The sequence below is a fragment of the Phasianus colchicus genome, chromosome 5 (genome assembly GCF_987193195.1).
Source record: "Phasianus colchicus chromosome 5, bPhaCol1.hap1.1, whole genome shotgun sequence".
NCBI lineage: Eukaryota > Metazoa > Chordata > Aves > Galliformes > Phasianidae > Phasianus > Phasianus colchicus.
Window position 1 is genome coordinate 56,506,504 of NC_143440.1, and position 140,952 is coordinate 56,647,455.

Consider the following 140,952-nt stretch of genomic DNA (forward strand, 5'->3'; position numbering starts at 1 on the left):
AGCACTACTTCTAATTTTGGTTTAAAATAACTTTTCATTGAAATGTGAACTTCAGAACTCGGGGTTACACTCTGGTACTGAAACACTGCATGTCAGTGTTAAATTTCTATGGGCATTAAATGTAGCTTGTCTATATCGGATCCTTGCAGTTGTGCTTCTTCCTTCAGAATGTGATCTCTTACAGGGAAAAGTTTGTCATGAGTGGAAAAAATGAGCAGCAGAATTTCCTGCTGGGAGCTGCTCTGTCATGAGCTACTTTGTCATCTTTGCAAAACTAACATTTCAGTTTGTCTCATAACTTATTACTGAATATTTAAAGATTGCAATTCTTGTTTTAACATGGAGCTCTGTGTGTAATAAAATACTGTGTTAGTTTGTCAGACTTCAGTAGTTCAGGAGACTTCATGCTTCTTTTATTTCCTGTTTCTAGTGTTTATTTTGGCCTCTTCTGATATTCTTCCCCTTGCTGTTTATGTTCTGTCAGTAAACATGCAGTATATTTCCAGTAGTGGCTGAGCAAACATCTGCATGCAGAATCTGTCTGCATGGAACTGCTGTTTCTATATAGATGAATATCAGGTGTGTGCTTGCCATGGAACTTTACTATCTCACTCTTTGCAGTGTGCTCATAGCAGGGTGTCAGGTGATTGTGAAGTCTTTAGTACCCCAGTATAAAGAGAGAGAAAAAACCACAACAAAACCCAAGAAATGTGAAGCTGGCAACAGAAAGCTTGGTCAGTAACAGCAAGATTATAAAAATGAAAGGTTAAACCTTCTTTCTTAATCAGTGCTTTACTGCTGACTCTCAGCAGTAAATTTCTCTGTATTTTATTTATGTACAAACAGAGGTAGCTATAAAAAGTGTATATTTAAAAACAATGCTTACTTCTCACTTCCCCCAGTACTGTCATCATATTCCAGTCTTTGTGTTCAGGAAAATGGATGCTGTTATTCAAACATAACTGTGCATGCTGCTTCTGACACTTCCTGGAGTGTTGCTAGAAAAGTGTAGCAACCCCTATGAAACCTGAATTAGTGCATTTTATTCCCTGAATTTTACTAGTAGCTTTGTAAAGCAGGTATGGGTGTGTTTTGCAGCAGTGAAGTAATGCATGGATGTTTCATAGTCATAGAAAGGCCCGTGTTGAAAAAGACCACAATTCTCATCTACTTTCAACCCCCTGCTACGTGCAGGGTTGCCAGCCACCAGACCAGGCTGCCCAGAGTCACATCCAGAATATTTATATTGAGGAGAACCAGGTTTTCTGTTAGCTCTGCACATGACAGTAGTGCTCACTCTGTAGTTGCTTCTTCCACTAACACGAGTGAAATGATGATGCATGCTTAGCTTGTCTGAGTAGCTCTTGATGGAGCTCTTGGGAGACCTCCAGGGAGGAGCAGTCCCCTTCTTACTGGATAGATGACATCCAGTCCAACTGCAGTTCCTAACTACAGTTCTGTGTGCTTTAAGACGTGCAGGAACTAGCAGTGCACCAACTGAACTGTTATTAGCAGCCTCATGCAAGAGAAGTTTTAGCTCTCAGCTGATAGAACTGCTGCTCTCAATCTAGCCTGTGTTAGCCCAGGGGAGATGTTTTGGTATTTGCTGTGCCATCTTTTAATTCCAGACATAAAACATTCTTTTTTTTTAATTAAAGATTGATATGGTATTCTCATGGTTGGGCATAATGAGTTGTATTCAGAGACTTATTTTTATTTTTCTGTTATGAAAACAGCTGTGGAAGGGTGCCTGTTGATCAAACACTGGATTTTAAAGCCAGTTTTTGCATACTTGTCATGTGCTGTTAAAGTATCTGAATATAAAAGTTTGCCTAGCAAAGGGTCTAATTACAGATCTGTTTAATTTCCTGTATTACTTGTCATGACCACGAATTTCCTTTGATGACAACAGTGAGGTTGTTACAACCATACTAGGGAAGTGGGTGCTGATCTTCTGTCCTCGGTGTGCTGCTGGAAAGCAGCAGTCCAGCACTACTGTTATCCTGCAGGAAACCTGTGATACCAGCTCAGGTGTACATATAGACTGAATGGCTGTCTAATGCTGTTCCTATCTAAGGTGTTCACTGATGCCAATTGGAGAACTAAAATGAGTTGTTTTTTTGTTGAAAAAGCAACTTCAGTTGCATTATTTTCTCAGTACTTGTTAGGAGATTCAGAGCAGTGGGTTTTCTGTTGTCTTGTTTTAAAACTAATGTTCTGAGTGATTTCTGATGGGCAATCTGTAGAGTCCTTGCTTATGCTACCTGTTGCTGGTATCTTGGAAGGCTTTTTTCCCTTATAATACTTGCAGAAACAGCTATGTTTAAAGAGTATGGAAGGAAAAGTATAGAGATTAGAGCCATGTTTCCATATATACAGGCTTTTTAAGACACTGATAACTGGCTTGCTCACACTGGATTTTAATAAGGTGCATATTTCCCTGTTTGTAGGGGAAGAAAATACTGTTCTGATGCTGAGTCTTTGGACACGGGCTGCCCACCAGCATAGCTGTCACTTTCAAGCTTGTCAGTGCTGATAAGCTGTTAATTAAAATCATGAATTGCCAGAGGTGCAGACTGTAGAACAGCATCACCAGCTGAATGTGGGCAGAGACGCAGCCTGCTGAAAGCAGTGTGTGTGCCACTATTAGCATGCAGCCATGCACAAGGAAGCAGAACTACTTCTGCAAACAGGAATGGTCAGCAAAATAAAACTTGTGAGGGCAGTAGTTATGTTCGTTCTTCTAGGGCTTTGGCTTGTCTAAATTAATTCAGTCACTTCCAGTTAATTTTCAGCCCCAGCCAACAAGTCTGCAGTTCATCAGTATTGATTATTTTTGAAGGCATTAATGCCCTCAGTCTTCTGATTTAAATGTTATTAGCTACAAACAGGTGCTGTTAGCAAAATATTTACAGCTTAGTTGGTGACTGCATCCGAACTCTTTCCTACTTTTAAGCCTTCTTTTAAAACTTACTTTCTATTTCTGTGTTTTGTTTGCTGGTTGTTATTACAGGTAGTGAATTCCCTGCCTGCTTGGGAAGTAGCTGACCAGCTGGCACTGTGTTAGCACATCTAAGCTGTCAATTAGTTGCAAGCCTGCACCACTCACAGGAGGTTTGTATTTTCAGGGATGTGGGTTGTTTTCTTTTTTTCCCTGTCTGGAACTGCAGTTCTGTGTGGTGTACTGCTAGTACAGCTGCACTGCAAACAGAGCCACTGTTATAAGCTGTGTTCTGTTGATTTCCAGAACAAAACACATGTCTTCTTAGCAAGTTCTAACTATTCTGAATCCATGAAAGGCATCTTTTATTAGAGGACAGCAGTTTCTTCCTTGCATGAAGCAGAACGGGGTGACAAACTGGTATGAGAGTATTGTTTCAACTCTAATTTGGCTGGGGAATGTAGTTGCTTGTTAAACTGACTTTCCTACTGGGAACACGTGAAGCTATGCTTTGATTTCTCTTCCTGAGACAGTATTTCAGGTTTCTTCTATTCCTGTAACGTATAGGAATGAATTTGGGGGGAAAAAGAGCTTCCAAAAGTGGCACTATTTGCAGAGTGTGGATATGCATACAATGAGAGCTGAATTGGTGCTCTATGTAAGCATGCCGTTGAAGTCATCTAGTGTCTGCTGAAACCTGTTAACATGTCTCAGTCTTGCCCCAAATAATGAAAGCAGCAGATTCCTGCTTTTCTAAAAATCTTGCAGAAAGGACATGTTTTACTTTCATTTTTTTTCCTGGTTTTAATTGAGGAATTACTGATTTTATTTTTTTTTTGTATGTATTGGTTTCTGTGTGAATCTACTATAATTTAACCTACTGTTAGAAAAATCTGTTGTTGAAAGAGAAATCTGAGTGATTTTTGGACTTGCAGCCTGTATGTGTCATAAAATGTGGTCTAATTTTATGCAAAAGTAAACCAGCCCATGTTTTACCTAACCTTTTTATTTGGCCTGTCTTACCACGTCAATTAAAATAGTGTCATTTGTGGGTAGTTCTTATACTACCTTTAGGAGAAACTTCAGAGGATTTAACTTTTCCCTATATCTGATGACATGCATGTGTTTGGACTACAAACTATGCAAGGCTGCTGTCTGCTTTATTCTAGTTGTCCATTTTTGGTTTGTACAGCAATCCTAAGAACCATTTTTAAACAACTGCTTCGGAGTCCTTTAATAGGAGTATGAAGATGAAAGAGCACTGCATCTGGAAATGAGAGACTTTGAGCTCACTTGTAGGTCCTGTGTTCTCAAATACTGTCATGTCTTTACTAGACAGACAGTAAGGCTCCACCCTTTACCTCTTCTACAGCCTGTTCCCTGCAGCTCTGTGTCACTGGAAATAAGGGATGGCAAGATCATCTAATAGGGAAAGGTAGAGGCAGTAAATGTCTCAAAATAGCTGTCCTTTGTTAGGTAAAGGTAACTTCCTTACTGCACCTAACTTGAAAAACTGCTGTGTGGAGTAACAACTAGTCATCATCTCAGAGATGTGCAATAGAAAGAGGAGGAGGGGGAAAGAATGGTCTCTGCTGTGTTTGGTGGTGTTATGCACTCAAATCCTATTTTTATCTTCAGTCCTGAAATTCTGGGTTATGATTATCATTCAACGATACATCTTAAGCATTTCACTGTTTTCTGTACCCTTCTACTGCTAACAGTTAAATCTTAAGGAAAAGCACTACCATGTGCAGTTATATTAAAGCCCCTTCCTTAGAGATGACCAGGGCTGTATGGCCAAATAGCATCTCGCCTATTACTGTACCCACATGAGCAGTGGAACTTGCAGGGAAGCAGTGGGATTTAACCTTAGGCCATCATGCTATGTTTGGTTATGAGAAGTGATAAATGACCTGATGCCTGGCATAGCTCAGATCTGCTTGGAATTAATTGTTTGAACTGCTTCCTTTCTGAGTCAGCACCAACTACAGATGAGTATTTATTGTGAAGCTCTCCTTATGTTTATCTGTCATACCATAAACTTTACACGTGGGTTGTTTCTGTGATATTCCAACAGCTCAATCTTAAAATAATTTAATCAATCAGTAGTAACAAAACTTTGAATGAAGATGTTATCCAAAATCCTGTGAAAACAGCGCAGTCCATGAAAATGGATTACTCTGATGCTGCAGTTAAAATGTGATCTGTTTTTTGAACACTGCAGGCAGAGCTGTAAGTCCTAAAAGCAGTCATGGAGATAAATGTAAACTAGATATGGGAGTATGTTTAAATTTGGCACCTGAGGTTCACCTCAGTCCCCTTAATTTTCTAGAACACCACCTCTGTGTGTGGACATAGTGACTAATTGTAACAGGGACTGTGACATACCTAGCTGTACATCACAGCAGCAGTGATTCATCAGCTGCTGTATAACTATCAGTGGGTAAGTGAGACTTGGGAGAAAAGGGATTTTCATGTACATTCTACCCTTCTTTGTTGAATCTGTGCATTTCTAACCCTTTCTGTGGTGGAATGGAAGGATGACTTTAAGCTAAGAGATAAACAATTGTATAGACCAGCTTTCTTCTGGTGTTCCATTAGAGCATGAACTTTGGTTCTCAAGCAATGGTATTTGCCTTTAATACTTTGAAGTTGTGTTCCAGCATGGCAAGAACTGCAGTTGTGCATTCCAAGTGGGTATGTGACTTTCTGTTCTATTATGTATTCCCATAAATGGCCAGAGCCCAGACCAAGTAGGTTACTTGTTAAGCCTGAAGCAAGAAATGCTGCCATGGTATGGGCTAATTATGCCTTTCTAGTATCTTCAGAACTAAAACCTCCCAGTACTCTTGTCAGGAATAATAAAAATGAATGTTAAGAATCGCCTCTTGCTGAAATCAGAGATTCAGAAATCTTCTGCCTTACTGAGGGCATGTTCATTATCCTTACAGTATACTCTTGCATTTCACTGTTAAACTCAACTTAAAAACAACCATTTCCAGGCCAACCATAGAAGCTCCCTTCTTCAGAGAAGGGGACTGAGACCTTATTTCTGCAGGAAGGCATTGCTGCTTCTGGGACTCTTCAGAGGCCCTATTACAGACAGCTGCTGTCAGGTCTGTTGAGTATATCACTGAGCCTGCATCTGTTCCAGTCAGCTCTGAATAGGGGCACTGATTTGGTTGCCCCAGTCACCTGGCATGTTAAAAGGTGGGAGCATGTGGCTACTCTGCCTTGGGTGACAGCTCTTCTAGGCCTTCCTCTCTGCAGATGCTGAGCATATGTACTTTGTCAGGCATGCCCTGGGTGTGAAGCTACAGGAGTCTGATGGAAGCTTTCAGGTACCTGGATCTCTGAGCTTTTAAGTCTTGACTCCTAGATACTGTTTAAGCCTGAAGGATAAGAAGTATCTATAATTACAGCTCAACTTGCCCTTCTCTCTTAACCCAGTAACATGACTTGTAACACTGTTACATTTCCTGTACCCAGTCCTAAATGGCTCTGAAAGGATTAGAAAGGTGTAGCTGCTTATAGGGATAGCTCTTTATTTTCACTTACACCTTATCAGCAAGGTTTCAGGTTTACAATCAGGGAGTCATGTTGTTGCATTAAAGCAAGTGGAAGATCAGTCCTCAGCACATGCTTTAGGCTGAGATTAGTTTACTGACTGGATTTCACTGACTCAGAAGACCTAAACTGGCAATAAGCTTCAGTAGTAAATTCAGACTGAATGTAACACAAAACTAAAGCCTGACTCAGGTTCATGTATCACTATACTGTTGCCTCAGGAGACAGCACTCAAGGAAGCTGTTCATCAGTCATGATTAATCTTACTTCAGGGAGACCTGATAGAGTTGTAGCAGTTTGACAACTGTGCTAAGCTGGAAAGGCAAGGGTTCCATGTGGCTGGATTCCAGCCCAGGCTAAACCCTGAGACTGTCATTAAGCACTGACACACAACCATCTATCTCAATTTCCTTTACTTGCCACCAAAAAGAAACAACCTATATCCTATAATGCCATTAGAAAAGAGACTGTGGAAGCATGGGAGCTTTTTAAAAGTACAAAAACTATTAAAACTAAAGGGAGGAAGGTTTTCTTTTTTGAAGGGCTTGTCATTACTGATAGTATGTATTACTGAAGCATTTGATTCATTAAGAAAGCATGCATTTCAGACTAAAGATGACCATTAGAATTTTAGGTATGTGCACAAGACCTCTGTTTTGAGTTTTGAAATGGTAAACAGATGAATTTAGTACGTTGTTTCAAGACTTGTGACTGTCTAATTTCCTGAGAACTAGGAAGAGAAAGCATGAAGGATTATTTTTTGGCTCCTAGGAAGGCCAACAATGTATTCAGAACTGATTTACGGAACTACACTGGTGAAGCTGTTAATAAATGTAAAGCTGAGATCTGTTAAGTTATATAATTAGAATAAAACAGCAAAAAGTAAACAATTCAGCTCTGCAATTTAACACAAGGACTATTTGGAATTACTTTTCATTAGTCCAATTTTGGGCTTAATAGCTGTATTTGTCACCTAAACTGATAGCAGATCAAGTTGTAAAGGAGCTGGTTATCTCTTCTCCCAAGAACTGGAAGCTGCTGCTGTGACAACTGAGAATAAGGACACTGGCTGGTTAAGCCAGGAACAGCTGTAAACAAGAGACATGCAAGATCCCTAAGCAGCTGCCTTTCCTGTATCTAGCCTGGTTCCAAAGTTCTGCTGTGGTAAGCAGCAGCTACAGCAGCATGATCACATCTTCCCCTCTTAATGACCGTTTTGATATATAGCACGGTTTAGAATACAGATGCATTCTTGATAATATCAATCCTACCTTGTTTTGAAATAAAAGTTAACAGACAGTAAAATGGAAAATTTATTAGTGCAAGTTGGTCACTCAGTTTCCTCCAGCAGTACATAGGAGCATCCCATGGCTAATACATTAGTACAGGTTTGTTTATAAGTCAAACTTGTCTTGAAGTAACAATGTGTTACATATTTTCATCATCTGATTCATCCTCCTCTTTCAAAGATTCCTATTTAGAAAAAAGAGTTTAATTAAAAAAGGGAGTTTTGCTTTTGTTTTACAGTTTTTTCCATGTATACAAAGGCTGCTATTCAGCAGGCCTGGTTTCTACTTAAGAATTCTATTCTGCTAAGAATCCCTACTGCTTTTAAAGCAAATGCAAAGCTGTCAGATGCTGGAGGAGCAGCTTTCCCCAGTTGGTTGCCTTTATAAAATGCATTTTAGTTAACATGACTTGCTGCATTTCCCATTTGCTTATGAACTACTGAAGAGTTCATACATTCATTTCTGAAGGAGAAATGAGATGGGCAAGCCTGCTGCCATGCACTGTTTTTTAAAAGAATGAACTACCTCTGGATTACATGGAGAGAGCTTCACAGTTCTCTCATCAGGAGATATCCCAGGTACAAGTGATTTGTGTAACTACACCTTTTCTAGTCATTGCAATGCTACAATCCTGCTCCTTACTTCATTCTATTCCAGACTTGTCAAGAGCAGCACTGAGATGACATCAGTGATGTCAGACCTTACCTTGGCATATTTTTCTGCTTCTTCTCTTATGTCTTTGGGAACAATTTCATGTTTTCCATTGGTTACTGCAAATAAAAAGAGTACCTATTAGACAGAACTTACACAACACCGTGTGATAAGTAAAACACTGCTTCTGCACATTTTCTTAAATACAGAAAATGAGAAGCTTTCTATACTGTTTACAGTAATTTAGAAATGCATTACTTTCTCCAACCCAGCTGAGTTCCAACTCAAAAGCTTTGTCCTTTACTTCGTCATGAACGATGTAGATTCTGGAAAGAATGGAGAGGGTAGAGGTTAGAACAGATTTGGTGACAGGCCAAATTTTATACTTTCTTACTTTCACAGATTTCTTACTCTTTTGAAACACCATTTCTTACAGGCAATAGAAGCTTTCCCCCTGCTTTCTCTTCAATGTCTCCTTTGTGTTCATCCCATTCCAAGAGAAAAAGACTACATCAGAGAACACTGTGGAGTTAAGCATTACTAAAATAGGATATTGCATGATTACAGATGAGATGCAAGTTACTCATCTAGGTGAGATGCTGAATAACCCTATACAGAACATCACCTTTACAATAAATGTTATTTAAGATTCCAGTAGTGTAGAACCAAGGCTATGACATCATTGCCTGATTCTCCTGTATTAGTCACAGTATGGCAGGAACACTCCTCATTTCCCCTGTAAATCTTATTTTAGCTTATATTTGAGAGTGAATCTGAACACCATAACATCTTCTAATTTGCAACATAGAGCTCTCCATCCTGTCTGCTATGCCTATAACTTACACCCTTCTTTGTTGAGGTAGTATTCCTTCAGAAAGACCAAAGCTGAAATATACAAAACTAGTTCTAGCCAGCATAGGAAGTTTGGGGACAGCAGAAGGAAGGATACCTTCACTGAAAAAGCAGATGCTTTTCATTCATGTTTGATAAAGGTATTGTGAAATGTGTCCAAAGAAACACTGTATGCATACTCTGTCACTGTTAAGACTAGCCTTGATAATGATTAAGTCCATCTGCAGGTGTTTGTGAAGTGCTAAGCTGTTTACAGGCTTTTCAGCAACAATATGATTTCTTCAAGAGCCTGTAATAGCTCCTGGCCATTGCTTTAGGATTAAGAAATGATTAAAATGTTTGCTGAGTGCCACCAGGACTAGGCTTAAGATTTATTAAAAAAAACAGAACTACCTCAAATTGCTGCTAAGTTTTGAGCTGAAGCAGAATTGAAGAACAGAAGGTTTCTAAACGATGCAAGACTTGTGCTCCATTTGTGGTTTCAGAATTGTTTTGAGGTCCTTGTTAGGTTTCAGGAATGGAGAGCCCACACATTCTTTCCTTTAGCAGCTAACATGATAGCCTCTGACACAGGCTCATAAATAAACTTGCATGCTGCAACACCATTGATGGAAACACTTATTACTTCTTTATAACCTCCAAGGAACAGCCATAAAAGGCTGAAGATTATTTCTGCAGCTGCGTATTATTAGATTTGTGACAAGCACAGAAGTATCCCTGCAAACATTAAGTATTGTAGATAGCTGAAAGAATATTTGAAGAGATCATAGAATTCTTGGTTTGGAAGAGACCTCAAGGATCATGAAGCTCCAACCCCCCACCACAGGCAGGGCCACCAACCTCCACATTTCAGAGCAGCCCAGGCTGCCCAGGGCCCCATCCAACCTGGCCTTGAACACCTCCAGGGATGGACGGGGCATCCACAGCCTCTCTGGGCAGCTGTTCCAGCACCTCACCACTCTCTCTGTAAAGAACTTCCCCCTGACATCCAACCTCAATCTTCCCTCCAAGTATTTTCAAGATTACTACTGGCCAGCTTATGTTCTACCTTAGCAGAAGCCTCCTGGTATCTTTTTCCCCCCTCCCAGTACATGATTTACTGAATGATGTGGTTTTGCTCTGTAAGTACACTACACTCAGTGTTCCAGTAATGAGGATCAATGCACTGAAGAGTTTCCCTCATCTACCACCAGCTTTATATACTTGAAAACCAGTGGCCATATTCAGACAGTTCAAGCATTAATTCACCACAGCTATAAATCACACCTGTAACACAGAGCAATTAAGATTATAATGCTTATTTTTCACATCTTTTATCATTTCTCAGTACTGAGGGGCACGTCCCATCAGACAAAGCAAATATTAACAGAACACCATATGAGCACCCATCTACAAAAGTGAAACCTGGCACCTAACATCAAGGGAACAGTTTCAGTTTGAAGCCACAACAAGCTCACCAGTACGCATTTTTGCTGAGTTGGAGAAGCACATTGGAAACTTACATTTTCGCAACCTCTTTAACAACGTCACGGCAAGTCATTTCCTTCATCTGCAGACAAAAAACATACAGCTTAACAGAACATCCTGTTTTGCATTTTGCCAGCAAACACGTGACTGTGATGTGCCTAACGAGCTTGAGTGCAATGGAATTCATTCTCTACAATGCATCTTTCACTCACAAGAACATACCTGTCATTATTGATTAGACCAGCATATTTTACACCAACTAGAACTCATTAGCTACACATAGTTTATCATCTCAGATTCTAAACCAGTTTTCAAAGCTGTAGTGTAGAAGTTAAGTGTTGAGAAACTGGCGAAGGACAGCAGTTCTTTGTTCATGCTGAGTCTGACAGCACTTCCTATGTGTGTAAGGCACACACCCAAGTAAGCAGTGGGCCAGAGGAAAATGAAACATTCCTGCTTAGGTAGATGTGCTGTCACATTTGCATTCCAAGAAGTTTCCTAAACAGACAGAGGCACATTGTCTCAACCCTTCCATTTGTGACTCAATCCATAATGCAGCACTGACTTCTACTGACAAGTATAATCTGTGTCACACAAACACAACTGTGTGTATTTACACACACAGTTAGTAGTGAAACAGGAAAACCCAAAGGTCTGCTACTGTCATGCACATTTACAAAACAAAGCTTTATTTTTTGTCATTATTCTTTTCCCATCCTAGTTAATTTTGCAGAAGGTAATAGGAAATACTGTAAGTTGATTACAATTATCACAGAATCACCAAGGTTGGAAAAGACCTTCAAGATCATCCAGTCCAACCATCCACCTATCACCAATAGTACTCACTAAACCATGTCCCTCAACACAAAATCCAACCAATTTTGATTACGTCTGTACATCAAAAAGTTTTAAGCAGTATCTGAAAATAACATGAGAAGCACTGTAAAAGAGATGAAAAGATTCAAGTACACGCCACATGACACAAGATATCAAATGTTTGCATGACATGCAACAGATGTGATCAGTGCAGTGTGCCCCACTTGCAGGATAAGCTACATTTGCAGGTTTCACGTACTGCATCCCCTCCCACATCCAGCATCTGCACTGCAGTACCTGTCAGACAGGTTTCAAGGTTATGATGATATTCTCACCTCTTTCTCCCCATTACAGTCATCTTTCACAGGACAGAACTGTAGCTAATAGGCTGCTATAGGCCATATCATAAAATCAGCATAGAATCCTAGAATGGCCTGGGTTGCAAAGGAGCACAATACTCATCCAGTTCCAACCCCCTGCTATATGCAGGTCGCCAACCAGCAGCCCAGGCTGCCCAGAGCCACATCCAGCCTGGCCTTGAATGCCTGCAGGGATGGGGCATCCACAGCCTCCTTGGGCAACCTGTTCCAGTGCCTCACCATCTTCTGCGTGAAAACCTTCCTTCTAATATATAACCTAAACTTCCCCTGTCTCAGTTTAAGATCATTTCCCCTTTGTCCTATCACTATCCACCCTCACAAACAGTCATCATCAACTCCACAAAAGCATTTGTACTTCTTATCTTCTTCCCATTTATGTTTTGTCATCTGATCAGAAATTCACCTGAACAAAATCAGCTCTGAGCTGGAACTGTCCAGCCCACAGTTAACAAGAAGCATCAGCACACAAGACTGCACTTGCTTCACATTGCTCTGACAACATCACACTGAAGGCATTCTGCAAACAAGCCGTGACAGAACAGTGCAGCTGTGCTGTCTGGCACACTCCTGTTCTCATCTACTGAACTTTGCAGGTCCTGCTATGTAGTTGAAGGAATACAAATATTACAGCTCTACAAAAAAATTAGGCAATTAGAAGTTTATGAAAATCCAAGAACTGCAGAAAAAACATTTTTTGGTAAATCAGACATTATCCAACATAGTATCTTTATATCAGTTTGCACACATGGAAATAGAAATGACAACTTATCAGATGCCAAGATTCCAGTATCAAGACCAGATGATCTTGCAGGATTCCTACTTTTCATTTGGTGTTCAAGCATCTGACCAGATTCAAGACTTAAATTAACTGAGACAATATTTTCACTTCTCTTGTAATTTTTCATTTGTGATACTTCACCACCACCCATGGGCTGCCCTTGGAAGATTACTGGATGAACTGAGCTTTTCAGTGCACAGCTATGGTGTATGTTTGTAGGTGAAAGCTGTAAGTAAGGTGCAGAGTATACAGTATGCAGGTACACAAAGGAGTGTATGTTTATGCTTCCCTTTTTAAAAATGTGTGCTTGCTATGAACTACCTATTGCACAGGGTCTAGATGCCAAAAATACTGCTACCATACAACTTAAGACAACTTATGAGGAAATACTTCTGCTTCTCTTGTACTTGATGTATTTAAGGCATCCAAAAAGGTAATAACGTAATGTAGAAATATCTGTCCTGAAAGCAACACAATAAAACTGAAATACCATACCTGAAGTTTCTCAATCTCTGTTTTTGCAGCTTGTCTGGCTTTACCAATGGCACACCCCCAATAACCCTAAAAAAATGAAACAAAAAAGGTGCAAGGTGAATGAAAAACTACATCCTCTAGATTTCTTACTGTTACACAGCATATAACAATTCCTTCACTCCTGTAACAAGAAGGTAGATACACAGCAAACACTGGTGCTGTTCTCTCTCAGATTCCCAAGTTATTAGGTTAAGCACTGCCACACTTAACAGAAGTGCTCAGTAGTTCCTCTGGCCAGAAACATATCTGCTCAGTTTGTTGCAATGGATCTTTTACTGTAATTAAAAGAAACTAGAATTAGAGAAGTTCTATAACAAACACGCACAAAGAGAAAACCAACACAAAATCCCACCTATCATGAAAATACTTTGAAGTGTAAGGATATAAACCTCAGCACTTCCAACAGTAGAGATATTAGACATACTGAAAGAAAAATAATAAAAGCAGACTACTGTTTGTATCACTTTATACATAACAACAAACAGAAATGTCTCCTTTGAATTGAATTGCTGTTAACAGCCTTCGTCTGAACCTCTGTGCCTCAACATTTTGTGAGTGGAGTATCACTGCAACACTCGCATCTCTGTGGCAATCACAGAATCACAGAATGGCCTGGGTTGAAAAGGACCACAATGCTCATCCAGTTCCAACCCCCTGCTATGTGCAGGTCGCCAACCAGCAGCCCAGGCTGCCCAGAGCCACATCCAGCCTGGCCTTGAATGCCTGCAGGGATGGGGCATCCACAGCCTCCTTGGGCAACCTGTTCCAGCGCCTCACCACCCTCTGGCTGAAAAACTTCCTCCTAACATCTAAGCACCCCTGTCTCAGTTTAAAACCATTCCCCCTTGTCCTATCACTATCCATCCTCACAAACAGCCGTTCCCCCTCCTGTTTATACGCTCCCTTCAAGTACAGGAAGGCCACAATGAGGTCTCCCCAGAGCCTTCTCTTCTCCAAGCTAAACAATTCCAGTTCCCTCAACCTTTCCTCATAGAAGAGGTGCTCCAGCCCTCTGATCATCTTAGTGCCCTCCTCTGGACCCACTCCAAGAACTCCACATCCTTCCTGTGCTGGGGACCCCAGGCCTGGACACAGTGCTGCAGATGGGGCCTCCCAAGAGCTGAGTAGAGGGGGACAATCACCTCCCTCTCCCTGCTGGCCACCCCTTTTTTAATGCAGCCCAGAACACAGTTGGCCTTCCTGGCTGCAATGGATGGGACTTTTCATTGCATACAGCCAGATGGAATGAACTCCCAATTTTTGAGAGACCAGCTTTAAAAACAGGTTTTATGAAACAGTGCTACTTGTAAGAAATACACACCGTGTTACTGATTTCCAAATTAGAAACTTTTAGAAGAGCAACTTAAAGACAAAAATATTTCTGAAAAACTCACGTATGAAACTCCTGATGGATCAATCATGTACAGTTGTGCACCATCATCTTCATCATAGGACCCCAACATGAAACTGGGTGAGAAAAAGAGAAATCAAACAGTTGTTCTACCAACCCATGCACAATGATGACAGCTAAATCAAGTCAGGATTCCTTCACTCTTGGTGCATAATCCCTACTACATTCTGTAAGCAGTCTGTCTGAAGGCTCAGTGTTACTGTGACACTTAAGGACCTGCAATTTGCCAGAAACATTTCTTAACTCAACAGCAGACCTCAGTTTAACAGTCCTTTGGTACTACAGCTGCATGGCAGTTATTACCTATTTTTTAGGGGACGATCACAGAGACAAGTTCTGCTTTCAATACTGACACAGATTCAACATCAACTCCTCAGCTCAGTGACAGGCATGCAGTCTATACAGAGCCTGGTTTGCTCTTATGCATATGTGGATTTTTCACCTAAAGCTTCGCACACACAAATTTAAAAAAAGGACAGGGGAACCTCTTTCCACTTCCCAGTTACCAGCACCAAATTTGAAAAAGGGGTTTAGGAAACATAAATTGCTCCAGCACTTCTGAAACAAAAGGTCTTTGCAAACAAGCACACGTTGGAAAGACCTGACACTGAATCACAGAATGGCCTGGGTTGGAAGGGACCTCAAGGATCATGAATCTCCAACCCCCCACCACAGACTTACCTGCAACCAAAAGGTCTGACAGCACTGTACAGTGTGTATGCATGCACGTACATGGCCACTCTGTCTGCAAGATGCTAAGGGGAAAAAGAAAAATAATTGGAGGCCTTTATCTGCAGAAATAAGTTAATTACAATTTATAACTTGAGGTTATCAGTGCCAAAGCCAAAAACTCCAAGTGAACCAAGCCAATTTCTTACCTTCAGTGGAATATCATAGCCATAGTTAGTCCTAAAGTTAGAAGCTTCTTCTCTAGCTATGTCTGCCAACGAACGAGCATCTGCCAGCAGTCCTGCCACTGCCTGAAAGGAGAATTGCCATCACACAGTCCAAATGTTGCTTATACAAAGCTTATGATAGCCTAATCACATGGCTTAGTCTTTACAAGAGTTCCATCAACTTCCTGCTAGCCAGCTTACAGCACGTCAATGATTTGATGCTAATACAGTATTGAATTTTTCTCTAGGAAAATTAATAACCAAAAAAAGTCTGAACAGCTCCCAGGAAGATTTAAACAGCTTCAAAACATGTACTGATCTTCTGTTTTAAGTCTGGAATTCTGTGTGTGTGTATGCAATCAAGAACTGCAGGAAAACAGTCCAAAAAAAAAACCAAAAAAAAACAAACAGAAACCAAAACCCACTGGCATTTCTACATGCACAGAAAGCCTAACATAGCTTCCACAATCTCTTTGTTACTGATTCTGAGCTCTATGCATTTCCACTTTGGAATAGGAAGCCCCCTTCCATGAAGAATTAACAGCACCTCACCATTCCAACGTGCCGATCGACGTTGAAGAGGCGTTTATTGGAACCTTCTTCATACAGCTTGGACAGAACGAGTTTTTCTACACCGAAGACAACGCCATCTTTGCATCTTATCCCAATTGCTGTACTGAGAGACAAGACAAAAGGAAATTCCTCTTACACATAATAGAACCGTGAAGATAAGTGACAAAGAATTAATAAAATACTGGATAGAATCATAGAGTGGCTTAGGTTGGAAGGAACTTTAAAGGTTATTGAGCTCCAGGCCCGTGTGGGCAGGGTTGCCAACCAGTGATCAAATGACACAATGACATAATTTCCACCCAAGTAGGTCTGTTACAACACTCCACTCTGTGCCTAAAGAAAACAAAACAGGGCACAGAGTAAGCAAATAAACATATTTTTAAAGGTGGAAGAGGCTGAGGAGCCCTTAGCCAAAGAACTGAGAACAAAACACACGCAGTGTTTGTAGGAACCGCAGAGCCACTGCCCCTCAGTGCTCTGACCCCAAACACCAACGTGAGCACTGACTTCTTTCTGAGCCCATCAGCCTTTCAGTGCCTCAGTTCACATCCACAAAACGAGCTTTTAGCTACTCTGACAGCTCTGCTCCCTCAGCAGCTCAGCACTTTACAAATGCTAACGATGTCTGCAGTCCAGCCTTGTCCCACAGCCTGTGATTTATCACCTTATCACACAGAGACAAGTTCACAGCCTTGCTCTGCGTTCTCCACAACAAAGCGGGCAGGAGCCACCGCACCGTTTTTACCCTATTAGAAGCCTTCCAAGCTGAGGGCAGGGACACCGTCGCTCAACGAGTTCCACCCGCAGAGCCATCAGCCGCTTTGCAAAAGGCCATCCAACAAAGAGCGGCCGCGTCCTACCTGCTGTTCTCCACCGCCTTCATCGCGTATTCGACTTGGAACACTCTGCCATCGGGAGAAAAGGTGGAGGCCGACAGGTCGTACTGCAGAAGAGAAAGCATTACCGAGCAAAGCCACGGCACAGCCCGTTCTTCTGGCAGCAGGCGCCCAGCGGCTGAGCGCGGGGCTCCACGCGGCCAAACGCGGCGGCGCTCCGCGACGCCCTGCAGCAGCGCGCCGAGGCGCAGCCGCCCCCAACCCCTCACGCTCCGGCGCGCCGCCCGGCCTAACGGGCCGCGGTGACTCAGCAGCGGCCGCGGCCCCGCTGCGGCCCGGCCGAGGGGAGCCGACTGCCCGCCGCAGAGGCCCGGCTGCCCGGAGCCGCCCCACGCCCGCCGCGCGGCCCGCGCTCACCCCGGTGCCGATGGAGCTCATGGCGGCGGCGCCTCGATCGCACGGAGCCCCCCTCCCGCCCCGCTCTCACTCGCGCTCCCGACGGCCCAACAACGCGCGCTCCCATTGGCCGCTCCATTGGCCAACCGGCGCTTCCCGGAGGTGGGGTTTCACTGGGCGGGGCGCTGGCAGCAGTTAGAGTGACACGCACGCGCTCATCATGTGGTGAACAGCACGTGCTGGGAAGCCGCTCACCAGCGCCCGGCTAGCTCAGTCGGTAGAGCATGGGACTCTTAATCCCAGGGTCGTGGGTTCGAGCCCCACGTTGGGCGGAGATTCTTTTGCTCCCGTAGTGAGAAGGCGCCTGTGTGAGACAGGAGCTGAGTAGCCGGCAGCTCAGGCTGCACAACCACCAAGCGCTGCTTTTGGTGCAGGCAGCCGAACCGTTCAAGCAACGGCAGACCTGCGAGCAGTGACGACTCCACCACTCCAGCGAGCGGCAGCGGCGGACAGTACGCGTGTACACAAGTGTGCCGCCCGGCTCTGAGCGCCCTTAGCAGCCCCGCGGCCGGATCCCGGGCCTCGTGATGAATACCTTCTTAGTAAGGCAATCGCATCACACACAGGAACAAGTGGGAAGTTGGCACGGAGCAGCTCCAGGGGCTAAAAAGTGCTTTGAAGCCCAACTGCACCCCAGAACTGCAGCTGAGCCATTAACAACTACTCACAAGGATGCCTGATTATTCTCTGGTTTTCCGTGCAGCAGCCAAGCAGCTGAATTCAAGTAAGAAGGCGGCAATTTCACAAAACACCTGCCAACAGCACCAGAAAGAAACCACCTGTGTTAATTCCACCAGATGTGTTAATAACCAGAAAGGTTCTTCACTGCAGTACGATGGAACAGAGGTGGGAATCCACCAAACAAGAGACACACCAGGAGCAGAATGGAAATGTATTTGTTTGTTTGTTTTTTAAGAGGAGGGCTCTCTCAAGACATAATCACAGCATTGCCAACAGCCTGCCAGCTCCCAAGGAGTGTTAATATCAAAGTGTACATTTTTCCTAAGCAGTGAACCTCGTAGTGCATTTTCATTTAATACATACTGCTGCAGGACAATGAAGTTTAATAATTCTGATAGGGAAAGGAGGGCAAACAAGTGACTTCTGAATGTAGCATTTCAGCGAGGTCCAAGATTTCCTTGCATGCCTGTTCATGATTCTTAAACAGTTGAATTCATTCCTGGGGGTGAGACGCTGGGAGAGTGTCAGCTCAGCACTGCAGGGGAATTACACACAGCACAGTTCTTTGCTGAAGCACTGAAAACAGAGCTCACTCCTCAGGAGAAATACTGTCCCAGCAACTTTGCTAAGGAACCCAAGCCATTTCCTAGCAGTTCCAACACATGATCCCACGTAAAGCATCCCGCTCTTCAGTTTGGCAGGAAAGCTTCCAGATGTTTCCCAAAGCAGACAGTCCTGCAGTCTTCTCAGACTACTTTACATCAAAGTATCTTAAAATCAAGCACCATCACAACGTCATTTACTGCACCAATAAATAACAGACCTCACTAAGCTACAACTTGCAATTACATACCATTTCTTCACTGGGTGACAAAGTAGCTCTGGAGTTAACAGAATCCATCTTTAAACTGCACATGAACACAATTCCACATAGTGTTGTTAACTATCACTGTACTCCCCCAGAACATCCACACTGGTCTTATTTAATGGCATTACACACAGATTACTCCATATAAAAATCCTACTTATGTATATATATGTATGTATATGTACTTGAAACAGAGGAGGAGAATCCTCGTGTAGCATTTAGGTGCTTATTTCTCAGTAGAAAAAGCCCTCTTCATCAGTGGTGGCGGTGCTTTTCCAACATCAAACATCATCTCCAGTGGAGGATTACTCAGACAGCACCAGTCAGGTATGCGCCCCGTCTGGCTGTAATATTCTCTGGACACAGACCGGCTCCCAAGAATGTCCTGAAGTGCTCCAAAAATGGCTCCTATGTTATTGATAAAAAAATATAGTTCTGCATTAAAGAGGAATGAAAGGATCAAAGTACTTTCATTTTTAGTAGCTCCATCTGTCCCGAATTGCTCCCGTTTATACCCCATGAAAGTAACTAAAAACAAAAAAATATATATATAATCACAGAATCACAGTGTCAGGGACTGGAAGGGACTCCAAAGGTCATTTAAGTCCAATCCCCTGCCCATGCAGGAACACCTAGATCAGGTCACACAGGTACATATCCAGGCAGGTTTTGAATGTCCCCACAGAAGGAGAACTCACCACCTCTTTGGGCAGCCTGTTCCAGTGTTATGTCACCCTCACTGTGAAGAGTTTTCTCATATTTATGTGGAACCTCCTGTGTTCCAGCTTGCACCCATTGCCCCTTGTCCTGTCACTGGATGTCACTGAGAAGAGCCTGGCTCCATCTTCATGACATGCACCCTTTACATGTTTGTAAATATTAATGAGGTCACCCCTCAGTCTCCTCCAAGCTAGGGAGACTCAGCTCCCTCTTCTTGTAAGGGAGATGCTCCACTCCCTCCATCACCTTTGTGGCTCTGTGCTGGACTCCCAAGCAGTTCCATGTCCCTCTTGAACTCAGGGGCCCCAGAACTGGACACAATATTCCACATGTGGTCTCACCAGGGCAGAGTAGAGGGGGAGGAGAACCTCTGTCAACCTACTAACCATACCCCTTCTAATACACCTCAGGATGCCATCAGTATTCTTGGCCACAAGGGCACAGTGCTGGCTTGTGGTCATCCAGAGACAATAAAGGCATTCAGTAACTCCGCCTTCTCTGTATCTTCTGTCAGACAGAAGCAAAGACTTCTGTCACCACCTCGTTCATCAGTGGGCCTACATTGTCCCTAGTGCTAGTTTTATCTGCAATGTATTTGAAGAAGCCCTTTCTGTTGTCCTTGACCCCTCTCACAAGTTTTAATTCTACAAAGGCTTTAGCTTTCCCAGTTGCCTCCCTACATCCTCTGACTGTCTTATATTCCTCCCAAGTGGCCAGCCCCTCCTTCCACAATCTATAGATTCTCTTCTCCCACTTGAGCTTGCCCAGCAATTCCCTGCTTAACCATACAGGTTTCCTGGTTCCCCTTCTCAACTTCCTACCCGTTGGGATGCCCTGATCTTGAGCTTGGAAGCAGCAGTACTTCAATGCTAACCAATTATCTGGGGCCCCTTTACCTTCAAGTCCCCTGTCCCATGGGATTTCCCCCAGCAATTGCTTGAAAAGGCAAAAACTGGCCCTACTGAAGTCCAGGGTTGTGTTTCTGCTTGGTATTTTCTTCTGGCCACATGAGATTCTGAACTCCACCACTTCATGGTTGCTGCAATCAAGGTTGCCCTCAACCTTCACCACTTCAACCAGGCTCTCCTGTTCCTCTTATTAGTGAGAAGAAGATCCAGCAGTGCTTTTCTCCTAGTTGACTCATCCACCATTAGCACCTGGAAGTCACCATCAACACACTGGAGAGACCTCCTGGACTGTGGCTGGCTGGCAGAGCAATCCTTCCAGCAAACATAAGGGTAGTTAAACTCACCCACAATAACCAGGGCCAGTAATTGTAAGTCTGCTATCAGCTGCACTTGCTCCCACACTGCTGTTTCAAACTGCAAGTCACCTGCTTCAAGTTCCCAAAACCTGCAGTGCCATTCTGCAATGCTTCTTCCAGGAGGACTTAACAACTCCACAGACATCACGTGCACTTCACTTCCAACAGTTCAGTTAAGCTCCACTGCCACTTATTCATTACAAACCCCACTCACAACGTCTGTTTTCCCACTTGGGACCTGTGCTAGAAAAGCTGTTCCCATATTCTTACCTCCAAGCCATGCCACATAGTTGGGTTTGGCAGGTGGAGTGTGAACTTTGAAGGTTTTAGTTGCAAGCACTTCTCTGTATTTCGGTTTTTCTACCAGGTACCTGATTTCAGCCATCAGTCTGTGCAGGAATCCCGGCAACATGGCAGTGCCACCCATAACCACCAAGTTCTCTGCCAACTGCTTCCTCGTGTCTATGGGACACTAACAAGAAAGGCAATTGAAAAGAAAAAAAACACATTTCAATGGCAGTTGCACACACATACTTTCAAAGGTCTCTCAGAAATTCAGTCAGTCTTTCTATGCACTTCAACTACTTGTTTCAACCAAGGAGGAGAAAACATCTACATCATTTTCTACCCAGATTTCACCAGAAGGCCGAATTAAAGGAACTGCCCACTTGAGGTTGCCATGTGCACACTGTGAGTCACCGTAAATCCCTTTAGCTGAGTCTGGCCAAGACAAAAGATGGCTGGGGTATCAGTGCCATGAATTCCCATCAGTCCTGGGAGAAGAAATGCCAAATATCTCTAAAATACTGCCTGTAAAAATAACGTCCCAACTCCTTTCATGTAACTCAGGCCTTTTGCTGAGGAGGGAGCACTGCACTGCTTCTTTTCTTGACTGAAAACTGTCCCAAAGAAACTGCAATGTACCAGAAATTACAAAAACAACCACAGAGGGAATGGCACACAATGACTCGCTGCCCCACAGGAATTCATCATAGGGCACAACCTGAGGAATCACGTTGTGCTGACTGCAACCTGTAGCCAGGGGGGGTGACACAGCAAGAGCCATTTATAAGAGCAGATTCTGAGGCTAGAGGTGTGCAAGCTCTTGTTTATATCATGAAGATACCTGAATGAGTGAATCTAAGATCAAAGTGGCAACAGATGTCTCTTCGTTATCCTGTTCAAACAGTATTTCTGCAACTGAGTCTCTGTTGAAAAGACAGGAGAGAAGTGTTAGCTCACAGAGCAGCACTGCTGCTCTCTAACAGCACGGCTAGAAACAACCACAGACTTCTTGCTGACAGCACATCACCATGACTTCTGTCACACAGTGCATACACCAGGAGGTGCCAATGCCTCAATAAATGCCTCCCAAAGGACAAACACTGCACTACAGTATTTCTCACCGGATGGAGCCAACTACATGGAGAATCTTTTCACCATCTAAAGGATAGTCCACATCTGGAGGCGGTGAAGGACGCTAGAAGTAAAAATATGTATGTGTTGTTTCCAAGGCCAGAATGGTCATGGCCACTTCAGGAAAGTTCAGGGGGACTTTCACTCTCTGCTCACCTCAGCACTGCCATCAATGTTGAACTTGGCTGCTTGGATTTTCAGCCCACGTTGGAGATCACTCACAAAACAAGTGCGAACTTCATAAAACAAAAGGACAGAAGAGAGAATTCATTGGATTAACAATTTTGTTTTATTTACAAAACACGTTCTAGGTCCTGACAGTAGAAAAAAGCAAAAAGTAAACAAAACAAAAAAAATCCAACCAGGCTCCCATACTCAGCTGAGCTCAGATGTATCTAGGCTCTAAGTTTAAATGAAGCTGACACTACACCTAGGCAAGATTTCTTTCTCAAAAAAGTCAAATACGATGTAAAGACACAAAGACATTATTCATTGTGCCTCTGGTTACCCATGAGGTGGCACGGGCTGAACTCAGCTGTCCAACACACCACACCAGGTCTTGCACCACAGCTTCCCACAAGATACTGATCCTGTTTAAACAGTCACATGTAATATTGTTCCTAGCACAACTCCGCAACATCCTAAGAACTCCAGATGTTTCTTTCCCCTCTAAGCAGCACTAACAGAGCACAATTTCATTTGTACACCAGCTGCTATTGATTTGTGCCACAAAAATAAGTCAGCATATAATTAGAATCTAGTTCATAAACAATTGTCACAAAGAAACATTCCTTCAATATAAAGCCAGTCGTAATTTCAACCCTAACACTTCACATCTGATTCCAAGAGACTGCCTCAAAACCCATCAGAAAACTGACTTCCAGGCCCAGGAATTAGAACACCAATTTCCATTTGAGAAAGCACTCATTGCATTCAAGTTACTTTGCACTGGACTCATGGATTTCTTCCTAGATAGGTCCAGAAGACCTATAGCACACATATACACTGATGTGGGCTATTTCCTACAATTATATACATATTTTTATATCAGTTAACATAAGTTCCACCCAAATATATTATCTAAGTATTTCTGGTGTAAAAGAACTCCTTGGCTCAGCGTGACCACCTGATTAACATAGAGATGTCTTTCATACACACTTTGGTTTTTTTGCAAAATTGATCTTAATGTAAACTAAACCTCCCTGGTTAAATGCTATACAAAATCAGTTTAAAATACCCTTATGTCAGAATGCTGATAGCAGCACGTATCTGTGGTAACTACTTTTGAGATGTTGATCTGTTAACTTTAAGTCCGATGTGCAGTAATGACTCCACTCATTCATACACAAAGTGTTGGAAGTTAGAAATGCAACACCATGTCAACTTCACCTGCTGATGGTAGGCTAGATCTGACAGCATAATGCTCCTAGTTCATATTTAGGTAGACTAATGCAATCTCACTTGGCAGCACAAGGACTACATCTAAATGAAAATTGAATGATGTTTGGTGCTTGCCTTCAGAGGGGAAAAACACTGCAAGTGATTCTGGAAGGCACAATATACAATAAGTCTAATGTGATAAAATAAATTCCTAAACAGACTTGAATGCTTGCAATCATATTCTCTTGTACTAAGCAAACTAATGGCAGGAAGTTTTACCTTTTATATCCTCTACTATGTCTTCTGGAACAGAGCCTGCAGATACAACAACAAAAAAAATCATTGAGAACAAAAAGCTTTTTGGAAAGCAAAAAGAGAACAAAAAACCAAACTAATTTTGAATTCCAATTAGGACATTTAAGGTTTCACTTTGACTGAGACCAATAAAGATTTCTAAGATGAAGAACAGAAAGTTTGTGTTCTCTCAAAAGACAATGAAAACTTCCCACAGAACTTTCATCTGAGCTGCCAGTCCAATTTTATTGTAAGTGGCTGATTACAAGAGTAATATACTTTAATATGGAAACAGAAATCACCAGAGAAGACCACGTAAAATATGACGAATACATCACTATTTCTATTACACTGCAGCAAACAGCCCTTACCCATTACAGATGGAAGGCTTTGGCCTTTGGCTAGTCCTGTATCAACTGTGCACTGCTCCAACAGCCGATATTCCAGCTCCCTAAAATAGGGCAAATTAAGACAGGTAAAGACAGCTATTAGCACATGATTACTCCCCATATTATGCTTATCATACAGTATTTACTCACTTCAGCTACATTCTTTTACATCTAGACTGAAGGAGATCGGATAGCTGCAAACTTACTTGTGGATGGCTTTTCCTCCCAAAGGAAGAGAACCCCAGCAGCTCAGAATTGGAGTTCCCTCATAAATCTACATGAAGATCAGGAAATTCTCTTTTTCTGACAGGAGTTTCCAGCCCGCTGGAACTGAATGCTGTTTCTCAAAGTGCATTTTCCTGCACTTGCTATCCTTCTCCAAAACTAATTACTACTGTATAAATGATGGAGTTACAAATCAACCTTGGAGCCCCATAACATCTTTCCCAAGCTTTAGAGGGATACAGACTTAACATGGCAGCTGTGATCAGATTCCCCAGGTTATATCATCTTCTAAACAAAAGCTGGATCAGCTGATCCATTCACACTCCATGTCTGTACAACATCAGCTTTTCCTCAGAGCCTTCCTGCTGAAAGCTTTCACTCTGCATTAGGAAAGGATACAGGCAGCACCAAGCTTTCTTTATATCCACAGTCTAGCACCATGGCAGAGTTGATCCCAAGTGTCAGAAGAGACATGAGATGGCTTGGAGCAAACAAAACAGAGGGTACCTGCAAGGAAAACAAGATGGCAACTGACAGAAGAGGAAAAAATAGAACCAACCAACACCCAATGCACCAATGCTTTCTCAGGATGCAAAATCTGAACAACTGCCTCTAAAGGTATCCATTTTTAATTCAGTCTCTACGGAAGTGCAGTAATTAATAAAACAACAGTTCTGTGGCCATACAAAAAGACATTCAGTAAAAAACTGCTTCAGTCTGATCTCCCAGCCCGACCTCTCCAGATGACCATGTCCATTTCTGAATCTTCTCCACACCTCTCACTCTCCCGCCATTGTTTTCACTCCTTTGTTCAAACCTTCACTACAGTTCCTACCATTAAGTGCTATGCTCAGCACATACAGTAGTTACATAAAATGCGCACCTCAAAATGCTTGAAAAGGACTCTGGCAAGAGTGTCTCTGAAGTGTGAAGGGCAGAGGACAGATTCTATGATCACAACACGACGGTCTCTTGGATTCACCAGAAGATGTCTAAAAATTAAAAATGAAAGAATCAAGACATGCAAACAGAACTGCTGAGTTTATGTACGTATGACAACACCTACCTTCATCTGATGTCCCGTTCTACCTACAAATCCTAATGTTTTGCATTTTGATAGCATTTTTAAGAGAGATCTCAACGTCTCTTGCTCAAATTTAAACACTAAAACCCAACATTCATCACTGAAAGTAAGGAAACTGAGCTGCAGAAGACAAGCTAACAAGCTCTCTGCTGGTAGTGTGGGCTTCTGAATGTCATGCATTACTAAACCAACATAAAGAAATGCACAGTGGGGATGCAGAGTGGTCATTATTCGCTTGTCCAGTGCCACACACGGAGCAGAAAGGAGACAGGTATCCTGATTTCATTTACAAATCAATGATAAAGAACACAAAGAAATACCCACATCTGAAGACCTTAAGTACAGAACATTGCAAACAATGATTTTTACTGCATAAATGAAAGACTGGAAATGAAGAGGAAACTGTCAACTCCAACTTTATTAACAGTACTAAAAATGCAACAAAATACAACAAAAAAATGACCTAAACTTTAAGACCCCACCTCCCAACCTGTGACTGGAGCCTGTATGATTAACATCCAAGTACCTCTTACCTGAAATATAACATATGAATAAATTCCTTTAGATATGAATACAGCTCCTCTGTGTTGATATTATATTGAACGACTTTGACAGGCTGTAGAAAGAAATAATCCATAGTCAGCATGAATATTGGACAATGATTATCTAGAAATATATCATCTCAGTACATATAATCTGCTACATACAAAGAGCCTGCTTTGCTGTTACATACACGATGCAGCACAGTAACTTATCCTAGAACTACACTGCAGATTTTACTTCATAATTTTTCATACCACTAATTTAACATTAGCTTTTCAACACTGCCATTCTCTTCTTAAGAAAAAAAAGCTTAAATAGGCAAAGAAATTTTTCATTAAATACCCCCAAAATAAGATGCATGGCTGATATGTACAAAGTAATACACATCAGCATCACAGTTACTTGTACCTACTTTCAGTATTTAATTACAGCTGTTGTAACATGATGAAGAACAGCCAATCATGAACAGGTCTACCTGACAATGCCTTCACAATATACCAGTGTAAAGGTGAAATGGTTTACCTTTGGGACATCAGGTTTCTTTATTTCACTAGGAATAATGCATCTTGGTCCTGTTTCACCTGCAAAACCACACCTAAAAGAAAACATTGGGAATCCCATAATTTGTAGTCACTACATAGCATACACGCCCATGAATCAAAGAGTAATCAATCAGGAATATTTCTGCAGCTACTAAGAGATATTCTGCACATGACTTTTCTATCTACTTAGACTGAACAACAAACATTTTCTCTCTCTTATTGACTCCTTCTCAGCTGCATTAAGCAGAATAGGTTTACTTCACTTCTGTAGAGACTCAGTTGTGAAGCTCAACTTTGATGCGTGTCTGCATTTCTGTCACATATAATCTTTGACAGAGGATCATCCACCACCAGCCTTCCTTACTGCCTATTAAATTCCCACACAAATAACTTCCCCTGTTTCCGTATCAGCCCCAGTTGCACTGAAGCTCTCACTGCTCACAGGCACCATTCATTCACACCCTGCTTACATCCTCATTTTCTGTGAGGTGCATTTACAAAAAACAAGAGACAGCCTCGATGACTGTCATCACAGAATCACACAGAATGGCCAGGGTTGGAAGGGACCTCAAGGATCATGAAGCTCCAACCCCCCACCACAAGACAGGGACACCAACCTCCACATCTCATAGCAGCCCAGGCTGCCCAGGGCCCCATCCAACCTGGCCTTGAACACCTCCAGGGATGGACGGGGCATCCACAGCCTCTCTGGGCAGCTGTTCCAGCACCTCAACACTCTCGCTGTAAACAACTTGGAGGTTCTGGAAGCTCCTGCTCTCCATTTCACTGCTCACCAACAAGAAGCATCTCTCCTGAGATGACTGCTAAAGAAACTTCTAAGAACAGACAAAGATCAGAATTTCCATGTTTCATTTTGGTCCCTGAAGGAATTCTCCAGTCCCAGGGCACGCGAGCAGCTGCATCTACCTGCCAGCCCCATCACTCCTGAGGAATTAAGCCCAGGTTCAGAAGAACTTCGGCAAGGACGGCTACACAAAGGACACGCAGTGGCACGAGGCGCCCAAGGCGAGGCTGGACGCGGCCCTGGCAGCCCGACGGAGCTGCGGTGTGCCCGCCCAGCGCGGGGAGTCGGATGGACGGCCCTCAGAACACAGCCTCCGAAGCATCCCGACGTCGCGGCAGGGAAGCACACGAGGCCCGGCGAGGCCAGCCGCCACAGCGAGCCGCAGCCAAGCCCGCACTCACTTGGTGAAGGCCTCGCCCAGGTCGAGCACCACGGCGGTCTTCTCCCCGCCGCTTCCCAGGCCCTCGTACAGCGGCATCGCGGCCCCCGGCTCCCAGCAGCACGGCGCTGACAGAGGCGGAGCGTCCCTCCGCGGGTCCTTCCTGCTGCGGGCCCTTCCTCCCTCCGGCTCGCTAAGCTGCCCGCGGCGCCTGACCGCTTCTCGCCGCCCCGCTCTTCCTGCCTACTGCCGCCTCCCGCCCCTCGGCGCCACGGCCGCCCGCCGGGACGCTCTGAGACACGGGGCGGTTTTTCCCTCGGCTCCGCTCGGCGTTGGCTGCCGGCAGCTGTGGCGGCACCGCCAGGGACGGCTCACAGCACAGCCCGCTGCAGCCTGCCCATTTCTGCCTGCCTCTTCAGATACCGACCGGCAGGAATTACTGGTTACAGTCACAGAAGCACGGAGCCGCAGCGCTATGTGGTGAAGTTTGTAGAAACCAAGATCGTACGTTGGAACGAAACAAAAACCACGTTCGTCTGCTTGCAACCTGGATGTGCCCGCATACAGCGACAGACTTCACCCCAGTGCTGAGGTTTTAGTGCTAAAGTTAGAAAGCGTTAAGTTACTCTCAATCATCTTAAATGCTGGCCTTAAAGGTAAGATACACACTGCTGCAAGGAAGCTCAGCCAGCAGCTGCTTACGCAAAGTTACCCAAAAAGTCTGCAATGCTCAGCCTGCCTTACGTTCCTGGTTGGTAAAAACCACATCGTGAGACCCCTCAGTGTGAGTTGGGGTGGATGTGTTCTACAGGTGTGCATGGAGGAGCTGTTAATAGAAAAAGAAAGTGCATCCTGAAAGGCAACACATCAAATAAACAATAAATACATCAAATAAACACATCAAATAAACAAATAAACCCTGCAAACTAAAAGGTGCTGTTGAAGTGAACACAGGACACCAAGGGTTTTCTGCATCAGCACGAGGCCAAGAACACATGCTGGCACACAGCAGTGTGTTTTGCATCTGCAACTGCACCCACAGATGCTGCTGTTTGCTGCAAGGCAACAGAATTCTCTATGTACATGATGAAAGAAGGTGTTTCATTGCTGAAGCACTGAAAACAGAGCTCACTCCTCAGGAGAAATACTGTCCCAGCAACTTTGCTAAGGAACCCAAGCCATTTCCTAGCAGTTCCAACACATGATCCCACGTAAAGCATCCCGCTCTTCAGTTTGGCAGGAAAGCTTCCAGATGTTTCCCAAAGCAGACAGTCCTGCAGTCTTCTCAGACTACTTTACATCAAAGTATCTTAAAACCAAGCACCTTCACAACGTCATTTACTGCACCAATAAATAACAGACCTCACTAAGCTACAACTTGCAATTACATACCATTTCTTCACTGGGTGACAAAGTAGCTCTGGAGTTAACAGAATCCATCTTTAAACTGCACATGAACACAATTCCACATACAGTGCTGGTAACTATCACTGTACTTCCCCAGAACATCCACACTGGTCTTATTTAATGGCATTACACACAGATTACTCCATACAGGAAATCCTACTGATATTTACATACATGTACTTGAAACAGAGGAGGAGAATTCTCGTGTAGCATTTTGATGCTTATTTCTCAGTAGAAAAAGCCCTCTTCATCAGTGGTGGGGGTGCTTTTCCAACATCAAACATCATCTCCAGTGGAGGATTACTCAGACAGCACCAGTCAGGTATGCGCCCCGTCTGGCTGTAATATTCTCTGGACACAGACCGGCTCCCAAGAACGTCCTGAAGTGCTCCAAAAATGGCTCCTATGTTATTGATAAAAAAAATATAGTTCTGCATTAAAGAGGAATGAAAGGGTTGAGGTATTTACATTGTTAGTAGCCCTGTTTGACCCTAAATGCCCCCATTTATACTCCATGAAAGTAACTAAAAAGAAAAAAATCACCACATCACAGGTGAGAACAAAAGCCTCCCAGCTGACCTCTTTCTCACAAAGAACCTTTCCTACAAGATTACAGGTTACACTTCACAAACTATCATTATCAGGAAATCCCCTCTGTCACAGACAGGTGTAACACAACAGCCATAAGAAGGTCACCCAAGCTGAGAGGGGATTCAGACCACAGCAGCTAGACCAGCAACCAGTGAGAGCAAATATCAGGGAACGTGGTGCACGTAAATTGTTCTGATTGCTAATCCTAAAATGAGACTCCATGAGTTTTGTAAATAAACTTTGATAAACATATTTCAAAAGCAGATCAAAATAAAATTCAAGTTAGTTCCTCAGACAAACAACATATTACCAACCAGAAGTTTAGAAAAACATCTTTTCAATAAGAAAATCCTCCCGAAAAGAGGCACTACCAATGTAAAGCCCTTTCTGACCATGCTTCTTTCCCTACCTTGTCAGTAATGCATCTAAAATCCATTCTGGAATTGAAGTACTCGTTCCTGGCACTTTGGGACAGCACAGGGAAGTAACAGCCTCCAGCCTGCCCCTAGCTAGCAGCTTTCGAGTCACTAGTTAAACTTTCATCAAACAAGGAGGTTGCTGAACAACCAGCAGGTCTGTGCTCCCCCTCTGTTCTTTACTGCTGCCACCACATGGCAGGAGCCACAAACTGCACTCGCTCCCACACTGCTGTTTCAAACTGCAAGTCACCTGCTTCAAGTTCCCAAAACCTGCAGTGCCATTCTGCAATGCTTCTTCCAGGAGGACTTAACAACTCCACAGACATCACGTGCACTTCACTTCCAACAGTTCAGTTAAGCTCCACTGCCACTTATTCATTACAAACCCCACTTGCAAGGTCTGTTTTCCCACTTTGGACCTGTGCTAGAAAAGCTGTTCCCATATTCTTACCTCCCAGCCACGCCACGTAGTTGGGTTTGGCAGGTGGAGTGTGAACTTTGAAGGTTTTAGTCGCAAGCACTTCTCTGTATTTCGGTTTTTCTACCAGGTACCTGATTTCAGCCATCAGTCTGTGCAGGAATCCCGGCAACATGGCAGTGCCACCCATAACCACCAAGTTCTCTGCCAACTGCTTCCTCGTGTCTATGGGACACTAACAAGAAAGGCAATTGAAAAGAAAAAACACAGATTTCAATGGCAGTTGCACACACATACTTTCAAAGGTCTCTCAGAAATTCAGTCAGTCTTTCTATGCACTTCAACTACTTGTTTCAACCAAGGAGGAGAAAACATCTACATCATTTTCTACCCAGATTTCACCAGAAGGCCAAATTAAAGGAACTGCCCACTTGAGGTTGCCATGTGCACACTGTGAGTCACCGTAAATCCCTTTAGCTGAGTCTGGCCAAGACAAAAGATGGCTGGGGTATCAGTGCCATTAATTCCCATCAGTCCTGGGAGAAGAAATGCCAAATATCTCTAAAATACTGCCTGTAAAAATAACGTCCCAACTCCTTTCATGTAACTCAGGCCTTTTGCTGAGGAGGGAGCACTGCACTGCTTCTTTTCTTGACTGAAAACTGTCCCAAAGAAACTGCAGTGTACCAGAAATTACAAAAACAACCACAGAGGGAATGGCACACAGTGACTCGCTGCCCCACAGGAATTCATCACAGGGCACAACCTGAGGAATCACGTTGTGCTGACTGCAACCTGTAGTCACGGGGATGACACAGCAAGAGCCATTTATAAGAGCAGATTCTGAGGCTAGAGGTGTGCAAGCTCTTGTTTATATCATGAAGATACCTGAATGAGTGAATCTAAGATCAAAGTGGCAACAGATGTCTCTTCGTTATCCTGTTCAAACAGTATTTCCGCAACTGAGTCTCTGTTGAAAAGACAGGAGAGGAGTGTTAGCTCACAGAGCAGCACTGCTGCCCTCTAACAGCAGGGCTAGAAACAACCACAGACTTCTTGCTGACAGCACATCACCATGACTTCTGTCACACAGTGCATACACCAGGAGGTGCCAAAGCCTCACTAACTCCATTACATTCATCTCACCACCATTTACTCTCTCTCCATTTGTGTCCTTCCCCATCACTCTGATCCATTGGCTCTCATCTTCAATTGCAAACACTCTGGGGAAGCAAAAAGCTTTTAGCATGTTTGCTCTGTGCCCGGCACAAAGGCTCGGGTTAAGAGACAAAAATGCAACTGCATCAAATGCAGTTCAGTTGTACTAAAACCTACATGGCTCTTGAAAATATATCCTCCAAAGGACAAACACTGCACTACAGTATTTCTCACCGGATGGAGCCAACTACATGGAGAATCTTTTCACCATCTAAAGGATAGTCCACATCTGGAGGCGGTGAAGGACGCTAGAAGTAAAAATGTGTGTTGTTTTCAAAGCCAGAACGGTCACAGCCACTTCAGGAAAGTTCAGGGGGGACTTTCTATTCTCTGCTCACCTCAGCACTGCCATCAATGTTGAACTTGGCTGCTTGGATTTTCAGTCCACGTTGGAGATCACTCACAAAACAAGTGTGAACTTCGTAAAACAAAAGGACAGAAGAGAGAATTCATTGGATCAACAGTACAATTTTGTTTTATTTACAAAACACATTCTAGAAAGAAAAAAAGCAAAAACAACAACCAAGCTTCCATACTCAGCTGAGCTCAGATGTATCTAGGCTCTAAGTTTAAATGCAGCTGACAACACCTAGGCAAGATTTCTTTCTCAAAGAAGCCAAATACGATGTAAAAAAATCAAAGACATTATTAATTGTGCCTCTGGTTACCCATGCGGTGGCATGGGCTGAACTCAGCTGTCCAACTCACCACACCAGGTCTTGCACGACAGCTTCCCACAAGATCCTTTATAAATAATCCCACATCAATATAAAAGCAATCCTAATTTCAACCCTAATACTTCACAACTGATCACAAGAGACTGTCTCAAAACCAGAAAACTGTCTTCCAGAAATACAGTCCAGGAATAAGAAAAGCAATTTCCACTTGAGAAAGCAGCAGTAGCATTCAAGTTACTTTGCATTTGACCGATGGATTTCTTCCTAGCTTGGTCCAGAAGACCTATACCACATATATATATATATATATATATATATATATATATATATATATATATATATATATATACACACACTAATATGGGCCATAACCTACAATTATATAAATACTTTTATATAATGCAGAATCACAATAAACATTACATAGGAGCACATTTAAGTTCTGCCCAAATATGTATCCTAAGTTTTTCTGGTGTAAAGTAACTCTTTGGTTTGGCTTGACCACCAGGTTAACCTAACCTGCTGATGGTAGGATATATCTGACAGCATAATGCTCCTATTGCATTAGTCTACCTAAATATGAACTATTTCTTGTCAGCACAAGGACTACACCTAAATGAGAATTTAATGATGTTTTGTGCTTGCCTTCAGAGCGGAAAAGCATTGCAAGTGATTCTGGAAGGCGCAATATACAAGAAGTCTAATGTGATAAACAACTAAACAGATAATCTTCAACACTGGATATCACACTCTCCTCTACTACACAATTTAAAGAACTAATGGCAGAAAGCTTTACCTTTTATATCTTCTACTATGTCTTCTGAAACAGAGCCTGCAGATACAACAACAAAAAAATCACTGAGAACAAAAAGCTTTTTGGAAAGCAAAAAGAGAACAAAAAACCAAACTAATTTTGAATTCCAATTAGGACACTTAAGGTTTCACTTCGACTGAGGCCAATAAAGATTTCTAAGATGAAGAACAGAAAGTTTGTGTTCTCTCAAAAGACAATGAAAACTTCCCACAGAACTTTCATCTGAGCTGCCAGTCCATTTTTATTGTAAGTGGCTGATTACAAGAGTAATATACTTTAATACGGAAACAGAAATCACGAGAGAAGACCACATAAGATATGATGAATACATCACTATTTCTATTACACTGCAGCAAACAGCCCTTACCCATTACAGATGGAAGGCTTTGGCCTTTGGCTAATCCTGTATCAACTGTGCACTGCTCCAACAGCCGATATTCCAGCTCCCTAAAATAGGGCAAATTAAGACAGGTAAAGACAGCTATTAGCACATGATTACTCCCCATATTATGCTTATCATACAGTATTTACTCACTTCAGCTACATTCTTTTACATCTAGACTGAGGGAGATCGGATAGCTGCAAACTTACTTGTGGATGGCTTTTCCTCCCAAAGGAAGAGAACCCCAGCAGCTCAGAATTGGAGTTCCCTCATAAATCTACATGAAGATCAGGAAATTCTCTTTTTCTGACAGGAGTTTCCAGCCCGCTGGAACTGAATGCTGTTTCTCAAAGTGCATTTTCCTGCACTTGCTATCCTTCTCCAAAACTAATTACTACTGTATAAACAATGGAGTTACAAATCAACCTTGGAGCCCCATAAGCTTTAGAGGGATACAGACTTAACATGGCAGCTGTGAGCAGATTCCCCAGGTTATGATAACTTATAAACAAAAGCTGGATCAGCTGATCCATTCACACTCCATGTCTGTACAACATCAGCTTTTCATCAGAGCCTTCCTGCTGAAAGCTTTCACTCTGCATTAGGAAAGGATACAGGCAGCACCAAGCTTTCTTTATATCCACAGTCTAGCACCATGGCAGAGTTGATCCCAAGTGTCAGAAGAGACATGAGATGGCTTGGAGCAAACAAAACAGAAGGTACCTGCAAGGAAAACAAGATGGCAACTGACAGAAGAGGAAAAAATAGAACCAACCAACACCCAATGCACCAATGCATTCTCAGGATGCAAAATCTGAACAACTGCCTCTAAAGGTATCCATTTTTAATTCAGTCTTTATGGAAGTGCAGTTATTAATAAAGCCGCAGGATACTGAAATCTATGTTTTTACTTTTTTGAAATCTACAATTTTAAAATTGATCTTGTTTGTGGTACTTTCAAGGCACTTCAGATATAATTAATGGGAGAATGGACTCATACTGAAAGCATTCATTATGGAATACTGACCCTGTATTAAAATGTCACTCATTCACTGCACAAGACAAAAATATCAGCCAGAGAATTAACCTCACCAGTACTAACTAGTTTCTTAACATATTACAAAGTCTCCACAAAACATGACTGTCCAAGTCACGAGTCACTTCTGACATCCAATTCCGCATGAGAGTGCTTGATATCAAAGATTTCCCCTCCCCTCCAATAAGGGATTCAGTGGTTGGGAACAAAGAAAACCCACACAAATCTTTCAGCGATTTCAAGTTATCTGAAATTTTATCCATAGTAAGAAAAAATTAGACAGAATGTTAAGATTAGTTGTTAAAGTGGGTTGTAAAAGCATAGCTGAGAAGCACTGCAGGCAAACTAATTTCCCCACATTATAGTACAACTCCAATCTTTGTTCTACCTGAATCAAAAAATTACAGAATCGCCTTCCAAAGCATTTGGTTGTGGAACAAACCAAGAGTTAGTTTTGGACTTTTCTTAAAGCAATCAAAAACTGATTAAGCAGAAGAAATAATGAATTTCAGGTAAGTTCTTATTTCCTGAATGAGTACAGCCAGAGGTGAGATCATGTTCTAGACAAAGATATTGACTCTGATAAAAATCATGACATTTGCTGATAGAGAACAAGAAGCATTTAAGTATAAATTCTGGCTTCAGGCAGTACTCAATGGGGACTATTGGATCTGTCTGGAACAGCATAATGTGGTTTGTACTTTCCTACAACCCAGAGAAGCCTTTCAGATTCTTAAAGAGAACTGTTTTGTGGCCTTATTAAAAGTTACCCAGCAAAAAGAGGTGTTCCAGTCTGATCTCCCAGCCCCACCTCCCCAAGTGACTATCTCCACTTTTTTTTTTTTTTAATCTTTATGCATCTCACACTTCAGAACGAGGGGAAATAGTCTTAATCAGGAAGAGGGCAGATTTAGATGAGATGTCAGGAAGAAATTCTTTCCTGTGATGGTGAGACACTGGAACAGACTGTTCAGTGAGGTTATCAATGTCCCCTCCCTGGCATTCAAGGCCAGGCTGGATGGGGCTGTGAGCAACCTGCTCTAGAGGGAGGTGTCCCTGCCTATAGCAGGGGGTTGAAACTGAATCATCTTGAAGGTCTCTTCCAACCCAAACCATTCTGTGATTCTTCCACCATTATTTCCACTCCTTTCTCCACATCATTACTATGGTTCTAACCATTAAGTGCTATGCTCAGCACATACAGTGGTTACATAAAATGCGCACCTCAAAATGCTTGAAAAGGACTCTGGCAAGAGTGTCTCTGAAGTGTGAAGGGCAGAGGACAGATTCTATGATCACAACACGATGGTCACTGGGATTCACCAGAAGATGTCTAAAAATTAAAAATGAAAGAATCAAGACATGCAAACAGAACTGCTGAGTTTATGTACGTATGACAACGCCTACCTTCATCTGATGTCCCGTTCTACCTACAAATCCTAATGTTTTGCATTTTGATAGCATTTTTAAGAGAGATCTCAACGTCTCTTGCTCAAATTTAAACACTAAAACCCAACGTTCTCACTGAAAGTAAGGAAACTGAGCTGCAGAAGACAAGCTAACAAGCTCTCTGCTGGTAGTGTGGGCTTCTGAATGTCATGCATTACTAAACCAACATAAAGAAATGCACAGTGGGGATGCAGAGCGGTCATTATTCGCTTGTCCAGTGCCACACAGTGCCACACACGGAGCAGAAAGGAGACAGGTATCCTGATTTCATTTACAAATCAATGATAAAGAACACAAAGAATTACCCACATCTGAAGATCTTAAGTACAGAACATTGCAAACAATGATTTTTACTGCATAAATGAAAGACTGGAAATAAAGAAGTCGTCCACTTCATTACTCCTTAACAGCACTAAAAATACAACAAAGCATTATTGAGATAGAAACGTCCTATGCTTTAAGACTCCATCTCCTACACCATGACCACGTGGCATGACCATGTGGCTGCACTGAAGTTCAGCCTAGAATGAGCTTCAGCCCCACTAAAATCAGTACAAGTCCTCAGGTACTGACCTTCCCCCGTTACATCCTTTAGGAGTACTACACTTCAAAGGCGACTTTAGTGAGCAACTAATGCTATAGGACTCTAACAATTTGCAATATAACCTGAAACTCAGCACCACTGAGCTTCTCCAGCACATACACAGCCAGGCAGACACCTGCAAAATTAAATTTGTTTTCTCAACCAGAAAGCAGTCTCTACTGACACTTATATGCCTCTTGATGCACTCCAAAAAAATGAGCTGCAGAAGGTCTGCATGACTAACATCCAACAATCTCTTACCTAAAATATAACATATGAATAAATTCCTCCAGATATGAATATAGCTCTTCTGCACTGATATTATATTGAACAACCTTGACTGGCTGTAAAGAGAAAATATCCATTGACAGCAGACATATTAGACATTGATTATATATCACCAGAGTACATATAATCTGCTACATACAAAGGAAGTCCCACTTCTGCCTGTTTCAATGTTATATACCTGATGTCCCCCAAAAAATCATCTTGTAAGTAAAACACAGAATTTACTTCATGCTAATTTTTCACATGACTAATTTAACATTAGTTTTCCAAAGCTGCAATTCTCTACTTTAAAAAAAAGCCGACTTCTATCTAGTCAGTATTTAGTAGCAGATGTTGCTATACCATGAAGAACAGTCAATGACAAACAAAAGATCTGACAATTCCCTCTATAACACAACATACCAAACACTGTAAAGGTAAAATGGTTTACAATGGTTTACCTTTGGGACATCAGGTTTCTTTATTTCACTAGGAATAATGCATCTTGGTCCTGTTTCACCTGCAAAACCACACCTAAAAGAAAACATTGAAAATCTTATCAGTGGTAATCACTGTTTAGCATACATGCCTGAGAATCACAGAATTATAGAATCACTGAGGTTGGACTGGGTAATCCCGTGAGTCTTTTCCAACCATCCACCCATCACCAACAGTTCTCACTAAACTATGTCCCCCAACACAGCATCCAAGCGTTGGCTGAACACCTCCAGGGGCAGTGAGTCCACCACCTCCCCGGGCAGCCCATTCCAGTACCTGAATCAAGGAGTAATCAATCAGGAATATTTCTACAACTAATAAGAGATATTCTGCATATGACTTTTCTATCTACTTAGACTGAACAAGACATATTTCCTATCATTTATTGACTCCCTCTCAGCTGCATTAGGCAGAATAGGTTTACTTCACCTCTGAAAGTACAGTCTTTGACAGAGGATCATCCACCACCAGCCTTCCTTACTGCCTATTAAATTCCCACACAAATAACTTCCCCTGTTTCCATATCAGCCCCAGTTGCACTGAAGCTCTCAGTGCTCACAGGCACCATTCATTCACACCCTGCTTACACCCTCATTTTCTGTGAGGTGCATTTACAAAAAACAAGAGACAGCCTCAATGACTGTCATCACAGAATCACACAGAATGGCCAGGGTTGGAAGGGACCTCAAGGATCACGAAGCTCCAACCCCCCACCACAAGACAGGGACACCAACCTCCACATCTCATAGCAGCCCAGGCTGCCCAGGGCCCCATCCAACCTGGCCTTGAACACCTCCAGGGATGGACGGGGTACCCACAGCCTCTCTGGGCAGCTGTTCCAGCACCTCAACACTCTCTCTGTAAACAACTTGGAGGTTCTGGAAGCTCCTGCTCTCCATTTCACTGCTCACCAACAAGAAGCATCTCTCCTGAGATGACTGCTAAAGAAACTTCTAAGAACAAAGATCAGAATTTAAATGTTTCATTTTGGTCCCTGAAGGAATTCTCCAGTCCCAGGGCACGCGAGCAGCTGCATCTACCTGCCAGCCCCATCACTCCTGAGGAATTAAGCCCAGGTTCAGAAGAACTTCGGCAAGGACGGCTACACAAAGGACACAAAGGACACGCAGTGGCACGGGGCGCCCAAGGCGAGGCTGGACGCGGCCCTGGCAGCCCGACGGAGCTGCGGTGTGCCCGCCCAGCGCGGGGAGTCGGATGGACGGCCCTCAGAACACAGCCTCGGAAGCATCCCGACGTCGCGGCAGGGAAGCACACGAGGCCCGGCGAGGCCAGCCGCCACAGCGAGCCGCAGCCAAGCCCGCACTCACTTGGTGAAGGCCTCGCCCAGGTCGAGCACCACGGCGGTCTTCTCCCCGCCGCTTCCCAGGCCCTCGAACAGCGGCATCGCGGCTCCTCCGGGCCCCAACAGCTCCATAGAGACAGAGCCGCGCCTTCGCCCATTAGGGCTCTCCTTCTCGCGGCTCACTAAACCGCCCGTGGTTCCCGATCGTTTCTCGCCGCCTCCCGCTCCGATCTCCACACGCAGGGCCGCGAGCGCCCGCTGTTCGAAGCGGTTTTTCCTTCAGCTCCGCTGCGGGTTGGCTGCGCACAGCTGTGGCGGCGGGCGGCGTGAGCGCGGGAAAGGCGGGAAGCCTGAGGGGAGGTTGAGGTCCCTGAGTTCCTAGGCGACTTCTTCCTTACATCTGATTTAAATCTCGTTCAGTCGCAAACCGTTCCCCTTTGCCCTGACCCTGCTAAGCAATCTGTCCACTTCTTAACTCTTCCCTCCCTTTAGACACTGAAAATAAGCAATTACGTGAGGAAAGTGTGCCTCGTGAAGTCTGTCACAGGGTGTTGGTATCAAATAAGTGCATAGAACCCATTTCATTTTCAGGAAACAAAACAGTAGAAAAGCTATTAACTGGTGGGCTGGGTGTAGACATTTGCTCGCACCACACAGACAAGCCAACAAGACTGAAATGCATGCAACATGCAGCGAGTCAGGGCTCTGAACGACCTGAGCCTACTTAGGCTGTTGTCCCTGTTAACTCAAGGCACACCCTGATGTTGTGTTGCTTAAAACCCAAGCTATGGGAGCAGCTGTTAGCAGTTCCTAAATATTAAGTTTCTCGTGCGCTTTTAAGATTTGTCCCACATCCACAGTTTCTATTTAAGATGTGTGAAGATGGAGGCGTGCAGTGCAGTTGAAGGCTGAAAGGCTGTGAGGTGAGACACCGAAAGCTGCTGCTGCCCGTCTGCTCTGTTGCCCAAGCAAACCCTGCACTACCCATCATTGTACAAGTGGCTCAGTGAATCCATTTGCTCTTTGCTTCTGTCCTTTCAGGCCTTCCTAAATGTCTCTGAATCTCAAAGTGGGGTCAAAAATGTAGAGCTATGGAGAAGGACTAGAAAGCTGAAGCATCCCGAAAGGGCTCTGTATATAGAGGAGTTCAGGTAGTGCAGCAGGAGTGCAGGTAAGGCACAAAGTAGAAACCCTGTAACAACAAAGCCTGGGGAGATGCCTCACAAAGCACTTATATCCCTCATAGAGCCCATACAGCTTTCCTACAAATATTGTCCCATAATTCAGTATAAACCCCTACACTTCTCATATCAGCCACTACATCAGCTGCTGCTTCTTGGAGGAGGAAACGAGAAAAAAACAAGCTTGTAGCAGTGTGAGATGCAGCAAAAGACCAGCAAGCAAGCAGTGGGCTCTTGGCGTAGGAGTAAGCATTGCCAAGGCAGCAGAGGAAGATGCCAACACATGAAAAATAAACAAACAAAAGCCTGTAGCAATTAAATGCTCCAAGATGGAGTTGAATTTCTTAAATGCTTTTCATTATTACATTTTATGATTAGCGTCTTATGCTCTTCCAGAATACAGAAATAAAGCTGAACTTAAAACATATGCAAGCAAATATGCATAGAAGTATGTTTAACTGTCATTCTCATAAAAGAATCTTAACTTGGCCACGTTAGAGCAATACCCCACTGCAACAAGAACTCAAGTAGGATTAGACCTGACTGAATTGGTCAGTATGTGTGAGATGCTTTTCTCTAGGCTTCCTGTTAGGAAAATAATCCCTGAATTCACCAGTTCATAGTGGATGGATACGAGGAAATTTTTTGTTTCCAGAAGAGCAGTGATGCAGTGGCAGAGGCTGCCCAAGGTGGTGGAGTCACTGCCCCTGCAGGTGCTCAAGAACAGTGGAGATGGGGTGCTGAGGAACATTGTCAGTAGACATGGAGGGGATGGACTGGGGGAATCCAGAAGGCATTTTTCAGACTTAATAGCTCTGTGTTTCTCTGATTAACATAAAACGTAAGCATGATGTTTTCACAACCTTTTCCAACCCCAGTTCTCACCTGTTTATAATGTACTACTATAAGTAAGTGATAGAAAGCACAGAAGTAACAGCAGAGCAGCAAGGCTCCTTGCTTAGAGCAAGTAGAGATTTGCTCAAATGCAACAGGTGTAGGCACAAAAACAAATAAAAGAAACTGCCTACCTTCATAAGGCCTTAAGTAGACAGAAATCTCCAGCTAGATAATCTCACCTCCACTGCCAGCCTTTAAATGATGACTGGGAAAAGGTGGAGCTAGGGCCCACCTCTTCTGGTCACTCTTCTGGTATATTGCATGCACCTGATCTCCCCTGGCACAGCCCTGTCTTCCCACCAGATGCTTAATCACTGTTTCATGCCATGACTTAGCATTTCTGCTACACTATGTCATATATTTGTAGCACTTTTTTGTTTTAAATTCAATCTTTTACATAAAAAGAAAGCAACTTCGACAAAAGTCACAGACCTTACTTGAAATATATAGCCCATTGTTTCCTCTTCTACATGTTATCACTAGATTAGGAAAGATCAGAGCTTGGTGCTAATTACATCACTGTCTCTATAGTCCGTTGGAAATCTTTCCTTAAATTACATTAATCAATCACAGTTAACATGAGTTCTGAAACACAAGCTGCAGCTTAGAAGTGGCTTAATGTAATGGACAGTCTTTCTAGAGCCTAACAGTTATTGATAATAGAAGGCAGAGAGCTCAGAAGTGTGCCAGTGTTTCATAACAAAATCCATCCACACCGTGCTGGCTTCATCACGGAAGCTGCTTGCATAATGCAAAAAGCACTTGTGCCATCCTGAGTGTGTGACTGTTGAAAGAACAGATGGTAATGCTAACCATAAGAATCTGAGTATAAATACATTCAAGATAACAATACAAATGAAGATAATGATTCACAGTCTAAGGAGATGGTAGGACAATGAAGGCGGCTACGAAGCAGAAGGTTGAGGGGAGTAGAGCGCAGGATCTCTAACACAGTGAGACAGTGCAGCCTGTTCCTGTAACTTGTGGAAATAGTGGTATCCTTTATAAGCAAGGAAGAGGTTGCATGAATATACAGAAATGCCTGGGAATGAACTGTAGCCCCTTGGAATCAGTAAAAATTCTCCAATTTATATTAAATTGTTTGGACACTTCTTTTGGCTAATGCAGTCCTTTTCATTTTCCATTTTCATTTAGTGAGGCACTGGCACAAGTTGCCCAAGAAGTGGTGGGTGCCCTGTCCCTGAAGACACCCAAGGTCAGGGTGTTCAGGCTCTGAACACCTGATGGAGCTGTGGGTGTCCCTGTTCACTGCAGGGGGGTTGGACCAGATGGCCTTTTAGGTTCCCTTCCAGCTCCAGTGATTCTATGACATTTTTTTAGACCTCACTGGTGTTCAAGCCATTGGTAGAAATAATCATTCTGAGTACCTTGCAGAAAAGTTATTGTCACAGTCACCACTGTGCCTGTCTGTAAGGAGAGATGTGGAAGGCAGTGCTGGTGCCTTGAGGTGGCAGCTAAGGGTTGCCCTAGTGCAGAAGTGCCAACCTGTGCTCCTGCAGACTACAGGATTACAGCTAAACCCTAGACGTGTTTCAATGGCATAGCATTATTTTTTTCTTGGAGAGAAAGTAAACAGTCTTGTGTGTCCCTACATGTCTTTGTCTGTGTGCTCACTTTAAGCTTCCTTAATCCCTATATACAGCTAGTTGTGTCACATAATGTTTTTTTTCTTTTTCCTTTCCCTCACAAAAGCAGTTGCATCCTTAGGGCCAGCTGTAGGCAGAACAGGGCTGTGCTCTATCCTTACGTCCCCTAGCTTGTACTGATAGTGGTGGCTGCCACAACCCAGGTGCAGCACCTTGTGCATGGCTTTGTTGAACCTCAAGAAGTAGGGAGATCGATGCTAGAACTTTGCTTAGGGTTAACTTGCTTTGGGGTGCTGTGTCAATTACTTTTTCTATTATCAGCCTAATTTCGTAGTGGAGTATGTAGGACGGGGGGGAAAATATCCAAGTGCTACAGGGAATTGACAGATGGTTCATATTTTAGCTGAGACTCCAATATGCATGGGGATGGCTTCTTCAGCACTTTATCTCTGGGAAAATTGTGATATGCCTTGCACTTTGATATTAACTGCATCGATTTTGTTAAAGGGTAAGAAGAAGAGCGAGGGCTGTACAGACATTCAGTTATGGACGTGAGCACTGGTACTGCTGGGCTGTATTCCCAGAACAACTGCAACCAATTCCAGCGACCTTGGGCAAGTCAGCAAAAGTGTGGTACTCCTCTGAAAAGTGACGGTGTAAAAATGGTACTTTCCTACTCAGCAGATCTGATTGCTGTACACGCTCCAAGTCACATCTGCTGACTACAGTGACAAATGGAAGTTTTTATGGCTTTCCCACTCTCTGAACACTGCAGAATCAAGAGAGCTGGGAAAGCAGAAGCTGTGACTTCTGGTGGGACTAATTGCTATGAATTACATGGGCACTGCTTGGCCTCGTGCAGCTTTCCTGTTGCTGCTACTGGTGAGAAGCAAGGAAGAAGAACAGAATCCAAGGAGGTTCTATTGATTCTGTTTGGACTGCAGATGGCATTTTTGGGTTTGCAGTTTGAGGCAAAAAGAAATCTGTTCATCAGTGATGATCACATTTCAGAGAATCATCAAATCGTTAAGGTTGGAAAAGACCACTAAGATCATCTAGTCCAACTATCAACCCACCACCACCATTTCTAATTGACCATAAACCTCCCATTCATTCTTTAAAGTGAGCTACACTTGCTTCCCAGCCTGTAACATGGGGATGCTGTTGTCAGTTTCCCATCAGCCCGATTTAGACTCATTGCTGCTCCATTCCGGTGACTGCTGTTTAATGGGAGGAGTAGGTCCCTTTAATACAGATGCTACCAGGTGACATAAAGGTGAATTATAAAGCAAAACTGCAGAGGGATATGTGCACTGATTTACGTGCTGGATGTCCCCAATATTCAATTTGGGAAAGTCATTCAGCAGAGAAATTAGTGTTAACTATTTTAAAATTGCCTTCACCTTCTGTGCCATGCCCTGACATAATTAAGGTGTCTGATATTGTCTCACCACTGATGCCAGGAGCTGCTCTATAAGGTGCAGTATTCCAATGGTGGTGAGGCACTGGCACACGTTGCTTAGAGAGGTGGTGGGCTCCCCATCCCTGCAAACACCCAAGGTCAGGCTGGATGGGCTCTGAGCACCTGATGGAGCTGTGGGTGTCCCTGTTCACTGTGGGGAGTGAGACCAGAGGGCCGTTAGGCGTTCCTTCCAACTCAGATGGTTCAATGATTCAGTTAATAAACCATATAAATGAACAACAAAACAGTGCTCTCAGGAGATTTCTGAGCTGAATTCTGCCTGCTTCCCTGTGCCTCCTTCTATCTGTTTTCAGTCTGCAGATTTTTTGTTGATAATGCAGAAGCCTGTGATTTTGGCAGGTTATGCGGGGTAGAGAAACTTGCAGCGTATGGGGGATTTGCAATATCAGATGGGGGAAAAATACAGCTATTTTGGTTACAGCGATTATCAGTGAAATATTTAACCTTGAGAGTATACAGCCTGGATTCAGAGTCAGTTACCCAGAGAAATGAAAAGGGAAAGCGAAAACCTCTCCAATACATTAAGTGCTCTGCAAGCTTTAGAGCACAGCAGAGCATCAGTTCCACGTGCTTTACATTTTAAAAACTTTCCTGAGACCTTTAGAGATTAGAAATAACAATGGAAGGGGCTGAAAACAGCACCTCTCATTTGGAATCATGGCTTCATAGCGAGGGTTGAACCGTGGATGCTGAAGCCTCTGCCTGGAGCCTGGTGAAACCATTGCTGACAGCACTGCGTCCTGGGAGGGGCATCCGTGTGTGGGGACAGGAGCAGCCGGTGGTGAATCAATGGCTGAGCCACAAAAGCTCTGCTGCATTTTAAAATAAGCCCTCATTGATTTTGGTTAGCTGTAAGATCTCACTACGCTTATCCAAAGATGGAACCTCTTTGTCTGAGCGTTCCCATTGCTGGAAGACCCCTCAGCCAAAACAGAACGGGGGGTGAGGACGGACCCAAGGGGAGTACTGGGTTCTTAACTGGGGGGTGAATGATGTTTAACATAGCCACAGGAATGCAACCCTTTCTTCTTTTTTTTCTTCTCCTTCTCTCTCCCTTATGAAAGAGAAGTATCCTTTCTTTTTGCATATTGCCACATTATCTCTTTTTTTCTATAAAGATGGTGCAGCACTAGAAATATTGATTCATAAACAGATACCCAGATTGTACAATTCACAGATGTAAAACCAGAAGGGACTATTCTGATCATTGCTGATAGTTTCTTCCATCAAGCCTGACGCTTTTGACACAGCACCCCACAACATCCTTCTCTTCACATTAGAAAGATTCAGATTTGATGGGTGGACTGCTCCATAGATGAGGAACTGGTTGTGAGATTGTACTCAGAGAGTGGTCGTCAATGGCTCAGAGTCTGGACAGAGATCAGCGATGTGTGGTGCATCTGAAGAGTCAGTGCTGGGACCAGTGCACTTTAATACTTTAATCAATGACATCAACAGTGAGATATAACCCTTATAATTCCCCATTCCTGCAGGTATACAAGGTCAGGTTGAATGGGTTCTGAGATCCTAATGGAACTGTGGGTGTCCCCATTTATTGCACGGGATTGGGACCAGATGGCCTTAAGGGCCCCTTCCAGCTTAAAAGATTCTATTATTCTGACTCTGGAGTTCTTTTTGATTTCTTAATGGGACAGCTGTCCTGACTACTGATACAGGCATTCTTTATGCCAACTTATGCAGCGTTTAGCAAGATTGCCCTAAGAGAAATCGCCCTGACCTATGAAAAATCTGTCCTTTAAAAGTGTGAATATTGGATGCAGAATGCCACCAAAATGAATTGGGCAGGTTCCAGCTTGGTTGAAATCCAATAGAAAGCACTGTAAGAATAGATAAGTGAAACACTGGAGTGAGTGTAACAAAGAAACCACTGATGTTATTTTCAGTAGCACAGCAAAGAGAAACAAACAAACCAAAACACCCCAAAATCCCACAGAGAACAACAAATTCTTCACGAGGAACATCTCAGCTCTCCTTAATCCCTTGTTTTATGCAGAGAGTCAAGCATTTAGCAGGTGCAAGCAGGTAAGATCTCACTGCACTATCTGCAAAACAGAGCCTTGTTTTATTGACCATTATAAATGGAAGTGCAGAGGAATTTGCTCATTGGCTTCATGTGGTGGAACACAATCATAGCAAAACCTTTTGAGTTTCCTCAACCTCTCCTTTATTATTTCTTTATTCCCTCTCTGTAATTCCCCACCATATCTCTTCCCCCTCAGCCAAAAAAGAAGCACCTTAGGACTCTGCTCACCTGCCCCCTACTCAATGAGAACCACCTGCACCTGCTGCTGTGCTGCTTTGAAAGAGCAACGGCCCAGCACAGCACATAAAACCCTGGGAGAGCAGCTGGGACCTCATGGTGCCCCAACTCCTGGTCAAAGGAGGAAGGCAGAAGAACTAGTATTTTTTTCTTGCTGGTGGTAAGTTATAGACTTTTGAGCTTCAGTAATTCTTTGCTATTTGGCAAAGTGTGTTTACATGTTCCAGGAGCTGATGGTATAAATGTTTGTTCTTTGTGTTACTTGATTAGCTGCAGGCTTCTCAATAGGGGAAAAAAACCAAAAACATTTTGAGAAGAAGGAAGCAGGAGTAAAAATGTTTACTTGGCTCTCCTCCAGACCTAAGAGGTGTTTAAAATAAAACAACATCAAAACATCAACCTCCCTGAAACAAGCTATGTGTAAGATGCTATTTTAAAAATGTTCTCCTTGTAGAGAAAATGTGAGGGGAAGGTGACCTCTAAAGTTGAAGATACTGGAGGAGAATCTGTAACAGCAAGTTGCAAATGGTACTGTAGACCTTGCTTTCAGATCAGCGTTGCTGAAGTTGGAAGGGACCATTAAAGGCTCTCTTGTCCAACCTCCCTGCAACAAAGAGGGATCTGTACAGCTCCATCAGGTGCTCAGAGCCCCATCCAGCCTGACTAGGTACTCCTGTATGTCTTCTGCAAAGATAGAGGAGCTACAAGAAAGAATGGTACAGACTCTTTATCAGGGTCTGTCTTAATAGAGTGAGGGGAAATAGTTTCAAGCTCAAGGAGGATAAATCTGAATTAGATGTAAAGAAAAACTCTTCTACAGTGAGAATGGTGAGGCACTGGTACAGGTTACCTGGAGATGTGGTTGATGCCTCTTCCCTGGTGATTTTCAAGGCAAGTGTGGATCGGGCCCTGGGCAACCTCACAGAGCTATGGTGTCCCTGTTCTCAGTACAGGGGAGTAAGGCTAAGTGACCTTTAAAGGTCCCTTCCAATTCTAAGGATTCTATGATTCTGTGGGGTGCCCTTCTGGTTAGATTCTGATCCTGCCTTTGGACTAAGAGCTGGAGACCAGCTCAGAGCTCAGCTTGTGTGTTGTCTGAAGAGGTGATCTGGAAGCTGAAACTTCCTTCAGATGAGGAGAAAACCACTAACGTGCTGTATGTGGTCTCACATCTGTTCTGAGTGATGTGAACAGTGTGAAGAACCGTCCACCTCATGGTGGAGCACACCAGTGCCCTCTGCTTAGCAGCAGCACGTGCAATCCTTATAACCATCAACTGCTTGCTTTTCCCATGCAGTTACCGGACCCTTTGGAGATGGGCTAAAACCCACTGGGGGACAACAGCTGGCTGCCACCACATCGAACCCGTCCGCTTGGGGCAACTCACTGGGGCAGCACGGCACCGGAGCCGCTCAGCCCCCCGCACCTCCGACTGATAGCTGCGGTCCCGGGGAGGGGCTCGGGGTGCCCAGGGCTGCTCGGGGGCGGGCGGGGCTGAGCGGTCCGCCCAAGCGGGGCGGTATCTCCCGCTCTGCCGCCCCGCCTCGGCCGCGCGGCCCCGGGATGCTGCGGAGCGGAGCTGCGGGCGGAGGGAGGCAGGTGAGCCCGAAGGGGGAGCGGTTCGGGGAGCCGGCTGTGTGCTTGTGTACGTGGGAATGATGCGAGGGCGGCTGGGCAACATCCCTTTCTTCCTAAGGAGGTTATTTATTTATTCCCCCCTTCCCCCGGTGTTCGCTCTTTTCTAATTGATTATTATGATTTTCCACCCGCCTTCAGGCTCTTTGTTCTCAGCGAGCGGAGCGCTTGGGCTGGGCCCTGTGAATGGGGATGGGGATTGGGGGGGGCTCGAGGCCGCCGGCTCCATTTCATCCCCCCTCCGCGGTGTGGTCCCGGCGCCTTTGGGGCCGGCGGCTGCTGGGAGGGTCCTTCGGTCCTGGCACGGCTCTCTGTCGGTGCGGCATGGCGATGGGCAGCGGCGGTGTTGGGCTTTGTGCTGACACCCAGCTAACCTGGAAATGCAAGTAGGGACAACAATGGGGTGAGTCCGTGTGCGGCGAGCGGGCGTGCTGGTGCAGTCGGGTCTTAAACAACTGCTAATCCCGTTCATCGAAAAGCATAGTGAGCCCTACATAAAAATGGCCCGACAAGGTTGAGTTAATCTGCTTTGTGGTCTCCCAGGTGATCTGTTGTGTCTTGTTGTCTGTTGTGTTGAGCACTGACATTTCTGATTGTTTCTTACTGGTTGGAACCCGAATGCTTCAACTCCATTCCCAGTGAACCTGGAGGATGGCATTGCCACGCTTATGGTGTTTGCAAACTGTTAGGCTCTTTGGCCCTGTTCTTAACACCCTTTCTTCCCATCCTTTTAATTGCTTAGAAATCTATTGGACCTCTGACTCCTGGAGTGCTGAGACCTGGCAAGGGTCAGGAGCCATGGAGGGCTGAGTGCAGCTTCTAATTGCAAAGCTGAGCAGGGATTTATGTAGGTGGTCAGTACCTTTTTGAACAAAGTAAGCACTGCTTCACAGCTGAGGGAATAATGCCTAAAACATGCTGTCTTTCAGCAGTAGCACTCTGAGAAGAGACACAAATGCTCCAAGTGGAGGTAATGCATTATGCATTAAGGTGCCACGCAAGGCCAGCTTCCTACCAGCCCTAAAGGAGTAATAATCTCATTCTTTGCTTATAGTGATTTGTCCTCAAAGCTAGGGGAAGGTGTGTCTCTCAGGGTGATATGCAGCTGTGCTTGCATAGTTCAACTCATCCATCTCTGGCTGTGCCAGCATGGGGTTGTGTCATTGGGAAATCATCAGGAGCTGTTGGAGGTGGTTGAGATGCTGTAAGAGCACTGGCTCCTCAATTGGCTTGATGTAACTGTGTGAGGACAATAGAAGATGAAATGAATGCGTTCTTCCCTGTTGTACAAAAGTAGGAGTTGGAGCTCTGCAGTATTGTGTATTATCTGCTGGCTTTTGTATTCAGCACAAGTAATAATGCTTGGATAGCAAGTGTTAGCACTCCAGTAACATAGCACTTGATTTCTGGCTGACTTGCACATTTTGGCTAAATCTTCACATTAAAAGATTTGTGGAGGTTTTTTTTGTCCTTTTTCCTTACCAACTGGTAGATGAATTGCAGGGCTGAACATATAGAGCTGTTCAGCCAGTCAAAGCTACCATTATCAAGCTTGTACTGGAGGTGCAAAAAGCTGTGTTCTGCAAAGGCAGGGCGGTGATTTGTCTGAAGCCGACCTGTTAATCTCCTGTGTTCTCTACTATACAATGTATGCAGCCACTTCAGTGCACAAGCCTCTTCTCTGTGGAAGAGGGACTATTAGGGCAGGGTTATTAATTCAAATCCTGATCCTTTCCTTATTTCAACAGTTTGGCAAGTTCTGGTTGTATTTCTCCAGCAGCAAGAAATAGAAGCAAATGGTGATCATGCAGATTTTCATCAAGTAAACTGGGCAAGACCCTGAGAATCTATTCCAGGGAATGGCTGCATGCAGCTGGGCTACAAAAGGGTTTCAGGTGTTGCAATGTAGATCCGTAGATTGCAGTTCAATTGAAAGAGAGGGATCTGAGCTATTCAGTGCTTGTCCCCTTCAAACCTGCTGTGTCAAAACAATGGTGCCAGGTTGGGGTTCTGCCTGAGCTGACTACAAACAGGAATCAAAACTCCATGGAGGGAGTTAATGACTTAACAGAACCTGTGAAGAATGATTGTATGGAGAAAGGAGGTAGCCTGGTTCAAAGACAAAGCTGAGTCTAAGTCACCATGTGAAGTGTTTACATTGTCCCCCAGTTTGGTGACTTGCCAGCAGTAGTAGTAGATGGCTCTTAGTCTGATGGGCAGCTTTCAGAAATGCCCTGTTCTGGCACCTCTTGTAGCCTTGCAGCCCTTTGTGCTTCTTTCAGGCTCACCAGGTGTTAAAGGCCACTTTCCTCTGTGCTAAAGATAAAGCTATTTGGTTGCCTGCGGTTGTGCTACTTTAGCAGATGAGAAGCTGCATCTCCTGGGACTTGTTATTACGTGCAGGGGAAGTGGCTGGTGTTGTCTCCTGCCTCCTTCCTATTGGAAGCAAGGATTACTCTTCCACAGAGCCAAACTGCTGCTCGGTAGCTGTCCTCCAGGGCTTTAGCTTGGAGGATTCCGAGTGAGATACTGGGTTATTCCCTCAGCTGCAAGCTAGAAAGGAAAAGCCTTAATCCTACTATAGAGGAGCTGCTTGGTCAGAGCAGCTTGCTTTATCACTGGGCTAAGGCTGTAGAGCAAACTGACTATATAAGTAGCCAGGCAGGAGGAGAGATGTATAGCCCACTGCAGCCTGAGAACCAGGCTGCTGCAGCCGGCTGCTAAGCCCTAGATCAATTCTGTGTTAAGTGGAAGTGCTACAGGAAGGTGTTAAACTCTGCTTAAGTAGATAGCCAGGTCACTGCTGTTCATACACGATGTAATCCAGCTTCTTTCTAAAGTAGCTCTTAAGCTCTGACTAATCTCTGAAGATGAACTTGTGCCATTATCCTGCAGTGTGCTCTGTGCCACTGTCTCCAGATCTTATTGAATGTAGAGGTCTAGGTTAGCTTAGATCTGGTGGTTGTAGATTTCCTTAACACAAAACCTGCTGCTATCTCTGCCCTTTTACCCATGTAGAGCTGTGGCTGACAGTGCTTCTCAGCCTGGAGGAACAGTGTGAGGCTGCCCAAAGTTCCCTGGGAACTGCAGTGATAGGCTTACACAGCGTATTACCCATGTTATCTCCTAGCCAGAAGGAGGAAAGGCTCTTAATGCTTCTTTTTAATATTCTATTTAACAGGTCTTTAAGATCCAGCCTGCTATGGAGCAGCTTTCCCTTTTGCTTATTCCCAGTCCTATTGAGGGTGGAGTACGCTTGTCAAGGAAGAGATTCTTTTCAATATCCCTGTTAACATCCTCTTTGAGTGTCTTAGGCTATTGGAGAACCTAGAGCTGGAAACCTACAGATGTGTATGTACACATTTATAATGTGTTTGGCTGCAGGATGAATACTGTGGTCATCTTTCATGTACATGTGAAGTTGTTCAGGCTTAACTATTGCTAAAATGTCTTGTGTACCCTAAAGGCTACCCATTTCTTCAAGGAGAACTGTATTTTAATCTAATTTGCTCTTTCACTTCATTTAAAGAATAAAAAACAAATCTTGATGCTTCATAGTCTGATCTTAGTAGTCTGATCTTAGCTGACCATTACTGAAGGGGTGTGATGTGAATGTGTTTGTATTCATACAGCAAACCAGATGCATGCTATTGGGCTACTATGCTACTATGACTTGTACAATATAGTCCTGGTGCTTTTTGACTATGAAAGCACGTAAAGCATTAACTTGGAAGAGAGTTGCTGAATGATGTCAGTTCTCCAATCACTACTTTTTTTTTTTTTTGGTGAAGAAGGAGGTAGAGGAGATGGATGGATGCTGGTCTTCTGGAGGTAAGAAGCGCTGAAGTGGCGGGAGGTGTCTGTGCTGTGGCTGGTGGACATCTTGGTGGCTTCTGTCTAGAGCCTGAGCACCTGGTGTATGTGTGTGGCCCATGCTACAGCAGCCCTAGCTGTGGATGAACAAGGTCGTAGAGAGTAAGGGAAAAGTGACTTGGTGTGGCTGGACCCTGCAGCATTTGACTCCAGCAGCCTGGTTTGTGGCTGAATGCTGAGATAAGCTTCTATGCTGTAGCTAAACTTATGGATCCTGAGGTGCTTAGCCCTCCTGAGGGCATTCAGCTAGAGGAATCTGTGCTGTGTGGAATAAGAGGCCCATTTTCTGATTGGAATACACAAATAGCTGTGTGACCTACTATGATATGCTTTCTAGTTGTCTCTAGCTGATTGGACATACACAATAACTTCTTCCAAAAGAAGAGGCAAATGTGTATGAGCAGCAGGACACAGAGGGCCTTTGTGTTGGATGCATTAGCACAAATGGGGTCTTTTTGAAATCCCTCTCCCTGTGGCAGTGGTTACCTCTCACACACCATCACATGGCCATGTGATGAAGTGTGGGGGAGTGATACACCCTTGTAACAACTAATGCACCGTATGTACAAATGTAACTATTTACATGCTTGCTGTTTGGATGCGCAAACAAGGAGCATAGCAAGGTAGGGAAGGATGACTCACCCTGGTGTCCTTGAGCAAAGGTGACCTTTGCTTATTCCCATAAAGATCAAGGGGTGTTTTCGACAGTCCCAGCCTTTCCTTCTTCGTATCCACTGTCCCTCTTCATCTTGCATCTCTGTATTGAGACTTGATTTTTTTTTTTTTTGTTAGACAAAAGGTTTTGGGTAGGTTAGGAAAAATAAATGAGGCACGGGGATCTGTTGGTTGGGATCTGTAGGAGGGATCTGTGCAAAACTGACAAGTTCCAAATGTGCAAGTCCATGTCATCCAGTTATTTATGGCATGGGATCAATGTGTGTTTATGGATATGTAATCTGGATTCTTTTTTCCTTCCCTAGGTCTTACTTTTTGGACTTGTCAGCCTTGTGGACTTCTATGCACACCTCTTCAGCTATGAGTAGCTCAATAGGACTTAATATCTGTGTGGTCACTTGCTGCATCCTGCTCTTATCCTCTAGCCCACCATGCCTTGCATATCCACTACTGGAGGAGAGGGACATGACGAAGGCCCAGTACAGCTCATGGGCAGGGAATGGGGTAGAAGATGAAAGGACAAGCATATCAAATTTAATGAACAAGCTGAGCCCTTCTGAGCAAACGCTCTCTGAGGAGCCATCTGGAGTGTCAGCAAAGCCGTCTAGGATGCCCCTAAATGAAGCTTTCACTTCTGAAAGAGAAATGAGGCCTGTAAGCCCAAGCCGTACCTTTCTAGGCAGCCAGGGTCTGGATGTCAGCACCACCGTGCCTGGGGCACTGGCTGCTGTAGAAGAGGAGGAGCTCAGTCCCACCAAGTCAGAACTGAATGAAAATGGAGAGTTCAAGGCCATGCTGACTACAGCTGTGACCACCCTGAGCCCTCCTTTCCAGGAGGAACCCATCAGTGTGACCACCACAGAGGACTGTGAGGTGGGGCAGAGCTCTGCCAGCCTCCTGGCAAACCCTTTTTCTGTCACAGCTGCAGCAGAGGAGGAGATAGCAGAGAGCAGCTTGTACCCCTCAGCTGCACCTCAGCCCCACAGTGAGCAGGTACCCATGTCACAGCCCAGCACTCCCAGCCTGGAAAGGGCAAGTGACTACCTCATCATCCCAATGGCACAGGTCCCAAGTGAGAGTTTTGAGGTGGGAATGCCAGAAGCCAACACAGGCAGTGCTCCAAGGTTACTGGCTTCACAAGGAGCCACTGCTGCTGACCATCCCCTTGTGACCACTGAGGCCTACCTTCATTTGGGGGCAGACACAGCTGTGGGGCAAGAAGAGCAGCCCACTGTAGCAAGCACTGCCTCCAGCCTCCCTACTGATTCCATGCCCCCAGACTGGGATGACACCAAGCTAGGGAGTACAAGTCAAAGGGAAATCATGCAGCATGAGGAGGTGGGGGAGGACCAAGTGACAACAGAAACATCCCAGATCCCACTTCCAGATATGGAGGAAGAGGATGATGATGTGACAAGAGTGTTGCCATCCCCAGCATCTGCTCCACCAACTCCAGGGCTTGTGAAGGAGATCAACTGCACAGCCCCTGCAGCAGTGCATGAGGAAGATGTACTGATTGCTTCCACAGCCAGCAGTGATGTTGCCCTCACAGGGGACTTGCCAGATGTAGACACAGGTGGTCTGAACTCTCTGGAAAACATAAACATGGTCACAGCAGAAGAGAAGAGCATCCTTCCTTCACAGCCAGAGGCTTCTGTGATGACAGACACAACGCCTGATCTCTCTTCTACTCTGGAGAGCTCACTGGAAGGTAAAACCTGTCTGTTCACAGATACTTGTTTCTAAGTGTTAATTTAGGAGGGATGCTCCTTAGAGCCTGTACTTCCTTTTATTTTTTTTGAGTTTAAGTGGAAAAATGTATGATTTACCTCCCCTAGGAAGGAAGGGTTGTGGACCTTTGTATGGGGGTAATGGCTTAAATGGGTAACTTGCATGCATCAGGTACTCTTCATGTTGGGTGTTCCTATATACAGTGACCTTTTCCCCAAGCTAATGTAGTCTTTTGGGTGGTGTCCTGCCCTGAGTGATGTGAAATAACTGCCCTAAGCTGTGCCTTCTCCTTGAGCTGACAGGATGAGTTTAATTGTGAACAAGAACTGAGACTGGAGAGGCTGTGGCAGCTGGGGGTGAAGGATGTCAGTGAAAGTCAAGGTCTCAATAGAAAATTAGAGTCTCATCAGCAGCAACTTGATGCTTGCTAAAGAGATTATTTTAATGACTTAGCAAAGCTTGGTTGGGGGCTTCTCTGGGGCAACGGCATGTGCCTAGGGTGGTTAGGAATGTGAACTGTGGCTAATGACTTTTTAATGTCTGTTGGGTACCTTTAATTTTGTCCCTTGGACTATAGAGACAAAGGGACAACTTCCTCTGTGCTATATCCAGAATGTGTTTTCTGCTGTAAGAGATGCAAAGCTAATTGCATGCTGATGCTGAAACAAGACTGATTAATTTCTAGATTAATTTATAGCCACTTGACTTCTCAGCAGGTTCCCTTCTGCTATTCCCAGGTGTTGGGAAAACATAAGCTATAAATAATACTTGTGCAGTAGAAAATAAACTCTACACAACTTGAGTCTCTTAGCTCTGAGAGTTAGTCACCAAAAATGCCATGCAGACAGCCTTGCTTGATTCTTATTTTTTTTCCTGTTTCCATACCATGGACTTGCAGTGCTCTGGTAGGTCTACAAGGGGGTGGCTAACTAATCAAGGATTGATTTTGCTACTTTCTTTTGTGCTATACATGGGGCATCATATGTTTCTAAGCTGCAAACCGACTAGATCTGCTGTTTACACTGTGACTGGAAGTAATACATGGTGCCAGTTCTTCAAATGTCTGTTCTGTTACTGTCAGCTGTCCTGTGAGTTGGTGCTGATGCTGCTTCTCGCTGCAGGCCTTACTCAGGAGGTGACAACTATTGCCCAGGAGGTGGCTGCTGCTGCTCTGACAGCTGTGACGCTGCTGCCTGCTCCTGCCCAGGGCACAGGAGCTGCAAGCCTTCCCCAGGAAACCAGTGGGGAGGACACCCAGATGCTGAGTGCCCCTGGTGCCACCCAGATGCTGACAGCTGCAGGCACCTCCACAGTGAGAACTCCGGGTGTGGAAGGTAGGGTTCAAACTTTGCAGGTTCTCTCCCACAAAAACACAGTGGTGCATAGCACCAATTTTAGTGCTTGTACACTGAAATCTTCACACGGCATCCAGAGTCAAACTTCCTTTTTTCTTTGCCTTCTGGCCCTGGGCTGCTGCTGCTTTATGCTCATGCAGATCAGTCATGTTAAGATGTGCCAGCAGGGCATAATCTTTGTCCCAAATAAAAATGAAGTAGCTATCCTAAACAAAACCACCATGTGAAACCCCCACCCATCCTTGTTCACAAGTTGAATTTTAGCTTCAATCATTTAAGCCAGTTCCTTTTTTTTTTGGGGGGGGGATTACTTCTGGATTGCTGATGTTTGGTCCAAAGGAGGAAAAAAAGCTCACGTAGGAAAGAATGTGGAAGTGAAGGGGGTTTTCTTGTAAGAATTGAGGAGGCCATTGGAAGCCTACCCTGAGTCCTCTGATGGTGAGTTCTTGCTCTTGTGTCCAGGGTTGATGTAGCTCATACAGAAGTGCTTTAAGCTGTCATGTTTATCCAGCTGCTGGCTTGATGTCACCTTGACAAGCATACACAGGAGCCTGTCTGCTTGAGTGTAGCAAGGGCCCCCTTAGCACAAAATGACCTTTGTACTAGTAGGTGCTGCTGCAATGAAACTGCTGCTGGGCAGCACTTCTGCTAATTCTTACATTGCAGAGCATCAAAGGAAAGAATCAATTTCCACTGTATCCCTTAAAGTAAGGTTGCTCTGTAGGGGGAGAAGGCTCTTCCAGCAATTACCACTAATTAATTTGCTTCTGGGATTTAATTATAAATTCAAGTAACTCTCATCTTTGCAGTATACAACTAGATCTGTCACTTGATTCAGACCTTATCTGGTGTCTCAGTGCTTTAATCTTGCAATGGATCCTCAAAACAATGGAAGTAAAACTTTTAGTGTTGTTCTCACTAAGGGAACCTCCTGTGCTGGCTGTCCTGAAAGAGGAGCTGTCATTACAGCAGAATCACTTAATGTAGCAAGGAGTACAAGTGTCTGATAGCTTCTTTCCTGAGCTTAAGCTTTCATTAAGGAGCTCATTCTTAAATCATAGGATCATTAAGGTTGGAAGAGATTACAAAGATCATAGAGTCCAACACATGTCCCTCAGTGCCAACTCTAATGGTGATTTTTTTTATATTGTTGTGCCAAATTTCTTGTCTTCTGCAGATCTCACAGATGTGGTACTGGTCACTGGTGAGAAGGCTGTTCCATCTCTGGGTGGATTGCTGGCTACGCAGTCTGGGCAAACAGAGGAACCATCCAGCAAAACAATGGTCCTGGTGACTCCAGCATCAGTGGCATCATCTGTCAGGAGAACAGCTCTTCCAGCTGTGAGGAAGATCAGTACAGCTGTAACCTATGGATTGGATCGGCTGGAGTCAGAAGGTACCACTGTTCTCAAGACTAAAGGGCAGGCGGCTTCCTGTGGAGAGGAGAAATTACCCTGATAATGTGGGCTTCCAATTGGTCTGTCTGCTACACGGCTATGCATGTTTTACTGTTGATAATAAAATTGTTGGAAAACCTGTCCCCTTCCAGGTGGTATAGGAAATGAGCAGTGAGGTGTTGTGGAGAATACCTGATTTCTAGTGGCTGTGGTAGGAAGTACGGACTTTCTCCTGGGGAAGCAACAGCAGTAGCTTGGGTTTAATTATCATTGGCTACTTCTGGGCATCTACTGCAGAGCTTCTACCAAGCAAGCAGTCAAGGGAGCATGTTCAGATAGCCAGAGATCCCTTTGTGAGTGGAGGGGCTCAGCATGAGATGGCCACCTCAGTGTGCATCTCCTCAGACCTTGCTGGAGTGAGTGTTGCCATGTTCATGCTTTTGTGGCAGTGCTGAGGGAGGTCAAGAATGCATCCCCTTTGAGATGCTCTTCTAGTTCAGCTGTTCACCAAAACTCATTGATGCAAATTCACACAAGGTTTTGATGAAGTGGGTCCTTCTTTAAAATCTATCTGCAGCTCTGTCACTGATCTCTTCAGCTCATCCATAACTTTCCTGTAGAGAATTGCTTTGATTCTTCCTGTTGTTTCTTTCACTTCGACTCTTCTGTTTGCTCATCTATCCCCTATTTTGTACTCCAGTGTCTGGGCCTACACCACCTGGCAGGGATTAATCTTCCTGCTTGTTTTGCTTCCCTCCCTTTATCTTGACCTTCTCCTACCTTCATATTTTACTGCAAAGGTTGGCAGTCCTCCAGGGGTGGTATGCCAGATGGTATTTTTCTTCTGATCAGAGGTGGGGTGCCACAGACAACAGCTAATCAGCATCTTTTCTCTGCATGAAGCAATAGCTTGAATTCCTGTTTAGTTTGGAGGACAGCAAAGGCAGGGAGCCCTCCCCTCTATGTGCAGGATGCTGCAGCTCCTGCCCTTTATCAGGCTTGCTGCTGGCTTTAATACCTGCCAGGAGTGACAGCACATGCTCCTTCCCCAATGGATCTCTAGTAGTGCAAGGATGTGGATTCCTTGGCTCTGAGGCACAGCTCTGCAGGTGCCTGTCATCCAAGGGATGTGGTGCTCCTTGTTATGCTGCATGTTTATGACAACTGCCACAGCTTTTTTTTGTGGTCTAAAACTCTTTGGAATAACTTAGGCTTTGTGATGAACTTTCCCTGGTGTGTAGATTGGTGATCCCTAACTATGTGAAGTGGGGCAAATACCACTTGAGGACAGGCTTTCTGCCTGGAGATGCTACTGCCCCAGTTAAGCACAGAGGAAGCTTTTGAGCTGCAACTGTTTACTGATATCTTTTGGTAACGGCAGTTAGTGAGCACCTCCACCTCAGGGTGGAGTGGCGTTGGGAAGGCTGATGTATTCCTTCCCAAATATCAATAATCTAGTGCTTACTCTCAAATATCCACATGGTACCAGATGCATTATGCACAGGAGTGCTTTCCTACAGAGCTACACTGAGCTCCAGCCCAGAGTGCCCAGACTGCAGGTGGATGCAAGATCAGACATCACTGCTGCAGACATAATGAAGTCCCTGGGGAGGTCCTGGTGCTTGCTGACCAGTGGAAGAAGTGCAGGCAGCTGGGTGAGCTCAGCTGGCTCTCACAGTGCTCAGTGTGGCTTGCTGCCTTGCCTTGCTGAGGGCCTGGCTCATCATTAAATATGGACCCCTGCTGTTCAGAGTTCTGTTTCTTGGGGACCATCTGTGCCAAACTGCTTGCAGTTAATTGCATCAGTATATTCACCTGCTTGGCTTGGATATAATTAAAAAAAAAAAATCTCAAATTGCACAGATAAACATGAAGTGTTTTGAATAGCCTTCTAGTTAGGGTTGTCCTCATCTCTACAGGCTCTGGAGAGATTAGCAGAGTAATGAGCATATTCCTGCCTGGACTGTGCAGTGAGACTGGTTCTACTTGCCTTTCCAAGCTAAAGAAATCCTATAAGGGGATTATAGGATTTGGGGACAGGACACAGCTGAGGATGAGCCTTACTTGTCTGTGAGACTTAATGCTGTATTTTGTACCTGTGCCCAAAATTTCAGCATCTCTCTGGAAAGCCCTACACTCCAGAGAAAGCTGTAAGACTTTGAGGATCCAAGGAGAAAATCTAGTTCAATTTATCTGTTCAGGATCATTCTGTAAGCTTCCCAGCACTTTTTGAAGTGGATCTATAAAAAGAAAACATCCAAAACTACTCTACAACAGCATGTAAGCCCTAGGGCTGGTTCCTGTTCAGTCATCTAGGCTTATCTAAGCATTGCTGCTGGGGCTGAGCTGTTTTCACAGGTCAGCATTCATAGGATGCTTGTGGGAGATGCTCTGCCTGTTGTGTGATGTCAGGAGCAGGCCAATAGCTCTGAAAACAGGCAACTTAAAGTCTAAGCTGTATAGGTCTTGAATTTGAGGAGCTCCTGATGAATCTGGCTAGCTGGTGAAGTCCTTGTTGCTATGGTGGAGGAGTAATCCTGGGGTTGGGAAGGCACATTGAAGAGGAAAGGTTCAGCCAAGAATTGCATTGAATGAGCAAATACATAAGTATAGATGTAGTCAGCCTTGATTTGCAGCTTCTCTTGCTAATAAGGATAGGATTTCACCTTGGTTCTCAAATTATAAATTGAACACAGTTGTTAATACAGATTAGTGCTGGTGTGAGGAGTACTAGAGCTGTGTCTATTTTATGGAGCCATGCTCTGCTGGCAATAACAAAATAGGATGAGGTAATGGCCTTAAGCTGTGCCAGAAGAGGTTCACATTGGATATTAGGAAACACTTCTCAGAAAGAGAGGTGATGTGTTGGCACAGCTGCCCAGGGAGTGGTGGGGTCACCATCCCTGGAGGTGTTCCTGAACTGTGGAGATGGTGGCACTGAGGGATGTGGTCAGTGGACAATATCTGTGGTAGGTGGATGATTGGACTAAGTGATCTTCATTGGTCTCTTCCACCATTAATGACACTATAAAAATGAGCCAGTTACAGGCTTAGGAACAGGTCCTGAGCTATGGAGAGACTGCTCTCATGAGCCTAGCAACATACGGCTAAGCAAAGCATAGACCTTGGGCAGCTCCAAATTTTTTTTGACTTGCATAGGGAAAATCATTTGTAGGATGCTTGGATCATCTATGTCAAAGTGTCTGCTGCGTAGGACAGAGCACAGCACTGTTCCTGGTGAGCTGGTGCATGCCTGTGTAATGCAATGTTTGGCTGAGAAGTCCTTCAGCAGTTCAAAGATATGGGGCTGGACTTGCCTTTGGGGTTAGCAAATCCTGTGTCCTGCAGCTGTAAGGAACCTGATCACTGTATCTTGGTTTCAGTTAACTCTGTTTTACTTCACTGATTACATTAAAGGCTGCTCTAGAACAGTGGAACGTATCATATAGCACAAAATATATCCATGGTATTTTACTGATACATATTTGGTCCTTGGTTTTCAGTTTTTTAATGACTCTTCAAATTCTCTTTACTTTTAAGCCATTGCAGTACAAGGCATCCTTTTTCTGATGTGAAGTGTTACTTATTTTTAAATGGAAATCAAGGCTTTGAGTTCAATTGCTATTCGGACCCTGACTGTATGCATTTAGACCTGCTTCATTAAATCTCTGCAACCCCATTAAAAATTTAAATGAGGTTGCAGGGTTGTAAATAAGAAGGGCACTTAGCATCAGGCTAGTTAACCACACTAGGCTATAATTCCCCACCAGTTCTTCGGATATCAGCTGAATTGGCAAGGATCTGAAGATTTAAGACAAAGCACATGCAAAATGAATTAATAATGTTTTTGGTGCACACTTCCTATTGCTTCTAGCTTATTTCTGCTGCTGAAATGAGAACTGCTGTCCCTTTAGTACAGATTGACCTTGATCTTCCTCATGGATGATGGCTGTTCACTCCTACTTCTCCTTTGTACCAAAGAACCACGTATTTAAAAAAAACTCTAGCACTTCTTTCTTAGATATCTGATCCTGATTGCCACCGCTCTGCAGGTAGGTGGCCTGCTTCAGTCTGACCCATTCTACTGTTCTGGATAGGCACCTTGAAATTTCTAGCTGTATCTGACTTGTCATTTGTCTAAAAAATATCTTGAGGTTGTAGTTTTTCCCATGTTTATCTCTCAATTGAACAAAAGTGACAGAAAACCCCTACAGATGCTGTTGAAAGGTAATTGGGCTCTGGGTGAAGATTTTAATGAAGCTTTTGTTTCCTAATCTGGGGATTAGCTCACCCTCCAGCTCTAGTAAGGAGAATTCAGCTAAGCAGGTATGTGGCAGTTCCTTCTGAGTGCTCTGCAAGGAGCTCTTCTGGGCTGCTGCTGCCTGGGGTCTCTCAGCCCATGTAGGGCTTTGTTGCTTGTGAGGCTTCTCCATGGTCCTTTGGGCAGGGGGAGCAGAGCAGGCAATGCTGCAGAATGGTTTGGCTCTTTCAAAACCACCCAGACGACTTGCTTCTGTATCAGGATAATCCTGGAGCTTTGTGCTTTGAGTGGCGTGAGGCTTTGTCTAGAGATGAGTGTGCTTGCAGTCATCTTCACCCTTGGTGTTAGGTAGGACTGGAGTTAACCTTGGTATCCTGGAGGCTATTGCCTGTAATAACACTTAACCACAGTTCATGTCATCAGCAATGGATCCATGCTGGTTACACCTGTGCATTTGTCTAGAAAGCAGCTTAAATCAGACACTTTTTCAACCCTTGGTCTGTTAGTTACTCTTTTCCCAAGTAGATAGCTAAATTATGTACTTCTGAAGAGAGACCCTTAAATGGCTTTCTTTGCAATGGAAAGAGGGATTTGCATATGGGAACACTCTTGTAACTGGGGGGAGGGGGAAAATACCATGCTACAGGCCTCTTCTGTAGGAAACCATTTTGTTGAGAGAAGTAAACTCTGCATTTATCTTCTTCCATTCAATCAACTTACAGGTCATGGTAGTTAAATCTGGACTGATTCAAATGCCTTCATTTGATAAATCACTCTTTAAAACTGTCCACCTCAGCAGCTGCCTACTTCAGACTGGAAGAGCTGCTGTGCAGTGAACTACTGTGTAACTTATTACAGTTTGTGTTGTGTATTCTGCAGTATTCTGATTTCTTTTTCATTTTTTTAAACTTTAAAATAGCTGTTTGCTCCTGAACCCTCTCTTTAGCCAGGCTCAGTGTGAAAGCAATTTTGTAGTGAATGCTGCTGGAAATGCAGCACTTGGGAATGAGCATTTCAGAACTTAATACAGGAGCAGACTGTAGTTCCTGCTGGAATACTTTTTTTCTCCTACAAGTGCATCAGCTCCTCGTGTTGAGAGAGAAGCCAGGACTCAAAAAGTAAGTGTGAATCCCCTCAGATATGAGAGGAAGATTGGGATCAGAATCCAAACCGTTACCATCTTTATGGAACCCTCTGCTGGGGAGTGCTTTCTGCAGTCTGTGGATGCTGAAAACTTTCTGCAGCTCATAAGGAAACCTCATTTCAGTCCTGCTTGCTCTCCTAGATGTAGCAGAGAATGCTCCCTGTTGTTGTTGTTGTTTCTTATCTTGAAATTTAGGTGTGCAGAGTTAGGATTAGTGCCTTGCTTTGTGTGATAAGAACCCATCCAACTGATGTACTCTTCTCAGTGCTCCGTTTTCTCACCTGTGCAGCAGGCCAGGCATTTAATACCTCCATTCACAGAAGGTGTTTGTGCAACTCAGAGCCTGGACAGCTTCTGCTTCCACTTTAGGTGTCTGTATGCAACCCAGAAAGCTGGGCAACGTTAGAGCCTTTCTACTCTCCTGCCAGTCATCTCCTTCCAAGCTGGGCTTTGTCACAAGTGATAGTTCTTGGCAGCATTTTGGAAACATCAGATGGTGGCATTATCACTGATCACATGAAAGCAATTGATTAATAAGAGTTCTCCTAGAAAGGTCTTTCTGTCTTGACAGCTATCTGTGATTACAAAAGCACTGCAGAAAATGGGCTGTGTTCCCACACTACAAGTGTACTGAAAGAAGTCCTTTAGTGGAGACTTCTAAATGCCTCTTCCATTTCTCTAGTCATGCACCTCTCATTCCCAGTCTTGTCCTTAATTACCCACTTCTGCTTCCTATGCTGTGTGCACACATGTGCCACGGTGGTCGAGAAATGTGTAGATGTTGTACTGAGGGGCATGGTTTAGTGGGGAATATTGGTGATAGGTGAATGGTTGGACTGGAGGATCCTAGAGGTCTTGTTCAGTGTTAGTGATCTTATGATTCTGTAAGGTCCCTTGAGTTCCATGGTGTGTTTTGGCAAGCCAAGATTTCTTGAAAAGTAGAATTGTGCTGAATAACATCCCCATGGGTCACTGTTAGGTGGCTGTTAGTGCTCTGTAGTGTTCTCCCTTCTTAGCTTGTGTTCAGATAGGGCCAGGCCTGTCTTGTAGCTCCCTGAAGTGGTAGCTCAGCTCTTGAGCTGCTCTGCTCAGTGCTGGCACAGGAGCAAAGGTTCCACTTTCTTGAAGTCATGGGAACTGGGCTCACCACTGGAAGCCAATTAGTACTGGCTTCTGATCGATTGCAACTTTGGTGCTCATCAGATGCTCATAGGCATTCAGACCCTACAGTGCTGAGTATTTGGTATTATCACAGCCTAAGACTACTGTGGACTATAATGATGCTCTGCATTACTGTCTAGACACCATCGGGTCCTCTGGGTCTGGTGCAAAGAACAGAGATCGAGACCTCCATGTTTTGTCTTGCAACTTTTTACAGGATTTTTCTTACAGTTTGTTTGAACTCACTGTGAAAGTCAAGTTGTCACCTTCTAGTAAGCCTTGCTGCTCTTAGAGTAGGAAGATATTTTTCCTGTGCACAAAATCTAGCAAATAATGGTTTAAGTATGGTGGAGAGTGAAAACACTTAGAATCATAGAATGGCCTGGGTTGCAAAAGACCACAGTGCTCATCCAGTTCCAACCCCCTGCTATATGCAGGGTCGCCAACCAGCAGACCAGGCTGCCCAGAGCCACATCCAGCCTGGCCTTGAGCCCCTCCAGGGATGGGGCATCCACAGCCTCCTTGGGCAACCTGTTCCAGTGAACGTGTGACAGTGACTTTTAAACATTAAAGGAAAATATCTAAAAGGTATAGGTAGTTGCCTCCTATGCTATGGGCTTCAGCAGTGGTGCAGGTGCCCTATAGTAAAATTGAACCATTGCTCCTTATGGCAAATTATAAAGGTGGAAGCTTGCAAAAAAAAAAAAAATTGTCTCATACTTCTCTTGGTGCCTTCTAGCTTCTCAAAAACTCAACATTTCAATGCCTGTTACAAGGTTGTCAGGTCCTTCAAAACCAAAATTGTTGACAGGTGAAGCAGGAATCTCATTTTTATGGGGATTCCTGCTGCTTAGATTGCATTGCTGTCACAGCAGGGAAGTGTTGAAATTCTCAATTTTTCTTCCTCTGTGTCAGTCGAGGCAGAACTGAGCCTGTTACAGAACACAGTGCTTATTTTGTCTGTCAGAGGGTCAGATTTTGCATTTTTCGACATGTAGAGATGAGGTAGCTCTCCCATTGTCTGCTTATGCATCACCCTTACTGCAGGAAGGAATAGGAATGTAATGGATGGTATTTTGGTGCTGCAGTCATAGTGAGAGGAGACAGCATTTACTCTACTTAGGCCTTCTTAGGGTCACATTGCATGTGACACGTGATAACTAGACTTCAGTGAATGTTAAGAAAACAACAAGACACTGAAGAAGGTCTACAGAGCAAGATGAACTTGCAGTAGTACTGTGCCTGTTATGTCTGCTCTAGTTGACAAAGGGGTGCCAGGTGTGCAGAAGTGCTCCTGCAGCTGCTCTTCCTGAGTGCACAATTTGGATAGTGTCACACAATTACCAGGAGAACTGTTTGCATTTCTTTATTAGAGATTTCTTTATTAGAGATTAGCATGTTGGCTATGGGCTATGTTCCACTGGTATGATTATCTTGCTTCCTGTGCAAGAGAACCTTAGCTTAGCCTTGAGTACTTGCAAGCATGCTCCACAGAGTAACTAACTCACAAGGGCTTGCTGATGTGTTTGCACATCAATCTAAATGCTGTCCACATCTGCTGGGCTTTGCAGTTTTGGTTGTTTCAGTCTCCTCTTTGGAGTGGCTGTGGAGGTCTCTGAAGGGCCAAGCAGGACTGGTTTAGGAGGTAAAACATAATTTTGCAAAGAGACTCTGATGTGACATACAAACCTGCAGTTTTTGGGGTCTGGCTGTGTGACACGCAGAACTATAGGATCATTGAGAATGGAAAAGACCTCTAAGATCATCTGTTCTTAAATGAAAAGACCTTAAGATCATCTAAGATCAACAGTTCACCCATCCCAACCAGATCCTTAAGTGCAGCATGGCTCTTGATTACCTCTCTGGGCAGCATGTGTCAGTTTGTTACTGCTGCTTCTGAGAAGAAATGTCTTGTAATATCCAACCCTAACCTCTCCTGGTGCAGCTTAAGGCCATTGCCTGTCATCCTAGCATGCATTCTTCCCTATCTTCTGGGACCAGTGGGTGCTGTAAGCAGCCTGCCTGTGCCTGCCATCCTTGTGTACCCCTGACCTCTGTGTGGTCTGCATTTCTTTAGAAGCACAGTTTCCTATCTGTGACCACCAAGTGGTGCTCTGCACTCTGCCTTGCATGAAGGCAAGCTGATGGCATTTGGGGTAGGGGGTTACAAAGCTGTTTACAGACATGTGAATGAGCCCTTTTTTCCCCTTGGTGCAGCTGTGCTGTGAGGGCTGTGCTATCCTCATCCTTGTGCTGTGGCTGTGGGGTGATGGATGGAGCTGGGTGATTTTCAGGCGTGATAAGTAGTCTTGGCACTTTCAATTCAGGTGTTCAGCTTGGCTGCCTGCTGGAGTTTGAAAGTGCAGAGATGGATATTTACTTTCTCAAAGCCAGCTCCTGGCAGGTGTCTCCAATTAGCTTGCTAAAATCACAGAAGCCTTCTAAAAACCTTGTTCCAAGCTAGATTTTCAGATACAATCTGATCGCTGTTTTCTCTGACCTTTTTTTTTCCACCCAGTCCATTCAGGGAAAATGTGCTCATGGTCATGTTCTCCAGAGTGCTGGCTGCTTAGCACCTTTGCTGTTTTGTTTGGGAAATCTTTTGCTTACAGCTGTGTTGCTCTCAGCAGAGGCACAAGAATTACTTTAACTTATTTTTGCAGGTTTCCTGCAAACACTCTCCAGGTGCCATACTCAGGTGTACAGAGACTGTGTATTCTGTATGGAAGCATATAGTTTGATAGAAAAAGTTCTTATCTTGATTAAGATTCACATTAAGCACATCGTAAGATAGATTGTATTTCTAAAATATAAAGGGAATGTAAGGATCTAACTACATTCCTGTAAGCTTCATTCAGTGCTCTGTGTGGTATAACTGTTTGCAGGATCTTCTTTTCCAGATACTGAAAGACATGCTATAGCAGGATGATGCAACTAAATTCAAATAGCAGCTCATTTGTATGAAATGCAGAGCTAAAACTGAAAGGTGGCAAGTACAATTGTCCTGTCTGGTGAGCTGGAAAAAAACATGCTGTGTTTTAAAAGCAAATCCTTGATTTGGAAGAAATTAGCATGGAATTATCATGGAGTCATAGAATGGGGTGGGTTCTAGTTCCAACCCCCTGCTATGTGCAGGTCGCCAACCAGCAGACCAGGCTGCCCAGAGCCACATCCAGCCTGGCCTTGAATGCCTGCAGGGATGGGGCATCCACAACCTCCTCGGGCAACAGGTAACACCATGTAACAGCATGGTGAACGCCTTGGCTTTTTAAGTAAAAGCTGGGAAGAGGCACTGTGGGAAGCCCTGCTGGGTGTACGCTCTGTTCTTATAGCTGCTCTTCTATGCTGGTAGCTGTGGTAATAGGGTGGAGACAGAAACTTGAGGCAGGACTGGGTTCTTCCACATCAACCCCTCTGGGTGTCTCTCATGTCAGAAAACAGGCAGGACTTTGTTAAGGTGGCTTGCCTTTGGAGAGGGGATTATGAGCTCATTGATAGGGATGTATGAACCTTCTGTTTTGTGGGACCTTTCCTGATACTGCTTTTGTGTCTTCTTGACTAGAGGTCGAGGAAGAGGAAGAGGACGAAGAGGAGGAGGAAGAAGAAGAGGAGGAAGAGGAAGATGAAGAAGACAAAGAGATGGATTCTATGGATGAAAGCATGGAGGGTGACACAGAGCTGCCAGGCTTTACGCTTCCAGGCGAGACCTCCCAGGAGCCCATAGCTGGCCTGGAGAACCCTGCAGCCCAGCTGGCCGGGGTGTCCTACCAGGTTCCTGATACCATTGAGTGGGAACAGCAGAACCAGGGTCTGGGTGAGTGAATAAACCCTTTTTTCCCTTACCCTTATGGAGGACATGTCTCCTCTTCATCTTGCGTGGGACAACTTGTTGTACTGGGACATCTCAGCAGGCCTCCAACATACTTGGCTAAATGTGGAGCAGCTGTATTTCTGAGAAAACCCTGGCCCCAGAAACAACTGGTCAAATTGGAATGAGTCCCAAACAATGTGTCCTTTAGCTTGGGAGAGAAGCTCTCTGCATACTCCAGGCATGGCAATCATTCCTAGAGCTTAGTGTTGTGTATCTCAGCTGAAATTCCTGGGGAAGTTTTAGTGTCCTTTGCTTGAGGTGTGTTGGTGCAGGCATACAAGTTCTGTGAGGGTGAAGTGTGCTGGGGAGTTGCTAATCTGCCCATTGCTAGTTCAGTGGCATTCTTGTACGCACCACTGACATTTCTTCAGGGTTGTGTGGTCCAGTCTTGAGACCCTGTGCTGAAAGCATTAAGCAAGACAAACCCCTAAGGAGACCCCATGCAAAGCATTAACCAGTTTATTCCCGCTATGTGCATAGACTCTGTGCCTTATGGCTGTGTTATTCTGCCTAGAAAGGTGCATCAGTGAGAGCTGAATGACATCCGTACAGAAAATGTGCGTGGCTCTTGATGATCTAGCTGTACTGAGAGGCTCACCAACTGCAGAAACCCCAGACCCCTTTTACGTGTTAAGTTATATGAACTGTTGCTTCCCCTAGATGTTTAATTCTCTCCATGTAGTCCCATTTCCAGCCTGTTTGAGCATTGTTAGTTTCCTTTGAAATAAATCAAAGAGTGTATTTAAAGAGCCCTGTGGGAGGGCTGCTCTATGAGGGCAGACTGAGTTTGCATCAGGCCTGATATCTCCTATCTCACTAACTCTTTCTTGAAAAACATTATGTTGGATGATTTGCATGTCAGATCTGTTTCACAGGTCCTGTTAACTCACCATGCTGGGCAGGAGGTATGCAAGGGAAGTAATGCTAAGTCTTTAATGACTTTCTGGTTGGCTTTGAGACGCTGTATTAGAGAACTACATGACTGTGCTTGGAGGAGTGTAGAAAACATAGGGTTATGGTAAGAGTTGCTTCGGTAGCTTTGTGCTGTTATTCTAAATGTTTCGTTGGTGCAGGATCTTTTGGTGCCTTTAAGAAAGGTACATGTTTTTTGTACTCAGAAACCTGTAACTGCTTGCCTGGGTCAGGACTGTATGTAGGAGGATGGATGGCTCTGCCTTTGGATGAATCAGTCCTGGCTAAAGGTACAAATGCTTTGCTGTGGTCAAGAAATGCAGTGTTTGACAAACTCCAAAGTGTGTCCCCATGTAGCACACGGGAAGAGGAGGAAGATGGCATTGATTCCTCCTCTGGGATGTGAGGGCTCCTTGCCCTAGAGCAGAGCCTTGTTGGAAGATGCTCCTTACAGTATTTTTTAGATGGCTTTTTCTAAACATAAGGACTCAGCTCTATTTTTGTGTTTTGTATTAATATTATTTCATCCTGCAGCCTTCATCTTCTACCACCTTTCCTCTTTCTTTTTGAAAAAGCTGTCTTTCCCAAAATTTCAGACGTGGAATAAATCATGTGGCCAGAGACAGTTTTTTTTTTTAGCTCACTTATATTTTATTTACCCTTGTGCAAATTGGGAAAGCTTGCTGTGAAGCTTGTCAGGTTGGGTCAGCTGCCAAGTGCCGAGCCAGGCACCTGGAGGACAGAGCAGGTGTGAATTTCTGTGCTGTCTGTAAGTGCCTGGCTGGGTTGTGTGTCACCAGATCCAAATAGTTTGGACTGCCTTCATTTTGGAGCTGTTGCAGTCAGGAGGGAGAAGCTGAGCTGACATTGTCTTTAAGAGGTAGATGGGACTTTTGTACTGTGCTGTTTTGGGGAGAAGAGAGAAGGAACAATGGGATCAGTCTTTTTGCTTCAAATTCACCCATCACCCATCTTTTTCTATCAGGTAAACACTTACATAAAGAGTCATTTCTTCTTTGTCTGTTTAGATGACCTTTGATTGTTTCCTTCCCCTTCTCCAGTGTTCTTTAAGAGGAAGGGAAATGATCTGTTTCAGACAGAGGCACAAAGAAAACCAAGGTATGAACTCATACCAAAAACCTGAGGTTGAGCAAGGAACTGAACTGAGTGTTCAGAATGTCCTTTGTTGGGAGTGGGGAATGGGAGATGTCCTGTACCTGGCCCTGTTACATGCTGCTCTGTGTGCTGTGTTATCAGGGGCACTCAAAGGAGAACATGAGGGATGGACAACATGTGTAGCTTGTGTCAGCAGGAGGTGTGTTGTTAAGAATAAAAGAAATTCACCAAACTTGACAAGAGACCAAAAGAACTGCCCATGTTGTTCTACGTGGACAGAGCAGACTTATTGTACAGGGCTTATAAAACTTTGAATCTACTGGGCATGTTCATGGACTCTTCAAAACCCTCTTTTTCTAAGTGCTTTCTCAACTAAATCTAGCCCTCTGAAATCTATTTCCTTTAACTGCTTTTCTTCTAAAGCTGAAATTAACTTGCCTTTCACTTTAAGACAACTTCTTAACCACTGTACTTGCTTCATCACAGCCCTGGAGGAGATGGATCTGCAGTTTGTTGCAATTCAGCTGGGTCAGGGCATGTTGCTCCTGCCTGTCTCAGCTCACAGTAAGTTTTGGAAATAGGAAGGGAGATTCAGAGCTCATCCTTGGGATTCCACAATCAGTGCCAAGGAGTGACTAATTTCCCATTCTGTACGAAATATGGTTTAGAGAGGGATGTTCTGCTTAACCTGGGATATGGCACAGCAAGGGAAGACCTGAAGAAAGGTGATGGTACCCAACAAGGTGCAAGATAAGGGCACACAAGAGGAGACAAGGCAGTGAGTTCTGCAGCTAGAACATCATGACTTTGTATGCTTCAGTTTGCAGATATCAGCTTGATAGATTGCAGCAGATCCTGCAAAGTTACTGCAGATGCTTTATTAAAGTTTCTCTAGGAGATAACTGAAAACCTATCTGAAGCAAATTGCAGAATACCCACAGTAGTCAATTTTGTCAGCCTTGTGTTTGATTCTGTCACGATTCTCTTAAATGGAGATTAAATGTTATTTCCTCTTGATTCTCTTTTTTTTTTTGTTCAATAAGTACCAAACTTTTACAGTTAGCATTTTTCATCTTTAAAATGTTTCACACATATCTCCTTCTCCTGGGGAGATATTCTGTCCTGTGGCCTTCAGAACTTTGAGATTTATCTCTAACATCCATGGTACAAAAGAGCGAGAAGTACTGGAGTAGGTACTCTCAGCTCAGTTATTATTGGGTTTACCTGCTCTGATGGCTGACATGCTGAAAATCCCTGGAGAATGAGTAACTTGATCCACAGGCAGCTTGGCAAAACAAAGAGACAGTTTAGATTTTTGTAGTGGTCAGTGAAAAAGTGCCAGAGAAACAGAATCATTAAAATGTCAATTCTGGGAAGTCAGATGGTCCTACATTAACTCCAGCTGAGCAAAAGCAATTTATATGCTTCAGTAATGAGGCTGTCAGCTTTACAGTCTATCAGCTGACTCTGTAACCAGCAAGATTTAGACAAAAATAAAGTTAAATGATAAAAATAAGTGATGCCATCAAAACAGAAGTTGATCCTCCAAAAAACATTCTGATAGCCTCTGGTTCTGCAGAAGGAGTCTGAATGTGCTTTTGGATCTCTGTTGGTGTTTTTAATGCTCTGTCTTCAGATGTAAAGGGCATCTTGACAGAACTTTGGGACCTCTCTGCACTGTGGGAGATGACTTCAACCTTCCTCTGCTTGTTTGAGTTGTTCCTGAGTGGTGCATAGTAAGTGAACACAAACTTTGTGTTTGGAGAATATCAGAGGGGCAGGAAACTTAAGCTTTCTGAGAATGAATAAAAATGCATCATTCTTCCCTTCTCCCTCTTTTGGGATAAAATGTTCATGCATTACAACAAGAACTGCTGTTGATTTAGATGAACTCAAACCTAATGAACACTTCCTGGGTCCTCTTTTAGTTATTTCTCATGAATGTTAAAATAAATTACTTTTGTTGTACACTTCCATGGAGATCAATACCTTTTACCTCTGTGTTGGTGATGGCTGCTGTGACCATTCTCTTTTCCCACTTCCTGAGAGTGTTTGTGTGTGGCAGCACCACCCCATCATTATTGTACAGACTACAGGGTAAGACACAGCAACTTATCTTAAACTAGTGTAGAACAAGGGAATGCTCCCAAGCTGTTTGTTAATGCCACAGTGTTTGCCAATCTTCCATGTCCCAATGTGTGTAACTGGGAGATCCTGCTGTCTGCAGTATGATAGCAGTAAGAGGACTGGGACATTTACTCGCCTTTAATTTTGCTGTTCTGAGGTTTGCAGTAATTTGTTTTGTGCATTCAAAATGCATGGAGTTGTTCAGAGCAGCTGTGGCTTTTGCTTTTTGAGGTTTTACAGGGTTGTGACTTCTTGAATGTATGGTTGAAATTGTTGATGTGGGGGTTGGTATGGTGGACTTTGGTTCTTTAAAATGTTGGTGGAGCCTGTTGGTTGCTTATCCTAGGCCACCATAAATATGAGATACCATCTAGCTGTAGATGACCCTATTCCTTGCAGGGGAATTTGAAGAGATGGCCTTTAAAGATCCCTTCCAACTCTAACAGTTCTGTGATTCTATTCGAACCAGAAATCTTAACAGAGAAGACACTATTGTTATGCTCAAAATCATGTTTTATAGGCAAAAAAAAAAGGCACATCCCATATATACCCAAACCCAAGAATTTATTGCTAATGCTACTGTATTATTCACAGTCTAATTGTTATTAGTCTAGACATAATTTCTTTTTCTGTAAAAATAACTATGCAGTTAGAGTTGTAACACCCACAGTTCTTGGTTTCTGTGCTTATTCCTGGTTTGATGTATCTCACTCAGTTTGCTGTATATGGTGGCTTTTATATATGTTAAATACTATATTTGTTTTACCCTAAATCAGTTTTGTCCCAGTCTACATCTGCCATCTAACTGACATCTGGTACATTGCTTATAGCCACAGTGGCCTCAGTGCCAGCACTGTGTCCTGTTTCTTATCATCCCATGCCTGTGTTCCTCAGCACAGCATCCCATGTCTGGTTCCACAACATTTCTTATTAGTTTCCATCTACATATTGTGTACATATAGTTCACAGTAGAGTTTGGACCATTTTTGTAGACGGGAAATGAAAGTCATAGAGATTATGAAGTATGTCAATATAATTCTCAATATGCAGTTTCTAAAATTTATACCTAGTTTTTGTTGTGGCCGAAGTACAGGACCTGGCACTTGATCTTGTTGATCTTCATCCCATAGGCCTCAGCCCAGCTGTCCAGTGTGTCATGCAGACACCCTGTAGGGCCTTCCTACACCCAGGCAGGTTGATACTTCCTGCCAACTTGGTGTCACCTGCAAACTTACTGAGGTATACTCAATGCCATCATTAACAAAGCTACTGAACAGGACAGGTCCCAGTACCAACTGGGATTCTCTTTTTCCCCTGGAGCTTCAGGAAAAATTCTCTGTTCATCTCTGGTTTTCTTCCCTTCTGGCAGCCCAAGGGATAACCTTCTCCTGTGCCTTTAAGACTTCCCTCCTTCATATGTTCCTTACCAGCTTCCTTCCCTCTCCAAAGCAGTAACAAAGCTCCCACCATCAGTCTGGTGGCTAAATCTTGTGTTTCTGTTCCTTGTGAGGAATGTGCACTTTGGAATCGCCTCTTTTTAAGCATTTTAAGTTTGCTTGTGATCACACCTTAATGCTGGAGCAGAACGGTATTCAATCAGGTTTGCATTGCTAAAAGAAATTATGCATCCAAATGTCTTTTTTACAACAACAGTGATCCTCTTCTCCGCCTTGTTTTGACATAGGCTTTTTCAACAGCTATTACATGCTATTATAGTGCCAGAGCAGCTCCCTAAAGAGAATCATTCACATCAGGGTTGGCCTTTTCCTTTTGTCACATTTTGTCCCAAGCTGCTTTGAGGAATGTCTGCTGTGCTTTTACATACAGCAGAGGAATGCCAGCACAGCCCACGCATGTTAAGTATGAGAAGTTGGCAGTGTCACATTCAGATGTTGTCCTCACAGCAGAAATAAAGACTCAGAGAAAGGAATAGTGAGGAGTGAGATAGAAAATATGAGGCTTGGTTGGTCCTACACAGCTCTGAAAGCAGAAGGCTGTCAGAAATGGGTGCAATGAAGCTATAGTTTGTGTTGAAAAAGTGTGTGCCTGCAGTTTGTCAGAAGGAAGGGGAAGGCAGCAGGGGCCTTTCTACACATAAACCTCAAGTAGGAAACTCCAGTTGATACTTTTACTAGAATGCATTGAGAAGTGGCTGCACTGTCACAAGCTCAGGTGCGTTACTTTGAAGCAGCAGCCCTGCCTTGAGCTTTGTGTCTCTGGTTAAACCTATCTCAGATAAGATTAGCTGAGCCCCTTTGTTATCAGCCCTCAGGTGCTGCCTCCTGGAGCTGGGGGCAGGTGTAGAGGGGTTTGCTCATTTGTGCAGGGCCAAGTTTGGCTATGCACTTCTCCTTTCAGCCCACAAAAGGATCCTACCAACAGCTGAGCATCTTTTACCTTCTCCAACTCTGTCTCCATCCATCCACTAATTGCAATCTTGGGATGGACCTACCTTGAATTACAGAATCAATAAGGTTGGAAAAGTCCTCAAAGACCCCCCAGTCCCAGCCCATCCCCATCATGCCCACTCAGTCACATTTCCATGGTTCTGGAACCTCCAGGGATGGTGACCCCACCACTTCCCTGGCAGCCTGTGCCAATGCATTACCACTCTTTCTGAGAATAAATGTTTCCTAATATCCAATCTAACCCTCCACTGCTGCGACTTGAGGCTGTTATCTCTCATCAAGCATGGCTCAGTATTTGCTACTCATGCAATTTTTTTTTTTGGCCTTAATTAAGGACTGGAGTCCAATATGTGCACAGCAGAGCCCAGCACTAAGTGTGTGTGCACTAAGCACTGTCAGCATCTCACCAGAATCTGTCAGCTCCTTTGGGACAGTGTGTACATCCCACTATCTGTCAGCCCTGCTGTAACAGGAATCCTACTGTCCTGGCTGTCTTTATAATCTGCAGTAATCCAGTTCCTTCTCAAGTCTACAGTTTCAATGTGCTGTGGTGTGTATCACAGAGTGCTTTGCCTTACCCTCTCCCCTTCACTTTATATACGTCAGAAATCTTGGCTCTGTTTAGACAGAGGACAAGGTTTTCAGCCCTCTCTCCCATTGGGTTTTGGTAATCACTTAGTTTGATTGAAGAATGCAGGCAGGCCAGCAGCTCTCCCTGGGTTAGAGTTATTAATTTTTCCTTTATGTGCTCGCCTGGGTGGCCTTTGCCTTGTACGAAGAGCCTTGTCCTTATGTTGTAGAAATCACATTTATTTTCTAATAGTGATATAAGCTATGGTGCAAAAGATCTGTCTGTTTTTGTGGCATTTCAGCCCTAGAAAAAAAAAAAAAAGGGAACGTGAAGGTTCATTGGCCCGAATTGTGTCTCTTCTTCTGGGAATTTGCATCAGAGGCTGATCTTTTGGGTTGAAGTATTGGTTCTGACTATAGAGTGAGTAAGAGAAAACTGTTGGAAAAAGAGCTCCTTGCAGCCATTACCAGGGAGAGCGATGGTAATTTGTGGAGAAGATGGTTTTAAAATATTCCTCTCTAATGAGAATGTAGATAAGTTCTCTCTCTGCTTAGGCAGTGCGAGCCAAGATGACTGATGCTAACCCTGCCTTCCTGCTGGTGTTGGTTCGAATTAAGATGACTCGAGGATCAAATGAGATCTAAGTTCCTTCCTGAAAGGATGCTCTCTCCTGATAAACAAATAAATCCTGCCATGCCTGAGAGTGAGTTAGGGACCAGTATTGGAAATAAGTAAATTGCTTGGATTTTGACTGACAATAAAATAATTATCTCAAACCACAAGCAATTGGTGTTTTGCAAAAATGTTGGGTATCAGCATTAATCACTGAGAAGGGTCGATACGGTGAGAATTATTAGAGGCTTTTGCTTTCTTTTCTTTTTTTTTTTTGTTTGAATAACTCCTAATCACAACCTCATCCTAGCATGGGATGTAATAAAAGGTTTCAGCAAGGCTGTTCCCAATAACCTATCATTTCTTTTAATGTATTTTACTTGAGGCTTTATTGATGTGAAGCGAGGCCAGGAGCTCTCCCAAGTTTCTCCATTATTGTTCCTTTCCTAAGCTGCTTTCCCACACCTCCCTTTCTTCATTATGACTGCTCAGGTGTTTGCACAGACCGATTTTGCAGTGTTACATACCTGGGTCTCTCTCCTTTGCTCAAGGACAAGTCTAACACCCCTGGTGGATCTCAGAGGGTCTGGATCACCTTCCTCTCCCCACACCACCCATTTGACCTGACAGGTGAAATCCTATGAGAAAAATACCTTTCTCTTGGACATTAGTTTTTCTTATATCTCTAAAAAGTGTTTAAATGAAGTCCTTTTCTGTTTTTTGGTTGCAGGGAGTGTTGTGTAGAGGGTTGAGTGGAGCATTAGACCCCAGTGCTTGCTGGGGAGTCTCCCCCACTGCTCTGTGTCTCTATTCCTGGGACATCTCCCAGAGCTGTCCCTGGGAGCATGGACCTGTATGGCCACTGCAACAGCATCCCTCAAACCAGAGCTGGCATCCCCAAGTCTGAATCATCTGCTGCAGGGATAGAGCTCTTCAGTAGTGCTAATTGACGGCAGCAATGATTAGTTATTAAGCGCTGAGTAGTCACTGATGTGTGGGCTCTGATGATGAATATGAGGGTTTAAAAAAACTGGAACTCATAATTCTTCATGTATTCTGAATCTGCTTCAAGGCATCCATTATAGTATCCGCTCTTGTATCCCATCCTAAAGATACCAGCAACTGCACAGAGGAGAACCTCATGGAGGATGTTACGGTAGAAACATGGGCCTGGTGGGATGGGGGGATCAGAGGAAAAGAGAGCAAAATGACAGCTATCATTTTGATCCTAAATATTCTTTGCCACTCTGCATCTAGAAGAGGATGCAGTAGAGCTAGAAAACATCCACGGAAGAGGAAGACTAACCAAAGAATAACTGAAAGGAGTAAGCAAAAGAATAGATTCTGTGCAAGGAGGGAAGCATTGCTCTGTGACTGTCCCATCCCTAAGCTTTCCCAAAGCAGATGCTGTTAGCGCTGAGTTACTAATCAAGCCAGACCTTCAGTCTGACCTAGACTGGCTGTATGCAGAGCCTGGTCTCCTCGGCTTCATTGGTGCCAGTTTTACTGCTTTGTTATGTGATCTTGCACAGATCCCTTCCTTCTGCTCCTGAGTCTTGTAATCCATCAGTGGGCTGATTTCATGGCTTCTGTGGTGATGTATTGGTTCAGGCTCTTTTGTGCAAATACGGTCTCTCTGTATATGTTTGTAGAGCATTTATTACGGGAGTGTGTCATCTCAGGTGGGCTTTCAGGTATTGCAGTGATAAGAGTAATTAATAATATATTCCTCCTCTTTCTCCCTGTATTATTTTTGCTGACAAACAAAAAAATATTGATCGTTGCTGATCCAATACATCAATTCCTATATGATCATAGAATCATAAAGGTTGAAAAAGACATCCAAGGTCATCAAGTCCAATGGCCAGCCCATCATGCCCCCTAAACCACGTCCATCAGTGCTACATCTCCACAGTTCTTTAATGCCTTCAGGGATGGTGATTCCACCTCCTCCCTGGGTAGATACTCTCTGGTGCTCTTCCTTCAACACAAATTTTGATCTGAATTTCTGAGCAATGTTCCAAGAAGAGAAATAACTGATACCAGCTGGTTATGCTCATCACAGGGAGATATGACTCAGTGACTGCAGGTACCTTCCAAGATGCTTACTGTGCAGTGTCTTTTAGGTACACAAAGCTCCACATAAAGCACTAATACCGAAACCAGAGGTCTGAGCTTGTTGATAATTTAGCTCAGGGCTCGAAGATGTGTAGCTGAGAACAGATATCAGTGAGTTCATGTCGTCCTCTTCCATTGCTGAAGCTTCATTTTGTATGCTGTACAGTTCTTATTGCTGCTGGACTGAGCTCATTTCCTTTGCAGCACAGGCAGTATCATATCTTGAGTCCTCAATGCAGAAGAGCTGGTGCTGGTAGCACAGAAAGCAGTGGCATTTTCTGACTTGCTCTGCTCTGTTTTGCAGTGTCTTCTCACTGTTTGCAAATACTGAGATGGAAAATTTTCTGTATGCATAAAATGCACATGAGTTCCGACACCTGCTTCAGTAAAGACTCCAAAAGCTCATCTTGGCTGCATGGATCTGCTTGTTATCTTGTAGAAAATAATTTTGAAAAGGAATCTTAAGCTCCTGTGTGCCTCAGGAGAGTTCAAATAAATGTGGACAAATGGCATTTCTCAGTCAGTGGACAGATTTATGAATTGGGATATTGTGATGAACAGGTTTAAATCAACAGCTCACCTGGTCCATTCATCAAACCTCTAACCAGGTTTGAGCAGTAATTGCCTGAATCTGTCAACCACTTCACAACATTACAGGACAAGCCAACAATTTGTCTTCCATGTTTAGGACTGAATTTTGGAAGTGCCCCATGACTTTACTGTTCCTCTACCTACAAAGAATTGCAGGTTTTAGGTGATCTGAAGAGGTTTTGCTCATGCTGTGGAAAAAAAAAACCTTTCCCCAGAAAATTCCCAGTGCAGAACCTTTGCTGTTGTAAGTAAAAATAAATGGAACTATTTGAAGCTCAGAGCTCCTTGGCCAAGAAGCTGTGATACTTCCAAAACAGCCAAGAGAAAACTCTGGTTCCCAACCTTTTTGGCTTTGCGTATTTCTCAAACGCGGTGTTGGATAACAGTTTCTTGCTCAGGGAAGGCTATTAGTGTTGGCTTTGAGATTAGAGCTTGCTCACTGACTGGCTTGCAGGATTTAGCAAAACCTGTTGGAAGATAAGCGACGAGCCCCCTGCTAGCAGTCTGATGAAATGCCTGCATCTTTCTCCAAGCTGATTACTTTTAGCATGTAATGTGGAGATTTATCTGCATGCCAAGAGACATAAAATGCTGGCAAAGATCTTTAAATATTTTGTTGTGCCTTTTCCTGCTGCTGCATCTTGTCTTTTTGACCTCTGTTGCATCCACATCCGTTATGGGTGATGTTGCATCCTGCAGACCTCACAAACTGGAGTTAGACAAAGATCTCTGTATGATGGAGCATGGGCATTACCCATCCCATCACCTGACAGGGACCTGAGGATGTCAGTAGGAGTGAGAGCCCCACAGCTGGTCATGGGTCCTGGGAGAAGATTACTTAGAGCCCCTCTTCACATCTCAACTAATGGTTGTGAAACAGCTGATCAGCTTGGGAAGTATGAGACCTGCCCAGTGAGTAGGGCCATGGAGATGGAGAGAATTTGGAGCTTTGGTCTGTTGGTGTATGTGTGTCAAGATGAGCTTGGGATGTAGTCATCAAGAACAAATAGAATCATAGAATCACCAAGGTTGGAAAAGATCTCCAGGATCATCTAGTCCAACCATCCACCTACCACCAATATTTTCCCACTAAACCATGTCCCTTAGTACCATATCACCACAATTCTTGAACACCTTCAGGGATGGTGACTCCACCACCTCCCTGGGCAGCCCATTTCAGCATCTGACCGCTCTTTTACAGAAGACTTTCTTCCTAATATCCAACCTGTCCTTTCCCTGGCACAACTTGAGGCCATCACCTCTTGTCCTGTCACTAGTTACGCAGGAGAAGAGGCTAATTCCCACTTCACCACAACCTTTCAGGTCATTGTAGAGAGCGATAAGGTTTCCCCTGATCCTCCTCTTCTCTAAACTAAACAATCCCAGTTCCTTCAGCTGCTCCTCATAAGATTTGTGCTCCAGATTCATTGCCCTTCTCTGGACATACACCAGGGCCTCAATGTCTTTCTTGTAGTGAGGGACCCAAAACCGAATGCAGTACTCAAAGTGCAGCCTCACTGGAGCTGAGTGCAGGAAGATGATCACTTTCCTGCTTCTGCTGGCTGCACTATTTCTTACACAAGCCAGGATGCTGTTGGCCTTCTTGGCCACCTGGGCATGCCGCTGGCTCACATTCAGCCAGCTGTTGATCAGCACCCCCAGACCCTTTTCCCATGTGCAGCCTTCCAGACACTCTGCCCCAAGCCTGTAGTGTTGCCTGTGGTTGTTGTGGCCAAAATGCAGGACCTGGCACTTGGTCCTGTTGAACTCCATTCCACTGGACTCAGCCCAGCAATAGAGCCTGCACAGATCCCTGTAGAACCTTCCTATCCTAGGCAGATTGATACTTCTTCCCAACTTGGTGTCATCTGCGATAGAGTGGATATAATTTTTTTTTTACAGTAGTGGTAGTGCAGCACTGGCACAGGTTGCCCAATCCCTGGGGACATTCAAGGTTCAGTTTGAATGGGGCTTTGAGCATGTGATTGAGCTGTAGGGTGTCCCTCTTCATTGCAGAAGAATTGGACCAGATGGCCTTTAAAGGTCCCTTCCAACTCAAACAATTTTGGTCTAGTATTAAATGGGGAGGTTGGTGACCCTGCATGTGGCAGGGGAGTTGGAGATTCATGATCCAGCCATTCTGTGTAATTCTGTGTAATTTTATCATTCGATGAAATGAGGTGTTGTTGAAATGCTGGTATATGTGAATTCAGTTCTTCAGTGTATTTGCTGTCCTTTAAAACCAGCGTACAATCAATCCTCAACAAAAATAATTCTAGAAATTGTCCTCTGCTTATGTGGTCCTTGGGACATGTCAGTAACTTCTCTGTAAGTCTATTTCTGCAGAGTTTGCATTCCTAGAGGACCTGGTCCAACACTTGTCAAGTGAACAGAAAACTTTCAGCTCTGTTTCATAGGCTTTGGGAGCTGTACGGTGGCCACCAGCCTTTAGATAATAAACATTTGCTGCTATTTTGAAGGCAGATTTGGTTCTGAAGCTTTATCCTTGTATGTCAAATTGTTTCTTTGTTATTTGGACAGATGATGGCAGCAAAATCAGGAGCTAATTCAGAGAGGTTCGTATTCCAAAATGTCTTCTTACAGCCGCATCTTATCACTATCCTAATCAGACAGTGGTCTGTGACCAGTTCCAATCAGAGTAATGCACTTTCAGTGTAAGTAAATTGTTAGAGATTATCTAAATCTGCTTGAAGAAACAACAGACCCATTCATTTCAGAGCAGAGAGGCAACGCACACAAAACATCCTCTGACAACTCACTGATTTTGTATTGAGGCATTTTGAAGACTGAGAACACTGTCAGTGTAAGCAGCACAAGGACATCCTAGCCTGTTTAGTGCATCCCTGTCTTCTTGGGGAGATTTTTCTTCAGGCACGTGTGGGACCAGGGAGCTGGTGTGCAGGTAGGTAGTTGATCTAGTGAAACTAATGGAAAATGCTTATAAGAGTCAGTCTGAGGATAAATTAACCCTTTCACTTGTAGGACCAAGCAGAGCTGGCTGGGAGGTGATGATTTTACAGTGCCTGTTGTGTGGGAGCAAAAGTCAACAAGATTTTGGGATGTTCCTTTGTCTTCAGAGCCTCTGTAACTACTGATAGGCACTGCAGAAAAGAGATTTTGTTTCTCTGCAGCCCTTGAAGCCATTGCAATTAACCTTAATTTGGAGGGACTGAGGTTAAAGTAGGTGCCAGAAAGAAGTGAAGGTAGGGCTTTCCACCGTCAACCTTATGGAGCCAGGCCTGCTTGTTCAGGTGTTGAATTTGGCCTCATGGTATTTCAAAACACCAAACAAAAACAGTCCTGCCAAGGTGCATACCTTGAAATTGCTAGTCCAGACGTAAAACAAAATTGCTTCAGTGCCTTTCAGAGAGTTTTCATTGTGAAGTTGTTTTGAGATATTTCCCCCTCTTCAGGCTTGTCCAGCTTTGTCTACCAAATAAACATGTGGCTTCTTCATTTGGATAACCTGTCATCAGACTGTTGTGCTCTGCCTCCTAGGAGAGCTTTTTTCTGTCAGCCTGGCTTCATCCCCAGCCAGCACAGGCTCAGTGAAACCATTTTGCTTTGATTGTCATCATGTGTCTAAGTCATTATTTCTGAGAAGTATCCACTGATTTTAAGCACTCATTGTCTCTCGTGGCCCAACTTTCAGTAGAAGCCTGGCTATTAGCTAAAAGAAAAGTGTCATCTGGATAATTATGTTATGACATTAAAATAGAGCTTTGGGTGAGGCTGGTAGAACTCAGCACTGCTCTGAACCTCTTGGTGTTGAAATGGAAGTTCTGCCTCTCAGGTGGAAGGCCTATGTCTGCACTGAAAAGGTTTGTCCCTGCTTTCCCAACTGGCTCTGGCTCATCCTGCCTCTTTTTGTCTGTAATTATCTAAATCTGCATACATCTGACTTCCCAGTCAATAGATGAAGATAATGTTGCTTGTTTATATTATATAAGAGAGCTGTTGTGAATGCAATTAATAAAGCTGCAAAGTAGTGGAAGAGCTGAATATCATTACGTAATGAGGCCTCATTTGCAATAAGCAGTATGAAAAATGACTTCTTGCAAAGAGCAACAAATTGTTGTGGGTTTTTAGCCTAATTGTAGATACTTGATTCTAATTTGTTATTTGACATTTCCATGTTAATGAAGAGTTTTAGATATAGTTACTGCATTTATGGCAAACACATTATCATTTTGCAATACATGCAAAGCGTTGGCTTCTTTAGAAATAGAAGAGCTGAGTAATTATCCTCATTGTGCTGCTCTGGAGAAGGCCAGCACTAGTGGCCAGCTCCCTCTGCAGTGCAGGATGCTTCACAAAGAGTCTGCTCACATTAGCCCTGATCTGCACTTGGGGATCTGAGCTACAGACACATGAAATAACTGAAACTGCTGCTGCTGGGCTGCATCTTCCCTTCATCACCTACAAATCAGAACCTGGCTTTGAGCCTGGAGCCAGCTTTTCAGTTGCCACTGGGCTTCCAAACTCGTGCTGCTCAGTGATAAAGCAGATGTTATCATCGTCAAGGATGGGGCTTGGATCCCCTTATTTCACTGTGGTCAGTGCTGTATTAACACTTGGTGATGTATCAAATCCTCTTGTTTGACTTCTAGCTTGTAGAATCCTAGAATGCTAGCCTAGAATCACAGAGTCACAGAATGTTTTGTGTTGAAAGGGACCTTAAATTCCCCCAGCCCCAACCCCAGCTGAGGGCTGGGTGCTCCCATCCAGCTCTGACTGCCCATGTCTCCATCCATGGCCTTGGGCATCTTCAGGAGTGGGGCATCCACAACTTCTCTGGACAGCCAGTTTAGCCAGTTCACTATGGAAATCATTTTGGAGTGTAAGCACACTGAAGATCAATGTACTTTACTTCTTGTGAGATCCTTCTATTTCCATGTTCTCTTTTCACTGCTTTGCAGTTATTCTCTTTGCAGCCTTCTTAGAGGCCATCCCCATACGTCTGATGTGAACATCAGTAAGGGCTGGGAGAGTTTTTGAGAAAACCCATTTGCTTCCTTTGTCTCCCTATTGAAACTATTGAATTTTTCTTCTCTTCTTCCCCAGCTGGATAAAGCTTCACTTAACAGAACTTCAGCCTTCACAGTTGTGAATTTTACCATAAGTGGAAGTGGGTATTAACCAGCTGGAACTTAATATACAGCCCAGGTCTTCAGCCAGGTTCATATCGACCTTTGTGGACAGTTGGTATGGCATTATCCAAATTAAATAAAGCAGTATCTTTTCACAAACTCTTCATTAGCACCAACTATGAAGTTTGGGTAGGCTCACACTAATGAGTAGCAGTTGTGTTATCACCTCCTCCCTGGAGCTGGGCTTCTTCTGATGGTATGCACAGTTCTTATGTTATTGAAGTGGACCCTGCAGGCATATCATGTGGCAGAGTATCTGGACAGGGCACGTTTTCTGGTAGAAGTGCTGCAGCTCTGCTGAGACTTGTGGAGTTTCACCACTGAGGAGAAGACTGAGTTTGGTTTGTTATCCTACTCCTGCAGCAGAATTGAACAGAAACAGAGAAACAAAACATAATCTATCATATATACCCTTAGTATTCCCATGGCAGGAATACTAAAAGGAGTAACAAGGATTAATTTATTTTCCTGTGGTTGTACAAGAAGTCAATTGCAAGGTTATCGAACCAGTGTCAGGAGCCATAAGCCCCCATTTGGTATTTCAACACAAAAGCATTGCATCGTACTGAGAATCGATGCTCAGTTCTTGATGCAAAAGGAATGTGGGATCAGCCTTCTTTTTTGTTACCAGATGGGGGCAAATGCATTTTCCTTTGGAGACTAAGTGTGCACTGCTCAGTCTGCTGTTGTTCCTTAGTATTTGCATGAAAATGAGTCTTTGAGATAATCAGATTTTATTTCTGGTGCCTAATCGATGCTCAGGGCTTTGTGGTTTAATTACTAGAATAATTGTTTGCTGAAAACAGAGTTCAATATCTACTTTTTTCCTTTGAAAGCCAACTCCATCATTTTTATTTCCAACCATTTAGCACTTTATTGATCTTTGTGTCATTTCTTGACAAATGCTGCATCTTTCCAGCCAAAATAAAGGCCAAATCTTGAAATAAGAAAAATAAATTATTTGTCTTAAATACAAAATTGGAAAATGCCCATTTCAGTATTGCTTGCTGCAGGCAGATCATTCATATGGTGTCCCCAGGAAAAATGATTCTGAAAAGTACGTTCGTTCTATATAGATGGGAAAAGCAACCAAGCCAAGAACATTTTCAGAACCTGATGAGTATTAGAGTTTAACTGAGATACAGAGAAGTTTTGCAGTTTAACTGCTGCTCTTTTAAGATTGATTAGAAGGTGTTAAGGGGACATGGAAGTCTGGTGGCTTGCACTTAGAGAAAGGTGAAGGGTGGATTGAGAAGCAGCACAGAGAAATCATAGAATCATTTGAGTTGGAAAGAACCTTTAAAGGTCATCTTCTCTTCTACAAACAGAGACACCCACAGCTCAGAGCCCCATCCAACCTGACCATGGGTGTCTCCTCTTTTAGTTTGAAGCCATTACCTCTCCTTGCTGTACACAGCAGGAACATGTGGCCTCAGCAGGAGGTTTTGATGGTGTTGAGCCACAAATCAGCGCCTGTTGCTCTGCTGTTGTCTTGCAGCTGCAGTGGGATGCTGGTAGAGCAGAGGCTCTCTCTGGCTTTTTTTGCTCCTCCTCTCACAGCATCCAGTTTTAATTTGCTAAAAGGTAGCAGTCTTTCCAAGATTACTGAGAATGATGCTGGGTTGTGGAGCGGAAAATAGGCTTGTTGAAAAATGGGCATTAAAAAGTAGCTTGAGATGAATTTCCATTTTGGGGTTAAATCTGATAGTTGTAACGCAGCCTAAACCACTGGTGATTTTAAGGCACTTTGTGCCAGAAAGAGCTAAAAAAGTGGCTTATAAAAGTAAAAAGGACCCCCAAACCATTTCTTCCCTTGTGTTGCTGTGCTGTCCAACACAAGGGACTGAACACTGCAGGACTGTTGTTTACCATGCTGCCTTTTTTGCCATCCCTAACATAGCTTGGGCAGATCACAAACACGGTGCCAATCATGCTTGGATTCTGGTGTTGGGGCTGGACCTGTTTGATATCTTTATTGATTATCTGGATGAGGGGATTAAGTGCACCCTCAGTAAGTTTGCAGACAGTAACAAGTTGGGAGAAAGCTTTGATCTGCCTGAGGATAGGAAGACCCTTCACAGGGTCTAGATAGATCAGACCAATGGGATGAGCTTCAACAAGACCAAGTGCTGGGTCCTGCACTTTGGTCACAACAATTACATGCAGCACTGCAGGCTTAGGGCAGAGTGGCTGGAAGGCTGCATGGAGGAGAAGGAACTGGGCTTGTTGGAAAAATGTCTTCTCTGAAAGAAGAGTCAGGCATTGACACAGGCTGCCAAGAGAGTGGTGATGTCACCATCCCTGGGGCTGTTCAAGAACCGTGGAGATGTGGCACTGAGGGACACAGTCAGTGGGCATGGTGGGGGTGAGTTGTTGGTTGGAATGGATGGTCTTAGTGGTCCTTTGTAACCTTAATGGTTCAATGATTCTATGATGCTACAAAGAATTTATGTTCTAAAGTCACATCTTCAGTTGCTAAATCAGGAAGTGGACAGCTAATGATCTCTATACACCATACAAAGCATTTTTTAGAACCTGTCATTAAGGCTGAGAGATGCTTGCAAGTGAATGGTGATGCTTCCCCCATAAGGCATGGCCATGGGATTCTGCAGTGTGTGTGTGGCTTGCCTGAATAATGCCATGCCAGTCATTATACCTGTGATGCTTCTTGTTAAATTCCAGTTGTTCACAACTTTGCCCACCAAATTTAAATGCTGGGACTGAAATTTTCAGCACTACTTGCCCCAGACTTTCTGAGCTTCTAGTTAGAGTTCAGCTGCTATGGTGAATGAAGAGGGGGAAAAATACAGCAATAATTTTTTTACTGGGAGACATTTCTTTGCTTATGAACTTTTCAGCTTAGTAACCTAAATAGCTTCTGCATGTAGTTTATTTACATATTGCTTATCCAATTACTACTACATAAGTGTGGCAGGTGAGATCAGCTGAAGCAGAGTAGGTTGATAAGTCCATGTTTCACTGCAGGAGCTGTTCAGAGTGGTGGAGAACCTGGCCCAATGTGAGCACTGGCAGAGGCACTGCTATTCCCATAAGCAACATTTGCATCTCACCTCCCAGAGCTCATGTAGTTTTGAATGCCGTGCGATCCTGTAGATGTGTGATCATACAATGATTGTGACAGCCTGTTCACAGCAGCATCCTGCTGATGCCTTGTGCTCTTTGGATGCTGAGAGGTTTTCTACCTTCGCTGCGCTTTAACATCTTGTGCCTGCCTGGGAAAAACAAACAGTTCATCTAAGCCAACAAATGATTTTGAGGCACTGCAGAACTGAGTTTACAGGGAAATGCAAAGGCTGAAAGGCAGAGCTGTTGCCAACCTCAAAAATCAAAGTGGAAAACAGCTGAAAAAGGGAAAAATCAGGAGGAAGCTGACTGCATGCCATGGAGATGGCAGTGTGGAAAGGATCTTTGTGGTAGAGGAGGGAGTTAGGAAGAGCACCTCAGCTTCTTAGATACAGTTTATTAGATATGATGGTCAGTGGCCCCGCATGTGGGAGGGGGTTGGTTGGACCTTCATGGTCCTTGAATTCCCTTCCAACCCAAGCTATTCTGTGATTCTACGGTTCTATGATTCTGCTTGCTGGGGTGAGCATGGCTGTTTCTCCCTTTCTTCGTGTGGCTGTGGCAGAAATTCATCAAAATTCTTGTCAAGTAGAAATAGTTTTTCTTCTGGAATTAAAAATATGCTGCCTTCCAGCAGAATGCCATTTTCTCTATTATTTATTTGTGCTTGTAAGTAAATTGGCAGTTGTATTTTCTAAGGAAAGGGAGCTGATGCAGCCTTGTGCCATTAAGTTGTCAGAGCCGAGTAGACGAAGCACGGAGCATTTCTGCAAAATTGCTCTCCGTACTCTCATTTAAAAGAAAGTTTTACCTGCAAGAGAAAGAGATGAAATCTGTGACACAGAATGGATTGCCTGATGTCTCCAGACTGATTTAAAGCAATCGATCTATTCTTTATTTTTAAGGTTTTAAGGCTTGTGCAGGAGCGAGCTGTGCAGCTTGGGGTTTGTGCATGCCTTTGTGTGTGTGAGTGGGGAGGAGGGGAGCTGCCTACAGCAAATTGCTTGCACTGGGGCATAGCAAGGAGACTGAGCAGGAGGAGCATAAAATGCTGTCCTTCAGGCCTTGCCTCTGCCCTTTGGAGTGTTTATGGATACTTGGGTGCCACGCTTTCAAAACTAGTTGCTGTGTTTGTGATGGAGAACTGTTAAGAGGGAAGATGCTTGCTGTATCGATGGTTATCAACACGTTCTGGGTTGAAGACGTGATGGCTGGGTGTGAAAATACACTGAAGTGTGCAGGTCAGAGGGAGAATGTGCTGTTTTGTCGTGGAAAAACAGAGTTGCTTTAGATGATAAAAAGGGAAATATGATTAAAAGCAGCTGATAAAGTGGAAACTGAAGTGACAAGATAAAATAGCAGGGCATTCAAGACAAGAAGGGAGAACTGGAACCGATGGGGTGAGGGCATGAATTACTGATTGTAATCTTCACCAGTAGGATGTCATTGCATTTTCTTATCTCAAGAACAAATGAGAAGTGAACAGAATTATTAAGCAACTTTATCATGGTGTTGGAGTGGATAATTAGGCAATGAGGATTATTCCTAGTGGACAAAGCATGCAGCCTGGAGGACTTGTGCTCCTGATTTCTGAGGACACTGGTGGGGAAGCAGGAAGAAGCCTCATTGAACAGTGCATTAGATCAGGGGTAAACCCTGAGATTGGTGCTTTGCAGCAGGTTTGAAATGAGAGCAAAAGGGGATTCCAGAGCACTGACCAGTGAGGAAGAGTGTATTTGAAGATGAGCAGTCCTCTGAATAGAAGCAAGAAGTGAGACTGTAGGCAAAGGCCACCTGCAAGTATTGAGGGAAGGGAGGGGACGGGCAGCTTCCTAGCCTATTCCTCTTCAGTTCTCTGTTGTAAGTTAAACCCAATCATTCCCTCTTTCAAGAGGAGCCTGACAAAATAAAAACACACAAAAAAAACCCAACAAATGAGCAGCTTTGTTTATGCTGGCTGAATCCAGTCTTATAGGGGTTGCAAAGCTGTGGGACACAGTGGAAAGCTGAGGGGTAGGAAAATGTGCTCAAAAATATCTCAGAGGAGAATAATCTGTAGCCTCCAACTGCCTGTTTTGTCCTCTGAAACCACAGATCAAATCAGTGGGAGCAGGCTCTGGAAGGGCACGTGAAACATAAGGAGCTGCAGCCCCAGACTTTAGGGTCTCTGATGCAGAAAGCAGAACCATCTCTCACAGAGGCTAATGTGGTTTCCTAGTGTTATGATGTCTAGTGGTGAAAGGTGTTTTTGGACGATCTGAGCTATGTAAGATCATCTCTTGCCTGTCTCCTGAGCCTTCATCCTGCCTCTGACCAAATCCAGACTCACAGGAAGGATTTGGTTATGGGTCTTCCTGACTCTGCCTTTGGTCTGGGGTCCTCCAAGGAATCATATATTCGTTTGAGTTGGAAGGGACCTCCAAAGGTCATCTAGTTCAACTCACCTGCAATGAACAGAGACAGAAAAAAGGGCTGTGCCAGCACCACAGACTGCAGCCTACCTCGTCCAATGAGCACAACGTCCTTAGTGTTGGCACCATGGCTTCTTAATGGCTGCCTGCACACTTTTGAGGGGCAAAAAGGACTAAAAATAACATGATGTATCTGTAACTGAACTCATCCCAGCTGCTCAGATTCCAATTCCAGCTGTGCTCTGTGTTTGGCATAGGCCTGTCATCCCCTGTGCAGCTCAGGCTGAAACTGTGCCAGTAATCTTAAGCTAGATGTTATTTAAAATCAATTTGAGGAGATGCAGATGTTATATAAATCACCGAGGAAATGTCAGATTATGCATGCAATTTTCAGAAGTGCTCCACAGTGGTTTGACTCAGCTCCCTGTGAAGCCCAGGACTCAGCATTAAGCAAAGGCAGAGTCAGTGCTGGTCACTATCCTCAAAAAGCCATAGGAGAGGAACTGGCGCTGCAGACCTGTAGGATTGATGTTGCACCCAGAGGCTAAAGCCATTTGTTCAGGACACTGAGTGATCAGGGAAGGCAAAAAAGAAGAGGATGAAAAATACGTGGAATAGAGTATTTGTTAGCGATTATTTGCTTGGCCTCATTGGCAAGTCACCTGGTGTTCTTGGAAAGCTTTTTGTTTCTCTTCCAAGACCAACTTCAGAATACTCATGATGTATAATTATGCCTAAGGAGAGGCTGCAGTCCAGAATCAATTGATGGTAGCCATTAAGAGTAGCTATAAATCCTGAACTTGATAAAAGGCCCTATTTCCTCCCCACGCTTAGCATCCACATATATGTAAATAACTGAAACACAAAGTGCTTGGTTTCAGTGCCACAGTGACTTGTCATTTCCTCAGAAATGTTAAAATAGTTCCATGCATGAGTAGCATCAAAAGTGTTTGTCACACACAGCAATCTGGTGCACACTGACATGTCACAGGAGTCAGCCAGCAGCCTGTGGCCAAACGAGAGCATCTCACAGAAGTGCCCAGCCTGGCACATACAACATTATGTTGTTCTCAGGCTGATTTCTGAAGGTGTCTGTCATGTGCTCTACCTTGCTGAAAACAAGGTTGGTTTTAATAATAGGCAATTGTATAAATAGCAAACCTGTACCATAGCATCTGTGGGTCCCATTGGACATGCTGATGTTGTTTTGTGGAGCCGAGGGGAACGAAGCCAGAATTTGTATTTGTTGAAAGTAGAGTATTATTAGATGATCTCGCCGGTGGAAATAGCAGCCCCTACATGCAAACTGTCAGAAATACTGTGGAGTTAATTGCTGCTTTAGAGGCACTGATGTTCAGTTGCAATAAAGTGGGTTGACTATTGACAAGATCACCGATGCAATGTAATTACTGTGGAAGCCATATAAAAATAGGCTCTGTGCTTAGCTAGAGCTGTGGCCGGCAGAGCATCGTGGCAGCTTTAGCTGTGTCTGTGTATGCGCTGCAGGGACACACATAGCTGCCTGTATGTGTGCACTGAGGACATCAGTCAAGATCTTCCAAGCACGTGCTGTGATTTTGAAACCATTTTTGTGTGTCCCTGATTCACAGCCACTGGTCCTCCTGGCATATGACATAACCGTGTCATCAAAAAATGAGAGTCAGCAGAAGGCTCTTTGGCAAGAGTTTTGGGATGGTTTGCTTTGCTTTGCAGTATTTGTGGTTTTTCTTATTACCTCCTAACCACTGTGCTTCTTGGTATTGTATGTGAGACCTAAGGGTGATCTAATGACACACGTGTATACCAACATACAAGCCCTAACATTGCTAACAGAAGCTTTGACGGGTGTTGCTATAAGAAGGCAGGCTTGGAAGTAGAGTCTCCCTGCATAAACATTGTGTTCCATTTGGGATCTAACATACTTTGAGGGAAATAACCCACAGGTTCTGCGTGTGTCCCCTTGGAGTAGGAGATCCTTGCTCAGGGCTTAAAACACAGTTGCTGAACTCTGATACCTCTAATTCATTTCTTGACTATCTCCTGTTAGTAGGAATTCACTGAAGCAACAGTAGGAAGGGGAACAGCTGTTTGTGAGTGTGGATGATGATAGGACAAGGGGAAATGATCTTAAACTGAGACAGGGGAGGTTTAGGTTGGATATTAGGAGGAAGTTTTTCACACAGAGGGTGGTGATGCACTGGAACAGGTTGCCCAAGGAGGCTGTGGATGCCCCATCCCTGCAGGCATTCAAGGCCAGGCTGGATGTGGCTCTGGGCAGCCTGGGCTGCTGGTTGGCGACCCTGCACATAGCAGGGGGTTGGAACTGGATGAGCATTGTGGTCTTTTGCAACCCAGGCCATTCTATGATATGATATGATATGATATGATATGATATGATATGATATGATATGATATGATATGATATGATATGATAAAGTGCTCAGAATTTTGTCCTCCATACAGAGCAGACAAATGTAGAACTGCCGATGGAGTCACCAAGTTGTGCACTCAATGCCAAGCAGTTCTTTGATACCAGCTTCAGATTTCCTTCCCAAGTACATGCCATTGAAGACTTTTCATTCTTGGATATCCCATTTCATGGGCCTTATGTGGACGATTAGGAAATGAAAGTGTCTGTGATGGCAGTACAACTTTCCTTGGTTTGGTAATACAGCTCCTCCAGCACTCTCCCTGTCCACAGATTGTACATGGTGGCAACCCAGAGCAGACAGTGGCTGCTTCCAGAAAATCAGGACAATAGAAAACAAGGAATAATGCCTTCTTAGGTGTCAGTACAGACTTATGCATAACAGAGGATGGAGCATCTGTGTGGAGGAGGCCAGTGAAGGAGACAGCCATGCTGTAGGGTTATCTCCTTGTTTGACATCCCACCGTGTGGATGAGAAGTGCTAGTTCAAAAAGAGTTTCTCTTGTTGATTTGCTGCATTTTCTCTTCTTCATGAACGAAAAGAGTGGAAATCTAATGAAAAGTGTTATCAGCTTGTCAAGTTAATTTGTGTCTATTTCAATACCATGATTATTATCTGTTACTAATTAATATAAGTAAGATGATTCTAACTTTTTTTTGCCTTATTTTTCAGTGAGAAGCTGGATGGAGAAGCTGAAAGATAAGGTAGGAGGCTCAGTGTTTCTCTCAATGACTTTAAAAGCAGAAACATTTTTACTTGCAGGAATAAATAAGCTTTTGTCAGTGCAGTTTGTTCTGTCTGCAAAGATGATTGTGAAGGGGCTTAACATTTCCACTGGGACACAATGAACCAGCTGCTGTTGTGTATATTGGTGTAAATCCACAGCATATCACTGACAGGTAGCTAAGAGCAAAATAAAAGACAGAGGTGTTGGATGGACGTCTGTGCACCAGATGGTCACCTTCTCTTCTAACTCCCAGAGGAACTTTTTTATTGCCCTGTAAGTTTCCCCCCACCCCTTTTCTCTCAGCCCAAAGCTTGGTTCTGGCTGTGTGCTTTAGCATCAGCTCAAAGCCAGACCTCTCCTGCCTCATATACAGGAAGAGCTGCCAGTACCTGGCAGTAGAAGGAGTGAACATAGGGCAACTGAAAAGACACCAGACCCTGATCTTTTCTCCCTGACATTGCAGAGTGGTGGTATGTGGAATAATGAGTTGTACCAGCCACAGACCAATAAATTTTCAGGCTCTGCTACCCTAAGGTAAATATTAAGATTTTTAAATGATTGTGAAACCTTTCAAATGCTTTGTTGACAGTGGTGAAGCAATGAAACTAGAAATGAAGTGACAGGAGTGTTTCAATGCGGTAATATGTTGTGGCTCAGTAGGGCTTAGAAACTCTTCAATAGGATCAGAGACAGTACAGATAGAAAGACAAAGAATGAAGAGCTCTGGTCCCTGAAAACACATAGAATCATCAAATGTTTGGGTTGGAAGGGACCTTAAAGCCCATCCAATTCCACCTCCTGCCGTGGGCTGGGTCCCCCAGCCAGCTCAGGCTGCCCAGATCCCCATCCATGGCTTTGGGCACCTCCAGGGATGGGGCACCCACAATCTCTTTGAGCAACCTATTCCAGTGACTCACTGCCCTCTCAGTAAAGAATTTCTTGCTAACAACTAATCTGAATTTCCTCCCTTTTAGTTTAAAGCCATTCCCTCTTTTCCTATCACTGTCTGCCTCTGTTAAAAGTTTGTCTTTCAACAGGGATGAGTTTGAGCAGACTGTCACCCAGTGAACAAAGCCCTCTCACATGATCCCTACTAAATTTCAGCAGTACCGAATCTGAAAAGAAAGAATGGGTCTGGGTGTCAGTTTTCTGGGATTGAGGAGTGAAAGGGTTGAGGAGGATTTGTGCCCAGCCCTTGTTGAGTTGATTTTCTGCCCACAATAGGAAGGAGACATGTCTAGTTTCAACTTTGCTCATAGCAGAGCATCCTGGCCTGGGATTCAGCCAGAACGAGCGTTGCAAGGACAGAGAATGGTTTTCCCAACAAAGGTAAAAAAGCAGACACTGAGGCTGGTTGGGTGCCTGGAGGGATTGCAGCATGCACGTGTGTCACCTGCTCACACCAGAGCTACCCAGCAGCACCACACGAGCGAGGGGGCATCATGTGCCTTCTGTGTATTTCACTTTGTTTCTTGTTGGCTACCCCTTTATGTCCCCACGAGGGGGATGCATGTTTCTGTTTCTAGCAGAGTTGCTGTCTGGGATCTGATCCTTTACAGCACTGGTATAACCAGGGATCTGCTGGTGTGCACTGAAAAAAGAGATATATCTCCTTCCTGCAGGGTATGGCACTGGGGAAGGCAGATCTTTCATCTTGCTTGTTTTCTTTAACCATCTTTTCCCTCAGAAAAGCCCAGCAAAACCCACTCCTCACCAGCAACCAAGTGGTGATGAACCAAACCATGCACAAATCATGCCTGCACACCGTTTCCTCCTTTCTCTTGTTGTCAGCACCAGTCTTAATAACCTCCCTTTCCACGTGCTGTTGGCAGAGTGCTATCGTAGAGCCATAAGACATCCTGAGTTGGAATGGACCCATAAGGATCATTGAGTCCAACTCCTGGCTTCACACAGCACCACTGAAAAACCAGACCCTATATAGTCTGAGAGCATTGTCCAGATGCTCCTTGAACTTTATCAGCTTGGGGCCGTGCCCTCTGGGGCAGAGCCTTTCCTTGATATCCAACCTGATCCTCCCCTGTCCTTTCTTCCAGGAAGGTCAAAATGAGGAACTGGGGTCCATAAAGAAATTTCATCTTCCCTGTGGGCAGTGGGTGAGAAAGTGGCTTTGGAGCTGCCTGTAGAGTGGGGTTTTATATCAAACAAAGCCCTCACAGGTTGGGCCACATGATGCAGGAGGGCTGGGGGGACAGATCTAGAGCTGGTTCACAATGCAGGCATGTGGGGTACAAACCATTGGTGTGGTTGTTGAGGAAGGCTGTAAAAAGGGCATGGGCTGAGCAGGTTGGAAATGTTCATGGACAGACTGGAGAGTTCATCTTATTAAAACCAATGATTTCTGGTGCAGAAACTCAGCTGGACAGCAGCTAAAAAGGCTTTTCCAACCTTCCTTTGCCTCCTGTGCCAGCAGCACTGTTCCCAGAAATAGAACTACCCACACTGCACTAATTAGGTCACCCGATTAAAGTGCCTTAATTGCCTGGTGGAGATGCAGGCTTTTTGCCATGTTCTCACTCACCTCCTTTCTTGGGAACTTGGGTGCCACACAGAACTCCCTGCAAAGTGCAGTGCTGAGCAGGGCTGGCTTTGCTGGGAGGCACTGCAGGATGCAGCCGTGAGCCCTGGGATCCAGGCATGAAGATGTTCCTATTTAAAGAGCCCAGCAGTATCTGGAGTGGTCTGTGAGAGCCAAACAGCTTTTGTTAGCATTGTGTCTGTCCCAGATGAAAGCAGTTGATTCTATTCTCCAGATAAGCACATGAATTGTGCGTCTGTCCTCAGCAGATGTAAAATCTATTCTGGGTTTGTAGATGGGGAAGGGTAAAGCTGCAGAGAATGAAGGCAGCACTGACAGGACGTGAGCTGTGCCTGCCTGTTCTGCTCCACTGAGACCCTGGCCTGAGCTAAGTGAGGATGCTGTAGCAATTTGGCACTTTAAATCTTAATTTTCACTTCAGCAGTAAAATAATAAGCACTTGGAAATATTTTCCAAAGGATTTCAAATGTTTCCATATTATTCATGGAAGCCAAGGGGTTTCCAGGTGGGCTGGCTGGGGCTACCCTCATCTCCACCCCATGGTGTGTGAACACAGCTGGTTTGGCATTTCAGCTTTTTCAGAGACCCAGACGTTGTGTCCCTTCCTGGAAACTTCGTCCCATGCAGGTGATGATAAGGTTTCAAATGCAGCGAAGTGAAAGAGAAGCGTGAGGTTGGAAAAGGATTCTGAAGGGATGCTGTTGTGAGTGCTGCTCAGCCTGTCTCTCTCCCACAGGCAGGATACATGTCAGGGATGCTGGTTCCTGTAGGAGTCGGGATAGCTGGAGCCCTCTTTATCCTTGGAGCACTCTACAGCATTAAGATTATGAATCGCCGGAGGAGGAACGGCTCGAAGAGGCATAAAAGAAAGGTAGAGCAACTGCTAAGAAAGAGAAAACCCTGATCTGTCCCCATCACTTTCTAGTTCATTATCTTGGTTGTAATCTGGTGATGGAGGGTGGTTTCTCTGAAGCTATGTACACTGGATCTCTCAGTTGGAGTGCTGGGGGGGGGATCCAGATGCTGCTCCATTTAGTTTTGTAGGTGGAGCTCTTTAACATTTCTTTTTTACCCCCAGCAGAGGGAATTTAACAGCATGCAAGACCGAGTAATGCTCCTAGCCGACAGCTCTGAAGACGAATTCTGAATTGAACTGCAGTGCCCTTGTGATATCCAGTGACTTGTAAAAGGAGGGAGGAGAGGAAAAGAAGAGAAGGAAGGACTTTCTGCTGCATCGCTGCTCTCAGCCACCCCAAACACTGAGCAGTGGTTGGTACCACCCCGTCGAACCAGCATGCTATGCTCTACGTGTACTGCGCAGTGATGTTTGTTTTGATACAGTAGTGAGATTTCACATTTGCACCCGGCGCCTCATTCAGATCCACAGCACATCTTGTTGCAGCTGGAGCTGATCTGTACGGATGATTATTTTCCTATTATCCTGGTGTACTATTTCAGACCTGGCTGGCAGTAATCTAATCATAACAATAGCTCTCACCTAAGCCGGGAATGGAAATCTTTACTGTGAATGACTTCTGTCCAATTTGTTAATTTTAAATGTTAACATTACCTGAGCTAGAGTTCATTAGTGCTGAGATTAGCTGCTCTGCTTAATTAATGAATTACCCACTTGAACTGTATCCCTCATCACCTGAGAAGTGCCCAAGTACAGTGTTGTTGATACGGTTTGAAGCACATTTCTACGCTCTTTTCCCCAATTCCCACCCCTTCTTTTACAACCTCTGCCTTTAGCTCTGCTCCACGCTTCTTGGAAACACATGGGAATGGCCTCAACTCTTGATTCATGACAAAAATTTTAGTCCATTTTCTACCAGCACTGTCTGTTACAGCACAATAAATACCAGCGCTCACGTACTGATGGGTAGTCTTGCATGGATCCCTTAGCTTTTGTTCAGTGTGCAGGTAGGTAAAAGGAAAGCCAGGTCAGAGGTTTCCTCAGCTTCTGCCACCTGTTTCTAGGCACTAGAGACTGCTTCTCCTGGCTGCGTTCACATTGAGATGGCAGTGGAGCATGTCTCCTTCCCCAGCTGCAAGTTGCATTTTCAGCCCCTGAAAGCTCCATGAATGGCAGAACTTCTGGGAGATCTGATGGGTCTTGTCTCCATGCCACCAAACACAAGGAAGGCACCAAAGGTGGTTGAGCTGTCAGGGTGTTTTGAGGCTCCTGGCTGCTGGAAAGCAGCAATAGCCCCAGTTGGAGGCATGTCCATGGGAAGTGAGCTGGTTGAGCTGGGAACTCTTGGTCAAGGGGAGATGTGTAGCTGTAGGACAGATGGCTGTGGAGGGCTGTGGAGATGGATCCTAACAGTGCCTTGGGGTGAGGGCAAGATGCCTGTGCTGCTGGCAGCAAGTTGCAGTGGGAAACAGCCGGTGTCTGACATCATTGAACCGAGCAGGGAAGCTAATGGTGCTTTGCACAGTCAAAATAGCTAATAACAAAAGGGCTGCATTACTTATCTCTCTTGCCAGTTGTGCAAAGACTCTTTAATCTTGTGTTTATGCAAAATATCCGTGTTTCCAAGGTGGAAATCACTGTTCTGTGAGGAGTCATCCTTCATACAGAGAACAGCATCTGTCACCGAAGGAGACTTGGTCAGAGAAATGAGATCAGACGGAGATGAGTCCCACTGAGTCCTAGAGGAGGTGTGAGGGAGGAGTGAATGAGGTGACACCCATATAGGACTTCATTCTCAGTGAAGGTGAAAAGGCTGTCAGGTTGCCAAGGATATAGTTGATGGTAAGCATATGTCTTGTGGGCCTATGAATGGGTTTGTGTGGTAGAAACCACATTCAGAAGATCACATCAGAAGAGTCTAAAGCTCAGTTCTCTTTTCAGAGGGTCCTCTGAACAATAAGTCATCAGATGGACATCCAGTTCCAAGGAAGCAGTGTTCTTCAGAGCCCAGGTACTTTTCTGCCAGCCTTCCCCTCCCATCCAATGAGTCACCTGGAGAAGGACAGTCAGGACTACCTGTATTCAAAATGCTGCTGCCAATGCTAGTCTTCCAGTCCTGGAGCTGTGCATGGCCCTCGTGCTCATCCCACTGGGTGGTGGGAAGCAGGCTGGGGGAAGAGCCATCAGTGTGCCAGGCAGTGTGCATTCTTCTGTCCCTCTGGGACAGGTTCTCCCTGCCAGGATTCCACAGTGTTTGTCTTTCTCCCATTTCATTCCTGCAGCTTTCATCAGGAAGATGTTGCTTTGCTAAAAGCAACGCCAGATCTCTAAACAGCCACTGCCTGGGAGCCCATTGTTAAGTCCCTACTCAAAACTGAGGTCTTTTTTTTTTATCACAAGTGGTCAGTCCAAGCTAAGAACTTCCCTTCTGGACTGATCTCTCCTTGTTTCCTTCTCATTCCTGTCTCTCTTGGAGACTACAGGTGCCTGGGAGGTGTTAAAAGCCTGCTAGCATAGCTGATTGTCCTAGTAGCCTGGAGGGCCAGTGGGCTGGAGGACCAAGTAGCCTGGAGGAGCAGTTGCCAGTGACACTGCTGCATAGAGCAGGGGTACCAGCAAGATCCAAACAGCTGGGGATCAGCAGGGCTTTGTGCAACAGCAGCCTGTGAAGGGCAGCCTCTTTTCAACTTCCTTGTTAACAGTGATATGCCAGTGCAGTTTGTGATAACTGCAGACATCACATTGATAACCAATGAGCTCCTAGGCAGTGGGGAGGAGGAGGATGGCTGAGCAAGGCTGCTGGTGTGAGTGCAGATACAGCAGCCCTGGCAGGGCTGTTTGGGTGGGTTGTCAGTTTGATGGATTGAAAAGGCTGGTGGGGAGGCAATGTGGCCTTTCACTGTGCTAATTAATCCTCAGTTTGGGAAACATTTTCTACAATGGCAATCAGTTTCAGTGTCTCTCTTCTTCTCAGTCCTTGACATAGTGAATTTAAATTAAAGGCAGCGTGGTCTGTTAGACAAAGCTGGCATCTGAGGGCATAGTGTGGGTGACCTGTAGTCTGTGAGAGCCACGCATCTCCCAGTGAGGACACACAGTGGGTGTGCCACAGGTAAGGATGGCGTTGTTGCAGGTATCTGACTGCTTGTTCTGCAGGTATGATGGGACAAAGTGGGCAAGCTGTAGCCAAATGGGATGTCCAGCCAAATGCACAGCTTGGTGTTGGCTCTGGAGTCTGTGCTTTATCCAGATCTGTGGATAGAAGGGCTGCCCAGAGATTTTGCTTGTGCTTCAGCTTCACTCCAGTCCTGGCTCTAGCTCTGACCCCCACTCTACCATGCTTTGCTCCTGGGTTTGCTACCCACAGACACGGTGCCTTGATTGGGAGCTGCTGGTCAGTGGAAGCTTATTGTACGCCAGCTTTATGAGCGGCTCAGCAGTGCAGAGATCCAACCAATGTCCCTTTGAAATAGAGGTCTTTAATAGTTATTTTTGGTCAAGCACCTACCCAAGAGCCTGGACGCTCCCCGTATCTTCCAGTTTAGTTCTCCTTGGGGTGGAGGTGGCCGCAAGCAACCTTATGTCCCAGTGAGACTTCCAAAAGCTCTTGGAGCACAGACAGGGTTTTCTGCAGAGCCTCTGATGTCAGTGGGATTCCTGCAGGTCCTTAAAGCACAAGCAACATTCAGCTCCTTCTCCTCTCATCCAAGACCAGTGGACTTTGAACTGGGCTCTTAAAAATATTTTCTCTGCAACTCTTGGAGTTAGATTAATTTGCTGGAAATTATCAGATTGCGGATGGGGTGGGGAGAGGGTTTCCAGTGGGAAATGAAGCCTTGGATCTCTTAAAGCTCTGCTGGTTTGATTTGTATCCCTGCATTTCTAAAATAAAAAGGCACATTCTTTTGAGAAATAAAAGAGAAGCAGCAGAAGTGCCCTCTGGCCCTGCACAGTCAGTGCTGGGTGACCTGAATGTAGAGATGGGTCGTGCCGCTGCTATGCAGCGTGAGCCCCATGCGACAGCACAACTGCAAGGACGACTTTGCTGCAGCAATAATCCTCTCCTGACTTGGCACAAGACATGTAGCTCACCTCTGTTTTCCCGTGGATGCCCAGTTTGGGATCTCTTGATAGCACAAGCCAGAATTTGTTGTAGGCAACACCTTCCAGCATTCACAGCCCCATTTCCAATGGGAGGAAGCAGCCTGCCTGACACGCAGCCCTTGTCCTGATGAAATGTTCCTGCACTCCACAGCTGCTGATTTTTTATGGTGTCTCTAATGCCAGGTGTTCACCCTAGATGAGGTTCCTTTGGACTGCACTGCTTCCAGAGAGGGATATTAGCAGTCCTTGTGCTTTCTTGTGGTTTTCAATTTTGGACGAGACCAACTCCTCATACTGTAACTATGGAATGTAGCACTTTGTTAAAGTAAAACATTGGAAAATAAAAAGCTGGCCATCATAGCTGACTTTCAACACCTTGTCTCCCTGATTTGTGGTTCATCATGTGCTCTGTCTCAGTAAAGCTGCCAAGTGGTTGCTTGGATATTAAAATGTTTCATTTCTTTTATGTTTGGTGCAAGGATGAGAGCTGGGCTTGAAGTGGAACGCACTGAGGAGTTTCAGCCTGGGACATTTTGGGTTGGATTTACCTGGAGGTAGGTGTTGGCTTTGGGCTATACTGAATAACACCCAGAGTCTTCTGGCTAGACTTTGAGGAGCTGTAAGGGGACCCAACACTGACATGCTTGAGATGTTGAACTTAGAGCCAGAAGCTCTTTGTCCACACCAGGATATTTTTTCCCATCTGGTGAGACTCGTGAGGCAAGGCCTGTGCACAAACCTTTCAAGATCTCAGTGATACATGACAGGTTAGCTTGGAGTCTCAGATGCAGGTACTGCAAATGACTCCAGGAAACAGGGCTGACTGCATGTGAACACCATCTCATGGACTTCCATGGCCTTGTGGTCTAAGAAGCAGCAGAATACCCAAAGAAGTCATGGATGCCCCATCCCTGGAGGTGCTCCAGGCCAGGTTGGATGGGACCATGGGCAGCCTGATCTTGGTTGGCAACCCTGTCTGTGTAAGGGGGTTTGGAACAGGGTGATCTTTGTGGTCCCTTCCAACCCAAGCCATTCTATGGTTCCGTGAATGGGCTGAGAGAAGGCAGATAGGCTGGGTTTAAAGAGGCCTCGCCAGCCCTGTTTTCAGGCATCCTTGCACAGTTTGCATCATTGCATGGTCCTGATATGTGTCCTGTGCACCCAGTGGGGCACCCATCCTTTGCTGGGTTCCATCTCATTAAGAGAACCAGCAAGAACTGTTTGTCCATATGTGTGTATCTTCTTTAATGAAAAGCAGTTCATTCAAAATAAGCAGCTCCCAGGGAAATGGCCACTTGGGAATTGTACCAGCACAGCCTTTGTTAATTGGTAGCTGCTAAAAGCAATCTGTATATTCATGAAGCTGTTTGCTTCGTGTCTGGCTCGTTTCTGATGAAAAAAAAACAAAACCTGCTGGAAGAAGATAAGTGATGACATTCCCTCTGCACCTGGAGTTATATTTCTTAGGGAAGTTACTCTGCACTCACACTGCCTTGCTGTGAGCCTCTATCTTCACCCAAAGTCCCTGAGTGGGACTGTGGGTTAGAGGGGAGAGGTCATATGAAAACTTTCCACAAGAAATGGTATTTAAAGGGGGGCCATAAGAATCATAGGATCATAGAATGGCTTGGGTTGGAAGGGACCTCAATGATCATTTTGTTCCATTGTCCCCCATGAAAGAAGCAGACAGACTCTCTAGCAGAGTCCGCTGTGACAAGACAAGGTTTCAAACTAAAAGAGGGATGTAGATTACATTTAAGGAATGGTAAGAGTTGTGAAGCACTGGCACAGGTTGCACAGAGAGGTGATGGTGCCCCGTCCCTGCAGACACCCAAAGATCAGGCCGGATGGGCTCTGAGCACCTGATGGAGCTGTGGGTGTCCCTGTGCTTTGCAGGAGGGTTGGACCAGATGACCCTTAAAATTGCCTTCCAACTCAAACAATTCTATGATTCTGTGAAAACCGTGTGCAGATCCATTCTGGGGCCATGTGGGCAAGGCTGTATGTGCCCTGATGGAGGGGATGACCTTGAGCTCCCCAGCATCACTGGCAGGGCTGGTGTGGACCACCTGGCTGAGCAAAGCCCAAGCTTATGCTGGTGTGGGGCTCAGACTGTCAGTCACACACACACATGGTCAACCAAGAGGTTCCAACCCACACGGAGCGGCATGGGCAGCTCAGCTGGGTTTGTTCTAATAAATGGATTTTGAAAGGACAAAACAAAAGGCACTGCGTGCACTGCAGTGAAGCCCAGCAGCTGTCTGGTGCTCCCCTAAGGGCACAGGAATAGGACAGCCACTGTCTGCAAGGAGAGGATGTGGGTGTGAGCAGGCAGCAGGCAGCCAGCGCGGCTGGTGATGGTATTGCGTTCAGGAAATGTGTAGGTGTTGTACTGAGGGACATGGTTTAGTGGCAAATATTGGTGATAGGTGGGTGGTTGGACTGGATGATCTTAGAGGTCTTTCCAAAGCAAGCACCAGCTGTGATGGGCAATGAGAGGAGGAGGGAGGCTGCTGGGAGAGCAGAGGGCTGAAGTAGAACCCAAGTTGGGGGGGGTAGGCTTGAAAATCTTCTTGGATCAGTGGGAGTGAGCTGTGCCTCCCTATATCATCCATAGGGTGCTACAGAGCAAGGTGCAGAATGCCTGGGACTGTGTGCATAAAAACAACTGGAACTGCAGTGATGGCAGCCATTGATGGCTGCTCATGGAGTCATTTTCATCAGAAGCAGAGGAAATGGAATTTGGTGGCAAGGAAAAGGCTGATATAACCAGAGCTTCACTGCACTTCAGTTTCAATCTTTTTCCTTTAACAGAAAAAAACAAATTGGTAATATGGCAGAAAAGAGGAAAGAAAAAAACTGCAAAAAAGGAGGCTGTGTTCATATAAAAGGATATCCAGGAGTAAGCCAAGAATTTCTGCAGAAAAATTCAACTAGCTGCTATGATGCTAGTAAAGTCTCCATAACAGAATCATTTGCCAATGCCAGGTTGTAATTTAGGCTGGGGGTTTTGCTGGACTGCCTGCAAATATCTGGGGTGGCTCACTGTGACAAATCCGTGTTTAGAGGTGCACGGCATCGTGGTTTGTGAGGTTAATAGCAGCTGAGCATCTTCAGTCCTTGCATCCCATGGAGAGTGCTGTAGAGTGGTTGGGCAGGGAGAGCTGGAGAGAAGCAGATTGATATTGAATTCCAGGCACAACTGTGGCCAAGGAGAACTAGATGAAAAATGCACTGTTCTTGGGTTTAAAATGAAAAGGAGGGAAGTAGTAAAATGCACCATTGAGGCAGGGCTCCAAGGAGAGAAAGCTGTGCTGGGTTCATAAAGCTTATTTATGGCACATGGGTCTCTGGATCCTTCACTGGCACCTCCAGCCAAATCTTTGGGAAGAGGCTTTATGGAAGATAATCCTGTCCATAGGAGGCCAGCGAGGCCTGTGGTCAGTGCAGAACAAAATCACTTTTAACCTGCGTTGCCAAGAGTAATTGCTTTTTATGTCAAACTTAATCAAAAGGATAATATTTAATCTCCACCATAGAGGGTGATACACTTTGGTGCTAAATGAGTTTCTGGATGCGGCTACTTCTCAGCTCCAGGGTTAGGGAGCAAAAATTAAAGGGATAATGCATCTGAATGCTTTCATGTCTTCTCAGCCTGGAGAAGAGAAGGCTGTGGGGAGACCTGAGAGTGGCCTTTTGGTACCTAAAGGGGGGCTGTAAGAAAGAAGGGACAGGCACTTTAGCAGGGTCTGTTGTGATAGGACAAGGGGAAATGGTTACTAACTAAAAGAGGGAAGGTTTAAATGGGATATAAGGAGAAAATGACTCCATCAGGGCCGCTGCCTCCACTTGCTCTTACCCCACAGGAAGACCCCAGCAACCCATCACTGCTGGGTTACATCCACGTGGATGGATTCCAGCTCATGTGTGGTGACAGCATCCTTTGAGCAGCACAGAGCTTGCTATGCTGTGAACTTCTGTTGGTGGTTCAACAAAAGAACATCTCTTTGCATGTCCAGCTCCAAGTCAAAGGCTGGCAGAAGTAACCCAATGCATCCTTATATCCAGTACAGGGCAGTGAATTGTTAAAGGCTCAGCAGTGGTGGATAAGCTGGCAGAACACATCCTAGAGAAGAAATTCCCCTTAAATTGAAACTGAATAATGTGGTTTAATTGCATTAAAAGCAGAAGGCTAGTAAAGGGATTTGGCTGTACACAAGCAGCATAGCATCTATTAAAAATGAGCATTTAATTGGATATTTGTTTTGCTGCTAGCTTACTTGGCTTAAAAATATATGGTATTGCCCTGAAACACTGAAACGATCCCAGTTGGGTGTAGGAAGGAGATGAGGCAAAGGAAGCACTAAGCTAGAAGCAACACATATTTTTGGATAGTAGAGTGTGGACTTTCAGGAGAAAGGAAAAAAGAATCCCAATATTCATCATTTTCATTGCAATAAAGCAAAACACTCTGAGCCACGCTGAGGTTTAGGTATAATGTCCACACACCAACATATGTTGATGGTTGGACTTGATGATCTTGCAGATCTTTTCCAGTTTCAGTGATTCTATGATCTTAAATGCGTCAAGATTATAAGCATGCATTGTTTGGGAAATTCATATGTGTTAAGTGCTATTGGAGTCTGAGAGTCTGCACAGTGACTCTTTTCTAGTTACCCCAGGGCAAGAGAAATTTTGAGCTAAAATCATAGAGGTTAGAGTGAGTTGTTGTCAGCTCCACTGCCATAGCAAATCCTCACCCAATGCTACTTAGCAATCAAAGTTTGATCCACCAAACATAGGATACTGGAATGGATCAGCAGTGTTTTAGGCAGTGATGAATACCTTGGTGTCATCACGTATATATAAGAGCTCTGCTGCTGCAGGATGCCTGGAGCCCCAAGCAGTGCAGCCCACTGGCATTGTATGGCCACATAGATGTCGTTTATGTGCAGGAGCTAACATGGAGGCTGGTGGGAAGTCAAGCCAGCTTGTGCCCAAATTCATTGTATGTTGTTTTAGCAGACTGGGAAGATGTGTCTTGGTACTACAAGTGCCTGACAGCAGTTTGCTCCTTGGCTGAGCATTCTGGTAAGTTTTGCTCTGCAAAGGAAGAAGGAACCCCATTGGGAATGGGCAAGAAGGCAAGTGGATGTCTGCCTTTGGAGGGCAGTAAGGTGTGGGGTCTTAGCTCACTGCAGGCTGCTGCTCACACACTCCAGAACTGCTGGGTGACCCCCTAGCAGATTAATTTCACCATCCCTGTGCCTCAGTTTCCCCCTTTTTAAAAGGGAGAATGTCCCTATTGGAGTTCTGTTGCAGGGGAAGGCATCGCTCCCCAGAGGGAACACAGTATTGGAAGACAAAATGAGTTTGCTCCACAGTTTTCTTCTTCCTCTGTGAAATATTGAAGAGTCCAACGAACACACTGAACAGAGATTAATTTTCTTTTTGCCTAAAGCTCATGACCAGCTTATCAGGAGAGCATGAGGTGCAGAAAGCAGCACCTCCAGTCCCACACCTCCCATTCAGCCTTTCTCCTGAGCGGAGCCAGAGAAATAGATGAGATTCAGGCACAGCCAAACCCGCAATAATTTCTCCAAGTTCCTTTGCCCATCTGGCTCCACTCTGTGGATCATTTATTGTGAAGAAAGAAATTTTTTTTTTTTTTTTTTTTTTTGCCTTTGATACTGAAAGCAGCCAGGAGGATAATTGGAATCTGGAAGGTGCAGCAGCTATCGAGCAATCTCAGCCCTTGCAGACCTCTGATGCTCTGTACAACTCCAAGGAGAGCTACAATTACTTCCTGGTGACCTGGACAATGATTTATCTTGTAGCCACGTGGAAGAAAATCTCTCTAATCTGTTTGGTTGTGACTTTGATTTTTTGGGCGTGTGGGTTTTTTTGCTTTTTTTTTTCCTCCTGTACCTGATCAGAATATTTCGTATCTCAGATTAAAGAGAGATTTTCTTTTCAGATGCCTTGGTGGCTTAATTGAGCCTTGGTTGTCTCAGCTCCACTGTTTGACTGTGCCCCATTTTGGAGCCTTTATCTCCCCCAGAGGGGCTCTAATTTGGGATGGGGACACTACTGCAGGATGTCAGCAAACTGCTGTCACAGCTCAGGGCATCCACAAACGTTGTTCACACTGCCCTTCTATTCACTGATGGTGGCTCTTGGTAATGCTAGAGCCTGATCCATTAATTTAATGGTTTATTTAAAAGAACAGTCCTTAAAGAAAAGAAAACAAGGAAAAGCTGTGCATTCTGTGATTCTATGACTCTTGGTTATTCTGACCTTTAAAACGATATCCCTGATGAGAAAGAAGATGTTGGTGTGCTGGTGTCCTTAGCAGCTGGATGCAGAGCTCAGAGTGTCTAATAAAACAGAGCAGCTAATTGAAGGGATCTCTTTGAGCTCCTTTCCCAGAGGGATGATGATTTAGTAGCTGGAGACTGTCCTGGGCCAAACAAACAGGAACAGACTGCCCAGGGAATTGCTGGAGTCACTGCCACTGGAGGTGTTTAAGGGAAGAGATGCAGTACTTAGAAATATGGTCAAGTGGGCACTATTGGTGGTAGGCAGATGGTTGGGCTAAATGATCTTTGAGGATATTTTCAATCTTAATGACTCTATGGCTCAATGAAACCACAGGTCCTCAGCTGCTCCTCACACACTTTGCCCTCCAGACCCTTCTGTATCTCTGCAGCCCTCCTTTGGACACTCTGTGATAGCTTTATTTCCTTCTGATATTGTGGTACCCAAACAAGATGGACTACCTGAGCCAAATGCCTTCTTCCTTCCTCAGCCTGGAATCAGCTTTATTTTGGCTCAGATGCCACCTTGAAGAGCTGGCTCCCAAATTTCTACCTGGAAACATGGCAGTAGGCTCCAGTGCATTTCTTCACAGTGTGGAAATGGTTTAAATTCACTGCAAAGAGCCGAGGTTTTCTAAAGGACATTTTCTGTTCTTAAGTTGACATTTTCTGTTCTTTTCATAAAATATAACAGCACATCACAGGCTGCATGAGAAACCCTCCTGGCAAGTGGCAGCTCCAGTGATGGGGAGGATCTGCTTGTGATAACTCTTTGATGCTCCCCTCTATTAACAGAGGCTTTTCATGGGAAAAGGGAAGGCTGTACAAAACCCCATCTCCCACTGCTTCAAGGTAAGCCAGGCCCTTTCCTTTGCTCAGCACTGCGTTAGAAATGAGAGTCAAAGACTTTCTGGGTCTTGTGTGGGGAGCACAGGTCTGCCCTTACTTCCCCACCTTACCGCTGGTAGCTCTCAGCAAGGGATCCAATGCCTGCTGAAGAAGTGACTGCTATGGGATCCACCATGGTTTGGGGATGTGAAGAAGGGAGCACAGGTGCCTGGTGGTGGTGGGAGAGAAAAACTGAAGGAATCTTGCCTGAATGATGGGGAAACACCTACTGGTCTGGCTGGATACATTGGTCGGTAAATCCATCAGACTTGGTGGCTTAATTGAGCCTTGGTTGTCTCAGCTCCACTATTTGACTGTGCCCCATTTTGGAGCCTTTATCTCCCCCAGAGAGGCTCTAATTTGGGATGGGGACACTACTGCAGGATATCAGCAAACTGCTGTCACAGCTCAGGGTATCCACAAACGTTGTTCACACTGCCCTTCTATTCACTGATGGTGGCTCTTGGTAATGCTAGAGCCTGATCCATTAATCTAATGGTTTATTTAAAGGAACAGTCCTTAAAGAAAAGAAAAATAACGGCTGCAAGTTGAAAGATCTGCTTGATACATACAAAAAGCAGCATATAACTGCCTGTAAAGGACACGATGGCCATTAGTAGCTGTAGAGTCCATAGATCAAATACTGCTCCGACCAACTCTGCTCTGACAGCTGATCATTTCCCTGAGAGCATGCATATTAATTTTTTTTTTCAATAAATACTTTTGTGCCTTCTCTGAAGGCCAGTGGAATTCTGCCATAGACTTTGTCAGAATTAAGATGTGCTCTGCCTCACCTCCTTGCAGCAAGCTGCCTAGATGATAGGGGTGATGCTCCTGGGCAGAATGGGCTGCAGCACTGATGAAGGCACGGATCTCAGCTGGTTTCCAGGTTTCTGGCACCCTCCTACATACAAGTCCACCAGCAGCTTAGAGCCAACCCTACTAGCATCTCTCTTCAGAAAAAAACACAACCTTCACTGTAACTAAGATTCCTCCACTACCTTCACACTTTATTAACAACACAGCTGCATCAGCTGTGATGGAACTGATGCAATTCACACCAGCAGAGATCCAGCTGGGTGTAATTGTCCCATGTGCTTTATAGGCAGGCTGTTCTGCCCTTGCTGGTGGCTGGGCAAGAAGGTGCTTGAAGAAGTGCAGGTTGGTCTGATGTGCAGTGAGCTCCTGTCCCTCACAAAGAAGAGCTGGTAGCTGGTCTCTTGGTGATCTCTTGGTTTCCAGGTGAAATGGAGGTGGATTTTACAAGTTCCCTTTTCTAAACACAGGGTAAGCTCTTAGAAATCAGTCTCTTTAGCTTAGTTTGACAAAGAATAAGAGTAGCTCTGCTCCACGTTCTTTGCAGAGCTGGTCTGAAACTGAAGGTGAAAAAAGGAGAAAGGACAGCTGCCCCCTGTGAAAAGCTGACCTAGAGGTGACTGCTGCAGGATGGCTTGTAATGGGAGCTTATGTGTGTGTTGCCTTATGTAAGTCCTGTGTTTTCAGATCACTTCTGGTGTTGGGATCCCATGCTGACTCAAAGCATGTGGCTCTTGCTTTGTAATAAGGCAGGTGCTCACCAACACACCTCGTCTGAGGGGCTCCTTGAGATAGCTGGCAAGGTGCTACTGGGATGTTTGTGGCATAGTAGCCTTGCTAGATATCACAGATAGCTTTTCATTGTCAAAGCTATGACTCCTTGTTGAAATTTCATTTCCTTCTAACTTGTCAAGATCCATGTATGCATGTGCTGGCATAGAGATTTAATAAAATAGCTAGCTTAACTGATTGCATTAGGGGGTGATCCAAAGCCAGATTCAAGCAGTGTGATTTCCTCTCCTACGTGCACAAAAATAATCTCTGCTGGCACTTCCAAGTGGTCTTTGGCTTGAGCTTTAATGACCAGCAGCAAAAGGAAGGGTGTCTCTAAATCTCTGTATCTCAGTTCACGCTATTCACATCATGTGTGAGGCCCAGGGGCTCCTCTGTGATTAAGCTTCTGTTTCTATTAAACATGAGAGGCTGCTCTGTTTGGATACCTCACCTGAGCTGCACTCTATGGAACAGTCCCAGGTTGCAAACTTCTCTGTCACAGAGTATAAGTAGATTCTGTGTTCTTAGTCAGCCTCTTGCCTTTATTGCAGTGAGGAAAATGAATCCTTGTTTTCTGATGTTAACAGTATATTTCACACAGGTTTCCCTTGGTGGTGATTAACTCCCCAGTGAACACCTCCAAGCCCATCAGTGGTCAAAGGGGGGTCAAGGAGGATCTGTTGTGCTTGGGATTTTTCAGTCCTCATTCTTTGAAGGAAGGGACTGGGCATGAGCAACCCCTGTGCTCTGTGATATAATGGTAGCTCTCTGCTCTGCACTGAGCTGATTCAGTGTGTGTGTTTTCTAAGTTTTCCATACCCTGTGTAATTTTCCAGATGTTTGAATTGTCTCTCTGGAAGAATAACTGGTGCAGACTATTTATTTTTTTCCTCAGAATGAAGTGTTATGATACCCACGGCTGCTGGGCTCTGGTGGTTTTTGTCTGGATGATTGCTGAGCAGTCCTAGAGGAGAAAACACGGGGAGGTGCACCTTCAATCAATATTTCTGAAGGAAAAGCAGTCCTGGAGTCAAAACGTTTGGAGCGAATGTTTTCACTTCAGCTCCTCAAATTCTCATCACGTGGTTCTCAAAGGTTACCCTGTCCTGCACAGTGATTAGCAGCTCCTCTTGTAATTGCCTCGTGTGAAGACTGTTTTAAATGTTCCTGTGCTGGGAATATTAGTTAGTCCTTTATGTGTGTTATGAATGGGAGTGAATGTGAAAGCAGCCCCAACCTACAAGACTTGCTGGGCTACTTGTACAGCTGGGCTCACTCTGGCCTTCATTTTTTTGTCCTCAGTGTCCTCATCCTTATCTTTCTTGTCCTGGGGGGCAACCAGAGGCAATTCTTCTGGGTTGCCCAAGGAGGCTGTGGATGCCCCATCCCTGGAGGCATTCGAGGCCAGGCTGGATGTGGCTCTGGGCAGCCTGGGCTGGTGGCTGGAGACCCTGCATATAGCAGGGGGGTTGAAACTGGATGATCTTTGAGATCCCTTTCAGCCCAGGCCATTCTGTGATTTCACTGGCAGCACTCCTGTGTTTTCAAGTGTGTGCACTTCTGAAGGTCTTAGGTCCCTCAAAGTCCTCCCCCAGTGAAGTGAGCTCCTCAGTGCTGTGGTTTCTTGGAGTTTCAGCACACAACAGGACTGTCCACTTCAGAAGTATGAGATGGTCTTATGAATGTCTTGAAATTGGGTTAATGTGATCATGAGGGGAAAAGATGACATTTTTCCATGGAAAAATCTCTCCAGCTTCAGAAGACAGTTGTGTTGTGCACAGCCTCTATGCAGCTCTACCCCTTGGTTAAAAGGGGAAGAGGAGACTGGTTGGCCTAAGGGTCCTTCTTGTGGCAGGGCTTGTTTTTCTGTCTGTGATGGAGAAGGGAGGCTGAAAATAATCATGCTTTCTTGAGTGGACACATTGGAATTTCAAATCACTGCTGCAGAGCCCATGCATGATCCTTGTAGTAATACAGGGTAGGCAGCAATTTGTTACCTGTAAGCAGCAACAATATTCTGGTGTTTTTCTCTTTGGAATGATTGGAGTCTGTCATCCTTGGGTTCTACCATAGTGACGTCAATGAGTTCATGGCATTACTCATGATTGCTTTAGGTTAAGTAAAAGGAAACTTGGCTGCAGCACTACCAATGTGATTCTATTAAGCAGCCTTAGGGCTCCACCATTTCTTAATGGAAAGGAATGCCACTATCTGCATCATATAGATTGAGAAAACGAGTCACGTTTGGGTGGGAGTCTTGTTAAAAATCACTTGGCAGAGGTGGAAGCAGTTGAGTGTTCTAGCTATAGAACTGCAATAGTTAACATGAGCATAAAGATGGAGGAGATCAAAATGAGAGACACGAAGTAGCACTTCTGTACTGAAGTCCAAGCAGCCGTAGCAGTTAAAAATCAGGAAAGATTGCCTTTATTCAAATGTAGAGTAACCGGAACAGACATAAAATTGCAAACGGGTTTTCAGAAATGCTGTCCAGAGGTGGTTACGTGCTGTGATGATTGATGGATTGAATTTTTAATGCTCCCTTTGGGTTTACTATAAGCTGCTCACACTTATTATAGATCTCCTATATTTAATTTTGTTATCAAGTTAATTGTATTTTCCCTAAGAGCTCCAGCAGCCTGCTGTGTATTCCTGTGTCTGTGCCAATGAACTGCTCCACTTATTGGCTAATAACTGGCTGTACACATTTTACTTTACAAATGCAATCTCCCTAAATGTTTCAGATAAAACCATCTGCATAAGTATTCTTCTGGCTACTTATTTGGCTTACCTTACTCCAAGCACTGCAATATTTTGAAGTACCTAAAGGCGTAGTGCCTATTTGTGTTTACTCTCAGTGTCTGGACTCTAAATGTTAACACTTCTGGCTTGTGGAATTCAGTGTAATTGCTCCTGTTTGTTCACTATTTGTGTGAACAAATCTTGAACCCAAGGCTGAGAAAGATGGGCTAGGTCAAGCTGTGCCATGTAAGTAGGGAAGAAGTCTGAACTTCCTTTTTTTTCTTTAACTTTTTTGCTTCTATTGGAGTTCTGGTAATGCTTTTTTGGGCATTTCCAAATGTTCAACCTTATTATTCACGTAGTGATTATACCAACTGCTCCTGGTACAGATAGAGCAGCTTGTGCTGTGAGTGGCCAGTCTGGGATGATGCACACACAGCACTCACTTTACTAGGAAAACATGTGGTTGCTGGGTAGGAAGAGCACGATGGGCTCTTGTTTGAGGTGCCCTGTTGCTTTAAGCATCTCAGCTGTGACTAATATGTTCAGTCGAATTTCATTTTCCTGTGCTAGTAAAAATTCTGATGCTGATTGGAGAGATACCATAAACTCCCTCTGTGTGCACTGCTATAATATAGCTCTTTCCTCCCTTATTACTTATGTGTTCCATCATTCCCCAGACAGTGCTGGGATGTGCTAAATGCTTTAAAGCTGCACAGACAGTCTGTGGAGGATTTCATTTGGCAGAGTCACTGCTGGAGAAGCAAAAGGAGCAATAAGCTGGTGATTGCATTTGTAAAGTAAAATGTGTACAGCCAGTTATTAGCCAATAAGTGGAGCAGTTCATTGGCACAGACACAGGCCAATGTCTGTGTGGGATTATTCTTCCCTACCTTTAGAAGTAGTTGTTGTCATTTTTATGTCTTTCCACAGATAATCTGTAGACAAAGCCTTTCACTTTACATCAGGCACGCTCAAGTCAGGGGGTAGCTATTGCAAATTGCTCTCTGACTTCAACCAAAGCTACTGAGAGTTGTAGAAGACTTCAGAGTCTCCATCAGAATTTGTTTATTTTGTATTGTATTTTCATTCTGACTTCAAATATCAGCTGAGATATCTGTTCTGACCAACAGATACGTTCACCATGGAAAGAAAAGAACCCAGTATGCCACTGGTGTGCTTTCTGATCCTGGATAAATGAAGATCTGAACCCACACTGCTGCTGGATGTCAGATCTTCTGTTAGAGAGTGTTCTTCTCTTTATTTTCTTTTCTATGATCCAGTGAATGTTTTCTTATTTATTAGAGCAGCTCTCTGAGAGCTGAAATCATCTGAGCCGTGATTTGTATCACTGTACTGGTGGTTGAGAGACTCTGATTTGAACTGCATCAAGAACAATATTTGCATGTCCAAACCCAGCTAACTAGCCTGTTGTTCACTCTTGGTATGGAATTTATTGTATGTTACGAGCAATAGATTAATCCCAGACAAAAAAAAACCAAATCCTAATACCCTATGTGGAGCTTTTCTGTGCCAGCAGCATGTGTAGGAGTCAGCTGCTGGTGTATCTTTGAAGATCCAGCCCCAAGTCCAGGGAGATCCTGGAGCTGAGATGAGACCCAGGGATAGGCTGTAGCAAAGAAAACCATCTCCTGATGGTGTCACATCCTTCTGGTTGCCAGTTTCTGGCATGATCTTCCTTCTTGATTTTCCACATCCTTGATAACACACACAGCATCACATCTACATATCACTGTCTGCACATCACCCAGGAGAGCAGCTCCTGCCTGCAGTGTGACAAGGAAGCTTTGATCACTCAGACAAAATCAGGGTTAAAAAGGAGCTCAAAGCACACCCTCCTCCATTGTGCTGGGATGTTGTCTCCACCAGAGCCATGCCTACCTTGTATTGATGTTGTTCCTTCAGCTGCTGGGTTTGATCACTGCCACTTGTCTGCTGATTGCAGGATGCCCTGTTATCCTGCTGCCAGCAGATGTGAAGGGGCAGTGTCTGGGCAGGGATGCTAATAGTCCTGCATGAGTCACCTGCTAGGATTTTCTTCTTAGGCAATGTGAAGCATCAGCTGGACAAGAGTGATGGAGCTTCACTGTGGACCAGAGGTCCAGTGGTGTCCCTGTCCACCCAGATCCTGCTTGTGCAGAGTTGCCCTGCTAGGTGGAGTGGCTGGCTTATTCCTCATAGGTTGGACTTGAAACCCTGTATTGAAGCCTCTGCTGAGGCTGCTGGCCACCTCTGCCTTCTGGTAGAGGGGGGTAAAATACTTCTGAATGCAGCAGGATGGAGAGTTTGCATCCCTTTGTTATAGATCTAAGTTGTGATCTGAGAGTTTGCATACTCGAATGATGGGATACCCCTGATAAGGCTCTGGATGAGAAATACTGGAGATGTTTAGAGGACATATGGGTTTTCTTTTAAAGGTAGTGCAAAGCATCACTACTAGCTATCACCTGTCGTACTCTGATCAAGCTGGAGGGGTATTTGCCTTTAGGGAAAGCTGATTAACTTGGCTGTTAGACTTGCAGGATCTACAAATCTACAACCTAATTACAAAGGGAAATAAACTTTTAAGGCAGTTTAATAAGCTGAGTCTCATATGAAGACTTTTTCCTCTACACTGGGAGTACCAGTCTATTTGGACAAGTCACTCCAGTATTCTCCATGAGGAGAAATCTCAGGGAGGCAGAGCTGATGATGCACATCACTAGGGGAAGCTTTCTGGCACCTGCCATTCTTTATGGATGTCTTTGTTTTCCAGCCATGGGAGGAGTTGAAATCTAGCCTAAAGTGTCAGCCAGAAGTTTCCTCTGAAACAAGTCATGGAAGCTGTCGTGTTGCTTTCAGAGATTTTTGTTTAATCATCTTTCAGGTTGGGCTCTGATCCTAAAAGGCTGTATTTATGGCTGTCACTGATGCTCCTTCTCTTCAGAGGGGGGAAGAATGGAAAGCAAGCACAAATGATAAAGAATCCTTAGGTACTGAGGTGGTAAAATGTTAAATGATATTCAAAGATGGTAAATACAGAGCAATATGGTGACAAAACACTCACAAGGTTAGCTGCAACCATTCAGAAAGAGATCTTCAAACTGTGGTAACACCTTTGAAACACTTCCAGCCTCAGCAGCGATCAACAAAGACAGCAGCACGGGAATGATCATTAGACAGGAATAAATAACAAATCAAAAAATATCTTGTGGCTTTTCTGTAATGCGCAGTATGTTTGCTTTTTGCATTGTGTGCAGTTCTGCTCCCTTGCCTTGGAAAAGACAGAGCTAAGGAAAGGCAGAGTGAAGGACATCAGAGGTGAATGAAGGTATAGAACAAGATATGTGCTAGGAAAAATGGCAAGAAAAAAGAGATGGAATGACTATGATGGAAGTCTGTACAAGTATCAGTAGCATGGGCACGAGCATTCAAGGCTTTCTTGTAATGTAGGCCTGTGTGAAGAAAAATTCTTTCTAGTACAAGGTAATGAGGCCAGCTGTAATCAAACAAGTCAACAAGAAGCCAACTTCTCTGGCTTAATGTGGGACAGCAGTTGGTGCTCTGAGGAGATGCAGAGCAGTCCCAGGGATGGCGGCAGGGGGAGGTGGCCCAGGTCTTTGGTGCATAACTGACAAGGCCTCAGTGTCAATTATTACTTTTGCTGGTGTTCCATTGCCAGCTGTGCCACAGCAAGGCAAGCAGAGCAGAAGAAGGAGTGATGGAGAGAGCTCTTATTATGGGATAGTCTAGGTTGCTTAAAGCACATCCAGTACAACTCCTTCCATGGGCAGGGACACCTCCCCTTAGACCAGGCTGCCCAAAAGCATGCACAGCTTCTCTGAGCATCCTTTCAGCAACTGGGCCCTTGCTTCCCTGAGTGTAAAAGGAGGGTAGCAATGCCTTTTGATGTTAGCAGTGTGTTGTGGAGATCAAGTCAGACAAGTGACTTTTGCACTTCGTAAAGTTCCCATTTTCTCCTGTGATGAGTGTCCTAGAAAGAGCCAACAAGGAATTATTTACACGCTATTCAGTGCAGAGGTTTGGTGCTGTGCAGAAAACAGTCTCAGCTCGTACAATGTGGAAAAAGACTGACTTGGTATCTTGTCCCTACTGTGTCAGCACATTTAGGCACGTCGTGAGGATAAGGAGGAAGAACAAATTAGACTTTACAACTCCTTGCAAGGAGGGGATTGGCCTCTGCTGCCAGGTAACAGTTATAGAATGAGAGGGAATGGCCTCAATTTGCACCAGGGGAGGTTCAGGATGGATTTTAGGAAACACTTCTCAGTGGTGATGGACAGGTTACACAGGGAGTGGTGGAGTCACCATCCCTGGATGTGTTCCAGAACCATGGAGATGTGACACTGAGGGATGTGGACAGTGGGCATGGTGGGGGTGGGTTGTTGGTTGGACTGGGTGATCTTAGTGGTCTTTTCCAAATGTAATGATTATATCACTTAGCCTAAATTATGTAGGTTTTGGAAGTGGGGCAACTGCATAGGGGATTTGGGTATGGGGTGTTTTGAATAGGTGGATAAAATATGGTGGCACAGACAACACCTAGCCTGGCATTTCTGAACTTTTTAATGCTTGACTTTGTGACCTTAACAGTAATGAACTGGATTCTCAATGTAATAAATTGAGAGGTAGCAACAGAAGTTTCAGAGACACAAAGCATCCCCTTGAAATGGAAACGTTTGATTTATACCACAATGAAATAGCTAGTAGGAAGGTAATTTATTACAAACAAAGGAAAGTGACTGGAAGGCCTTATCCTTCATGTTGGGAATGAATGCTGGGAAATACTTATTACTGTTCTAGCTTTCAATACAGTAATAGTCACAGCCCTGGGATTAGCAAGCTTATTTCTTTTTGGAGATTAGGTTAACAAATGTGTCAGTTCTACATTACACTTCAAGCAGAAAACCAGAACGGCACTGCCTGCAACAGGAGTTTTTCTGCCCTGCAGTTTGACTTCTGCCCAGTGCCATTGATCTATCAGAACAGAAGAGCTTCTGAAGGGCTGAAACTCTCTCAAGGAGATCTCAGTGCCACACAAAGAACCTCCTTTTTGTCTTTATTTTTATTTGCTTAAAAAAAAGATACTTGGATCTCATAAAGAAAAAAGACTCAAATACTGTGAGAGGGAATGGAAGAAAATTTATCACCACCAGACACTCAAAATGTTCATGGCAAGTTGCAGTGCTTTAGGAAAGAGAAAAGAGCACTACAATTTAAAAACAATTTATTTCACTAAAGACAGTAACAGCTGGCTCTGTTCCTGATGAAAGATTTAGTAATTTCTGTGATGAATAGCAGATATTTTTGATGTTATCCAGGTCAGTATTTCAATATGATAGCTTGTTCTGGCTGCAGAATACGTAGGTTGATGCTGAGATTTGACAAGCCCTGTTAGTTATATAAGCCAGACTGATCATGTCAACATCAAAGACCATATTTAAAAGGCACCAATACCGTATGTAAGATTGTTAAGGGAAAAAAAGACTGCTGCTTTCCTTCTGGTCTTATGGGTCACATTTGATTATAGCTTGTACAAGGAAACAGAACTAGCTAGAACCAGGGTTGATACTGTGATAAAGAAGACAAAGAAAATGATTTTCTTTTTATCCTCACAGCATCTAGGACCATTTCCCTGTTGTTCAGGGGCTAGATGGACTATGCTGTGGGAGTCTTTAGATAAGGAATGACTACAGACAGAACTGATTGCCCAACCTGTGAGGGAGACTTGATGCAATGACCTCTTGATGCTGATTCAGGTGCAGCTTTCAGTGGTTTTAGGACCTGGGAGTGGGGACCCCGGAGTTCTTGAAGACTGGGGCCATGCAGATGCACACCTGGATCAGGTCAGTCCTAAATTCACTGACACTGTCTCCAGGCAGAAAGTATCCAGAGCTCTCAGATATCTCTGCCTTTGCTTGCTAGTACTGGGCAACCTAGTTCATTTTCCATTGTATTCTATGTACTGTTTGACCAACACAGGCTAAGGGCTTTGTTATAAATAAGGATATCAGGCTGAAAGGATTCCCAGCTCCTGTTAGCAGTCTGAAAAGCTCTTTTTTTAAATGCAATGTCATCGAGAACAACAGAGGTGTGTACACCAGGGTCCTAACTCTAACAATTGAATTACTCAAATGAAAAAAGCTGCAGGTTATGTGACCTTCAAGGAAGAAATATGAACTTGGAAATGGTCATGGAAGCAGGAAAAATTACCCACAGAACAGTTAGGGTAGCATGGGGTGTCTCTTTGGACAGAAATAAATCTCCAAATAGAGCTCAAGCAGAAGGCAGAGCCATAAAACACGCAGTGCCAAGTGCAGCAGCCTGGATGTAATTAGAAAACTGCAGAGATCTGTTTCTCCCAAGTTTTCTTGCATGCAGTGATGGATTTCCAATGGCAGAGCTGTGGTTGGCGTGAGGAAATAGAGCCCTGGGCCAGCTTCCCCTTTGGTATGAAAGAATGCCTGAAAAATTGCACCAGCAGAGGGAGTGGGACACCAGATTTCTTCCTTACCGATGCATCCAACCCAAGCAGTTTCCAGAGGGAAAGCAAACGTTAAAAGCCATATCTTACCCTCTGATTGTTTTGAGAAAGCATCAGTTGGTGTAAGTTTTCTCCCATGGGTGTGAAGCAGCTGCAAAGTATGAAATTCAAATTTGAAAATTTGCACTGTAGTGACTGCAGTGGGAAAAACCCAATGTTTCTAGGGTACTGGTCAGCACCTTCCAGGTGTCTTTTTTTTTTAATCACTTATGAGTGATTCTAGATTTGGGGCACATGAGAGAAATGCCATGGAATATTCTGGGATGTGGCTGCATTGTGGGACAGGAGCTGGGAAGGGGGGTGAGCCAAGATGGTCACACACCGGGCAGAGCATTGGGTTCCTCTGCAGGGTCTGTGGCTGTGATACAGCAGATCATATCCTGTATTTCTGCTTGTGGGGCACAAGAGAGGTCACAGGTCTGTAAATGCAGCAGATATGAGCTAAAAGAGGAGGGTGAAGCTTCTATTGGATCATGATAAAGGTGCAAAACCATGACAAACCCAACTGGAAGAAAAGCAGGGGGTTAGAATCTATGGTTTTCTTCTGGAGAAGGGTTGGGGGTGGCTGGTGATATGCCAGTGTGTGCTTATGCTGGGCAGAGAAGACCAATTGCTATCTGCTCAACTTAGCATGGCATGGTGAACAGATGGAAAAAAAAATAGAATGAAAATCAATTTGCCTTTACAGGCAGTTCACAACAACAACAAAACCCTAATTTTAAAAAGTGAAAAGGTTTAGCTTGCAACTGAACCCCTCAAAAAGAGATGTATCCAGCCTCCTGAGGCCAGCAGGGAAAGCAGAGAATATCTGAGGGGACTGTCCCAATCCTGGGACAGCTTGCTTTTTCCATGTAATTTATCTAAAACCCAAGCATATTTTCAAAGAAGATGTGCACACTTAGCTAATCTGAGTGCTCACCATTGGCCTCTGAGTAGTGCTGCTCTGTAGCCTCCCAGATGCAATTCAGATGATTCAATGCATGCAGTCAGCAAATCTGTCAAGTGCAGGGCAGTGCAACAGGCTGTTCTTCTGGCTCCTGAGTGTACACATGACTTGGGATGAAGTATCCTATAGAGGCATCAGGATGGCTCTTTATTAATACAATTAAATTGTACATGTACTGTTATGTAGCAGAGTCATTGAGGGCTTGATTCATGCAGAACTTCAGAGATATTTGGGATGTGCTAGGATACACAATGTGGTCTCTGGTTGCCAGCATAAGAACGTATCTATCCTTAGATCCTCTGTCAAACCTGCCAGCAATCTGCACTTTTCACAGACAACACGAGATTATGATGTTCAGGTCAATGGATTGAGTCCTGTTTTATATTAAGGGCTTCTGCCTTCTGGAATGAAAGTGCAACTGATGGCGGACTGATCATGAAGGGCCCTTGGGGAGAAGCTGCAAGCTCTTGTCTGACTGCTGGGACTGCAGAGCCTTGGGGACATGCACAGATGTGTCACCCAGCTGCTCACTGTAGAGCAGGACACAATCAACTTCTCTCTGTAAGCACTGTGCACAGATTTAGTCTAGGATATCCAGAGGAGATGAGGTTCTATTATTCTACAAGGTATTGATTGAAAGGACCTGGGAAACCCAAGGGACAGGGTTAATCTTACAGCTGGGACAAAGTCACGTTGCTTGTTTTAATCTCTGTGCCTTTGGGAGAGAGTCTGGATATACCAGAATGAAAGGCAGAGGATGAGATCTTCCTTTTTTGCTCGGGTGACCAGAGAAGGGAGCCTAAAGGAATGGACTTGATACAGTCAGGGAGAGGTGTGGGAAGGAAAGATCTGAGGACAGACTGACAGCTGCTGCTCAGGTAATGCCTTATGTATCATGTGGAGTTTTTAGGGCTTATTGAGCTGATTTGAAGACTCTGGAGTCTGTACAGTGATGCCACAAGAACAGCTCATTCCATTAGCTTCTTTGCTCTGTGTACGGAGAACAAATCTCTGCCACCAGGAGGTAGTAGAGATTTTTAGGTTTTTACAAGTACTGTTTCATGAACTCTTATCTCCTTCAAGCAGTATCTGGGAGACTTTATTGGTACAGATGTATTGAAAGAAGCAGGACTTCATCTGCAAAAGAGCTCTTTTGTGAGACTACCTGGTGTTGCAGATTTTTTTTTGTGTTACATGGACTGTTGCTCATTGTGGGTCCTGCTGTGTTTCCTGCTGGTGTCAAAAGCAATTGAAAAACTGGCACAAAAGATCACAGGAAAGAGGAGGTTTCTGATGCTGAGGTATGAAGTCAGTATTGTCCTGGCTGCCAGCCCTCAGGACTTTCTGTGTCAGTGCATCAGTGTGCTCAATTTCCAATGGCACCAGCCACCAATTCAAGGGATAGGGAGAGGTATCCAAATCTTACCAGATCTTCAATAAATCAGAGTGGGTCTTATCACAGCTGATTTCTGAGTCATACTGTAGAACTCAAATTCCTCCATGCCTCCTAAATGCTGCAGATTTTTCAGAGGTAGAATTGGAGAATAGTTGAAGTTGGAAAAGACCACCATGATCACCAAGTCCAACCACCAACCCATCACCACCATGCTCCCTGAACCATGTCCTTTATTGCCACATCTACCCTTTTCTTGAAAACTTCCAGGTATGGTGACTCCAAAACCTCTATGGGCAGCTGCATTTGATCTGATATCTGAAAGTCCAGCTGAATATTATCTACCCTGCTTCCCACTGCACCCAACAAAGTTCTTCTGTGGGTGTGAAGGTTAATAGCTCCATTATGAACAGTAGAAGAACCTGGCTGTGGCCACTGGTGAGAGACACTGATTGCTTTCAGACCTTGCAGCAGTAGGATTTGAAAATGTAGAGCAATGAGTATAAATCAATCCATGGGCTCCTGGTAAATGAGTTGTAATATTCTATGTTGAGTTGAGCTATCAAAGAAGGAAGGTAAGTCATGATCAGTGCTAGGACAAAATGCCAAGAAGGGGCTCTTTTTTTTTTTGTGTGTGTATTCTATGATGTAGAACACAGAACTTGTGCTATTTGTATGGGGTTTTATGTGTGTGTATGGGTATATCTATATGCATATATATTTATGTATACGTATGTTTGTCATTAAGAATGAACAGAGGTGACTTGGATGATTCTTAGGGAGTAAATACCAGTGCAATTTGGACAGCCCTCCCATGCTGGGGGGCACCCACCAGGAACACAGCTCTGCAGAAAGGAGCTGGGGGTCCTGGTGGATGCTTAATTGAATAGGAGCCAGCTGTGTCCTTTGCTGCTAAGAATATAGCATTAGGCAAAGCAGATTGAGGGAGGTAATCCTTCCCTTTTGCTCTGTGGTGGTAAGGTCACACCTGGAGCCTCACCCCAGTATGAGAGACCTGGGCACGCTGGAGAATCCAACATAGGGCCATAAGCAGCTCTGCTACAAGGAAAGCTTGTGGCTACTCAGCCTGGAGCAGGGGAGAGCTTAGCTGCGTCCATAAATACCTGAGGGGAGAAGTAGAGAAGATGGAGAGGTTCTTGTTAGTGGTGCCCAGTGCCAGGGCACGAGGCAATGGGCACAAATAGAGACTCAGGAGGTTCCCTCTGACCATCAGGAAGCACTTCTTTACTTTTACTGAACTGCACAGGCTGCCCAGGGGCTATGAAGTCTCCTCTTTGATGATCTCCAACAACCACTTGGATGTGGGCCTGAGCCCCTTACTCTTGATGTCCCTGCTGGAGCAGGGGTTGGGCCAGGTGGAACCATAGGTGCTGCCAACCTCAGTCATTCTGTGGTTCTGAGAGGCTCTTCCCTCTTTCTCCTCTCTTTGAAACAGACATCAATACGTCGGCAGTGTTACTGCTAAATAAATGCTTCCAAGAAATGATTGATAACATGGGTCAGAAGAGTAACTACCTCCCTTTGTTATTTGGAAACAAAAGCAATGAGTACCGTGGAAGCTCTTCTTGCTAGCTCTACTTATAATAATTGGCTAGAGCTGAAGACTTGCATTTTTATACATCTTGGGAGCAAATGCCAACTATCCCTCTGTCTCTTAGTGTCCCAAGTGGATCACAGAATGCACATTCATACAAATTGCTTTGGAGCACAGAGAAGGTTTCAAGCTGCACTGTTGTCTGTGCTCAACGGATGCATGCTTAAAAGATGTGCACAAGCTGCTTCTTCAGGAGTTAACAACAGGATAAGCATGCTCAGCCTCGTAGTGCATTTTCTGCCCTGTTGTGCACTAACATGTAAGCTGGTTGCCTTCCAGGAGAAGAAAGCACAGCTAAGTTTGGGACCAGGAAGGCATTCTTTTCTATTGTCAGTATTTTGATGTTTGCACAGATGCATTTCAGTTTTTGACCTTGTCTTTATTCAAAATTCCTGTTTCTTTCAGTTTTTTTATTTCCCACACACTTCCACTTCTCTTCCTCACTTTTTTACTTTCATTTGGTTATTGTTCCTGCAGCTTTCTCCTCCATCCCTAATACCATCTTCGTGTCTTATTTTCACAAAGGGTTGATTATTTCTTGTTCTGCTTCCCTTCAATGAAATTAACTTGCATTAAAAAAAAAAAAAAAACTGCCTTGCTCACGGCCACATCAAAACCTTTTAATATTTGGTGATGCTCTGAAATATTTTGGAACCAGCCCACAAATTTTGTTCCAAGCTGGAAGCTCCCCAGCTTTCAAACAGAGGGGAAGAGCTCTTAAAACCAAGCTGCCAGCTTGAAGCATATTTACACTAAATGGTTTCATATTGTCAGTGAGTCCTTTTTGACCTTGATGTCAGTACCAGAGGCTAGTCCATTCTTCATCCTTTGTGGGTGTGAGGCAGAGGGAGAAAGAGCTGGATGTGCTCCAGTGACAGTTAGAGGACCTGTAAACATTATAGACTTTGTTCCCTATCCACAGGTCCACTTTCTCCCCCTTTTTTTGCTGGTTTTACACAAGCACAGCTTCAAGACTTGTTGGAGAGAAGCACAGGGCCCATAACTTGCAAAGTAATTCTATTGTAATGACATAGAGAGAAGTTATATTTCCAGTGACTTTTTAAAGATACATGTTGAGTTGAAGTCCAAGCTGAATTGACAAATCCTTTTAGAAAACCCAATGGAATATTGAAATGAAAACGCTTAACTTGGAACAATTAACTTGCCATTACTTTTTCATTTGAAAGAGCCATTTTCCTTTAAACATTCCTCACTACGTTGGGAAACAGGAGATCTGGGCAGTAATCCCCTAAGCCTGTTGTTGATCTGCTTTAGACAGATCACTTCAGCTCTAAGCATATTTGCTGCCCCTCTTGCCTCTCATCTTTCCTTAAATCCATCAGGCTGCGTCCAGTGTGAGGACATACTAAGTTTGGTCATTGTTTGGTCTTTAGAGCATCTTTCAACATAAGCAAGGATCTGAAAAGTCGGCAGTGATGGTTCTCCTCTTGTGGAGGAAAAAATAAAACCTACACGGTCCCCAAAAAAAGGCAGATAAAGAGATGTGTGCTTCTTCAGACTGCTTGTGTGAGGATACTCTTTCTTTCAAGAGTCTTTACAGTTCCAGCACCATCCTGTGGGATTTGAAAGACAGCTGTGAAATATACCCAAAACCTTGTTCCTTTCTATTTGAAGCTGTCTGGGAAAGCTGTGAGCAGCAAAAAAGACACCAGAACTGTCTGTCTGCAGAATCAGCAAGATGGTCAGGAGACATCTATGTTGTTCTCTGACTTGAGAGGTTATTTTTGCAAACATATGGCCTGGAGTTAAACACTGCTTTTAATTATGGTTGAATTCTGTGTTCGTTAATGGTGTCTCTTTTTTTTTTTTCTTTAGAGAAATATTTATATTTGTACAGAAAAGGAAGATGTTCAAGCTGCACAGCAACAACTTTCACATTCAATTGCTGCTTTTAAAGTTCTTTTTCTGGATCAGCCCTCAGATTTTAGTCTCAAAGTGGTAAAAATACAAATCTCTCTGCAAAATCATTTCAGCGTATTTCTGCAGCTAGCAACTTTGATGGGCCTGTTAACGTGAAAAGATGAAACAAACAAGTCCCCATGCGCCCTTCATCATTTTAGTGTCTTTTTTCTTGGTAATAAACGGTAGTTCATACGTCTTACTCAGCTGGGCTTCTCTGCACTCCTTTAACCATAACTTGAAAAAAGCCTAATTGCAAAAAAAACCCCAATCTGCTTCATTTTTCTTAAAAGAAAAATTGTCAGCATAGTAGGAATTCAGATACAACACTGCAATTCGTTGTAAGCTTTTGAAAAGACAGAGGGTACCACCGAACATCCATTGCACAGAGTGATTTTGGGAAGGAACTCTTCATGAGTAATTTCAAGAATGGCTTTTCTTATATTATCATCTAGTGATGTTTAGGCATGCAGAGCGTGTCCTTGAAAGACTAAGGATAAAAGGAAGGGAGGAGATGAAAAATTAAGCCTGGACTAAGGGATTTGGAAAGAATTTGAAGCTTAGAGTAGTATCCAGGCATATTCATTTAACCTTCAAATGAACCAGTCATATTTTTTCCTTCTCAGCAAAGTAACACTTTTAAGTCCCGAAATATGACTTTGAGGCTGAGATCAATGCTGGTAATGTTCTCATAACACCAATTCCCACTGGAGGTGAAATAGGGAAGGAGGAGACTGGTGGTTTATTCAGAGATTCTACACAACACAGCAAGCAAGTGATTTTTGCATGAACTGTGCTTCCCTAAGTGGGACAGAGAATTCTGTGGAAGGGGTCAGAGGCTTACCAGCTCCTACTGACCCAGCATCTCCCAAAGCCAACAAATGGCTCTCAGCCATTTCTGTCCCACGGTCTGTGAAATGCAGGAGAGCTGCAAGCTACTTGGAACGATTTACAGATCAGAAGAAAAAGGAGAAGTGTGTTGTCAGTAGGTGTAAATTTGCCATGCGGGAGTCTGTGTTGGACAAATAAGCAAAAAAAAAAAAATCCATAAATTGAAAATCATTAAAAGTCATTAATCTTGATTCATGTAACTAGCCTGAAAGGGCGTGAAGAAACTGTGAAATGAGCAATGTCTTGAAGTCCTGAGTCCTGAGTGTTTGATTTTGCACTGATTTGTAACTGCCCTTAGTATTACATAGCAGTGCAGCAGGAGATGAGAAATCACCATCAAAAGACCTTAAGTGCATTTATTATATCTGCATTCGTACACATGAAAACACTGGTCTTTAAAGCGTTGTATGAACACTAACCAGCTAATGATTCCCCATGCAAAGTCACCGTGATGGCTATTTTTAATGCATTTATTTTTCACTTGTGCCCATGAAGGGCTGTTCTGTGCCATGAGCTTATTTAGCCAAGGAAGGAAGGGAGAAGAATTAATGTGGAGAGAGGAGGAAGCGGTGGATGTGAAATGGTTTGACCAGGTTCCCTGTACGGCAGTTAATGGAAATGGCTGGACAGAAAAGGAGCAGGTGAAGATGAAGTTTGAAAGCCATAAAACAATGGAAGGGATGGAAAATACTGAGTTGATTATGAGATATAAATATATCTTCAGGGCTGGGTACTAATGGGCTTCTCACTCTAGCAGAGAAAAGCTTAACAAGGAGCAGTAGCAGGTAAAGTCAAGTCACTGAAAGCCTGATTTTTACCAATGAGAGGATTAACGTTTGGAACGAGTCACAAAACCAAATGATGAACCTCTCATCTCTTTTTTTTCAAAGGCAGGAAAAGATTTGGAGGACACGGTTTAGATGGAATTTAGAGCAGGTTACAACCTCTTTGTGGGCAGTGGGTAGATCCCCACACTCTGAACCTTCCTGGAGCACTGCAGAATGCAGCTTCTGCTTCAATAGGATGAGAGGCGATGGCTTTCAACTGCACCAGGGGAGGTTTAGGTTGGATATTAGGAAACATTTCTTCTCTGAAAGGGTGGTGCTGCAGTGGCACAGCTGCCCAGGGAGGTGATGGGGTCACGTTCCTCGGAGGTGTTCATGCACTGTGCAGATGGGGCACTGAGGGACGTGGGCAGTGGGCAGTACCTGTGGTAGGTGGATGGTTGGTCTGGGTGATCTTACAGCGTCTTCCCAACCTTAATTCTATGACTCTGAGGCTCTGAGTGAACGAACACCAGCGGGCAGAACAAAATGCTGAGACAACCCGCAGACAGCATTCATCCCTCTGCAGCTGGAGACCCACAGTTTTGTGCTTTGCAGACACCATTTCAGGACAACTTTCTCAGTGATGTTAAGGCTGGAGCTACCAGCACACGGAGCAACCCCTCAGCCCTGCACACAGCAGTGGCTTTTGCACCCTAAGCTTTGCAGGTGGGCCCGTTCCAGGATGCAAGCTGTGACAGCTCTCCATCCCACATGAAGAATCACGCAGAGGAGGGGCACAAAAAATGGTCCCAGGGATGGAACACCTCCCTACGGGCTGAGTGAGCTGGGGCTGTGCAATTCCGGGTTCAGCGTCTTAAGGCTGTAAGAAAGAAGGGGGACAGGCTCTTTATCGGGGGCTGTCGTGATAGCACGAGAGGGAAACAGCACTGTGCTGATACCCCTCGTTGCGCCGGCTATCCGCTCACCATTTCACAGCCACAACGCGGCCCTCCCCGCTCCCTCCAGCGCAGCGCAGCGCCGGGGCTGGGCGGGCACGGGCGGGAGGGAAGCGGGGAGGGGGGGGGGGGGGGAAAGCGGCCGCGCTGGGCGCTGCGGAGCCCGTCCTGCACCAGGCGGCGGAGTCAGGCAGCCCCGGCACGAGCTGCGGCGGCCGTGCTTCCTCCTCCTTTTCCTCCTCCTCTTCATCCTCCTCTTCCTCCTTATCCTCCTTATCAGTGCCCGGCTCGGTTTCGCGTCCCGCCCGGCCGCCCCGCGCGCGCGGCTCCCGCCCTCTATGGATGGGAAAGCAGCACCCAACGGCGTGGCCACCATCGAGGACAGGATCTTACGGATCACGGGCTACTATGGATATTACCCGGGCTACTCCAGCCAGAAAAGTAAGCCTCTACCTCCGTGCTGGGCTTCTCTCCGCCAGGTGCCGAGCGGGAGATGCTTGGGGGGGGGGGCACAGCCATCCTGCAGCGGCGCTCGGGAGGGATGCGGGAGCATCCCTTTTTGGGGGCTTTTTTTTTTTTCTTTTTCTTTTCTTTTCTTTTTTTTTTCATTCCCTCCCAGCTCGGCGCTGCTCCGGGAAAGTTTGGGTGGCGGTGGGGGCCCTCGGAGCCTCAGCATCCCCCGATGGTTCGTTTTCCTCGCTAAAGTAATCAGATTTTTCCAGAAAGGTGGGGGGTGATTGGGAGATCCGGCTTCGCCTCGCTTTAACCGGGTGAGGATTTAGGGCTGTAGCGGATTTCTGTGGGGTTGGGGACGTCCCAGCGCTCCGTGCTGTTCCACGGTGAAAGTTCCTCTTAATGAAAGAAATGATTCATTTTTTTCTTTTTTAATACCGCGGGGGGAAAGCGATCCATTCCGTGGTCTAAGAGTTACTTTGCACTTTGCCGACGCTTAGGAAAGGGAAATGGAGGCAAAGGGGAGAAGGAAAAAAAAAAAAAAAAAGAGGAAAAGGCAAAAAAAGGAGAGAACAGAACCCCCCTCCAAGCAGCCGGTGAGGTGCGGGGAGCACGCTTGGCTCTGCGTGTGTGAACTCCCCTTGGAATCAACGGAGGTGAGCTGCTTCCAGAACAACGCAGTGCTCTCCAGCTGTAGTACAGAGGGAAGCAGCAGCACAGCCGAGCAGCTCCTGTCAGACGGGCACCTCTGAGGGCTTTTTGTAAGAGAGAAAAGAAAGCCGTGCATTGAAAATAGTAATAAAATTGCCTTGTGTGTGGTTAAAGCAGGTGGTGGAGGTGGTGGGTGTGAGGGCCCTTTGCTGAGGTCAGTTGTCTTGTAGTTGGGAAGGAGATGAGAGCCATCTGCAGGGATGGATGCATGGGAGTCTGAGCCAGGTGGGACCGTGTCCTGCATTCTGCAGCAGCCTGACAGATGGACCAGAGAAAGGTGAGGGCACCAGCTTTGTACTTAGTCACAAGTTTGCTTTGGTTGCAGAATGCAGTTTTTCAGCTTGCAGCAACACTCCCACTCTCTGTCAAAATGCAGACCCGAATTCAGTGTTGGCAGTGTGACCGTCTGTCTCTGCATGGGTGCATCAGAAGACTGACTGCCCAAGTATAGGAGCTTTCTCAGTCCAGGACCAGGTTCTGCAGATGCTACAAGCTGCATCCACTTGGAATTAAACAGAACCTGGAGAGGAAAGCTCACAAAACTGCTGACTCTAGAGATTTCATTGCAAATCTCCTGGCCTTTTGCACCTCTGTGGAAGTCTGGGTGCTGACAGGTGCTTTGCTGGAGGGGAAATATTAGTATCTCAGGTTTTGTTGTTTGAAGAAAACAAGTAGGATTTGTGATCACCAAGCTCAATGAGAAAACCTGCAAGTGTGAAGTGTCCTCAGGTGAATGAAAAGTATGTGTTCCTACTAAACCACAAGCACTTTTTCAGGAAGTCTCTTAAGTTCTGTAAACACCATCGTAATTCTTTGGAGTGCTTGCAGTTGGCAAATGGCTTAACTTTTCCTCATGGCTGTGATTTTTTGGGTTTATCAAGTGATTTAATGTTCTAAGGTTTTCGCAAAGGTGTTCTACATCTTTCATGAGGGACATCTTTCATGAGGGTCAGGCCTCTTCCAGGCTGTTGGCATTAAAACAGTGAGGGTAGCTTGTGCTCTGGTAGGTCCTGGCTTGGAGATTTTACTCCATTTCTGTGTCTAGGCTGAAACATAGCCTCCAGGAGTGGCTGCTTCCAAGTGCTTTTGACAGTTCTCTCTGCTAATTGTTTTGTGCTCTGTCAAAGTGTAAGTCCTCAAACGGGAAGTTTGTGCAACTAATTTGTAAGGTGCACGAGCTCTTGTTTTATTTCTCAGGGCATAATTATGTCAATGCTATTCAAACAGTTTTAGTGCAGCTGAACCATGACCATGCCTTTTGCTGGAGAGCTGCAGTGTGGTGTGCAGTGTGCATCAGCTTTCAGGTAGGTTGCATCTAAATCCACTCCCAGTGAATGAAGAACTGCTGTTCTGCCATGTATCCAGATGTGTAGCACATGGAGTTTTCTCCTTACACTGACACCTTGCTCCTGCCCAGGTCTGAAGTGTGCTTGGGAAGAGAACAGCTGAGGATGAGCTGTTGTGCCCAGGAGGGCTGTGCTCTGTCTGCTTTTCTTCTGCTTCTCTGATAACCGTCAGGTCTCATTTAGGACCTGGCCAGGCACCAGGTGGGGATGATATTTGGGTGCTGGTGTTCTGCTGCTGGCCACCAACTTCCATGAGGCTTTTCTTTGTCTACCACCTGCTGTGTCCAGCTAGAGACAGGGAGACTCTTCGTGAGGAGAAAAGAGGAAGGCTGGTGTGGGTAGCAGTTGTTCTGCTGACTCTTGGGATGTGGATCCTAGAACAGTGACCAAGATCCCCAGGCTCTATGAATTCTGCTAGTGAATTACATCTGTCCTCATCTAATTGGCATTCATTGTGTAGTTCATCAGGAGAGCATGCCTGGGGTTCTGTGTGAAGGCTAAGGACTGATCACAAATGCTCAGGAAATCTATCATCAAATGTCTGTAGTGCTGACTGGCTGTTTTTAAGGGAACTGGAGTATTTCTTATTTTGCTTCTTCTGTATTTTTGTGCACTAACCTACTTCAGAGTGTGCATATGATTCTGTTAATTACAAGTCAAGCACTTTTATCTTTTTATTTATCCTTAAAAAAGCTGTTAGAGAAGGAAAGCAGCTTCTTTGCTTCTGTGAGCCATCTGATTAAACAGAAACATGGGTTTTAATCTGGTTTTTGCACCCTTGTATATATAGCAAAAGAACATATCCTGCATAACAAGGCATTGGCAGTGGAGCTAAGACATGATGTTTTGTGCTTTTTTTCCCTTCTTATTCCCACCACTTCCACAGGTCAAAAGCATGGTTCTTGATCACAGTTACCCTCTATCTTTGGCTATATGGCTTGGTCCCTCAGTTCCTGCATTAATAATATATAGAGTATGTATATATGAGGTCTCTGTGTGTTTATGGAGTAACCCTGATGAAGTTCTGTAGCAGCTTGTCTCTCTTCCAGTGAATTTCCTCAGAGTTACTCCTTAATTTCCCAGGGCATAAATGTTGACTCTGTGCTGGCATAGAACAGAGGCACCAGTCTTTGTCCCCATTTCTTCTCCTTTGCCATAATTTCTCATTTTTCTTTTTACTGCTAATACAATCATATTTAGTGCCTCTGTTCTTAAGAGTATATGTTGGCTTTTTTTTCCCCCCTTTGATTTTTTCCAAATGCTACCTCATCTGACTTTCATCTCTGAATGTATTCTTAGTTTTATGACACAAAGTTCCTCTTCTTCCAACCTGAACTAACAGCCTTTCTGTGCCTACCTCTGAATTAAAACTGTTCCAGCTGAACTTTCTAATCTCTAATCTCCATCAGCTTCACCAAGTCCACCCCCAAGTCAGGTTGGTGCTGTTAACATTGCAGAGCTGGGTTTTTGGAGCACCATTTTCTCTGGCTCAGACAACCACAGCATAATGGTACTGAAACTGCAGCAGCTGCACTTGTTCTTCTGGTTCTTCACAGGATCCATCACCGTATCTTCTAAGCTGTGTTAGAATGATAGTTGGGGAGCTTGTCTCAAAGATTACTTCCACCCTTCTCTGCTCTTGTTTGGGTTTGGAGGTCTGCATCTCACCCCAACAGGCTCTGAATACCAGCCTACAGCGGGGACTTCTTCATTTTAATATTCCCCCATGTCTCTTCAAGCCCTTTTCTCTTCTTCAGCCATGCCTTGATACCCTGGACTTGTGCAAGCTGCTGTCAGTGACTGGCAGTGATGGGACACGCAGCATGGCCTTGGCTGAGCATCCCTACTGCGGCCACATCATCACCTGCATCTACTGCAGGGCTGGGGTGCTGTCACAGCTCTGTCCTTCCTTAGCAGGGCTTGGAGCTGGGAGAAATGCTGAACCTGCCCCTGCCAGTAGCACACTTGCTGTAGGGAATAAGCTTTTGGTTTTGTTACTCTGCTAAAGCAGCTCAAGCGAGGTTTTGTGGTTTCATTTGACAAGTTAAGCCTCAAGTCAGCAATGAACTTAAGCACCTGCTTAAGTCTGAACTTGTGTTAAGCCACTGGGCTTTGACAATGTGTTTAAAGTTAAGTCCATGCTTAATTGCTTTGCTTAATAAAACTGGGATTACAGGCACGGTGAGCCAGTATCAGAGGCTTGACAATTCTGCTTCCCTGCTCCCTGAACAGAGTAGAAGGCCGTAGAGGTGAAATCCAACTCCAAAACATCAGAGGGAATTTTTTCCTGGCTATCACAGCAGCTGTGCCAGCAGTTCTGCTGCAGTACGAATCACATGGCAGGCCGAGATCATCTCCGTGCTTGCTGAACACCATGCCCTCCTGGTGGCTCATCACTTCAGTAAAAGGAACAAAGTCTCAGCCTATTTACTGAAGGCACCCTCCTGTTTCTCCAGCAGCTCCCAGACCCCTCAATCTCTCCACACAGAGCACACACAGTAGGACAGACTGGAAAGCAGCAGTCGAGGAAAGGGGCTTTGAAGTTTTTGGTGGTTTCTTTGAGCTGGGGAATCTGGAAAGGAGGCAGTGGTGCCTGAATCAGCTTCTGTGTGCATTAAGGAGGTCTGAGGGCTATTTCAGCTTGCAGCAGCAGCCCCTGTGCCAGCTGATAGCTTTTGGGCTTCAGGGACTTGAGATGCATGCTTAGCTGGAAAAAGTTTATTTCAGAGCTTGGCTTGTTTGGGCCAGCCAAGATGGGAACGTGGCCACTGCTGCAAATACATCCTGGGAGGACGAACAGGGAGATGTAGGAGAGAAGAGTTATTTAAACTGAAACAGCATGTTGGCACATATACAAATGGGTATGAACGGTCCATGAATAAATTAAGGCTGAAAATTAGCAGAAGGCTGGAATTAATGGCCAAAAATTCTCTCCCAGTCTTATGTATCTAAACAAGAATTAGTTCCCAAGCTGTAAAGATGTCTCATAAATAAGTTTGCCAGGACTTAGGGAAAAAAATACTCCTATTTGGCAGGGGAATCTGAGATGGTGAGGTAGGGGAGAGAGAGGTTAATTTGCCAGAGATTGCACAGAGCAAGACATAATGTTGGATGGAGCAATCTCTTCCAGTGCTGGTGACCACACAGTAGGCCTTGAGCTGAACCTGGCCTGCCCCTAAGGTTGCTTGGGGGTGCTTTTCAGCTTTTTAGTATTCTTTTGGAGTGCACAGAAGATGCAGCCCTTATTTTGACTGGCCTAGCACTCCTTCCCTTAATTTACCTTACCTTAGATTGCCTTCCCTTTTTACCTAGACAAACAGTTGCAGCTCTGATCTTGGTTAAATGTGGTAATTACAAATACAATATTAGAAAGTGCTTATAGTTCTGAGCAAGCTTTTGTCTTTCTCAAGCTTACACTTTTTTTTTTTGATTAGGTATTTTAGAAAGTTTGCACTAATGTCTGCTACACATTTGGAAGCTGATGGACTTTTGCTCAACTACCTGCATAGTCATTCACCCATGAAAGTGAATTCGTGGCTTGCTGGTTGTTGAACAACGGGTGGCAGGAGTTTTTCCTCACAAACCCGCTGCTGGATGATTGCCATAATAAATATGGAAAATGTCTGGAAACAAATCTGTCCTTTTGTGGCAAATGTGCAAAGAGGATGGGGGGGAGGGGGGGGAAAGAGTTTAACTGGCCGCTTAAATTACTCACCAGAAACTGGACCAGCTCTACTAAGTAAGAAAGAAAATCTCTTTTTTCCTGCAGTAAGGTGCAGTGGGACTCCCTGTTGGCTGTGTTTTGGGCAGCCACAGGACAAAGATGTAACTCTGTGCCTAGCCCATACCCAGGGTACAGCAGTAGCAGAGCTGTAAGTGAGAGCATCCCCAGCCTTTTTGAGTGACAAAAGTGAATTTATTCGAAGGCATGCAGCTTGCTTCAAGTCACAGGCTCTCGGTGTATCTGCCATACAGAGGAGACCTTTCAGTTATTACTTTAGGAACACTGATTCTTCCCAGACTTCACCTGCAAATATTGTTGCTAAAATAGACTTGCCCTTTCCTACTTTCAGCATCTGGATCAGGTGCAGCAGAGTGAGGTAGTGAGAAATGTCTCAGCTGTCCCTTTGTAAAGGCAATGGGGAGCTGCTTTGCTCCTTTCTGATTCACTTAGAAGCTTAGGAAGGGGAGCAAGGGTCAGCCCTAGGGTGGGAGATGTTTCCTAGTGCTTCTTGTGATCTCAGAACAATTCCTTGTCTTGGAGGTGTCCCATCTGTTTTGGCTGATACAAGCTCCCATGCTTGTTTAAGTCTCCTTTCATTTCCAGTTTTACTCTTTGGAGAGGGGAGGCAAGCACTGTTGTTGCATCTCATGGGTAAATATAATCATATTTACACTAAACCCACTCACTGCTAGGCCAGTCATAAGCCTGGAAACACTCTCTCCATCCACAATGGGAAGGAAATTGTAGTGTGAGGCCAACCTCACAGCTCTTTGTGCTGGCATTATGACTACCTTTGCAACTGGGAAGTGAGTGTTTATGGGACTGACACAGCACTGCTTGAGCAGTTACCTGTTCAAGCAAGATACAGAGACCAGGTATTCTGAGGGATGTTTTTGGTGAGGACTAATGCACACCTTTATTATTATTAATGGATTACTTGGAGATGCTGTGCACCTCACTGAAAAACAGTTTCCTGCTGGGGAACTGATTTTTCATGTAGTTCAGAGGGTTGTAAGTATGCAGATCCATTACTGCTAATGGGCATCATATACTTGGGTGTCTGAGGACAATAATGAAATCCTGTGCTGTGTAAGATAAGCAAGAAACAGGGCTAGAATACCTGTTCTCTGTCAGTGTGTTTGGACACAGAAAAGTGATTGCATTAGTTCAACACAGTGTGATTTGTGTTCAGCATCTTGAAGTAAAAGGGCATCTTCTAGTGCAGTTGTTGTGTCCCTTTTCCTTCATATATCTAAAACCTGAGACTTACTCATTTCTTACACAAAACCTACCACGTGGAATCTGAAGCACTGCAGCTGTGTGGGTGCAGATTGGGGTTTTTCTTTGCAGTGCCAGAAATAACTTGCTGCATGGTGTGTTACAGGGGCTAAAATTTGTAGCAGCTCATGTGGAAGTGGGATGCATCCCAGTGCTCCCCCAGAGGGAATTCTCCATGCAAACAGCATGGATGGTAGGAAGATGAACCCTGTGTGGTTTCCATAGCATGGCTTGCACTTCTAATTGAGGAGGATTGGTTTTGCTTATGGGAAGACACTTACTCAGTTCTCTGTACCAGGTGAGGCTGGGAACATAAAGAGTAGATGGAAAATGATTGAACTTCGTGTTTACTGGGAAGATGGGAAGGAAGAACCAGTTTCCTGGTTCTGTATCATTTCTTACTTCTTTCCAGAGCAGGATGTGCTGGAGAGAAAGAAAAAAGTGAAGACTTAAGAAGAAAACCTTCAATGTTTTAAGAATACTTCCAAAGAGACAGTTTGGATGGATGAAGTGTCTGGACTGTCATAAAGAAGTGCTGTTTTTCATACGTGTTGAAAAAGCTTTGGAAGAAGAAACAAAAGCTGTTTTTTAGCTCAAGAATGCAGTCGAGCTCTTGTTGGAGTGCAGCTATGTGTCCTGTGGAGGTGACCTGTCCAGTGCCAGGCCTGCCTTCTGCATCTCCTCTTGTGGGGACTCTTGGATAACGGGCATGGGTTGGTCTGGAGTTGGGTTTTCCAGTGCAGCCTGTTTGTTTCCACACATTCAGCGTTGGAAAGGAGGTTAATTTGATGAAATCAGGACAACTTTATTTGTAGGTAGAGTCTGTGCAGCTCCTTTGTGCACATCTGCTTTGAAGCCAGTTCAGAGCAACTGAATCCTTGTGAAGACAGGCATCCTCAGCTGTGGGCTCGGAGAATTCAGCTGGAAGAACGGGAAGGCTCTAGAGAGCGTGCTTAAACTTGGTGATTCACACTGTGCACGTATGCAGCACTGCCTGTTTGAGGGCCAACGTTTGTAAGGCAGGCATTGTGGATGCCCCATCCATCCCTGGAGGTGTTCAAGGCCAGGTTGGATGGCTGGGCAGCCTGGGCTGGTATTAAATATGGAGGTTGGTGGCCCTGCATGCAGCAGGGGGTCAGAGCTTTATGATCCTTGAGGTCCCTTCCAATCCAAGCCATTCTATGATTCTGTGAGTCTATGAAATGCTTCTGTGGTGAGTGTGTGCTTGCATTTTAGCTGCAATGCTCTCACATTTTGTAGATATAACTTTTAGAGCCTGTTCTTTGAAAATGTGCCCCTTGATTATTATTGTTGTAAAATATTTATAGAGTGAAGTGAAGTTTCATAGCACTTTGAGGAGGTAAGACGTTCGTTGGAGCTTACTGGTTTAAGGTGGTAAAGTAAACAAAATGGGAAGCACAGCTCTCAGATTTATCTTGTGTAAAGGAACGCAGGGTAGAATAAATCCATCACTACCTCTTGGCACAGTGCTAACAGCTGTTGGTTGTGGACTCCTATCTGAGCAGGGGTCTCAGGTTTGCCATGCTAATAGCAGGAAGGGACAGACCTCAGTTTTCTGGGTTCTTATTTACTGTAATGCAAAAACTGCCCCTAGATAGGGGCTGTTCACAACTGAGGATGCTCTTGGTTTAGCTCTAGAAAAACATTAAGCCTTTTTTTCCTGCATTTTTACCTTATTCCTTTCTGTACTTTTTCTGTCTGTCTCTCTGTTATTGTTTTTTTTTTTTCTTTTTGGTATTTTCTAAAGGGTGCAGCAGCTCTGGAGAACAGCATCAACGTTCTGATATTTCCTCTGCTTTTTTTTTTTTTTTTTTTTTTTACCCCTGGGATAAAAGTGATCCTACTGCTGTATTACTTGGCAAGATAACAGTACAGCAGGAAAATCATGTGGCTGTTTAATGACTGCCCTTCACATCCTCCCTGTGAGTGGTAGACGGTGTGTGGCTGAGTGAAACAAGCCATTTTGTTTGGTTTCTGTGCCCAAATATTTCTGTTTCCCTCTGTGGGAGGTGGTTTAAAGCTGGCAGTGGGCTGTTTGAATTGCCATATATCCTTTATATGAAGAATGAGGAAAAGATTCATATGTCTTCATTTGAGGGTTATGGTCATTATCCCCTGCACCATTCAGGTATTCAGGGACAAGCCTCTGGAAGCCAGAAGGACAAATGCAGTACAGTTTCAACACAGTACCTAGATACTCAGTCTTATGCAGCATTTACTCTTTGTATTTTACTGGCTTAAGCTACTCCACTTGGTCCTGACATTCCCTTTTCATCCTGTCAGCCTCCCTTCTCTCCCTGTGTCTGAGCATCAAATTGGGCTGGTCGAAGAGAAGATCTAAATGAAATATATTTGGTGCCTTTGATGTGCACAGTCTTTTTTTTTTTTTTTAATAGGCTGTGAACAGAAATTGTCTGTGTATTCCCAAACTGAAGAATACATGATTACTGTTCCCAGCCTTCCTCTGAGAGCAGGCTTTGACATCATTCGTACTCTATAATTTATGGTATTTTTGTAGGAGGCTGTTAAGGTCTGGAAGAGAGTGAAAAGGGTTGATTTTAAAAAAAGGAAAGAGTATCCCTATGTCTTGTGGTAGTTCTGTGAGAGAGCACGTTCCTGCTTTTGGAGCTGCTGCTGGGTCTCTTCTTATTGTGGGAGCATTTTTTAAAGATGATGCTGTTTTGCCTAATGTAAGCACTTGCTCCTTGTCAAACACATCCACTTGTGCCCTGTTAGGGCTTTGCACCTCATTCCAGGGTGTTTTAAAAGCAGATTACAGAACGTCTTGTAACTCTTCAGCTGTGGATTTTTTTTTAACCTGGTTTCTTAAGGAAACAAGGATTACGTGAACATGATGTCCTTGTCCCTATCCCCTCTCTCTGTAACTTTTGAGTCTATTGATGGAATTTGAGTAACCTTAATAGGAGAGCATGAAAGACAAAGTAGTGTGATGGACCACGTGAAAATGGACCGGCTGGAATAAGGTAGACCTCCTGCTTCTCCCGCAATAGGAAATCTGTAAGTGTAGCTCACTGTTGAAGAAGTGTACTTAGTAACACTTCTGGGGTCTTAGGAACAGCATCTAGTTCACATCCAGCTTCAGACAGTGGTCAACAGGAGATGTGCAGAGCAGCGTAGAATCGTGGAATGACTGGATTGTTTGAGTTGGAAGGGAACCTTAAAGGCCAACAGGTCCAACCCCCTGCAATGAGCAGGGACACCCACAGCTCCATCAGGTGCTCAGAGCCCATCCAGCCCGACCTCAGGTGTCTGCAGAGGCACTCGCCGCTTTTCTGGACAACCTGTGCCAGTGCCTCACCACTCTTATTGCAAATGACTTCCTCCTTATATCCAATCCAAATCTCCCCTTTTTTAGTTGGAAACCATTTCCTTTGCCCTGTCGCAGCAGCCCCTACTAAAGTACCTGTCCCCTTCTTTCTCATAGATAGCCAAAGGCTGCTCTCAGCTCTCCCCAAGGCCATCTCTTCTCCAGGCTGCACAGCCCCAGCTCTCAACCTGTCCTGGTGGGGAGGTGTTCCATCCCTGGGATCATTTTTGTGACCTTCCTCTGGTTGTGCTCTAACGGGTCCACATCTCTCCTCTACTGAGGACTCCATATGATTTAGATTCCTGGTGTATCTTTTCCTGGTATTTTCTGCTGCTGCTGGTATTTCAACTGATGAATGAGGGTAACACCCATGAAATCTTGGAGCCTTACCCTTTCCCCAAATATTTATGGAGACAGAGGGAGAGAAGGAGAACAAAGTGTTGGCCTGTTAAAGGTAAACAAGCACACTCTGAAGCGAACACGTTCTTTGCTCCATAATTCATTCCAGCACATGTGTAGGATACTGATGAGTGACATACAGTCTTTGCACTGTTTGCCTGCTTTACCTGAATGCCCTGGGATGCCAGGAGTCACAGGTTAATATACCTCCCTTTGTTTGGGATCTTTGAGATGATGCAGTAAAAACAATACAACATTTCTACAGGACAGTCTCAGGTTTTCATCTGAAATTTCAATGAATAAAATATTAATTTCCAGAGCCACACTATTGGTAACAGCCTGTAGAGCCTCCCAGACGATGGCTGTGAACCCTTTTCTGTTTAAAAAAAAAATGGAGAGAACATAGTTGTTTTATTAAGGCTACAGAAAATGTTATAAAATATTCATAATGATCATCTCGTCTTATTTGAAATAATAAATCCAGGGTTAATTTTGTACTTGCAGAAAACCGGTGGCTGACTATTGGGCCTCTATGTCTTTGCTGATGTAATGTAGAGATAATGCATAATATTTTATCTACTTTGCAAGGATGTTATTAGGCTCACAAATATGTCACGCTGCCTGGAGAATGAAAAGTAGGCTTTCCCCTCTTTCTTAGGTTAGGGAAATAGAGGGCTCTGCATTCGTTTTCAGCTATTTTGGCTCTTTAAGAGCCCAGGCACTGCTGTGCAAAAGGAATCATAGAAAACAAGAAAGCATTACGTTTGTTATTACAGCAAGCTTAATACTCCTTGTAACGCTTATATTGAGAAAATAAGTTAAAAAACAACAGCAACCAAAAAAACATGGGAGACTTGCCACCACTTCTGTTTATTTAAAAGCCAAATTCCTAGAAATTATTTTTGTTACCCACACCATGCATCCAACTGCCAGCTACAGCGTTTCTGACCTGTGCTGAAAATTAGAATTTGACATTGTGTTGACCGCAGTGAACAAGGAAAAATGCCTCAGGGTTTTCTAAATAGGATTTAAAGCAGATTTCCCTTGGTTGTGTTTTATTACTGTGCTCTGTGCTTTTTTTTTTTTTTTCCTAAAGAAATGAGTGCTGTTTTTTAATATTGCCGTGTAGCGACAACATGAAGCCTTTTTAGTTGCTGCTGCACAAAGTATTGCAAAGTCTGACATCCCTTTGAAGAACTGCTCGTAGCCACTGCTGCTATTTTTATTTTTCAGTTGTTCTCTGCTAGAATATTTTTTTTGTCCTCACATGCCCTGAGTTTTTGAAACACTTTCAGGTCAGTTTACAACAAATCAATGGAGATCTTTCTCCTGGTTTTTCCTCACTCTTATTAACTTTTACTGGACTCCTGCCTTCAGAAATCTAGTTGAAGAATGCTTTTTTTTTTTCCCCCTTGAACTTGCAACATGGTCTTCAGAGAAATATCTGCCAGCAGCACTGACCTATAAAATCTATTAGCTTTCCCCACTGGTGTGAAGCTCATTTATGTAACACCGTTGGATTGGATGACTGCTCTGCTTTGGAGGTAAAAATATGGAGGTCTTGTTTCATAAGCCTAAGTGCAAAGGAGTGGCTGATAATGAGATAATGTTTGCACATCTATGCAGGTGGCTTATGAAGTTATCTCCTGCTTTTATAATACAGGTTTGGAGATATTCCTTGCAGGCAGAGACCATGTGAGCAGGTTTACAATCAGGTGCTGCCAGCTGGATTCCCTGGGCTGGCTCTTTGAGCTTCTGCAGCACAAAGGAAAAACTGGGCAGGGAGTCCTGATGACACAGCCCCGAGAAAAGGAGATTGTAAAAGTTGTTGCTGATGTTAACTTGGTTGTATTTAGTTATCCTTAGTTATTCTGGGGCCACCAGTACCAGAAAGACAGGGAGCTGTTGGAGAGGGTCCAGAGGAGGGCCATGAAGATGATCAGGGGACTGGAGCACCTCCACTACGAAGACAGGCTGAGGGAGCTGGGCTTGTTCAACCTGGAGAAAAGAAGGCTGCGGGGTGACCTCATTGCAGCATTTCAATACCTAAAGGGAGCCTAGAAACAGGAGGGGAATCAACTCTTTGAAAGGGTTGATAACAGCAGGACGAGGGGAAAAGGTTTTAAGTTGAGGGAGGGAAGATTTAAGTTGCTTATCAGGGGGAAGTTGTTTGCTGTGAGAGTGGTGAGGTGCTGGAACAACTGCCTACAGAGGCTGTGGATGCCCCGTGCATCCCTGGAGGTGTTCAAGGCCAGGTTGGATGGGGCCCTGGGCAGCCTGATCTAGTATTAAATAGGGAGGTTGGTGGCCCTGCATGTGGCAGGGGGGTTGGAGGTTGATGATCCTTGAGGTCCCTTCCAACCCGAGCCATTCTATGATTCCGTGATTCCCCTTCTGTGCTGCTTAAACCCTCCCAGTGTAATAAGGACAAGCGAGGGCTGCTGTGTGTAGCTGTGCTGAGCCCTAGCGGTGCAACTTCTCTGCGCTGCTTCCATTCTTTACAGTGGGCTGGATTAGAGCTGCCTGTAACGGCTCTATCAAGTGGTGATCCAGTGCTGATGGATGCTGGAAAGTAAGTGTTGCAGCTGGTCAGCAAATTAGAGCTGACTTTCTCTGCTTTGTCAGAGGGTGCCGGGAAAAATAAATAACCTGAGAGCAGCAATAGTCTGGGGCACTTCTGAATTATGTTGTCTTCTTTCAATTTCTGGCACCAACATCATAAATGGATACCGGAGCAGAGTTTGTGGTGGCAGTTTTAGGGATGGTGATGGATGCGCAGGTGCAGCACGAGCAATTAATGAGTTTCCATTGTTGGCAGAGTTCTAGACTGACTTGACTTTAACTTCTTGCCTGGATGTTTGGTCTTTGGGTAGAGGTGAATTTGCTCTGTTCATGCTCTAAGCTTTGTGGATGTAAGACAAGTGTAGTTAAAAAGCACAGCGCTTTGGCAGTTCTGTGCAGAGTTAAGTCCTAGTAAGTCCTGTGGGTTTCACAGTTTTGAATTATGCTGTATGCTGTGAATGAGGCTGCAGCTTGCTGATATCTACCAGCAAAAGGCTGTGGGCAATCATGGAATGGCTCAGGTTGGGAGGGACATTAAAAATCACGGGTTAACTGTAATTGTACATAGGTCACTCTGAAAATAATGCTTCCCATTTATTTTTATGGAAACTACAACAGCTACAGAGAGCACAATAACACCTATTTGATAGAACAAATCCTCAGCTACAAAACACTGTTTTTGAGCACAGTTTTTCACCATTTGCTCTGCATTTTTGCCAGCAATGAGCAAGAGCCTGCACACCATCCTGGCACAAATCTGCACCAGCACTGATGCCACTACTGAAATGCACCACCCACTGCTTCATGGTGCTCACATCCACTGTTTGGTCTCCATAAACGTTCAGTTAGTGTTGATGAATGTCAAGGGCTCAGGCATACAAAGAAGTGATTGGAAGCGCATCAGCAGGTGATTTGATGGATTTAAAGACATTATTAGGTGATGTTCTGATTTTGCTTGTTAAGGATGTAATTAGTAACTTGTTCAAACTGTTTTTCATAAATGTGTCCTTCATGTGAAGTGTGGCTCAGTATCAG

At 44.5% G+C, this 140,952-nt stretch overlaps 5 protein-coding genes, 3 long non-coding RNA genes and 1 other non-coding gene across 18 annotated transcripts in view; 5 read left to right on the forward strand and 4 right to left on the reverse strand.

Moving 5' to 3' along the window:
- Nucleotides 1-7,803: 7,803 nt before the first annotated feature.
- Nucleotides 7,804-17,522, reverse strand: PSMA3 (proteasome 20S subunit alpha 3). The gene is made up of 11 exons (XM_031605374.2): nt 17,409-17,522; nt 17,016-17,098; nt 16,135-16,258; nt 15,565-15,666; nt 15,368-15,441; nt 14,670-14,742; nt 13,237-13,302; nt 10,803-10,849; nt 8,707-8,774; nt 8,503-8,567; nt 7,804-7,981 (listed from the first exon to the last, which is right to left on the reverse strand). The coding sequence occupies exons 1-11, from the start codon at nt 17,427-17,429 to the stop codon at nt 7,937-7,939; spliced, it is 768 nt and encodes a 255-aa protein (XP_031461234.1). The 5' UTR covers nt 17,430-17,522; the 3' UTR covers nt 7,804-7,936.
- A 124-nt stretch (nt 17,523-17,646) lies between these two features.
- On the forward strand, nt 17,647-17,719 carry TRNAK-CUU (transfer RNA lysine (anticodon CUU)). The gene has a single exon. It is a non-coding gene; the product is annotated as a tRNA-Lys (tRNA).
- Nucleotides 17,720-18,326: 607 nt separating this feature from the next.
- ACTR10 (actin related protein 10) lies at nt 18,327-28,261 on the reverse strand. Of its 2 annotated transcripts, none has more exons than XM_090141868.1 (13): nt 28,060-28,261; nt 26,834-26,906; nt 26,302-26,384; nt 25,568-25,676; nt 25,084-25,191; nt 24,666-24,733; nt 24,442-24,521; nt 24,056-24,091; nt 22,553-22,632; nt 22,387-22,460; nt 22,107-22,188; nt 21,251-21,452; nt 18,327-19,404 (listed from the first exon to the last, which is right to left on the reverse strand). In XM_090141868.1, exons 1-13 carry the CDS (start codon nt 28,134-28,136, stop codon nt 19,223-19,225), a joined length of 1,254 nt encoding a protein of 417 aa, XP_089997994.1. In that variant the 5' UTR covers nt 28,137-28,261; the 3' UTR covers nt 18,327-19,222. The 2 variants fall into 2 exon arrangements, with proteins under 2 accessions (XP_089997994.1, XP_089997995.1); XM_090141869.1 differs by lacking the exon at nt 28,060-28,261 and adding an exon at nt 27,781-28,053.
- Nucleotides 28,262-29,186: 925 nt separating this feature from the next.
- LOC116236631 (actin-related protein 10) lies at nt 29,187-39,345 on the reverse strand. 3 transcript variants are annotated; one of them, XM_031605372.2, is made up of 13 exons: nt 39,125-39,345; nt 37,760-37,832; nt 37,293-37,375; nt 36,224-36,332; nt 34,579-34,686; nt 34,173-34,240; nt 33,949-34,028; nt 33,564-33,599; nt 32,429-32,508; nt 32,265-32,338; nt 31,761-31,842; nt 30,906-31,107; nt 29,187-29,847 (listed from the first exon to the last, which is right to left on the reverse strand). In XM_031605372.2, exons 1-13 carry the CDS (start codon nt 39,229-39,231, stop codon nt 29,666-29,668), a joined length of 1,284 nt encoding a protein of 427 aa, XP_031461232.2. In that variant the 5' UTR covers nt 39,232-39,345; the 3' UTR covers nt 29,187-29,665. The 3 variants fall into 3 exon arrangements, with proteins under 3 accessions (XP_031461232.2, XP_089997993.1, XP_031461233.2); XM_090141867.1 differs by lacking the exon at nt 39,125-39,345 and adding an exon at nt 38,531-38,553; XM_031605373.2 differs by lacking the exons at nt 37,293-37,375; nt 39,125-39,345 and having other exon boundaries at nt 29,191-29,847.
- Nucleotides 39,346-39,940: 595 nt separating this feature from the next.
- On the forward strand, nt 39,941-40,688 carry LOC149917951 (uncharacterized). Its single transcript, XR_016467166.1, has 3 exons — nt 39,941-40,022; nt 40,141-40,270; nt 40,414-40,688. It is a non-coding gene; the product is annotated as an uncharacterized LOC149917951 (long non-coding RNA).
- Nucleotides 40,689-46,442: 5,754 nt separating this feature from the next.
- ARMH4 (armadillo like helical domain containing 4) lies at nt 46,443-99,867 on the forward strand. Of its 7 annotated transcripts, XM_090141865.1 has the most exons (10): nt 46,618-46,708; nt 47,846-48,147; nt 53,037-54,442; nt 55,584-55,796; nt 56,995-57,213; nt 67,343-67,594; nt 91,874-91,905; nt 93,153-93,257; nt 95,222-95,356; nt 95,564-99,866. In XM_090141865.1, exons 3-10 carry the CDS (start codon nt 53,074-53,076, stop codon nt 95,630-95,632), a joined length of 2,394 nt encoding a protein of 797 aa, XP_089997991.1. In that variant the 5' UTR covers nt 46,618-46,708; nt 47,846-48,147; nt 53,037-53,073; the 3' UTR covers nt 95,633-99,866. The 7 variants fall into 7 exon arrangements, with proteins under 7 accessions (XP_031461241.2, XP_031461242.2, XP_089997988.1 ...); XM_031605381.2 differs by lacking the exon at nt 47,846-48,147 and having other exon boundaries at nt 46,443-46,708; nt 95,564-99,867; XM_090141866.1 differs by lacking the exons at nt 46,618-46,708; nt 47,846-48,147 and adding an exon at nt 48,169-48,193 and having other exon boundaries at nt 95,564-99,867.
- On the reverse strand, nt 69,209-74,450 carry LOC149917952 (uncharacterized). The gene is made up of 4 exons (XR_016467167.1): nt 74,259-74,450; nt 70,904-70,964; nt 69,561-69,650; nt 69,209-69,466 (listed from the first exon to the last, which is right to left on the reverse strand). It is a non-coding gene; the product is annotated as an uncharacterized LOC149917952 (long non-coding RNA).
- Nucleotides 99,868-107,849: 7,982 nt separating the features above from the next.
- LOC116236665 (uncharacterized) lies at nt 107,850-111,115 on the forward strand. The gene is made up of 3 exons (XR_004168595.2): nt 107,850-107,997; nt 108,074-108,194; nt 109,196-111,115. It is a non-coding gene; the product is annotated as an uncharacterized LOC116236665 (long non-coding RNA).
- A 15,121-nt stretch (nt 111,116-126,236) lies between these two features.
- The window catches only part of SLC35F4 (solute carrier family 35 member F4), a 102,931-nt gene continuing 88,215 nt past the window's right edge, over nt 126,237-140,952 (forward strand). The window contains exon 1 of the mRNA XM_090141877.1: nt 126,237-126,536. Coding sequence (XP_089998003.1) covers nt 126,434-126,536 — 103 coding nt within the window. The 5' untranslated portion in view covers nt 126,237-126,433. The remainder of the gene's footprint in view (nt 126,537-140,952) is intronic.

Excerpts from the sequence above, each read along its gene's own strand:
- ARMH4 (XM_031605381.2), top strand. The coding sequence starts at position 46,554 with ATGAGAACCACCTGCACCTGCTGCTGTGCTGCTTTGAAAGAGCAACGG. Across the intron at positions 55,797-56,994 it reads GAGAACTCCGGGTGTGGAAG|ATCTCACAGATGTGGTACTG; the intron begins GTAGGGTTCAAA and ends TGTCTTCTGCAG. Across the intron at positions 93,258-95,221 it reads GAATGGTTTTCCCAACAAAG|GCAGGATACATGTCAGGGAT; the intron begins GTAAAAAAGCAG and ends TCTCTCCCACAG.
- LOC116236631 (XM_031605372.2), bottom strand. The coding sequence starts at position 39,231 with ATGGAGCTGTTGGGGCCCGGAGGAGCCGCGATGCCGCTGTTCGAGGGC. Across the intron at positions 32,339-32,428 it reads ACATTGATGGCAGTGCTGAG|CGTCCTTCACCGCCTCCAGA; the intron begins GTGAGCAGAGAA and ends TTTTACTTCTAG. Across the intron at positions 31,843-32,264 it reads CATGTAGTTGGCTCCATCCG|AGACTCAGTTGCGGAAATAC; the intron begins GTGAGAAATACT and ends TCTTTTCAACAG.
- ACTR10 (XM_090141868.1), bottom strand. The coding sequence starts at position 28,136 with ATGCCGCTGTACGAGGGCCTGGGAAGCGGCGGGGAGAAGACCGCCGTG. Across the intron at positions 25,677-26,301 it reads ATTCATATGTTATATTTCAG|ACATCTTCTGGTGAATCCAA; the intron begins GTAAGAGGTACT and ends TTTAATTTTTAG. Across the intron at positions 24,734-25,083 it reads AAGAAAGCTTGGTGCTGCCT|ATTTATGAGGGAACTCCAAT; the intron begins GTATCCTTTCCT and ends ATCTTCATGTAG.
- PSMA3 (XM_031605374.2), bottom strand. The coding sequence starts at position 17,429 with ATGAGCTCCATCGGCACCGGG. Across the intron at positions 15,442-15,564 it reads GCTATGATATTCCACTGAAG|CATCTTGCAGACAGAGTGGC; the intron begins GTAAGAAATTGG and ends TTTTCCCCTTAG. Across the intron at positions 7,982-8,502 it reads AAGCAGAAAAATATGCCAAG|GAATCTTTGAAAGAGGAGGA; the intron begins GTAAGGTCTGAC and ends TTTTCTAAATAG.